A 105,359-nucleotide genomic window follows, 5' to 3' on the forward strand; every position below is an offset into this window, starting at 1 on the left:
AACATACATACATTCATCAGTTAACACATTCCAGAAAATAAAAAAAAATACAAAATTACAGGCAATGAAAAGCAATTTATATGAATTAAACAGTTTAGTTGAGGTGACAGTGATATATGTGAATCAAAACTGAGTTGGAGTCCAGAACAGGCAGAGGTCAGTCTTAACTGACTCACTGAAGATTTCCATTGAGGCTTTATGTGATTGGTAAGTTCATTTTACTCAGCTTATTAATACTGACTAAATAGTTTGAGCTGCTTGTTCCACGTTGCTAGTTCTTAATCTGGTAGGGCGTGGCTACATTCATTTTTTAATTACCCTGTGAACTGGCCCAGATTGGTGCAGGTACTGTGCTAATTAACCTTGGATTTATAAATTGGTATCTGAAAAACAGCTTTAGTCTAAGCAAAACTGATTTGGAATATTGACTAAATCTTAGATACTGTAGCGCCAGTCAAAACGCAGAGAGTGTTTTTAAAAAAAAGCTCACGTGGTTCAATGATACAACTTGTAAGATGAAATATGAGGGTCGTAAAATAGAACAGAGATGGCGAAAATCTAAATTGCATGTTCATTACATCGCATGGAAGGCCACCTGGTTAATATAGGAAGGCTCTGGCGTTGGCTAGATCATCTTATTACTCTAATTCAGTGGTTCTCAAACTTTGTCATAGTGAGCCTCCCTGAGCTATGAAAAAAATAACTGCGCCTTCCCAGTTTACTAAAACAATATAACAAACTGAAAATCCTATGTTGCAAAAAATGAATAAAAAAGTAGAAGGGATTTGATCACTATAGAGCAGTATGAGTTTCAGAAGTATTCATTCAACACCAGTACAAATGGAAGCAGCTAAAATCTTTTTGTTTTTTGTCCTGTTAACTTTCTTATCTTAGTGGGTTTTAATGTAACTTCAAAATTGCTGCTTTTGTATTATGTGTATAGTGTTGTTTAAATCTGTTATTTAAATGGTCTGACTGTGGCAGTTGTATGTGTGACATGCTATACAAATGTATTGTGGTTTGTTCTTTTTTTCTGCTATGTACTGTACAGTGCTTTGCGATACCTTTGTATAAAAAGCACTATATAAATGCAATAAATAAATAAATAAACTCATTGCGCTTCTTGTGAAAAAACTTTACGGGTTTAGATCCTAAGGTAGGGTTGTTGTGTTTCGTGATGCCTGTGTAGCTTGCAGGGCCGTATACTGTGGCTTGCCAGTATTTCGCCGCACATTTGAGGCCTCGGTGCACCGCTGGACCCGCTCCATGTAAAGTCCAGTTTTAAATATGCTTCGTCATATTTTCGGCTTCTGCGTTTTGCTGGAACCTCCGCTGCTGCCCTCACTTCGGTTTGTGTTGTACGTTTTTCTCCCTTTGTCACAAAACAATCCATTTCTCTTAAAGCTGTTTCTCACTGTAAGCACGCTGCTGATACTGTTTTTAAGTTTACTTGGGGGGTGGGGAGGGGGGAACCACGCAACGGACGTATTTTATTGTAGTTATTTTTAAAGATAATACATTTAAAATATATAATTTTTTGTAATTTTTTTCAAATCATCCAACGTCTCCAAAAAAAAAAAGGACACACAGCTCGCGCCTCCCTTGACACCTTGCCACGCCTCCCTTGACACCTTGCCACGCCTCCCTTGGGAGGCGCGCCCCATAGTTTGAGAACCGCTGCTCTAATTTAATTGAAACAAATAAAAACAATCCTAGATTTATTTTTGCTACCCTAGATAAATTAATGAATCCTTCCCCTAATAGTCCTACCCTTGACATTTGCTCCTCTCACTGCTGCAATGACTTCTTACATTTCTTTAAAAATTAAATACTAGACATCAGAAATGAGATTCCATAGACATCTATTAAGGAGGACTCCGGCAGAATTTTACCAGCTACACCTAGTAAGGCTACTATAAATGGTTCACTTTCCCTTAGCACTTAAGATAGATGTGGTAAAGAAACACAATTTGGACCCTAAAGTCCTCAATAGCTATAGGCCAATCTCCAACCTACCATTCTTGGATAAGGCTCTAGAGAGAGTTATTGCAATTCAATTACAAAAATGTTTATAACTCTTAATGGTATATTCGAGACGTTTCAGTCTGGTTTTCATGCTGCACATAGCACCGAGACGGCCCTTGTCAGAGTTGTGAACGCTCTGCTGATAAACTCTGACTCGGGCTTTCCATCAGTTTTAATTCTTCTTGATCCAAGTGCTGCCTTTGATACTGTAGACCATTCCATCCTACTGAATCATCTTGAAAGCACAGTAGGACTGCCTGGCCTTGTCCTATTCATTGGTGGCTATACTGCAGTATCCTTTATACATCTTGTGTAAATCTGAAAATGCCATTAACTGTCTGAATTAACTTTTTTGTGAGCTTTTCTCTAAAAGGACTATGAACTGTGTCCTAATTAAAACACACAAAAGCTTGCTTACCTGGCTGTTGCTGCAGTTATACATCTGCCACCTGGACAGTAACTAAAGGTAGTTGACCTGTGGTTGGCTGGCAGGTACCTGTCAGAACTTCTACCTTCCTAAGCTGAGTGAATACTGAGCTGAGTGAATCAGCTATGAATAGCTTTGGTCGCAGCTATAAAATAATGGAAATTAAGAATTACTGTAGTGTAAAATAATGTAAACTTCTCTTCTAATTGACAGTGATTTAGTAACTGGTATTCCATGACATGGTGAGTTTTCTACTCTCACAAAGTCTTTCAGATCTGCAGTCCTGTCCCCACTTACAGGGAGATGCAGCTTTTCACCATACATTACATGTCAACAGTACAATTTGCATAACAGATCCATCGATTAGTGCTGGACAGCCCACTTACCTAAAAGTGTGTGTTAAATATCCGATAACTCCTCCCCACCCCCACCCCCCTCCGTTTATGTACACAAATGTATGTTTAGAGCTTAAATATAAATTGGCTTCAGTTTACAAGCAGGATTATCTGTATTCCAATGCGTCCTCTTTGACAGGCTCCAGCATGCCAGTGTTAATGCTAGTGACACTGTGCTGTCTTAACCTCTTTACAACCAAGTGTTCTTGTCATAGATGTAAAATATAAGTGTCTCTTTTTCTTTTCTTTTTTTAACAATGGAATTTGTTTTATATTCATTATGGTACCTTGGGTACCCGGGGGTAAATGAAAGGGACTATTTAACATTCATTATTGAATCTATTGTTGTAATACACATTTCAACCCATAACAATACAAACATTGTATAAAACATTGTCATACACCTGCCCAGGAATCTGAATTCAACTCTCTCTCTCTCTCTCTCTCTCTCTCTCTCTCTCTCTCTCTCTCTCTCTCTCTCTCTCTATATATATATATATATATATATATATATATATATATATATATATAGTAATTAAGTTGACCCTTGTCTGTTGTGTTTCAGGTGGCAGCTCTCACCAGCCCTGTCTTCTTGTGAGAAATAAAGTACTCAAACAATTCCTTGAAGTGAAAACAGGACAAGCCTGTGTATTTATTTATTTACAAACAAAAGAAACAAAACAAGTCAGGAGCGCTAACTAAACTTTAGTCTTCCCTATAAACCGGACGGCTAGTCCATTTACCGGTAACCAAACAGAGTCTGTCTTCTGGTTTTGACTTGCAGTTTACCTGGTCTTTCTCTCCACACAAACTCTCTCTCCAACCCCCATCACAGAATAACTCAACCATGGTCTTTTTATTACATGCCCAGTCGTAGCTGATTGGCATTTACCCATTACCACTAATTGATGAGATTCTGGGATCAATAAGCTACTAACATCCAAACGAGCAAGATGGGCTGAATGGCCTCCTCTCGTCTGTAAAATTTGTTATGTTCTTATTTACCAATAAATTAAACAATTTAGGAGGCATTTGCCAAGCTGGAGTGTACCTCTCCTAACCCCAGGTCCTAAAGCCTCCAGATTCCTGTTAGGAGCGTACACTCCATCACATACCCTCCCCCTTTGCACGATGCTGTGGGATCTGGCATACAAACTCTCTGCTGTTGGTGGGAAGACAGAAAATCTGCATTTCACCTCACAGCAGTATGGCTGTAAGGCCAGAAACCAGCGTGTATTTCTAGCGTGCAACCATTGTAAAGGGGCATGATATGTGACCAGTGTAAACTTTCTTCCCCACAGGTAATACCTTAGGGCTTCTATCACCCATTTCATGGCCAGACACTTTTTTTCAATTGTGGCATAATTTCTTTCCCTGGGGAGCAGCTTCCTGCTTAAATATAAAATTGAGTGCTCTTCCCCTTCCTGCAATTGAGATAATACTGCTTCCAATGCATCGGTCTGCACAATAAAAGGGTTGTTAAGATCTGGACTTACTTACTAACAGGGTCTGAACTTACTGCTGTTTTAAAGTCTGTAAAAGTCTTTTAAGCCATATTGGGTCTTGAACCTTGTGTTAACTCTGTCAGAGGTGCTACTCTGGTAGTGAAATCTTTAATGAACCTGCAGTAATATCCCAGTAACCCTAAAAAAAATGTGTTTACTGGATGACTGCAGGACATAATAGCCTCAATCTTACTGTGTTGTGACTTTATTAAAACATTTCCCAGTGTGAACCCTAAATACTTGGTTTCTTGCCAGGCAAACCCCCTTTTATGTTAGCCTTTAACACCGCCTTCATAAATATTTCAGAACAGCCTTCACTTTCTCAATATGTGACTCCCAGTCAACACTAAAAATGACCACGTCATCTAAATAGGCAGCTGCATATTGTTCATGGGGTCAGCGTACCTGATTCATGAGTCTTTGAAAGGTGGCTGGTGCTGTGAACTGAAGCAACCCTGAAGGTCTTTTCTTTAGAGGAGGGTGACAAGGGGACCTGCCCATAACCCTTGGTTAGTTCCAATGTTGTAATAAATTTAACCTTGCCTAATTTCTCCATTAACTTGTCAACCCTTTACATTTGATATGCATAACATTTGGAGATTTCATTCACCTTTCTGAAATCAATACAAAACCTCAATGTCCTGTCAGGCTTTGGAACCATTACCACTGGACTGCACCAGTCATTTTTTGACTCCTCTATCACTCCTAATTCCAACATTGTTTTTACTTTATTGACTTTAATGTCCATCCTCATTGATTCAGGAACCCGGTATGGTTTCCTATTTACCGTGATCCCCGGTGGTGTTATATTGTTATGTTCTAGTACGTCAGAAACTCAGAAAATACATCCCGACCATGGCTTTTTTTTTTTTTTTAAGTCGTTGCCAATTATTTTTTATTATTTTCTCCCCAATTTGGAATGGCCAATTATTTTTAGTCTCAGCTCACCACTACCACCCCTGCGCTGACTCGGAAGGGCGAAGACAAACACACGCTGTCCTCCGAAGTGTGTGCCGTCAGCCGACCACTTTTTTTCACACTGCGGACTCACCATGCAGCCACCCAAGAGCTACAGCATCGGAGGACAACACAGCTCTCGGGCAGCTTACAGGCAAGCCAGCAGGCGCCCGGCCAGACTACAGGGAACTGCTCCACATCTTTATAAATACCCAGCCAGTAAAACCTGTGCATGATTTTGTCTCTAGTTTTGTGTTCCCGCAAATGACCGCCTAACATATGACTGAGCCAAATATAACACTACTTCTCGAAATGACTTCTGAACCAATAATTGCTCGGTATATATGATTGTCCCTGTCCTACCAATAACCCCCCTCTACTAACGACCTGGCAAAAAGCATATCGTAAGTTCTGGTCTTCCAAATATTCTTTTCTAAAATCCAGTCTTGCTAATTGTGTCTCATCCCACACATTCCCATTCCCCTCACTGGGTTCATAACCTGTTTCCGACACTGTGCTTATCTCAGGTAGATGTTTGCATTGCTCAGTACTTTTAGCTGTCCATTTACCCCCTGGCATTCTTTGTGGTTTAGCTTCTAACTTCTTTTTCTGGCTCCTAGTTTTCCTCCTTTTCCCGGGTTCCCCTAGCGTCCCATCTCCGAAACGGAATATATCAGATAATGTTTCTTCGTGGATGCTAGAGGGACCCGGTTTGATCGTCACCAGAAACTAAAACATCCTTCATCTGTAACAACTGGTCAACATTTACTGGGTATGGTAACCTGGACAAAATTCCCATTTTAGTTTCAAATTCCTGTGAACCAATTTTCAATGTGACCATAGTAGCTGGATATGTTTTAACGTCTCCATGGATACAGATTATGTTTACTTCAGATTTACCTGACACCTTTTTTTTTATCACCCAGTATGTCAGCCGAGACCAATAAAGCCACAGTATTTTTACCCTCTATTTCAACTGGAATTATGTATTCAGCTTTAGTCAGTGCCGTAAACAAATTATTAACAGTGTTAAACATGTGACAATCCATTGATTCCGTCCTTTTTGGACAATTTCTAGCAATATGCCCTAAACCATAGCAATTAAAACACTTTATTGGGATTCCTATAGTATGAGTAACCCCATCTACCCTGGTTCTCATTTTCCCCACCCCAAGGTCCCTTCACGGTTTCAAACTGCTCTTCAGCACCCCCTTGCCCAAAATCAATCTTACCGGTTTCTCTAGGTACTGAGTGTACCTAGAAGAATTGATGCTGATTTGAAGGCAAAGGGTGGTCACAACAAATATTGATTTGATGTAGATTTTTCTTCTGTTCACTCACTTTGCATTTTGTTAATTGATAAATATAAACTATTAACATGTCTATTTTTGAAAGCATTCTTACTTTACAGCATTTTTTCACACCTGCCTACAACTTTTGCACAGTACTTGTACATATATAGCTAAATTGGTGATTTAAGAATTTAATAAACAGTGAAAATATGGGGGGTGCTTTGTTACTAATTCATCAATTACGTTACCAATTACATTTCTTTGCAATTACCAGTTAGAGCAAAGAGACTCAAATACAGTATTTATTAATAAAGTAGGCAGTAATTTGTCAAACTGCAGTGGCCAAATCTGAATTTAACTGCCTCTTCCTCTGTTCTAAGAACGCGGTCATTTAACTGCTTCCCTCACATTTTGACTTCCTCATATTAGCAGACATTACTTTCAGCAAATATATGAGCAGATTTAACCAACATGTGTGAATGCCCAACATTAAATTTAGGAAGGGACTTTGAGGGAAATATCTCTTCTGCCTTTAAACAGAAGCCGAACATTTGTTCTTGTTTTGTTTTTTTAAGACACATTTTAATAAGCATAAATAAAATAATATATTCCATGGGAAACTCATATGTACCATGTGGTACTGCTTACTGAAAAAGCAGAAAGTCGTAAATGTACTTTTTAAATCATTTTAATGCCATGGCCAGGCAATGACCTCTTTGCCAAGTGAATATGAAGCACAGTTTTATGTTATAAGCATTATCAATTTACTATATACATGAATTCTCATGAATTTGTGTTGTTTTTGGTCCTGAACTACATGGAATATGCCTTGTTGCACAGCTGTGTACATTATGCTGTTGTCTGTAAACTTTTAGACTTTTTTAAGTCTCACCAGTGTTATATCTGACAAACTCTGCTATAATCTTTGTTTATTTTCTTCATCTTTTCTTCAGATTTGTTTGTGCACATTTGTTTTCCAAGGACATCATATTGGTCAAATCAGGACATGAGTAAATATCTTCCATATGTGTGGATGTTTTTAAATGCCACACTAACCAAAACCTGCTGCTGTTTGTCTTTGCTTCTATTCTTAATCCCCAATGGAAGAAAACATGTGCCTGCTGGAAAAGCACAGAGAGATCATTCGGATCTCGGCAGTGTGTTTGTGCTCTGAAAGCCCGTTTGTACGTGCAGGGAAAGCACATTTTCTTTCCAAAACACCAAAACAGATCGTATGTGACTAAGACAGAAGTGAGAGGCAGCTTGAAAGAGGAAGGGGTTGTGATGCACACACTTGCATAGCATCAGAATGTTAACACTGGCCTGAGAATAGCTGTCAAATCGACTGTCACCCTTCATGATGGAGTTGGGAGAGGTCAGATAATGATTGGCAAAATTACTTCTGCTTTCACTGAACATACTGCTGTTTTCAGTCCTTACCCTTGCAGAATATGACTTATTATTTATCTTTGTTAACTAAGGGTACCATCGAGATAATAACTTTTGCCGTTTCCAAACTGGTGATATTGTGCCAGTATTCTGTTTTATTTTATTTGTTCTGTTTAAGCCCCTTTTCTATTGAATTGTTTTGATCTCACAGCCTGGGAACCAAATCCACTATTACTGACAGCCTATGAGTCAACCCACAATTATAACTGCAAATCTGCCTGTAAGAACAGCTTGCTTAGCGAGGCTTCTTACGGTTGTACAGTCTCTGAATAAGGGGGATCAGCCTTTTTTTGTGAAGAATTATCTTTTTGGGATGGGTCAAATAATTTTTAAAAAAAGTGGTCATTAAGTCCTCTTTTCAAATTCACAGTACCAAACCAGACACCATACATTTGACTGTCCTGGACAAATGGTTTGTCTCCCCTACTTAATGTAATGGTATTAATATTATGTGCTTCTGTGACCGGGTGTTACGTCACTTGCGTGGATAGCCGCTGTGTTTAGCAAAACAGAGAGACAACTGGGGGTGGATTTGAAACACCGGCACAGGCGCGCAGGATTTATTAATGGAAACAGAAATGAAAAGAAAGATGGTCATGTGACGTTACCAGCCATGGTAACGCACAGAGGACACATACAGCAAGCTGTACAAAAGGCAAAATAAAACACAGTACAAAAACTACAAATAAAAGGTGCCCCAGAGGGCGAGCGCTAGCCTTAAAACGAGGCGTCCCGCTCCAGGAACCGGCTACACTACGTAACCCTCGCTATACATCACATGGGATCACAATCCCCTAACTAACCTACTCATGAGCCGGTATTCATACAACGACTCCTGCTGCTTCATACGGCCTTGGCTGGGCATTGCCTTCACAAGCACCGCTTGCAGTCTCAGGGTGCGGACCCTCTCCTCCCGAGTATACGCCGCTCCCCTCTGGCATGGCGTTACAGTCGCCTCGAACCATCTCCCGCGGATGCTTTTGAACTGACGGACACTCAATCAAGACCCGCCCACCTGCTGATTGAGGTCCAGCACAGCCAATCACTTGCTGCCCTTCCTCTCAACCAAGCCTAGCAGGCAGCAAGTTTCAATCGAGCGCCCGTCTGTAAAACAATAATTCAATTAAACAAATCAACTCCAAAACGACATACAATAAACCCATTTCCCCATACAAATGATACCAACACTAAATACACACGTGCAGGGCAATCGCCCTGCTACAGCTTCATACATTGTGGGTTTGGTTGTTAAAGTCTGTGTGTTATGTCTGTACCCATTGATTGTGGTGTGCCATTATTAACTACAAGAACTTTTTTGAGATTCCCTCCGAACCAAAATCCATTCCTGTGCAGCTGTCCCCAGTACTGAGAGTAGCTTAGTTTAGTAATCGCTAATTCACTGTTGACAGAAAGCAAATTTAAGGCATTTTACAAAATTGCAAAGGTTACAAAGGATGTACTTTCTGTAATCACCTTGGCTTCTCTGTTGAACCAGGGTTTTCTTTGAGATATTGAAACTATTTTAAACTGCTGCATGCAGCTCATTCAAAATGTCACGTAGCTTGCATGCACATACATGTTTGTACAAACCCTGAATGTCGTGCACATGTCAAGGTTAGTAAATATTGGTAAGAGTTTGGGGATTAGATTAAAACAATACAAACATTCCAAATTCTCCATTTAGACCCCAATGCAAACATGGTTTTCTTAATCATGTATAAAATCCATGCAGTACGGTATATTTTCACATACAAAAAATAACAGTGTTACTCCTGCTATAAGAGCATAAATAAAGTGTATTGGTAAAGGACAGAACTATTGTTATCTTCTTTTTTTGTTGCATAGAATGATCTGATGGGTCATCTTTCCCCTCAAGGTTTTCACCTACCAGTAATCAGTTCCGGAAGCCTTATCCTTTCGTATTCATTTTCTTCAACTTTGCATAAACATCATGGCACGTTTTCAAATCATTATTGCTGTTATTTGGAATGGATAGCTCCGGTATTCAGATAATTGCTCTTCTCCTCGTCTTCCTTATCTGAAAGGTCAAGGATGCATAGACCTGCCCCAGAATCACTGTTTGTTCTTTGACGTAATTGCCTAAAATACATAGGAAGGACTAAAGTACAGGAGACCTTGTACCATGTCAACTTTTGTTAGCGTGGCCATGCATTAAATAAGAGTACATGGTAGGTAAATAATTAAGATCAGTTAAAAACATACAACTGAAAACTGTATCCCATTAATTTGCTGACCTGGGGTTGCCAGTGACTCCAGAATGCAGGTACTGATTTCAAAATTGTATTAACCTAAATTGATACTTTGTCTACTGTACATTTGTTATGTATTTTTTATTGTTGTTTCTGCTTAAATCAGTATTTATCGTGTAACTAATCCAGTTAAAACGTCTTCAGAGCACAGTGTTTCACCCAGGGGCTTCACGCTAAAATGCTTTCCCATCTCACTTTAATTCTTGGAAGTTTAATAGTTAATAAGTAAAAATAATATATATTGAACAGGCAAAAAATGTTAGGCAAACGTACAGAATATACGTAGCAGGATAGTAAAGAGATAAGAAATACAGTAAATGTAATGAAAATGTGTCCCTTTAACATAATACATTTCTGTTGTATACAGTACAGGTATGGCCAAAAATGTTTCATCATCGTATAGAATTAACAAATTTTGCTTCATTAACAAAAATTAAACCTGCTGAATAATGTTACATTAACATATTGAATTATGTACCGCTTTGTAGTTTTCCGTATACTTAACAAAAAAATGTATTTTGAAATCTAACATGAAATACTGTACTACTATTATGGCTTTGTGACAGAAACACAATGATTCTTGGTGGTAAATCTCCCTCCCAACCTGTGAGGACATGGGAACAGAGTACCCTGGACTGGTTGGCCTGACAATTCAATCCCAGGGTTAAAAGGAAGTCGGTCATCTAAGAAGGGAAACAATGTGGCAGCCGCAGATTGGAGGAGCGGCTGCAATCGTTTACCAAGGGGTCATGAGTGACGGTACAAATAGGGGACGAAGCGACGTGATCTGTTCCTTTGTTGTGGTTAAAGCTTTGAACCAGGAAGGACCCGTATTGTGCTGTATCGTGAGTGTTTGTTTGTTTTGTCTAATTGTTACTTCTTATTATTAGACGGCTAACACATTCTGGAGCTGTCGGCAGGGGCCAGCACTTACCCGGAACATCACTGCACTTGGAGAACGATAAATTGTATTTACAACACGAGCACTACTGCACTCACTGAGGACTGGTGACCGTGTATGTGTGTTGTGTGTGTGTTTTTGAATACTGTGTACATTGTTTGGGACTGCCCAGTGAATTAAATATACAGAGCCGTACACATCGTTGTGCATTGCCTGTATCTCATCATTATTTCTATTGGTCAGTTTCGACCCTTGGATTATAAATATACAACCATCACTTCATCAGAACTGTGTTGTTTGTCTTTGTTTGGAGCACTGCATCACCTCTACACCTGTGCACTGCAACCCACTTTCCCACACATGGATTGCACACTGGTGGAGCTACTGGAGGCACTGGATAGCCGACGGGAGGCAGAGGAGAGATGGAGAGAGAAGAGCTACACAGCGCTCATCGAGAGGGTCGGTCTGGCAATAACGCCACACACCCCAACAGCACCTGGGATGACGGTCCCGAAGGCACTGGCGGCGAAGATGGCGTCGGAGGATGACCCAGAAGCATATCTGGTCGCATTCGAGCGGCTGGCTACTACCGTGTCATGGCCGAAGGAGTCCTGGGCGAGCCAGCTGGGACCCTGCCTGATCGGGGAGGCTCAGGCAGCATACCAGGCCATGATGGACATCGAAGTCGGCAATTACGACCTAGTGAAGCTGGCAATCCTCCGTCACCTTAACATCACGTCGGAGACGCACTGCCTACGGTTCAGGGAGTACCAAAGATCCCTGGATGCACGCCCCAGGGTGGTCGCGCAGAAGTTGTGTGACCACATAGTACATTGGCTGACCTCCACCAGGAAGACCAACCTCCAAATGGTTGAGTCGTGGAGCAGTTCTGCCATGTGGTCAGCGCCGAAACACAAACGTAGATACGGCGCCACAACCCCGACACCCTGGAGGACGCCATGAAACTTGCCAAGGATTTTGAGGACTCCCTAATCTCCACCTCGACCGGCCTACTCACGGCTCCCGTCCACTGGAGCAGCCGAGCCTCACCTCTTCTATCTCTCTTCCACCACCACCAGCACCCACACCAGCACCAGGATCGAGACCTCCCAGACCACCGACCCGATGCGCCACCTTAGCTCCCCTTCGTGGAGGCCAAGGTTGGCCCCCAGCTGGGGTAGATGTGCTGCCCCTGCCATATTGCCATACCAGCAACTGGACAGATACTTAACCCATGTTCCCTCTGTCCCCCCTACTTGCTTCAGGTGCAACCAACCAGGGTACCTGGCCAGGTCATGCCCCGCTGCAATGGAGTGTGACGTGGTGACGTGGTGGCGTGCAATTGGGCATCAAAAAGAGGTAAGCAAGGGGAAAATGGTCGGGAGGGGCCTTGTATGGTTGATGTGGATTTGGGGAATGTGAAAACCCACGCGTTAGTGGACACAGGGTGTGAGCAAACATTAATTCGGACAGCTCTCCTGGGCAGTGTGTCGTGGCGGTCACAAGGTCAGGTGGCCATCTCCTGTATCCATGGAGACACGGTGGCATACACCACCCTAAAAGTATACTTATTGGTAGGACCGATAAAACGTCACCTGGTAGTAGGGGTGATGGAAAGGCTACCACACACGGTTATTCTGGGCCAAGACTGGCCAAAATTTAAAGAATTAATGCAATTAATGGCAGTCTCAGCCACACATGTAAATGTGGCAGAGAGAGAAAAAAGAGAACTGATTGGTAATATTTTCACTTTTCAAGCTGAAATGTTTTCTCCTATATTCCATACTAGAAAAACTAATAAAGTGAGAAGGACCAAAAAATGGGAGGGGGCATCAATGAGACAAGGCTGGGGTCTGGTGGGAGAACGCTCGGATGGTCACAAACGCCAGTCAAAGGGGTTTCGGAATGCAGTATGACCGAGAGGGTGAGGTTACTGGGCCATCTAGGGCAGAAGCTACTCCAGCCCCTCTCAATATACCGGACATGTGGCAATCAAATGCGGACATAGTGTGGGGAGACAACACAACAACCCCTCACTAGTGCACACTTGGGGACAGGTCCAGTCTATTGAAGGTAAGGATGTTGACGGCACCTGGGCGCTAGTATTTCCACACTTCAGTATCAAGGGGCAATTACTGTATAGGGTAAACCTTGCCACGGGCACAGGACAGCCTGTAACACAATTATTGGCTCCCCCGTCTTGTCGGACCGAGGTCATGAGGCTGGTGCATGATATACCTTTTGCGGGGCACCTCGGAGCTGACAAGACAAGGGAGTGAATATTGGCTCGATTTTATTGGGTAGGACTTCATAAAGATGTCGAAATATGTAGCCACGTGCCCAGACTGCAAGCAATTAGCGCCAGGTCGAGTGTGCCCCGCCTCTTTGGTCCCACTGCCAATTATTTCCACCCCCTTTGAACACATTGCAATGGACATAGTGGGCCCTTTACTACCTTCTGATTCCGGGTATATGCATATATTAGTGGTGGTAGATTACGCAGCGCGATACCCAGAGGCAGTTCCATTGATATCCACTAGTGCAGCTGCAATTGCCAAAGAACTAGTGCAGATTATGGCTAGAGTAGGGATCCCCAAGGAGATTTTGACTGATCATGGAACCAACTTTTTGTCTCACACGCTACAGCAAGTGTATAAAATATTAAAAATACGTCCCATCAGGACATCTGTTTATCATCCACAGACAGATGGTTTGGTGGAACGTTTTAATCAGACCCTAAAGCAGATCCTGAGACGTTTTGTCAATCAAGAGCAAAAACATTGTGCATCGCTTCTTCCCTACCTCCTTTTTGTAGTGAGAGTGGTGCCGCAGAGTTCAACAGGGTTTCCCCCTTCAAGCTCTTGTACGGCCGACAGCCTCGCGGCATCCTCGATCTGTTGAGAGAGGAGTGGGACGAGCACAAAGGCTTGTCCAAAAATGTAGTGCAGCATGTGCTCCTACTAAGAGATCGCCTAGATTTGGTCGGTCGTTTGGCCCAGGACAACCTCAGATCGGCTCAGCACCGGCAACAGCACCATTACAATAAAAATGCACTAATTCGAACTTTCGACCAGGAGACAAGGTAACTATTTATAATAACCTATTTGGGGTTTTGTTTGTTGAAATCTAATAAAACTTTGCCCTCCACAGTGTAGTGTAGAGGTTAGCAGGTTTGCCTAGCACACCAAAGATCAGTAGATCAAAAACTTGTGAAAACGTTTTTTATATTAATTATACTTTTATACAAACATAATTTATTAATTTGTGTTCATGAGTGTGAACATCCAAAATGCTAACAGTGTATTACATTTCATATATTAAATATTTCAATGGTTATAGTAAAAACGTCCTTGCTTGAAAACTATCAACTATTATGTGTTTTTCTTTGCGTCACCTACATTTTTATTTTTTTGGATTGAGACAATAAAAAAAGCCTAGATTAACATTATTTAGATGTTTTGTTTAACATCATGTAATCAAAGAAACTACAGAACGATATCGCAAAAGTCTACTGGAAGCCATAATAGTTGTACAGTAGTATTTAAGGCATCTTGGAATTCGGAATGTCACATTTTTAAATGTCACAGTTTTTCGTTAAGTATGGAAAACTACAAAGCGGTATGTAATTCAGTATGTTAACATAGCATTATTCCACAGGCTTCATTCAACTCTGTGAAGCAAAATGATTTAATTATATGCGCAAATAATGCCTGAGCGGAAATATCGCGGCTCACGTGAAAGAAACTGCCTTGAAGTAGTTGCTCTGTGCATTAATGATTAATGCTCCCTCTGCAATAATACCTGTGTAATGTTGAAATGTATTTTCTATTTTTTTTGGCCAGGTTACAGTATTTGCACTGTTCAGATTATTTTATTAATGTTATTAGTTGTTAGAATTAATACAGGAAAAAAAAGTTAGTTGGTACTCTGTTTTGTACTGCACAGCTAATGCTACTGTGGCTTTAACCGGAAGATCTTACACACTGTGATATGGTTGCTGTGCTGTTTTGAGTGAGGTTGTGTCTTACTAGGAACTAGGGAGAAAGATCATTACCACAGGGTACTTTGAGCAAGTGTCTTTGAGCTAGCTCTGTATTCTAATGCTATAACCAAAAGCAACAAACCTGTGCAAAGAAATAAAAAATATTGAATTGAATTTATACACTTCAAGACAACCCCAAGTGGAACACGAAAAGATTTCTGAAATTGTCAATTCTAAAAATGTCAATTAACCCCAAGATGGGGGTCGACCAGATCCCAATGGGGTCGTATTTCTGCTTGATGTCCTAACATATATTTGAAGCACATTAAAGTACATAGGTAAACCAATTCCAAAATTAGTAATGTCATAAACAAGCACTGTAGTGGTGACAAATTTGACAATCCTGTAACCAACAAAATACATCTATACTCATTCTATGTGTGTGTCTGTGTGGTATTTGTTGTTAATGTGTAAAGTGTGTTTCTATACAACACACACACACACACACACACACACACACACACACATATATATATATATATATATATATATATATATATATATATATATATATATATATATATATATATGTGTTCCATTCTTTGTGTTGAACGCACAGCGCTGAAACTGGTGGTACAGCCTCAGCTGACTAATCCTGTTAAACTGGATGAACTGGATCCAACAACTAGAATCAACTCTCCCTGCGCTGTGAAAGGCTTGGTCCTTCTCTCCTTTCTCTTACAATACATTTCAGTTGTCCACATGAAGCCAGTTGTTATTATTACTGTGGCTTTTCTTTGTTGTTGCTCCCATTGTTTAACAAAGGACATACTTGTGGTTATTGAATATAAAGCCATTGTTTTCAAGGTTACTCATTTTCATAGCTTTCCCAAACAACTTTCTCTTGAGCGCGCACACACACACACACGCACACTTCAAAATGTGAACATGCAAGCCCGCCATGGCCGTCCTGGGTACTGAATGACATTCCTCTACATGTAACCACCTGTATGCATGTATGTGTTTCTAGGAATCTTCACATGTTTCATTGGTAAGTCCATAGCTAACTAAAAAATGTTTGTCTGATGCCTGAAAAGGAAATATTAAAGATACAGTAATTAATTTGTTTCAAATGTTTTACACTTTTACTGTTGATAAAGAAACAGTAGCATCTCTTTTGATATTTTTATAGGTCATTAGAAACCCAATAAATGCATATTCCTATGTTAATATTCAGTTATATGCTTATCTTATCGCCTCCCCCTCCCTCTCCCTTTCTTCTTAAGCCCTATTTGAGTGAATGACTGACTGGATTACACCCCCACTTTTTTACAGGCACCACGGTTGCAGTTGACGAGGACACTGCATAGTGCTGGCCAGCCTGTGACCGTTGTGGGAATAAAAGGCTAGAGGCAGCACACGAAGTAACAGTAAGGGTATTTTGAAGACACATGCAGCTGCTGTACTTGTATACAGAACCTTCTTATCAAAGGTGGTCGGTAGATTCTGGGATTGCAGCGCCCTGTTTTTCAAAGGGTTGTAAGTTTGCACTTACTCAGCACAGTAAACTTGCTTTTACTCATCTGTCAAAATTATTTATTAGTCTTTTGTAAATGTAACTGTAGATAATTTGTTTGGAATTTGAACATGCATGAACATGAGAGTTTGTTAGACATTCTTTGTATGGGGAGCGGGGATTGAATGCACATTAAGTAGAAGTAGTGTTTGTTTGGGGCTTGCAGACACAGCACGTTGAAGAACAACCAAAAAGTTCAATATAATGTCATCCTACATGGGACACCAGTAGCTGAGATAGTTTTAAAGCTAGGGAACTAACTGATAACCTCTTGACATCTAACTTCAGCTGATCAGCATCCGTTTTACTCTGAATCTAGTTTCCAGTAATATACACATTTTCTTCATCAACCTTTCATTTTTTTCTGTAACCCATCAGAACAAAAAAGGAACACGACTAAACGTGGTGTTTCCGTCTCCTGGAACACATTCCCCATGTTGCCCTTTGTATGCTTTAGTAACCAGTTTTAAGCAGAATCATACGCCTGTTTTGTCAGTTGTCATTTTCTGTCCCCTAGCCACAGTATACAAGTCCCTCTTTGTCATTGTTTCATAAAATCTCAGTACTGTATATGCTGAGCTTCTAGAAATGTTAATTTAATAATGTCTTAGATATAATAATTAATAATTATTAATAATTAAACAAGTTTAATGTTTTTTAAAATTCTTTTATTGTTTGTAGTTATTTTTGGGTGGGTCTTTTTTCAGACATTTCTGTAGCTTGTGTGTCAGGACAGTGAGCAGACCAACAATGAAAATACAGCTTAAAGTATTCCTACACAGTGTGTCACACCCTGTGAAAATAAAGGTGCATTTCCTTTACTCTGTGCTTTATAGAAGGGATGGGCTTATTTTCCTAACTAACAAATACCAAGTGCAGTGTCTTGTTGGGTTGGGCTCTGCTCTTTTTTCCGGTTGGGAACACAGGGAGGTCATGCTGCATGCAGGTACATACTCTAACCATTAAACCACACCACACCACGTGATTGTTTGTAAGCATTCAATACAAACCTTTTTTGGATTTATTTATTTTTTATTTCCAAAATGCAATTAGATGAACCTTGTAATCTGCCATTTAATCTAGCACTCAGATATGCCAGCTATTTGAAATGAGTCTTAAAATACAAAAATTAAAGATAGATTTATGATACTCTGGGGTTAGTTTATAGACCTGTACAATATATGGTGGTTTATATATAATTGGCCAAGGCAGTTAGAGTGAGATTTTTGATCCTACAGTAAATACCACAAAGCATTGTCATATAGCTGCTACAATAATACCCAGCACAGTGGGAATTACCAGAGACTATAATGGTCAGGTGACTAGCTATGTATACTTCCCAATGGATGCATGCCAACTGTATAACAATGTGTTCTAACCAAGCTACTTAAAAAATACCTACATGGGACAGTTAAAAACAAGGGTGACCCAATAATTATTGGCTGAGATTCAATATTGGGATCGCTGCCAGTCTCTCAACTCTACTCACTGTACTATACTGCTTCGTCACTGAACCCTTATTGTGCATCAGTGGGAGTCATCTTAAAAATGCCTGTTCAGCTTGCCAGACAGTATGGCGCTGTTGGCTGTGTGTGGGCTGAACCCTTGGATAGGGGTGTGAAAACTTCTGACTGACTCAACCTATTGATATCACTGTGACAGTTAACACTGGTACTCCTTTTAATAGTAGTGTGACTGTGGCTGTAAGTTGGTTAGGTTCTAGTGGGTTTGGCCAACAGTTTTTAGAAGAGTGGGTTGCATGTGTGATTGGCTCAAAGCTGTGACATTGAGTGTACTGTAACCCAGTGGTTGGTGCCAATGTGTGTGTGTGTGTGTGTGTGTGTGTGTGTGTGTGCTGACTCTCCTCGGCTGCTAGTTAGTTGAATAATGCAATACTCTTAAGTAGGGAGACCAGTCTACTGTGCATCTGTGTGTATACACCACATGTCTACAAAGTAAAATATCACCACCTAAGCAGTATTTTAGATGCCCCTATTTTGTTCTATTTCTAGAAGGGTCAAACAGAGCCAAATGCTATAGTAAAAAGAAAGTGGGACTGCTTTGCTAAAGAACAATTTCTTTAGGCAGCAGAATATGAAATATCAGGCTTTAAGCTTTTATGTAAAGAGGTTTTTAAAAAGGATGTTTCATAGCCCATAGATGGGCAAGGAAGTTGAGCTGCTATGTTTGGAGGGTCACCAATCCTTCAGGGTTCAGGCTCCGCTGGTAGTAAACTAGATGGCCTCTCTTTGGAAGTGAGCAGCATATCTTTCATAACCGTGCTAAATTTAGCCTTATTTGTTTGCCCATTTTTTTTCGGGTCTCAAGGTTCATGTATCTTGGACTGGTGTGTGGTGTGGATTTCAGAAACTTTTGAGGTCAGCAGCCAGAGGGAGCCTTGTTCACCTCTCTGGCTGCTGACTCAAAAGCCTTCCATTTCTGACATAAGCAGCTTTTACTCATCAAATTGTGGCCGCACCAGGATTCAAAAATAAGGATAGGGACAAGACAAAATTGCTCCTATTTATTACGTGTTTTTAGCATTGATCTTATCGTGAATTGGCCATAATTAAAGTGCCTGCACTTTAACACTCATACTAGATGTAATTGATATAATGTTCCTGTACATGGTGTCTCTTGGGTCTCTGTACAGGTAATAAAAATAACCTAGTAGAACACTGTGATCTTTGTTATGTACCAAAGGTAGCCTCTGCAAGCCATAAATCAATTGTTGTATTCCACAAATTCAAACACAACTGCTTATTTGGTCCTGTACTTTGAAACATAATTTTCATAGTAATAACTAAATAAACCACCCTTTAAGGGGACCATAAAAAATGGGTTGATAACTTTCTTGTAATTTCTGTGAACACTGAAACCATGTGTGCAGTACATTACTCTCAGTTGTTTAACTGGACCTCTGGTGTGCTGTCGTTCCAGGGTTACGAGGTGGAGAATGTGCTTGGTTAGGAAGTGGGTCCCCTGAGCTGTTACATTTGTCTCATAGCAAGGAAGCCAGCTATCTGGATAGGTCTGGAAAAAATGAGCCTCTGAACAGTAGAAGCGAAGGAAGTGGGGCTGAGTTCCAGTCCTGTGTTACAAAACATTCCAAAGACGCAGAAAAGAATTAAATGAAATAGCACAAATATAAAATTGTCAGTCATGTTTTCTTGGGATTTTGTAATATAGGCTTCTGTAGGTGTCTCTGTATTACTTAAACCTTGACACGGACATAGTAATGTGATCTCAATTTTGACATAGAAGGGACAATTGTATGTTTACACTATTTAAATACCTTGTATAAGACCATTTGTAAATACTCTGAAGCAAGTTATTGCATTATTATTTACTTAGACAGCTTTAAATAGGGATGTAGCATAGAGGTTTTAAAACTACCTATTTATTGTAAACCTGCCTCAAGATTGTCTTTATTATTGCTTTGCATTTCCACAGTTGAGCTAATCGAATTTTGCAGGATAAATTATTATTTTAAAGCCTTAATATGCCAGTGGTTTGGGTTCATGGGTTACCTCCATATACTGCAAAGGAGTTAACACTACATTCACAAATATTTGCATTCATGTTAACCCTATTGCACCTGAAAGCTCAGTCTCCCTATTTATGGTATGAATGTCTTGGGTCAACCCAGATGCAGTAAGGCAGGATCAGTATTGGTCATTCTTGTTAGTGTGGGGGTTAAGAAGGATTGTATCGCCAGGATCCCTCCACCTTTTCTTTGATAGATTACCATTTGATCATGGAGGGCACTGGCAGGCACTGGTTCCTTTTGCTGATCTCTGGTAAGCCCATGTGCAGTAGTCCATGGAAAGAAGGAAAGCAAAACCACAATCCATGAATGTTACATCTATGTGTTAGATATATGAATTTCAGTGTGGGAACTGTTTTGTGAAAAATATGATACTATTTACAATATTGTAAAACAGAGAGAATTACAATTACATTTCTGTGTTTTGAAGTCTCAAATTATTGTAACCATAATTTTGTGTAAAGGCTTTTTTTTAACTAAGTAACCAAACTTTCTTTTAAATATCATAATAATGTGTTGGATGTAATTAAACACCTTATACTGCTGTTGGCACTGAATGTGCAAATTTCTTTATTTCTGTATTTTTTGTAAAGAAAATATTCCACCATGATGTCTTATTTTCCATACTGTATGTGCAGTGTACACTTCTTAAGATCTCTTAAAACAAATTAAAGGCAACTAAGGAAGATGCACAAAGTATTCAGTATTACGTTGTTACAGTATTGGATGTATTTCAAGTAATTGTAGTTTTTTTGGGGGGTTTACTTATTTTCTTGCCCCATCTAATTAGTGTACAAAACGTAGATTCTCAGATAGAACATTTTCATAAAAATCCCTGATCCTGCAAAAAATATTACTATTAGTTTACTATTGAAAGGAACACTTTAGCCTGGAACTGACTGAAGCAACCTTGTGACCTTTTGTTCTCTTACATTTATAACTCAGAACAATATGTTGGCTTTTTACGCTTGGCAGCAGTAACTCCCAGCTGTCACTTAGATACTGAGGACTCTAAATCCCTTATCATAGGTGCACCCAACCAACACTACCCATTTCAAATTCACACAATTAAACACAAAATCGTTTCAAAAGATTTTATTTATTTTTTTTAACAAAAAAAAAATCCAAAATTATATATATATAAACTTTTATATAAAATGTTCAAACATGCTCAGGTTGCTTTTTAACGGATACAATACAAAGTCTGGAATTTTAAAGATGTACCATAACTTCATTTATACATTTTTTTTTTAATATATAGAAAACTCTCATAAAATAATTTAAGAAAGACGAAAAAAGTTCAGTTTCTGTTTTTTTTTTTTTTTGTGGCTTCTGTAGGGGTATCCCGTTTCTTCAGTACAATTCATATAGAAAAAATGTATGCTTTTTTACCCCTTTTCAATGCCACTTAGTTTATTTGGTGTAACTGTTTTACAGTACTATGCTACAGGCGTTTTGCAAAAGTTCTGATTTGATATTTGTGTCTCCTTGAGGTATCGTGTCTAAAACAAGTCTCTTAGCATTTCCGCTCGCAGGTTACCGACATTCGATACTCGTGGAGCCCAAAAAAGAGGAACTGGGCAGCTGCTTGAAGAAATTTCGGAGGCTGGTCAGCTCCCTGCTTAACTGATCGATGGTTTTATGCAATCGCTCGTTCTCAGCGCCTAGCTCAAGCATCTTATGCTGCATTTCCAAGTTGCGGTGTTTTGCCTTGTCTCTGCTTTTTCTGACAGCGATGTTATTTCGCTCCCGTCTCTGTCGATACTCCGGGCTGTACCTATCCTGGTTCTTTTTGCCCTTTCCTTTGCCTACCTTTCTGGAGGTGGTAAGCGATGCATGTGGCTCTGGTGTAGTCGGTGGGGTGGGCTGTCCGGTCTGCAGGCTCATGATGGTCTGTGCGCAGTTTTCAATCTGTGAGGGTAGAGATGAAGAAGACATGTCGCTATCACTCCAGTCCGACTCCTGCTTAATTGGCGCGTTGAACCCACCTGTCACGCTTTGATGCAGCTTATCTCTGGCAGCAAAGGCGCCTGGCGCTGTGCTGGTCAAGTAGTTAAAGTCCACTTTCTCTTGCTTGACGCTGTTGTTAAAAAGGTCAGCGAAGAGTTCGTCATTGCACAGCTCCAGGTTTGGCACTGACGCCATAGAGTCGATGTAGGAGCTGAAGTCGATTGCGCTCTCGTCGTCATACATGGCTGGAGCGGTGCTCAATTCTGCCAGATTGCTTTCCTCGCACATGCCGACACGGCTGGGCTTGCAGGAAACCTGGATAGTGCTCAGCTTACTGTCGTAGAAATTGGTTGGCTCCATTGACCAGTTCATATTGCATGGTGGTGAGGCGCACTGAGAATCCAGACTGTGTAGCACACTCATTAACTTATTTGTGTTCTGTTCTTTCAAGAGAGACGTAAATGTATTTTTTTTAAAAAGCTACCTGGTTCGCTTTTTGCTGCAGGTATTTTTTTTAATAGATTCTTTTCAGGCGCGGTGGTTTAATCTTCCTTTCACAAGAAATAACCCTTTCCAGTTCAAGATAATTTTTACCTTAGATATCTGCAATTGAAAGTTCTGGTAAAAAAAGAATTTCCCTTCTGGTTTCTTAAATAGTAGCCCAAAGAACTGCAGGTGCGTCTGTGTTTTTAGTTTAGTTGCAGCTGTAAGCCACTTCTCGTGTTCTCTGATGTTTTCGAGTGCGCACACTGTTTATTTATCTCCTGTGCTGACGTCAAGATCCTCCCCCCCTCTGTGCAAACCGCTAGTGACCAGTTCTTATTTGAGGATATAGGGGGTGGGCTTATACTCCACCTCCTGCCCTACAGCTAAACAACGACTGTTGTGAACTCGGTCAATTCGAGCCCTCCTTTGAAATCGGATATCTTGTTTCGCCTGGAGGTGACTGTTCGTTTTTTTCCTTCTCATTTTTTTTTTTTTTTTTTTTTTTTAATTAACCCTATTATGAATTCACGGTACACGATCTGAATTGGTACAGTTTTAGGAAATGTCAGAGCCTGATGTTACTACTTCCAACTTCCAAATATTTTTTTCCATTGCTTGCAGGTTAACTTAACACAACACATCTGGCACAAGTTTCTCGTGCAGGTATTTATGTGAAGGTTTTTGTTTGTTTTGTTTTTATTATTATTTTATTACACTATAGATTTAAAAAATGCTTAATGCACACACATACTTTAAATAATGTTTATATTGTATGTTATTTGGAAAATTCTCGGCAAACTAATAACGTCTAGACACTGAAGCCTTCAGGTAGTGTTTTGTGTAATTGATCAGAGAGTATATGATTTTGACAAGATATGCTAATGTTTATATGTAAAGGTTACCCATTCCAAACATGTCAAATAAGACGGTTCTAAATAGATAAACGATGGTGGACACCCACATCCCCGAATACATCTGACATGACTAAAACCCAGTGCAGAACCGTACGTGATACAACCATAATTATTTACTGTTATTTATCAAAGTAAATTCACTACTGGCACCACAGTGGATCATTTCCTGCATTACATATATCAGCGTTTTGGAATGTTGCGGTCTGACTGTTTTATGGTTGTCTAATGCTGAAATAAAACTTTCTGTACATACAATTCTGCGGCATTTCTACCCAACGTTGTCTATGCTTTTCGTATTATTATTATTATTATTATTATTATTATTATTATTATTATTATTATTATTATTATTAACAGAAGACACTGGAAACAGAGGGAAATGACAAGTTTGACAGAAAAGCTTTCTATACCTGATCTCTTGCGCCCTCTGGTGTTCGACGACACATCTAAGTAAATACCAATGATGCTTTGTACAAGTTTGGAATTCCTCTTTCCTTAGAAAAACTAATTGATTCGTCATTACTTACAGGAAACGTTTACAGTAACCCTCAATGCGGATGTTTAAAATTAATTTTAAAAGCAGGATAACACAATTGTAAAACTAGTTAAAATCTCAAATCTCTCCATGCCACAGATTGTAAATCCAATATACATTATTATTATTTTATTATGTATTTCTTAGCAGACGCCCTTATCCAGGGCGACTTACAATTGTTACACGATATCACATTATTTTTACATACAATTACCCATTTATACAGTTGGGTTTTTACTGGCGCAATCTAGGTAAAGTACCTTGCTCAAGGGTACAATAGCAGTGTCCCCCACTGGGGATTGAACCCACAACCCTCCGGTCAAGAGTCCAGAGCCCTAACCACTACTCCACACTGCTGCCCTAATACATGTGTGACAAACAGGTGAGAATCCTGGCCATTCTATAAGTCCTCCTTGTTTATTCATATTAATTAAACACTAAAAATGGCATCTCTGATAGACTGGTTTGTAAACATGGAGTGACATGGATAAAATAAGAAGTGAGCAGTGGTTATGAAGTGGGAAACTACACAGAGTTGAGAGTTTTGAGCTTCAGCGGGAGGTTAGAATGCATGTAACAACATGGTTCATTCTAATTTAACAATGACACATTATGAAACTCGATCATAAAATACAACGTGTGGTATACATCATTGACATGACCAGACGTAAAAAAAAAAAAAAGACAGCGAACGTCAATTCTTACTGGAGACATCTATAATGGAACGTAATTAGTAGACTAATAGGATTTTAAGGTAACGCTGTGGACCCATGTGAGACACAATATCAAAGCGTGTGCACTGAATTAGTCATATGGCTCGAAGTTACAATAATAGTCAATTGCAACAAACTAAAAAACAGGACAGTGCTGCAGGATAGTATTAATTACAACGAATCAAATGCCTACAGATAGTCTGCAGGTAGGTTTTAACATCTTCTGCCCCCCAGAAGATTGTAATTAAAGCTACTAACAACCAAACAATATTATAAGCTACTAACAACCAAACGAGCAAGATGGGCTGAATGGCCTCCTCTCGTTTGTAAACTTTCTTATGTTCTTAAGTTAGTCCACTGATTCTTTAGTTACTCCTGTTCTAACTTGTTACTTAAATAAACAGAACCCCTTGGTGTTTATTTTCCACATATTAAACACATTTTTTGTTTTTGTATTAATAAAGCATTACGTTAAATAATTGAACACATTAATTATGGATCTGTAAATCCAACAACGTACATTTAAATCCTGCCCATTGTAATTGCTGACACACACAAAAAACATGCTACATGAATAAAATGTAGCATTTTATTGATTAGAAGCATAATAATGCATCACTCCTCATATTAGCATGTTCCCTCCCATAGACAATGAAGAAATGATCAGTTTAACCCTGAGGTCTGTACTGAAGGTGGGGATGAACTGATCCCTATCTTAGTACCAATTCCAATGAGAAAGTGCATGGAACAAAGATAGTGGAGAGCTGGAGGTGATTCACAGCTAGCACTCAACAGTCCTTTGTAATTGATTAACAGTACCTGTCACATATTTGTGCAAAGCAAGTCATCTGAAATGTGCATTATTATGAAGACACATTATTCCTGAGCCCTGGATGTACAAACACAGTCTCATAAGATTTACTAAATATTAACACATCCCCATCTGGTTGGTTAAAATAACAAATCACCCTCAAATTTTAAAAAATGACTAATATTTTGAGGACTGAAAGTTTAACAGGTATGGTGACAGTATTTTTTTTTTTTTTTTTTGTGGTGATGATTTAGAATCAGACTAAGTTAATAACAACAAATCTATTCCACATTGTGTGTATTCATTTTAATATTTTGTTATATTATTATGTAGGCAACCCCCAAACATCCTGTGATGTTGTGTCATCAGTGCTAATGCAACTGACCATGTCAAAGAGAGATGGAAATTCACGCACAGGAAAAGAACATTTGTGAAGCTCTCTCTGTAAATTTACAAGTGAACACTTCTTTTTTTCATTCAGTTCATTATACCTAAAACATTTCAGTTTATTTTGTTCTTTTCGTTTTATTGGTTATTCACAATACTAAACCAATGAATCCAAACCCAGGCCCTCAAACTTACAAAGTGCTCAGAAGAATAATAAAGAGTATGCTGAAACAACTTGAACAATACTGACAAAAACATTTAACATGGTCTAATCTTCTTGTTCATTGAAAACAACGTTTTCTGCAAGTGCTCATAACTACATTAAACATGACCCACCCCTCCTGTACAGTTTGTACACTCAGATATGTGTAAAGTGTTAAAACAGTGCCCAAGTTCAACTGTAGATGTTAATGTGTTGTTAACAAAGTTAAAAATAATACATAACTGCAAATAGTACAATAGCGTGAAATAATGTTCTTTAAAAGCTCAGTCTCCAGCGGTCAGACTTTTCTGGAGCTGTGCAGAGAGAGGTGGTCAGCGAGATTGACCAATAGAGTGGGGAGGTGTGGTATCTGAGACAAACTTTCCAAACTTGTTCCGTCCTTTTGGAGAGAAAACGCTGGAAACTCACCAAGACCGTAAACAAAGTCCTGCATCAGGTTAGTGCCATGGATACTGTCCTGCTGAGTAACCTTAAAGCTGCAGTACCACGGGCTTTCACAAACTAAACACTAAAACCGCATGTAAAATTTAAAAAAGGAAGCTAGTGGATTATAAATAACCCATGTATAGTGCAATATGTAATGGAATACAATACAACTAATATTTGTGAGTTTTGTTTTTTACGTTTTGCAGCCAAATCAAAACATATTGCAAATACTACTGTATGTGCTATTTACAGGCAATGCTGTTATTTCAAAATGGCAAACAAATACAGTATTGATAGACTTATACTGTAGGCATCTGTACCTTGTCCTTTTTATTGGACCAACACAACTAATATCTTACATCCCTGGTAGTTACTATAGCTAAAATGAAAACAAAATACATCAGCAGTGGGGGGATACATGATTTTAAGCATTACATTTGTGGATGAAAAGTGCACTAGACAGAATCTTACAGAACTTAATATGAATCAAACACCAGAAAACTGAACTGAAATAATGTATTTCTTGCCAGTAGTTCGTTTGATGTTTACATCCACAAGAACTACAGAAAAATGACCACAGCCTGAGATAGCATTCTAGTTTCTTTACATCCTTACCTTTAATTTATGGTGTGTAAGTGCGGGAGATGAAGCACTGTACTGACCAATACAGATGATGAAAAGGAGAAAACACCCTTGGGTGAGAATTCTGGCCAGACAACTCTTTAATGTATTTCATACAGTTAAATTCCAGATAGTGGTTTGAGGGAATCCCATGATTAAGAGGTCTGTATTTATTATGTTGTTATGTGTTGGCAAAAACAAATATCAAAGTGGACTGGTAACTTCTGTTTTAATAATGTGCCTTTTGACAGTTTGATTAGTAGAATATTTTATCAATCATCCTATTTTAATGATCTGCATACAACCTTCTGCGGCTTGTAACACATTATTCCAAATGCAATGGCAAGTAGTCTTTATTTAAAAAACACTTGAAGTTGCTGAAGTCTGCTAACCCATTTTGAACTGAGGTGATTCCTTCACATGCTGATTTAGTCACTTGCATCTGCACACCCTATGACCCACAATACATGGTTAATTCCTCAACAGAGGCTTCTGCATAGGCTTATTACACACACACACACACACACACACACACACACACACACACACACACACACACACACACACACACACACACACACACACACACACACACACACACAGCAGGGGTGGAGTTGAACTCATCTTGCAGGGGGGAGTGTGATCTTTGAGCAACCCTGCCCTTTGGATCTTGGAATGTGAAGGGGTAAACTGACTAAAGCCAGAGAGATACACTTTTTTAACCCTTCACTTTTTTAACCCTTTTTTTCTGAAAGTCACTGGATGGCCTTTAGATGTATGGATTTCTGGGACTTCTTGGTTGAGATCACTCTGACTGTAAATCAGGCTGTAACTTAATCCAAACCTTCACATTAATTAATATAAACCAAACAGTTTTTAAGACCACCAGTTCGTATGATTTTTATAATTTAACAGTTGTTGTGCAACTTCATTCCCACTACGGTTATATGGAGAGTATTAATTTTCACTGTTCTCCTCCAGTCATGAAGTTGGAGAGGTACCGGTCCCTGATGCCCAGAATCCAGTGACTGATGCACATGAGGGCATGAGAGCAGGTGAAGGCCTCGGGAGTCATGCTCATCTTCATAAAGGCTCTCCTGGAAATGGGACGAGGTGAGAAGAAACCTTAAAATGGGAACGTTGTCTGAGCTAGCAAGCACATGGTAGGCAATACTTGTTTGTGGCTTTCTTTTTGAGGTGAGGGCTTCACTATATTACCTCCAGGATTTGGCTCTTGTGAAATATACTTCCTGTTCCCTTTCAAGTACGAAATGTAACCATTACCTAACGGGATATATCTCTTATAGACCTAATTACCTGAGCACTTATATCAAAGCTGCTCCTTTAAGAGCCCCGTGTGCGTCAGACGTCTCCTCCGCCCCCAAGAGATAAATACAAATGAAGCACAGGGCTCAGCGCCATTTTTCTTTCAGCCTGCTTGGGAAAGGTGTGAGCGCTGGTTTTTTTTGTCATACAACGGCGATAAGTTGATATATTTACTTTTCTCTCTCATTTCATATTTTGAAATAATTTAGCTTATTTTAAGTGTATGATTCTTGCTTAGTCTTAGGTTCTGATTAAGTCCCCTCCACGGCCTTGTGTGCTGTGCAAAGCCGAACGGCTATATATATATATATATATATATATATATATATATATATATATATATATATATATATATTAGGGCTGTCAATTAATCTAAGTTAATCTTGATTTTAATTACAGTATTGTTGTAAAATGAACTGTATGAAAAAAAAGAAGTGTTCACTTGTAAATTTACAGAGAGAGCTTCACAAATGTTCTTTTCCTGTGCGTGAATTTCCATCTCTCTTTGACATGGTCAGTTGCATTAGCACTGATGACACAACATCACAGGATGTTTGGGGGTTGTTTACATAATAATTAGGGCTTCTGTTTTTCGGGTTTTATTAATTGTATTTTTCGGTGCTTATCTTCTATTTTCGAGTTTTATATAAATCGTTTTTTTCGGGACTTTTGTTTTGATATACTGTATGAAATTTGTGTTTTTGGTTACTTTCCAAAATGCTTGAGTGTTTTTTTTTTGGTTTTTTTTGTGTGTGTGTCAAAATATGTATAGCTTGTCAGTACTTGCACACTAAGTTGTACCTTCTTTCCTTTGCTGTCTTCCACAACAAAATCCCTATGGTCACGGGCACATTCTTCTGGGGTTTTTGTGTGTACGCATTTTTGTACATTTCGCCACAATTCTGTTTTAAATCCTTTGTGTCTTAACTGTAACATTGACCTATTTTGTTTTGGGTTAAATAAAAAAATATTTGTGGAGCACATTAAGTGTGCTAGTAATGTCTCTCTCATACTAATCATGTAGATTAACACACTACAGTATAAGCTAAACTGATTTGAAAAATAACAAATAATTTACAAACATCTATATTAACCATGCTTTAAATGAAACTTATAAATCAACTAATTAATAAAATTACAAACATACTTACTTTAATGTAGCCTAAAGTACGAAAATAAGTTATCATACATTGCACAATAATCCAAATAAAAACATAAGAACATAAGAAAGTTTACAAACGAGGAGGCCATTCAGCCCATCTTGCTCGTTTGGTTGTTAGTAGCCTATTGATCCCAGAATCTCATCAAGCAGCTTCTTGAAGGATCCCAGGGTGTCAGCTTCAACAACAATTTGCAGTAGAGAGAGCGAGACAGCGAGCAAGGGAGACACATGTGAGCAGGTAGAAAACAGGTAAAAGGAACACACTTTTTTCAAACAATATTCTTATTCTTATTCATTAACTTTAGCGCTGCTGGATAACAAAAACATAATAATTTAAAGTATTCCTCCAAATGAGTGTAAATGACTGATGGGGCAGTCTGTATAGACTATACACAGGGCTCTGCAGTATGGGATAGGCTACCAGCTTCATTAACTTTACTGTATTATTGTATTATTGAATCGTATTTTGTCACACTTGTACTTGCTTGAACCAAAGTCATTGTATTTATCTTGCTCTTAATTGTATTATTACTTGTACTGTGATACTTGAAATGTATTTGCTTACGATTGTAAGTCGCCCTGGATAAGGGCGTCTGCTAAGAAATAAATAATAATAATAATAATAATAATAATAATAAATCTAAAAAAACGACAGGTTTCTAACAAACTTGTTAGCCACTTTTACCTCCCGTGTAATTCTGCACCCACCCAGCTCAAATTCGCTTCAAAATCACAATATAAAGATGACAGTGCATCCTGCGCAAAAGCACTTTTCCCTTTACGTTTTTGTGTTTTCCTGCATTTCACCAAAATCACGCCCCATATCTCAAAGCCTAGATCTTTATCATCCAAAAACCAAAAAAGTCCATAGTGTGGGTTAGCGTTATGTCCCGTCCTGCCCCCCACCCCCTTCCCGAGGAGTTCCCACAAAACTGAAAAGAAGAAGTCAACATCTAAAATGGTTGACAAGATCTTAATAGCGGAAACAGATTGACAATTGCACATAAACTCTCCTCATTAGGATTCTTAATAAAGTAGGACAGTAGTTCTGGGGGGATGAGGGATCCAGGGAGGGTTTTTTTAAGAACGGGGTGATGCAGGCCTGTTTGAAGGATGAGGGGAAACAGCCAGAGAGCAGAGAGGTGTTGAGAAGAGAGGCGATGAAAGGGAGTAGAGCAAGGGCAGCAGCCTGGAAGAGGTGAGTGGGGAGGGGGGCCAGAGCACACATGGTGGGTTTATGGCTCTGGAGCAGGGTTGCAGAGGGTGATAGGGAGTGAGTGAACAGAGGACGGGGTGGGTGGGGAAGGATGCGAGGTAGTGAAGAGTTTGCAGATGCCTGTGATTTTAGAAGAGAAGGAAAGACATTAGCCGAGATGGAGGAGGATGGATGGGGGGGGGGCTAAGGAGGGAGGAGAAGGTAGATAAAAGTTTACAGGGATTGTTAGTGGAAGACTGAATGATAGAGTGGAATTAGGAGCATTTGGCAGAGGTAAGTGTAGAGAGAAGGAAGCGAGGAGCGAGTGATAGAGATCCAAGGAGTGAGAGGGGCGGAGGAGAGGAGGAAGTCAAGCTCATCAAGAAAGTGAGTAAGGGGTCCAGGAGGGCGGTAAAGAACATTGAGGAGGAGGCGACAAAGGGAGGTGATTTCAACAATTCAAAGGAGAAAGGAGAGAGCAGGGTGGACAGAAAAGAGCAGGGAGGGAGAGAGCAGAAGTCCTGCTCCCTCACCCCATCCAGTGGGGCGAGGAGAGTGGGAAAGGACATAGAGAGAGAAAAGGGCGGCCAGAGTGGTAGTATTATCAGGGGAGATCCAGGTTCCAGTGAGAGCTACGAAGTCAAGAGAGTGAGAGGCAACAGCAGAGATGAAGTCAACTTTATTGGAAGCTGAGCGACAATTCCAGAGGACACCAGAGAGAGAGAGAGTGGGGGGGGGGGGGGGTGAGCAGAGGAGAGGGGGAGAGGCAGGGAGATGAGGTTAGAAGAGTTAGATTTGCGGCGGCAGGGAGAAGCCAGAGGACAGGAACGAGAGGAGAGGATTACAGGGATATTAAAGTTAGTCATGGTAGGGAGCAGTAGAGGAAGTAGAAATGGCTACAGGAGAGGGGGGTGCCGAGAGAGGTGAAAACGGGCAGGTACAGGAGGAGCAAGAGCATTAAATGATAAAGAGAAAATAAATAAATAAATGCATGCAAACCTGGTCTGGAGCTGGAGCCTTCAGTTCGAAGCTTGGGTAAAACATTTTGCAGCCGGTCCACGTTGGCCTGTCCTCGTGTGGACTTCCACAGTGTAGAGTGTAGACTACCGGCCCTTCTCTGAGATGGCGCCGAGTGTTTTGGAGCACTAGCTTAGCGTCTGCTTATATAATGCCCTACATGTTGAGAGCTTGGTGCTGCCGACAATTGTTTGCAAATTATTCTAAATCCAGTCAGCTGCACCCTGTACGAGTTGGTCGATTGTTACACCTGCACAACTCGCTCACGCGTTACAACCTCAACTGGCAATATATGCGGATCATGAACGGGTGGAGGTTAGCCTATGGATAGCACTCTGCAATCTCCTTGATGACATGCTGCACAGCCATAGCCTCCTTATCACGCAACGCCATTATCTGACTGATCCAGCCAATCAGCTGCCAGCAGGGGACTGAGGAAACCAGCAAATAACAGAGGCTTCCTTAAATACTGCTCTACTTGGGAAGTATGGTTAAACACTAATATAAAGCAGGTGGGGTTAGAGAAGTACCAGACCTCTTTTGTCATGAGGATCAGAGTCACTGCTGGATAGAGTTCTATGATCTGCAGCCTGGCTGCTTTGGAATTCAGGTTCAAGGCAGATGTTCAGAAAATGTTGAAACTGGAAAATAAATAATTACATATTTTTAACTTAGTTAATCTTTATTTTGTTCCTGAATTATAAAACATACTTGAATAAAAGGAAGAAATGGTAGTTTTGAATCAGTGACTGAGGTAGTATATGTACTGAACACCACTGCAAACGCTAAGTGGCTTGTGTTAAAAGAAACCGAAGAATCAATCTGTAATTAAAAAAAAAAAAACTGCATTGTAAAATAAGTGGCTTTTTCTATTAGGCAGTACTGGTGATGTTTTTGGGCCGGTATCTTGTTTATTCCTCGCTACAACAGAAACAACAAAACACCTAGGATAAAACTTTTTATTTAAAATGTACATTTCAAGCAGACTATGCAAAATCTTGGATGATGCTGAGAACATACAAGAGCGAGTACCTGCAAGACCTTGGAGAGCAGAGTTAGTGCAGCCATTTTACTCTCTGCGGAGGAGCCGCTGGCCCACCAGGACTAGAGACTGGTCCAGCTGCCCAGCACCCCGCCCACCAGCTGGCTGACCTGTGTCTTCCACACAGAGCACTCTCGGAAACCCTGGTCCAGCATACTATTCAGGACCATGCTCACCTGCACTGCGCACACAAAGAATTAAATGTTACAGGGCGCGGTTAGTTATGCTTTTCCAAATAGTGACCAAAAAGAATTCAGACAGTTCCTGGGTGTACAGTAGATATAAATAGGTAATGCAAAAGGCAAAAGTCAAGAAACAACAAAAAAAAAGTTACTATTGTTCTTCCCTTAAGGGTGTTATTGGGAACTCTTTCCTAATTGGATTGATGGAAATTAGAAATCAGACTAAATCGTATTATAGTGCAAGGATACGGGAAATGGAGTAACCTCCACCGTCATTGATTTTAAAGGATCACTGATTTTGCTGTTTTTGTGGCAGCACTCCAAAGAAAAGAAGTCTGACCTAGACTTCATTCATAAAAAGGGCTCTCACCACTTTAGGGTTCATCAGCTGTGGCACAGTGGTGTCCTGGTTCTGAAGAAGCTCTGAATTGATGGTCTCTTGGAACAAACTGTACTCTCCGGGAGAGAGAAAGTAACAAAGTTCTTCTGGGACATGTCAGAGAGGCACCGACAGCATTATGCTGTTGAGCAGCAAACTCGCCAGCTCCTCACACTGTAAATCCAACACAACACACATGCTTCACTGAAGTATACATTTCCTTTTAAACAAAAAGCAGAAGATACAGTATGTCTTACCAAAAAAACTAAAAAAATACTGCAATCAGACAATAAGCTTTACCTGCAGAACTCCACCAGGTTGACAAAGGCAGTGAAGTCTTTGGATTTGCTTGGCTGAAGGTTTGCAGCCGTCTGTGACAATATAGTAGAAACTGTGACTGAGTACAGTACAGCGTTGTATTTTGATACTAAATTGAGTTCTGGTACAACTCATATAGTCCATTTAAATAAACCCTACTTCAATGTTCCAAGGTTCATATGTCAAAATCGACACATTGTCCTAGTTTGTGTGTGCTTGTACGTGCATCTAAAATGTATAGGTTATGTAGTCTTTGAAATTAATATAAACTAACATATTGTACACATTTTACAAATATATATTTAAAATATATTAGCAGCAGTCTCAAACAAACAAACCTCAGTTCAACCAGTTTAAGTGGAATGTTGAAATTGAACCTGTGGGTTTTGAGTTTTACTAACCTACCCTTTGATGGTTTAATTTATTACTTAAAAAGTTAAAACATAGAAAGTAAAACATTTTCTTTACAATGGATGAATATCAAGTAAAAGGAAAGTATCTGAATAGAATATATATATATATATATATATATATATATACATACATACATATACACACATAAACACACAGTGCCTATAGAAAGTCTACATCCCCTTTCAAAATGTTCACCTTTTGTTGCCTTATAGCTTGGAATTAAAATAATTTTTCCTTTTTCATTTATCTACACAACCTACCCCACAACTTCCAAGTGAAAAAATTATTCTAGAAATTTGTAGAAAATTAAAATAAAAACTGAAATAGCTTTGTTGGGTAAGTGTCCACCGCCCTTGTAATAGCAATCCAAAATTAGCTCAGGTGTAACCAATCGCCTTCAAAATCACACACCAAGTTAAGTGGCCTCCACCTGTGTTAAATTGTAGTGATTCACATGATTTCAGGATAAATTCAGCAGTTCCTGTAGGTTCCCTCTGCTGGGTAGTGCATTTCAAAGCAAAGACTCAAACATGAGCACATAGGCGCTTTCAAAAGAACTTCGGGACAAAGTTGTTGAAAGGCACAGATCGGGATGGGTATAAAAAAATATCAAAGGCCTTGAATATCCCTTGGAGCACGGTCAAGAAGAAGTGGAAGGTGTATGGCACCACCAAGACCCTGCCTAGATCAGGCCGTCCCTCCAAACTGGATGACCAAGCAAGAAGGTGACTGATCAGAGAGGCTACCAAGAGGCCAATGGCAACTTTGCAAGAGCTACAGGCTTTTATGGCCAAGACTGGTCAAAGTGTGCATGTGACAACAATATCCCAAACACTCCACAAATCTGGCCTGTATGGTAGGGTGGCAAGAAGGAAGCCATTACTCAAGAAAGCCCACCTTGAATCCCATTTGACATATGCAAAAAAACACTCAGGAGATTCTGTAGCCATGTGGCAAAAAGTTTTGTGGTCTGACGAAACTAAAATGGAACATTTTGGCCTAAATGCAAAGCACTATGTTTGACGCAAACCCGCATCACCCAAAGAACACCATCCCTACTGTGAAGCATGGTGGTGGCAGCATCATGTTAAGGGGATGTTTCTCATCGGTAGGGACTGGGGCACTTGTCAGGATAGAAGGGAAAATGAATGGAGCAAAGTACAGAGAAGTCTTTGAGGAAAACCTGCTGCCCTCTGCAAGAAAGCTGAAACTGGGACGGAAGTTCACCTTTCAGCGTGACAACGACCCAAAGCACACAGCCAAAGCTACACTGGAGTGGCTAAGGAACAAAAAGGTAAATGTTCTTAGTGGCCCAGTCAGAGCCCCGACCTAAATCCAATTCAAAATTTGTGGCATGACTTGAAGATTGCTGTCCATCAGCGCTCCCCAAGGAACTTGACAGAGCATGAACAGTTTTGTAAAGAAGAATGGTCAAATATTGTCAAATCTAGGTGTGCAAAGTTGGTAGAGACCTATCCCAACAGACTCACATATGTAATTGCAGCCAAAGGTGATTCCACCAAGTATTAACTCAGGGGGTGGAAACTTATCCAGTTATGATCTTTCAGTTTTGCATTTTTAATATATAATTTTTTTCTCAATAAAAACTTTTTTCCCCTTAACAGTGTGGAGTATGGTGTGTAGAGAAGTGGAAAAAAATCCTCATTTAAATGTATGAAACTTTGAGGCACTGACACAACAAAATGTGAAAATAGTTCATATATATATATATATATATATATATATATATATATATATATATATATATATATATATACACACACATATGATGGTATCCAATCCATATAATATGCCAGCTTTGGTTGGACTAAGAGAACAAATTATGTAGAATAATGCAATTAACAACCCGATTCCAACTGCTTGCTCGTCAGCGCTGTTTCTGGACCGACAAGTCCAGTTTCTCAATTACCTTAACAGTATTGATTTGATGAGCTTGTCATAAAGCAGACGGTTCAGGGAGTGCAGAGATGAACTTCGGACGTCAAAGGCTCCATCTACGAATCCAGAGTCCCGCACAATAGTTGAAACATCTAGTGAGAATTACAGAAGGCAAACACTGTATGGCTCCTCAAAAGCCATACTGAACCACTTACACTTATTACTATGCTAAATTGGTATAGATAATAATATACAGTAAAAGAGACAAGACACTGTTTACCTTCATTTTATCACAGTCCAGAAGGCTCCTCAAGTGGTCAAGGTCGTCCCTGTATGAAGGGACCTTCCACTTCCCTGTGCGAACCTGTCCTCCTTCCACTGGTTGGTCCCCCTCTTCTTCCCCTTCTTCCTGAAGAATGAAAAATCAAGACGAAAAATGTTTAGCTGACTGAATATTGTGGTGGTCAGCATACTGACACTTTTGAGATATTGAAACTAACTGCTAGCTATCTCAACACTTGCTGTATAAACGCATTAGTCTTAGTGTACAGTATAGGCTCATTTATTTCATGTTCAATACTTATCCAAAGTCTTTTCCATATACAATTAAATTAAATTAGTCTGGCTGCAAGTCATTACGAGAACCAACTGGTTAGTTAATGACAGGAAATAAGGCATTGAAGGGGTGAGGGTCACTCTCTAGGGGCAAGCTTAAGGTTGAGATAAAAGTCTAGTTTTAAAACTCAAATAAACGTAAGATTTTACTTAATCTCCCCATAAAATGAATGAAAGTGCAGATGCAGCTGAGTTCCATGCAACATGGTTTCCACAATAACAATGCGAGCAACAAGCGTGGTTCAGAATGTTCTAAATTGTAAAAGTAAATAAATAAGCATAATCTCACCCCAGTAAGAAGCACTGGCTTAGAACTGACATGAATCAGACCCAGATGCACTGAAAAACAAAACACATGCCAACATACTGTATTTTGCCAAAAAACAAAATGTACAACAGGAAACTTGTGTTCCATCTTTACCCAGTACTAATGAGAATGCCAGTTATAAAAAGGTCAAATCAAAAATACAAAACTTAACTGCTAAACAGACTTGAGCGACCACCTATAGAATTGAAGTAAAACCTCTTAAACCTAATACATTTAACAAGATTTGTTTTAGAAGAACTAAATCCAAAATGTTGGTTCCATGATTTTGTTCAAAAAAACACAAACGAGACAACATCAGTTTGCTGTAACAAAGTTCCAAAAAGTTACAAAATTGCCCGGGTGGATTAGCATCTACTGAGAAATTTGGAGAACTCGCACGGACTACCAGTATACTGGATCCTCAAAAACAAAAAGAAATTAAATATAAAAAATAACCGCATTCTACTGGCGAGAACCTTGCACTGTCCCTGCAGAAATGTGGGCGAGTAGGGTAGCCTATTGTATATTTATTACCAGTATTTTGAAAATGTACTGAACTAAACATTTTGACTGGATCATTTATATATCATTAACCTAAAGTACTGAATTTTAGCTCTGTTTGTAGACTACCATAAGGATCAGAATTACTGAAGCTACAGTTCTGTAGGAAGACTTGCATATATTATATATGTATGTGTATAATAAATATATATTCAGTCAAAAAATGTTTAGCAAACAATACATGGCTAGAATGTTGGTATTTATATATATATATATATATATATATATATATATATATATATATATATATATATAAGAGAGATTAAGAAAAAGAAGCATGGAGTAGCCATGTTCACGTTTTTAAGTATTGTTTTCAAAACAAGATCATTTTTCAATGAAAACTAAATTAAACTTAAAAACCTAAAGTTAAATACAGTAATATAACGTTCATGGATACATAATTAAAAGTAAATGATAGAAAAACACAATGTATCCTATACTATCAATGTACAATGCACTATTATGGTACTATAATGCAGTAGCACCATGATAATACAATTGTATTTTTTTTTTATTTCTAAGAAGTATCATGGTATTTATACCGGATACAAGTATTACAGTAACATTATAACGGACAAATGTATTGTAACGATCCGTGTATTGTGTTTGTGTACTGTATTCCCTCTTGTTTCTACTGTCTGTTATTGCCGCTGTATTGTGTTCCTTTCCCCCCGTCTGTATTACCTGTAGCTGCGGGTTCGCTCTGTCTCTGGCTGTGCGAGCTGCCCCTGTCATAGGCTGTTTGTTGTGTGTGCCCATTGGTCCTGGTGTGCGGCTGGGGACCAATGGGGTAGCTGTTCGCTCTGGCACCCGATTAACATAAAGGGGCGGGGCTTAGCTATAAAACTGGTCGTTGCACGCTCATTGTCGGTGCTGAGCAAGTGGCTGGAGCAGTGGGCTCTTAAAGAAGTTCATAAATAAAAGCCTTGAACTTGAAAACGGCGTGTTGTCTTTGTCTATCCTGTGCACTGCGCGGAAAACGCTACACTGGTGTCAGAAGCGGGATCAGTACAACGAGTGATCCAGCGTTGAGCAGAAACAGGAGAAGACAAAGATGGACCAATGGCTGTGGTACGACTCCAGGCCGTCACAGAACCGGTGGGACGGCGGACTGGGGGATCTCCTCGGTGACTTGGAGGAGCGAGGTTGGTGCCTTGCCTGCGGGGAGTTCGGGCACCAGGTGACGTGCTGCCCCTTCCAGGACGAAGGGGACCTACTGCCTGCCCGAAAACAAAAGCGGAGGAGGGGTGGTCGTTCGAGGAGGCTAGCGAAGGAGTCTAGATCATCTCCCGCGTGGGAGATGGGGGGCCTACCGCTGCCGCCGCCGCGTGAGAGAGAGCCAGGGCCGCCGCCGCCGCCGCGTGAGAGGGCGCCAGGGCCGCCGCCGCGTGAGAGGGCGCCAGGGCCGCCGCCGCCGCGTGAGAGAGCGCCAGGGCCGCCGCCGCCCCCGCCGCATGAGAGGGCGCCAGGGCCGCCGCCGACGCCGCCGCGTGAGAGGGCGCCAGGGCCGCCGCCGCCGCCGCCGCGTGAGAGGGCGCCAGGGCCGCCGCCGCCGCCGCCGCGTGAGAGGGCGCCAGGGCCGCCGCCGCCGCCGCCGCGTGAGAGGGCGCCAGGGCCGCCGCCGCCGCCGCCGCGTGAGAGGGCGCCAGGGCCGCCGCCGCCGCCGCGTGAGAGGGCGCCAGGGCCGCCGCCGCCGCGTGAGAGGGCGCCAGGGCCGCCGCCGCCGCGTGAGAGAGCGCCAGGGCCGCCGCCGCCGCCGCGTGAGAGAGCGCCAGGGCCGCCGCCGCGTGAGAGAGCGCCAGGGCCGCCGCCGCCGCCGCGTGAGAGAGCGCCAGGGCCGCCGCCGCCGCGTGAGAGAGCGCCAGGGCCGCCGCCGCCGCCTGCGAGAGAGCCAGGGTCGCCGCCTGCGAGAGAGCCAGGGCCGCCGCCGCCGCCTGCGAGAGAGCCAGGGTCGCCGCCTGCGAGAGAGCCAGGGTCGCCGCCTGCGAGAGAGCCAGGGCCGCCGCCGCCGCCTGCGAGAGAGCCAGGGCCGCCGCCGCCTGCGAGAGAGCCAGGGCCGCCGCCGTCGCCGCCTGCGAGAGCGCCGCCGCCGCCGCCGCGTGAGAGAGCGCCAGGGCCGCCGCCGCGTGAGAGAGCGCCAGGGCCGCCGCCGCGTGAGAGAGCGCCAGGGCCGCCGCCGCCGCCTGCGAGAGAGCCAGGGCCGCCGCCGCCTGCGAGAGAGCCAGGGCCGCCGCCGCCTGCGAGAGAGCCAGGGCCGCCGCCGCCGCCTGCGAGAGAGCCAGGGCCGCCGCCGCCGCCTGCGAGAGAGCCAGGGCCGCCGCCGCCGCCTGCGAGAGATCCAGGGTCGCCGCCTGCGAGAGAGCCAGGGCCGCCGCCGCCGTCTGCGAGAGAGCCAGGGCCGCCGCCTGCGAGAGAGCCAGGGTCGCCGCCGCCGCCGCCTGCGAGAGATCCAGGGTCGCCGCCTGCGAGAGAGCCGGGGCCGCCGCCGCCTGCGAGAGAGCCAGGGCCGCCGCCGCCTGCGAGAGAGCCAGGGCCGCCGCCGCCTGCGAGAGAGCCAGGGTCGCCGCCTGCGAGAGAGTCACTCAGCTCAGCAGGGAATAGCAGATTGCCTTCCGCACAGCACGGCCCGTCGGCTCACCCACCAAAGGCCCTGGATGGAAAACCGGACATGCGGGGAGGGGGTCTGTGTTTCAGGGGTGGAGGTGGCCGATCTCAGTCATAAGCTGTATGGAGCCTTGTGAACTTTTTGGGGGCAAAAAGGCTAAGGTGGGGGTAGTGTAACGATCCGTGTATTGTGTTTGTGTACTGTATTCCCTCTTGTTTCTACTGTCTGTTATTGCCGCTGTATTGTGTTCCTTTCCCCCCGTCTGTATTACCTGTAGCTGCGGGTTCGCTCTGTCTCTGGCTGTGCGAGCTGCCCCTGTCATAGGCTGTTTGTTGTGTGTGCCCATTGGTCCTGGTGTGCGGCTGGGGACCAATGGGGTAGCTGTTCGCTCTGGCACCCGATTAACATAAAGGGGCGGGGCTTAGCTATAAAACTGGTCGTTGCACGCTCATTGTCGGTGCTGAGCAAGTGGCTGGAGCAGTGGGCTCTTAAAGAAGTTCATAAATAAAAGCCTTGAACTTGAAAACGGCGTGTTGTCTTTGTCTATCCTGTGCACTGCGCGGAAAACGCTACACTGGTGTCAGAAGCGGGATCAGTACAACGAGTGATCCAGCGTTGAGCAGAAACAGGAGAAGACAAAGATGGACCAATGGCTGTGGTACGACTCCAGGCCGTCACAGAACCGGTGGGACGGCGGACTGGGGGATCTCCTCGGTGACTTGGAGGAGCGAGGTTGGTGCCTTGCCTGCGGGGAGTTCGGGCACCAGGTGACGTGCTGCCCCTTCCAGGACGAAGGGGACCTACTGCCTGCCCGAAAACAAAAGCGGAGGAGGGGTGGTCGTTCGAGGAGGCTAGCGAAGGAGTCTAGATCAACTCCCGCGTGGGAGATGGGGGGCCTACCGCTGCCGCCGCCGCGTGAGAGAGAGCCAGGGCCGCCGCCGCCGCCGCGTGAGAGGGCGCCAGGGCCGCCGCCGCGTGAGAGGGCGCCAGGGCCGCCGCCGCCGCGTGAGAGAGCGCCAGGGCCGCCGCCGCCGCCGCCGCGTGAGAGGGCGCCAGGGCCGCCGCCGCCGCCGCCGCGTGAGAGGGCGCCAGGGCCGCCGCCGCCGCCGCCGCGTGAGAGGGCGCCAGGGCCGCCGCCGCCGCCGCCGCGTGAGAGGGCGCCAGGGCCGCCGCCGCCGCCGCCGCGTGAGAGGGCGCCAGGGCCGCCGCCGCCGCCGCCGCGTGAGAGGGCGCCAGGGCCGCCGCCGCGTGAGAGGGCGCCAGGGCCGCCGCCGCCACGTGAGAGGGCGCCAGGGCCGCCGCCGCCGCGTGAGAGAGCGCCAGGGCCGCCGCCGCCGCCGCGTGAGAGAGCGCCAGGGCCGCCGCCGCCGCGTGAGAGAGCGCCAGGGCCGCCGCCGCCGCCTGCGAGAGAGCCAGGGTCGCCGCCTGCGAGAGAGCCAGGGCCGCCGCCGCCGCCTGCGAGAGAGCCAGGGTCGCCGCCTGCGAGAGAGCCAGGGTCGCCGCCTGCGAGAGAGCCAGGGCCGCCGCCGCCGCCTGCGAGAGAGCCAGGGCCGCCGCCGCCTGCGAGAGAGCCAGGGCCGCCGCCGTCGCCGCCTGCGAGAGCGCCGCCGCCGCCGCCGCGTGAGAGAGCGCCAGGGCCGCCGCCGCGTGAGAGAGCGCCAGGGCCGCCGCCGCGTGAGAGAGCGCCAGGGCCGCCGCCGCCGCCTGCGAGAGAGCCAGGGCCGCCGCCGCCTGCGAGAGAGCCAGGGCCGCCGCCGCCTGCGAGAGAGCCAGGGCCGCCGCCGCCGCCTGCGAGAGAGCCAGGGCCGCCGCCGCCGCCTGCGAGAGAGCCAGGGCCGCCGCCGCCGCCTGCGAGAGATCCAGGGTCGCCGCCTGCGAGAGAGCCAGGGCCGCCGCCGCCGTCTGCGAGAGAGCCAGGGCCGCCGCCTGCGAGAGAGCCAGGGTCGCCGCCGCCGCCGCCTGCGAGAGATCCAGGGTCGCCGCCTGCGAGAGAGCCGGGGCCGCCGCCGCCTGCGAGAGAGCCAGGGCCGCCGCCGCCTGCGAGAGAGCCAGGGCCGCCGCCGCCTGCGAGAGAGCCAGGGTCGCCGCCTGCGAGAGAGTCACTCAGCTCAGCAGGGAATAGCAGATTGCCTTCCGCACAGCACGGCCCGTCGGCTCACCCACCAAAGGCCCTGGATGGAAAACCGGACATGCGGGGAGGGGGTCTGTGTTTCAGGGGTGGAGGTGGCCGATCTCAGTCATAAGCTGTATGGAGCCTTGTGAACTTTTTGGGGGCAAAAAGGCTAAGGTGGGGGTAGTGTAACGATCCGTGTATTGTGTTTGTGTACTGTATTCCCTCTTGTTTCTACTGTCTGTTATTGCCGCTGTATTGTGTTCCTTTCCCCCCGTCTGTATTACCTGTAGCTGCGGGTTCGCTCTGTCTCTGGCTGTGCGAGCTGCCCCTGTCATAGGCTGTTTGTTGTGTGTGCCCATTGGTCCTGGTGTGCGGCTGGGGACCAATGGGGTAGCTGTTCGCTCTGGCACCCGATTAACATAAAGGGGCGGGGCTTAGCTATAAAACTGGTCGTTGCACGCTCATTGTCGGTGCTGAGCAAGTGGCTGGAGCAGTGGGCTCTTAAAGAAGTTCATAAATAAAAGCCTTGAACTTGAAAACGGCGTGTTGTCTTTGTCTATCCTGTGCACTGCGCGGAAAACGCTACAGTATTAAATATAACTGCGCTTTGGATAAAACAGTCCCTCAAACAAGTTTCTAGCTGTCGTAAATATTAAATAATCTCCCGTCGTTGAAAACGCTCAGTATAAAAACTTTTACTACAAATGGAAGATCAACGTTACATCAATGTTACATTAAGCAGACTGGGAAGCCCAATATTACAAGAAAAAACGTTATATTTGGAAAGCAGTGTTTTTCTTTTAACTGTAGATTAGGTACCATTTCTGCGAAAAGTGTCTTTTGTGGGCTGTCGACGACTCGGAACGCGTGCAATTTATGCTTACCTGGCAGGGGAGATACCATGATCAAGAAGGTGGTTTATTTGGGGCGAGGCGATGCCATTGCACTCAGGCTGTACTGACCCCTGCGAATTCCTCAAATGCGGGAATCTCGACTGCATAATTTCTGGTAGTGGGGGACTGTGTTCGAGCTCTCCTCTAATCTTGTAGTCAAAAGTAGAGACACGAGTCTCTCAAAGCACACAAACTAGCAGTTGTTCTAGAAGCTTTCAGCGGTTGGCTTTGTCAAACTGGGAAGGAGAGTCTGGTCAGTAGTTATGTGTTTATTGCTTTACACTGCATAATGTTCAGGAAAGTACGGCGTGTTTCCTGTACAAGTATTTTAAGATGGGGGAATAAGAAGCTCCTTTTTTATGTTCCTTTTATTTATTTGTTTACTTTTTGTTACTTCATGGGTCACATTTCGTCAAGAATTCTAGAAATAACAATGGCCTGCGCGACATATGAAATTATAATTATGTATTGTGTCCCTTTGAGCGTGTGTGACGCGACCAAACAAACAAACAAACAAACAAACAAACAAACAAACAAAAAACATTTAAAACGATGTTTACCCTGACAGCTTCCAGGCTAATAACAGAAATAGTAGGGGAAATAGCGCCCCCTGCTCAGCAGCAGAAAGAAAAGCTTACAGCACCTGGTATTCCCAGGCGGTCTCCCATCCAAGTACTAACCAGGCCCGACCTTGCTTAGCTTCCGAGATCAGACGAGATCGGGCGTTCTCAAGGTGGTATGGCCGTAAGCGAGAGAACATGCTCATTTAATCTCTTTCATATTAATAAATTGGTATCATATGTGACAGGTTGGTTAAGGGGATCCCAGATCTCTTTTGTGACAAACGCTAACATTTAAGCTGCTCTTGACGCCACATGTATGGAGGATAATTTGTGCCAAAATAAATAAATAAATAAATAAATAAATAAATAAGTAGAAACTGAAATATATTTAATAATGTATCTATTTATTTATTTATTTCGTTATTTATTTATTTATTCCGTTTTTTATTTCGCTTTTTATTTCGTTTTTTATAGCTGTATTTATTTCGTTGTTTTATTTATTTATTTATTTCGCTTTTTATTTAGTTTTTTCTTTCTTTATTTCGTCTTTTCATTTTGGCACAATCTTTTCGAGCTACCGTCAATCATGCTCGATGGGCGGGACAATAAGTGAATCGGTGATCTACTAACTTTGCCTGGTAGTAGTGCGGCGCAGTGATGGGCAGTTCTCGATTCATTTGATTCAGTTCAGTTTGGTGAATCGATTCATTTCGTTCATTTGATTCACCGATTCAATGACGCAAAACCAATCAATGTAGACCGCATTAAGATTGTTTACGTAGGTTTATTTGAACCGGAAAGAACGAGTCGTTCACGAACTGCACGTCACAAAAGCTAGGGAGAATCTATATTTGGTTGACTGGGTTCATAAACATTAAATATAGTTTGACAAAAAAAATAATAATATATATTTACAATTCTAGAGATAACATAACCGTTTGAACCATTAGCATTGTTTAGCCATCAGTATCAATCTAATTTAATTTCATCTTTAAAAAAGTCAACTGCATTTCTTACGTGTTTTTTTATATACATTTGGAGTCACCCATTGTTTTTTACAACAACAAAAAAGAGAGTCTCGAACAAGTTGTATTTGTGGCACTAATCCGTGGTATTTATTCAGCACATAGCAAAACGCTGTTTGCCCAATTCCTCTTCTATCCAGTAAATCTTTGGGATTAGTCATGTGATCAATCACACGTTGAAGCACACCCATAACCGCAACATGTACATTTTATATAAACAAAGTTTAAATGTGTATATATTTAGTATACCACAGTAAAATAACATTTAGAAAATGTATATTTAATAATGTAAAATATAATAGACGTTTAAGAACGTCATCCGTTAGAATGTGCAATATCCTCCTAAAAGGTTGTTGTATCGTAGCTGATACTACGTTTCAACTTGTGGACTAAGGGGAATCGCCGTCATTATTAAATTATAAAATATTTAACCGTAGTTGTAAATTGTCATGTAATCTTTGTAATCACAATATGTAATCACAAGTTATATAATTAAGCGTTGGGTACAATAACGTTACAATACCAGTAGATGTTTGTATTTATTTATTTTGGAAATTAGGTGTATATCTCTATTATTATTATTATTATTATTATTATTATTATTATTATTATTATTATTATTATTATTATTATTATTATTTAGTAATTTGGCTGACTGTACTCAAGATGGCTTAGAAATATTAATCATAATTTGTGCAAAATAGTTAACTATAGATATGATTAATTTTGATGTGTATGAAAAATAACAAACACATAGGCTACAACTAGTAGTGATTCATTTTATTATTTATTTGAGATTTACACAAGGTTACGTACATAGTAAACTAAGAACTGTAAGAATTTATGGTGCACAAACTGGTAATCCGAGTTTCTGACAGCGTGAAGCAGCACTCTGGAAAGTACACATTGTCTGGATCATAGATATATAGCTATGGTCTGGAGGATGTAACTGACGCCATTTTGGCTCACACAGAGTTCTTATCTTGCACTAAGTAAGCGGGAATTTGGATCCAACATGGCACATACGGTCTTCAGTTTCATAACACTCAACGAGTTGAGAGACAACCCGGTTTCCTTGTTGCAACGAACAAATCAGCCAGACTCGAGAGGTAAAGAGTCACTTCATGAGTTTTGATAGACTGGTAACTCAACTCCTGTGCGCCACGTTCTTGTTCATAGGGTGAATCAAAAGAACCGATTCAATGGGGACACTGATCCGATTCCCATCGTTCACCTAAGGCCCTGTCCACACGATGCCTTTAAACCGTATTAGTTGCATTTAAGCCGGCTTAAAACGCAGCATTTAATACCGTACTTGAGAACCGGACTCGAGACCACCTCAGGAGCTAGTCTCGAGTCCGGTTCTAATTAGATCGCATCAGGTAGTGCGGTTTATCAGAAGTATGGACGCTGTAATACCGAACTACATTTTTTGTGTATCCTCCAATATCCCCAAATGCTTTGTGGTATGTTTGGCGAAATACTCAGAGCAGGCGCCCGAAGGACTTGCTATCAGTGTACACTCCGCACTAGGTATTCATTTTTATGCTTAAAAAAATCTGTCAGGACATCTATTAAAAAACTAGTGGGGAAAATAACAAAAACACAACGTTAAGCGACTGCAAAAATGAAATGTGATTTAAAAGTAGGATCGGGGATGAACAAATTACGTAAGAGGACCAGAATTAGGCTCAGGCAAGATATGAAGGTAAAAACAAAGATTGTGTTGTAATTAACAGCTTTTTCTGAGTTTAATTATAAAACAGAATCAGCTCAATTTGTTTAAAGGGACTTCATCTGATTAAAAATAAAACCTGAAAACTTCAAGCCCTGCTTGTGTGTGTGTGTGTTCGGATTTACATTTTCCACAATACCTGTTATATTTCATTTATGCAATATGGACCTCTGTTAATATGGGGCATAACACATTATTTTAAAATAAAATACAGTGCATGGTGGGATACTATCGTATTAATTTCCTCGGTTCGTTGCGCTGCTGGGAATTGTAACTGAACTATTCTAATGGTGTGTGGACGCATTAAGCCTGACTAAACATGAAACAGTACTTCAGTGTGGACGCTTTGAGCTGTATTAATTAGAACGGTTTCGAGTACGGTTCTCGAGATCGGTTATGTAGTGTGGACAGGGCCTTAGTGAGTCGTTCAAAAAGAAAGATTCGTTCGCGAACACATCACTAGTGCAGAGAGGGCTCCCTGGGTAAAAATATATTGGGACGTCCAGATTTTCCAGTCCCAGTTTGGCCTAACGCTGCGGACTCTTCTGCTATACTGTCGTCACTGGTACTGCGTAGAATTTGATGGCAAATTATCCGCAAGTTAGTTCTGGCACCTTCATCAATATTTTCATCAGTACATGCCAGTATCTGCCCTGTTCTTTCCAACAGCCAATCTACTCGACACAAAATAAAGTCGTCATTTACCGACCCACATTCAACTTGAATTAAAAGCTCCCTAATCTTTTCCGGACAACCCAACACAAGTGGGGTCTCACTGATGACCCATTTTGCAAATGCGGCGACGGCAAGGAGCAGACGGCCGACCACATTCTATACTCCTGCCCTCGCTTCAGGTGCTCCGGCAACTTCACCGACTTGGATGATGCCAGCCGTGACTGGCTGAGGCACCTGACAATATAACTATGTAACTTCTGCATGTTAAGCTCATACGAATCATCATCTTTTCTAGGATAAGACTCCTATAAGTCATATTGCACACATTTGTAACGTATGGAATATTCACTCACAGCACTGAAACTGTACAACAACGACGTTGTAGCCCTGACTGCACACCTCTCCGCACTACTACCAGGCAAAGTTAGTAGATCACCGATTCACTTATTGTCCCGCCCATCGAGCATGATTGACGGTAGCTCGAAGAGATTGTGCCAAAATGAAAAGACGAAATAAATACTGATATAAAAAACGAAATAAAAAGGAAAATAAAAAACGAAATAAATAAATATATAAGTAAATAAATAAATAAAAACTAAAACGAAATAAATAGATAAATTATTAAATATATTTCAGTTTCTACTTATTTATGTATTTATTTCATTTTTTATTTATTTATTTATTTAATTATTTATTTCGAATTTTATTTATTTATTTATTTATTTCATTTTGGCACAAATTATCCTCCATACACATGTGCTTTAGACACGAAAACAACCGGGCCAATAGGATAAGGCTCGTGTGTGGTAATAGAAGTGTTACTAGAAGTAAAGCGCTACCCTTGTGTTTTGCAGCATAAAAAACGGCATTTTTAACGGTCTTTATGCACAGATCTATTTGTCCAGCTTTTATATTTATATATATTAATGGTATATGTGGAAGCTTTGTACACTAGAAACAAGTCAAAATGTGGGCAAGTTAAAGAAAGATGTATCAGAAAATAATTGAATTCTAAGCAGGTGCATTGTTTTTCAAACCTTTAATTGCATAATTTACATTCAGACTTCTTGCATCACATTGGACTCTGCAATGATCTGAAGGGGGGGGGGGGGAAACAGAATTATGGACAATTAACTACATACAGTATTGACACATACTTTATATTCTGTGCGACAACCCTCTTGACAACTAGTACAATCAACCATGCAATTCCTGTTCAGGGATGGAAGTAAGACTCTTACTGCATAGCAGTTTTACCCATGCCAGCCACAGTGTATAGGTAACAAGCTCAAGTGTCTTAATCTCCTAGTAAAACCAGGAATGGATCAACTTCCAATGCAATGACCATTACCTGGAATATCGTTTATTTTCAGGATCCATGTTGCTCAGGTCAGGAGAAACACCAAATAAAAAGCCTATACCAAAGCAAATGCAGGAGAACTTTGGACAGTGATACTGAAATGGTTTTGTGGAAGTGGGACATTGGCTTTGGTGCCAAAAAGGATTATATTACAATTCTCTGACTAATAGATCAATTTATTTCTCCTGACCCAAGCAACATGGACACTGGGAGATCACTGTGTGTGGAGTTTGGATTGAGGCAATAAATCTTATTTCCATCCCTGCTGTTGTATCACAAGTTATTGCTCAACAAGGATCTTTGCCAAAGGAAGGTCAGTTAATGTCCATTACACTGGGATCTTATTTGCATTGTTTACCAGACCAAGGGGTTACAGGGAGCTCTACATTGAAGACAAGAGGTTTGGAAATACACGTATTACACCCTCTAGCATAAATTATTTATATGAATGAAATTACTGCAAAAGGAAAGGGAGATTTTTTAATACTTCTTAAGCAGTGATTTGGTGGCGATAGAATCCTAATCTACTCCAACATGATTAGAAAATTAGAACCAGCAGATTTTAATAAAAGCAATTCAGTGGTCAACTAAAGCCTTCATGGATCAGTGCAAGTAGTTAATAGGGTCTCTTTAACCGTGGGAAAAGAGTTAACTGATCCTTGTTTTGACAAAGACAACTAATGGTTAAAAGGGTTTGCTACATTTATGCATGAAACTTCAGTTATAGTCCTACTAATAGAACTATGTACAGTAGAACCTTATTTATCCGCACCCCGTTCATCCACGGCTCCCTGACGAGTTTTATCACTGAAACATTATTGTCAATGTAGACTTAATGCCCCGCGGTGCACACACACACACACATAAAGACGCATGCGTCAGTCTAACCTGTGGAGTGGATGCCAAGACAGCAGCGCTACAGATGTGAGGATTCATGTCTTGGTATGAACAGCAGAAGGATTCTGTAAAATTAGTTCTCCTGAGGCAGTTACTTAGTGAAGCCCAGCAAATATATTTTTCCTCACTGAAACAAAAGACTATGATGGACTTTGTCAAGGTTCAAAAGAATGACTTCCAGCAGTGAATAGTTTAAAAAAGCTGTTACGAAAACAAAAAAAACAGTTCTGTTGGTATGTATTTTGTTGAAATAAAGTTTAAATTACACAGCAAGCTTATTTATTTAGTTTTAAAGTAAAAAAAAAAATAGAATTGTATTTTTTGTTTGAAATCCCAGAAAACTAGCAACACTTAGCTATCGTTATTTAATATTAATGCATGGAATAAATTAGCGATACCTTGTGATATTTCTAGCTGCTAGCCACACAAATTCATTTACAAGAACATTGTGAGCTCTGATGGTCTGAATAGCTTATTCCCGTCATAAAATGTCTTATGATCTTGTAGCTTTGTAGTATATTTATTTTTTATTAGTATTTATTTTTTATTTGGTAACAAAAAAAGCTGGGGAAACAGGGTTGGAGGTTGTGGCAAAGTGGTGATTGATTACAGGTGCGTGCAGTGCAGAGTGGATACAAAACAGACAGACAATGATTTCCAGGTGCAAGGGTGTTTATTGATTTACTTAACAATGTCCAGAGCCTTATGGTGAACACCTGTAAATAATAATGTTGGAGTGATACAGCGGCGTGTATCACTCAGTATTTGTAAATCCCCGGGTTTGACCTGCAACCAAAAGTCCAGTTTTACACAGACACAGTTTTTAGTGACAGTGAATAGGTGCTAGTGGTGTGTTACAGTTCTCAGTGAAATGCAGGGGTGAAAGTGATGTCCGGGTTTATGCTGGCTTCCGCTACAGCTCCAGATCGTGTTCTGGGTAGTCTAGTTTAAAACAAACAGACAGTTATAACAAACACTATCAGACCCACCTTCAGCACGTAATGTATGTTTCCTCAAGCAGATCCAGTGTAATCTGGGTCCTGTACTTCAATGGCATTACAGGCCATATCTTCTGGCTGAAGGGGGATCAAAAGAGTCAGCTTCATCAGATGAAGCAGGTTCCTCCAGGTCCACAGCGGGATCACTTGTGTCAAAAGGATCAACTGCAACATTAGGGGTGCTAGGATCCACTGGAGCAGGAAAGTTAGTCTCATCTACATCAAGCAGATCAGAAGAATCTATGCCTCCACGACTATCTAGTTTGTCAACAGGAGGAGATTCTGTGACGCTTATCTCTACGAAATCTACAGAGGTGGGTTTTCTGAATAGAGGAATACCATAGACTTCCACTTCACACAGGGTTAAGTTTTCTTTTCTGTTAGGGATGACCGTTCACAAAGCACCCAACCATCTCTCTGCAGCAAAATGTGTGCATGGACCCTGGAGAAGTCTTGGTGAGAAAACAGCATCTGCAAGAAAGTGAAGCAAAAATGTAAATATAAATATTCAGCCAGAACAGATTGTAGAAATATTTCTGGAGGGTGGTCAATTCAAAAGTTGTTTCAACATGAACTTGATTTAATCCAAACTGTTGTAGAAAAAAAGGAAAGGGCAAAAAAAATAAATAGAACAGTGTGACAGTCTGGCTCGCAGTAGTGACATCACGGACCAGGAAGTAGAAACCAAAACAATGGATGGGCGGTTGAAGCTGAGTGCAATGGCACTCAGCGTATTTATTAATAAACAAACAAAAGATTTAAACAAAACAACAAAACACAAAACAAAAGGGCACGAGGGCCAAACCTTTCAGATGGTTTGAGAAACAGTCCTTCCTGTTTCCAACCGAAACACAACACCTGCTGTAGAACCCAGGTCCACTCACCACCACAGGTTTCTCTGGTTTCTTGTAAGAGTGCAAGACAACTTGAAAAAGTTTGGGTTCCAGTTTCTATCAACTGCTCATTCAGCAACTCCACCACTGAAAGTGGAGGACTGAACGGTTTTACCCAGCTTAAGTACACCAACTGTGGAGAACACACATGGGAAGGGAAATACATGTTGCTAAATCAATCAGCATAATAATGACTGGAAATGCAGAAAGACACTGCCAAAATAAAAAAATATATATGTGATCTTAGAAGTCCTAACTTATCAAAAGAAACTGAAGATAGTATACCACAGTAAAATAACATTTAGAAAATGTATATTTAATAATGTAAAATATAATAGACGTTTAAGAACGTCATCCGTTAGAATGTGCAATATCCTCCTAAAAGGTTGTTGTATCGTAGCTGATACTACGTATGGAGAATCCAGCACGTTTTAGCAATTGTTTTTTTTAAATGTGACTCGCTCTCTCCGCTCCCCGTACTCTCCTCTGTACACCCACCCCGAGTGCAGAGAGCTGCAGGTTTATATACTCTGGCCGAGGGATTAACTAGTTGTTAATTATCTTATTATCCCTCGGCCAGAGTCTGCACGCGTTTGGTAAGGATGCATGACTGTCAGCTAGTTAAATAATCAGTAGCTGATCAGCCATGCATCCTCACGGGGTTTTTAAATATAATAATAAAAGACGCTGCGCTTTTATCCGCGCCGCTAACAAAAATACAAATAATAATACATAGAGGCGGGACACTCCGCCACAAACAGGCATTGGAACTCCCAGAATCTGGAGTCAATAACAACTGTATGGGAGCCTATCATAGCCCCATTTTATAGCTTTATAAAGAGACGTTAACAAAACAGCTTTTCTCTGATAAGCCATTGCTGGGAATTACAAATATGAGTCTAGAAAAAACAAAATTTCCCTTCTCACGTGAGATAGGAGGTTATCAGTAGAAAATATTGGCACTTGTGTGGATGGCATTATTTTTCTGGCTCTCATCTCCAAGATATCAATTAAATGCATACTGGTACATTTATGAAAAAAGCTTAGGCACTAGGATCAAGACAATAATTGTTTTAGACAGTGAATGGATTCCCTCTATGACCAGGGGTCATAAATGGAGATTAGATATGGATTGCCATTGCCTTCTCCAATCCAACTTCAGCTTCTTTTAATGTGTGCGAGCAGCAGTCCCTCCTGTTTGACAGTGACCAGTGTAATTCGGTGACTAATCTTCAGGTCCACTCTCCACCATGAAGAGTGCTGTTCTTTAGTGTGACTGCAGGATTTACGACAATAATCAGAGAGGATGATCCCATCAAATGGCAAGATCAGGTGTTCTACGGCTGTCGTACAGGAGATGACTGAACTGCTTTACCCTGGATAGCTACAGTTCTCTAAAAAGGAAGGTCAGGTTTTAAATATTTGTGACTACATTAGGAGTAGTGGTTGTAAAATGGAGGTATACAAGTATGTATCCAAGGAAGAAAGAGAAGCCACTAGACTTGCAGGACAATGACCATTACAAAATGTTACATAATCATAGATTCACACATTTAGCATGCAGTGTTTAAAAGTACTACCTCAAATAGGTTTAGATACAAGGTTGTCTATAGTGTATACTGGATTCTACATGGACTTCGTCGTCGTCACGGCAGTCATTTTGATGGTTTAAGGTTTTCAAATTTAAATTACTCTGCGTGTCTGAAAGTTATGTGGTTGTCCGTTTATGACTTATCCTAAATATAATCCCACCCACCTAGAATCGCCTAAGCAGTTATTTTGACTGCCTTTTACAATGCATGTTTTTATTTTTAATATAACCTACAATACTCTATTTTATATATATATATATATATATATATATATATATATATATATATATATATATATACAAGCCTGTTGTTATCTCTACTGAACCAGGCAGCCATCAATTCCTTCGTTTTGTACAAGGAATCCACCATGGAATATAACAGTAGGAGAGATTTCATGTTGAAGCTAGCCACAGAGTTTCGGCAGACACATTTCGATCAGAAAACTGTAAAACAGCAGGCAAATGCAGCTCAACCTGGATTCAGTGCTGCACCAGTTGACACACAAGAGAAAACATGTTACTTTCGTTTTAAATTAAAAAATAATTTCGTTTTTACAGTTTTGTATGTACATATACCTGTTTACATCTGTTTACACACTACTTTCTTTTGAACTGTTTATTTTATTACAGTTTTATTATTCATTTTTTGAAGTAGTGCTTTATATGTGGTAAGTTAGAAAATAAACCTTTTATGTTTAATTGTTTATTTAAATACAGTGTTTCAGCTGTGCTGATGTTTGATATGATGTGCTTGAATAAAACTTTTGAGTTGTATCCGATAGTTTGTCTTTCATTTTAATACTGATGTTGTTTAAAATGTAACCGTGGTAATGACTGCCAGCGGCGGTTTTATTTCACCTGGAGCTGGCACTGCCATTGCTGAACAGTGAATCTCCAACACGAACTACAGTCCTTTCAGATGGTTTGAGAAACGGTCCTTCCTGTTTCCAACCGAAACACAACACCTGCTGTAGAACCCAGGTCCGCTCACCACCACAGGTTTCTCTGGTTTCTTGTAAGAGTGCAAGACAACTTGAAAAAGTTTGGGTTCCAGTTTCTATCAACTGCTCATTCAGCAACTCCACCACTGAAAGTGGAGGACTGAACGGTTTTACCCAGCTTAAGTACACCAACTGTGGAGAACACACATGGGAAGGGAAATACATGTTGCTAAATCAATCAGCATAATAATGACTGGAAATGCAGAAAGACACTGCCAAAATAAAAAAAATATATATGTGATCTTAGAAGTCCTAACTTATCAAAAGAAACTGAAGGGTTTACCTCCCGGAATGCGTGGGCATTTCACCACAGCAGGCACAGCAAAGACCTCAACTTCACACAATGTCAAAATCTCCCGTTTCCTGGGGATGACAACGTTGATGTAATGACCTTCCCTCCAATAGCAGCAGATTGTGTGGATTGATCCTGAAAAAAACTGCTGTAATGGTTCCACATCTAGAAGGAGTTTAATAAATACTACAACCATTCACCCAGTTAAATTGATAAAATGGCTGGGTATTCCAAAACTGTTCAAAGGATTGAAAAATACAAAAAGTATTTCCCCTACCTTGGGAATTACATTGCCATTATCCGTCAGAGAGCTGCCCACACGGATTTCAGCACCCTTCAGTCTCTCAGAACAACAGTCCCTCTTATTTGCAATGGTGACTATGGCTACTGCATATCTCCTATTCAAATCAAGTCTCCACCAAGTGCGTAGGTCTATTCTGGTGGCAAAGCAGGGCAGACTGGAGAAAATCAGGGGAGCGGTTCCCATCAACTGCATTTTGCGCCAACCCAGAGCTACTCGAGAGAGAGAGGACTGGGTCACGTTACCCTGCAGTCCCACGTTCCTTTCTGAGGAGAGAAAGATATTGAATTAGTTGAAGATGCTTATGATTCACAACATGGTGGTAATGCTATAAAAATATGCCCATCCCCTCATACCATGTAGGAATTATTTTACGAAAATATAGTACTAACATGCATTAATTGGGGTGCCATTTGGATTATAAAGATCTACCCGTACTACTACTTACAAGCAAGTATGTAGAAAGGATAGCTTACACCATCCAGCTTTACCTTTCTGTCTTTCTAAAGGAGCCAATGGCTTCATTTGGCCACCAAATTATCTTAAAACAAATCTATTGTTTTGATGCTATTCACGTTGCCTGGGTAGGTCCTAACAAAGCTAGACTTATTCAAAAATAGTTTTGAATTTGAAAGCCAAGCATGCATATGTATGGATAGCCACATTTATAGCTTTAGTATGATATATAGCATGGACATGTTGTAGGTGCCAGCACTCCAAAGATCTCCACTTCACATAGTCATATATGCTGGTCTTCCAGGGATGAATATATTCAAGTAACAATCTTTCCTCCCATTGCAGCAAATGGTTTGAACAGTTCCATAGAATAGATAACACCACATCAGCAAAAAAAAAAAAAAAAGATCTCAGTAGTCAATCAAGCCAGGACTGCACATGTTCCCAGTAAACTTCACCAAAATAAAAGAATAAAAAGGGCCACCTTAGCTAGCATTGTAGTTTCCGTCTTCAAACAGCGAGTCCCTGATGTAAATTCCAGCCCCAATTAAACCCTGGTGACAGCAGTCCCCCCGGTTCACAATATTTACTGCAGAGACTTGATAAGAACCGTGCAAGTTCACACTCCACCAGGCCCCATACTGAAATTGTGTGTGGGTGCAGCTCTTCATTGCATATATGCTATTCCAGTTTGCATCAAGTGCATGACCAGCATCTCCAATTAAACCATATGTGGATGACTACATTGCTCTACCATGCAGAGCCACATTTCTCTAAAAAGAAAATGTAAAAAATGCAATAAGGCTAAAGCATAGCATCAGCAGCGTTTGCTACATACAGCATGGTTTGGGACCGAACCAAAAGAGCATCCGAAAGTTAAGAACACAATCCCATTCCACTGTGGGTATCTTACTTCAACCCCCAAAAAAGTCTGCACTCTGGGATAGGCACACCATAGATCTCTACTTCACACAGGGTCAGCATCTGGAGACACTGAAGTGATGGTTCTACATCTGGAAGTAAATGTAAAAGTGCAAACCAAATGAGACTACATAATGCCTCTGAAATGGTCACTAGTTCAAATCCTCGTCCAAATTGCAACCTATGGGCACATGGTCTATCTTTCAACCATTAATATTGTAAGGAGCCACTCTGAAGGTACATCAGTGTACTTCACAATATTGAAACCAGCGTGCTGTGCTAAAGAGAGCAGAGCTAGCCAAGACATTTCATTTTAGGAGTTTCCTTTTATAAACACTAGGAGCCCATTATATAAAAGTACATGTTCTGGTATACAAGGATCATTTGAAGGGCATACTACCTGGGAATATTGTTTCCATTTCTATCAAGAGATTCACCAATACAGACTTTGGCACCCAGAAGACGCTCCTCACAGCAGTCGTCTCTGTTGAAGACGATCACAGTGGAGATCTGTGACAGACAAAATACTTCTTAGTGATAAATCTCCCTCCCGACCTGTGAGGGCGCTGTGTAAAGGGAACAGAGTGCCCTGGACTGGATGGCCAGACAATCCATTCCCACGGTTAGGCGGAAGTCGGCCGCCTAACCGTGTCTAGAAAGGGGGCGGAGCTACTGTACACTAAATCATCGACCCGGAAGGAAACGATGTGGCAGCCGTGGAATGGAGGAGCGGTTACAATCATTAACCAAGTGGGCATGATTGACGGTATATAAGGGGAAGTAGCGAGGTGATCTGTTCCTTTGTTATGGATAACGCTAAACCGGAAGGAGACCCGTATTGTAATTGTGAGTGTTTTGTTTGACTTGTCGTGGCTAAAAACTGTTTGTTTGTTGTTATTAGACGGCTAACATGATCCAGAGCTGTCGCTAAAGGCCAGCACCAAACCCGGACAACACTGCACTTGTGTCACGATTAACTGTATTTGCACCATGAGCACTATAGCACTCACTGTGGACTTGTGATCGTGTCTGTGTTACTTGTGGGTGTTTAAATACCGGGACTATTATTGTTTTTCAGGTCCACTCTCCACCAGGAGGAGAAGTCAGGGTTGGTGTGAGTGCAGCTCCCCTTAGAATACACTCCATCTGTTCCCATCAGCTGCATGGGAAGGTACTCCAGTGGCATTATGCAGGGATGACTGAACTGCAATCCCCTGCCTAGCAGCATTGATCTCTGTGAAGAAAACACAATGCTATCCTCAGGATCTTGTCTTTCTAGTTCTTGTGTATTGGAGAACAATATTAAAGGCAGAACAAATAGGTTGCACAAAACTAGAGTTGGCCATAACTCTGGGTTCTGTTGCCAGAGCAGAGCTTGCCAGTTTTCTGAGCTGAGCTCCAGAGCTGGAGCGGAGCTAGAGCTGGGGCTGGGGATCCTGAAGCCGGATCAGAGCTGGAGCTGGGGATCCTGGAGCCGGATCAGAGCTGGAGCTGGGGATCCTGGAGCCGGATCAGAGCTGGGGCTGGGGATCCTGGAGCCGGATCAGAGCTGGGGCTGGGGATCCTGGAGCCGGATCAGAGCTGGGGCTGGAGATCCTGGAGCCGGATCAGAGCTGGGGCTGGGGATCCTGGAGCCGGATCAGAGCTGGGGCTGGGGATCCTGGAGCCGGATCATAGCTGGAGGTGGGGATCCTGGAGCCGGATCAGAGCTGGAGCTGGGTCACTGGAGTATGGAGCTGGAGCTGAAGTTCCGGAGTAGCTCCACTATTTCCTACCTTTCACATTTTAAAAAATCCTTCCTGAATTGTTCTGTTTAAACACTTGAATATACAACATAATTAAGTATATAAAAATACCTAAATGTAAATTCAGAAGTACTTTAATGTACATAATATTTCTGTTAACGTAAGGGGTCGTCCGTATTTTAATATGTATTGGTCTTGTTAAAATGCGTAACCTGGAATGTTGACCTTATTTTGGCCCCAGAATGCATATAAAATGACCCAATCTTAATTCATTGTTTGTAATTGTGAACAGGCTGGTCATGGTGACATCAGATCCGGAAGAGATTGGACACACAGTCAATACTGCATGTTATGAAAGCGCTGATGCACGGTTTAATAATTAAATAAAAGTTTTGATCAAAACAGGCAACAAAACACTAAACACAAACAAAATGGCACAGTGGCCAAAACAAACAGACACGGAACAAAACAAGTATCGTGCTTGTGTAAAACCAGCACGGGTAGCAATTGTTTTTAGATATTAGTTTCTTTATCTCACGACTCACGTCTCTCGTTCCGCCTCTGAACACACTAACCTCAGTCAGCCAAAGCTGCGGGTTTATATACATGTGACCGTCTCCAAATTAGGAATAAATTAATCAATCTGGAGATGGTCACATTCTGCACGAGTTTAGCATGGATGTGGAAGTTTAACCCCATCCATGCTGCAAAACAATTAACAGTAAAATAACGTGTTTTTACACAAACAATACATTTTAAATAATAATACAACAAATAATAAAATACACACAGGACCGGGGTGTGCCCCGTCACAGTAATTGACTTTAGACATTTTAAATAACGAATGGTGAGAAAATTGAGAAAATCTATTTGTTCATTATTTTTAAAGCCTTTCATTAGCCCTACCTTAAAAAATAAAAAAAAACTTAAATAGTATGTTACTATTGATAGTTAAGAACATAGATAAGAGGTTTCAGTGGCTCTGGAATTGAAGCCAGCTACAAGCAGCTGGAACTGGAGCGGCTCCGGAGCAGGAGCAGAGGCTGCTGGAGCCATCCTGAAGCTGGAGCAGGGGGTCTTCATCAGCTCTGGAGCTGGAACAGGGGGTCTTCATCAGCTCTGGAGCCAGCCTGGAGCTGGAGCAGGGGTCTTCATCAGCTCTGGAGCCAGCCTGGAGCTGGAGCAGGGGGTCTTCATCAGCTCTGGAGCTGGAGCAGGGGGTCTTCATCAGTTCTGGAGCCAGCCTGGAGCTGGAGAAGGGGCTGCTGGAGCTAGCATGAAGCTGGAGCAAGGGGTCTTCATCAGCTCTGGAGCCAGCCTGGAGCTGGAGCAGGGGGTCTCCATCAGCTCTGGAGCTGATGCATGCATAAAGATTATTCTATCTGAAATAATGAAAAAGTGAGGGGGACATGTCCCCCGTGTAAATTACGCCTATGTACAGATTGTTTGCCATTTTCTTTTTGGCAAAAGTACTCCAGGGAACAAACCATTGGGACAGTTAAAATGTTATGTATGCATTTCTTAGAAATAATCCAAATACTTCTGCAACAGTCTGACATTGAAGGCAGATTTTGGGTGAGTGAACAATTGGCTTCCAGGACAACACTAATGAAATATACCTATATTTAAATTGTTGAAAAACAGTAGTTACTGAAAATAGACTACTAATTGTAGAATAGTAGATCCAAAGGAAATATACTGGAAGAAGGTTGATGGAGAACAATTTCCAGAATGTGAATGCTGATTGCTAGTAGCTTCCCTTCCTAACTCGGGTTAAGTTTGTAGGGCACAAGACAGATTTTGATGTTACCAGCAAGGAAGCGTCTGCACTCCTGAATTGGTACGCCCAAGACCTCCACTTCACACAGGGTCAGATGCTGGAGGTATCCAGGGAGAAGCACATGCACATAACGACCTTTCAGCTTGGGGTATCCAGGGAGAAGCTCATGCACATAACGACCTTTCAGCTGGGGGTATCCAGGGAGAAGTACATGCACATAACGACTTTTCAACCCATTGCAGCAGACTGTATGGACTGATCCCTGAGATGCTGATGCAATGTTTCAACTGCAGGTACAAAAATAAAAGACATCTGATGCTGCGCAATTCAGTATACAAACCTGTCATTGTGTAGATGTGGGCAAATTAAGGAAAGCTTTGTTTAGTGTTTAATTAACATGATTTTCAAAAGTTTCATTCAGTTAGTATCCATAAAGTTAAAGGGAATTACTTGGATAATCCAAGTATGTGCCACACCCGCTGGTCGAGAGACAACCAGTTCATCATAGCTTTTGCAACTTAACTGCTTAATTTAAAACTTGTCGTTCTCTCTCTCTGCACAGGAACTTTGGATTCTGCGTCACCACCTCTGACCCCCAGGATGAATGAACAGGAGCCACAAACCGAGTGAGCAAGTTCAAATATTTTATTAGACATACACACGGCACGTCAAATCATTTGGCAGGCATAGCAAGTCAAAATCAATATTTAACAATTTGATGTAAGCGATGCTGAATTATCTCCTTCAGGTAAGTATATAGAATACTAATACATTTCTATAAGTCTATCAAGCAAACATAATGAATCAGAATCAATAGTCTCAGCTAAATATAGTCTAAATATAGCCCCTTTTGTTATAAAACAAAGTATGACACACCCCTTTTACATTTCACCACTATCATCTTTTCTGCAAATATACATTTTCTACATTCCTGAATTATAATTGTCTATTCTTTAGTTCGATTGGAGAAAACACTTAATGCAGCGTTGATACAGTGTGTGACGACTCAGCGGGGCAGTGTCCCTTAGGCTTTGTTTAATAAGAAGAGAAATTCTTGCAGTAAAATTGACCGATTCCAGGTATGCCAATTCAGTCCATTAATTATTTCTTTAATTAGTTGTCCTTTTCTTCAATGACAATCTAGTTAATGGAGCTCCTTTTCATCTTTTAAACAATATTTGAGTTTTCCGGGTGCTTTCTCAATGTTATTTTCAGCTGGCAGTTCAAGCTCTTATCCGCTGCTGTTCATTTCTCCGACTGACTAAACAAACTCAGTGAAACAAAGAAATACTCTTTCCTGACCTTGAAGTTACTTACAAAAGTTAGATTGAAATCAGACACCAGAACTTGGGAATAGTTATAGAATAGCTACCGAGCTGGTTTTACTCCCTTTCTCATCTTCTTGTTACAATTTTGAAGGTGCAGTGCAATTATAAATAAGTTTAACCCAAAAGAACAGGGGCCTCACTTTATCTCTCTGGTTGTCATAGAGACGAGGCTAGCTGGGCTCTTTAGAAAGATGCTGGAATCTTTTTTTAACTTGTTTATGGTCCTACAATAGTGATAATGGCATTGCTTTTGTGTGTTCTGCAGTAACAACAGAACTTAAACAACTTGTTATTACTTAATTATTTGTTTTTAAGAGCATGTTGGTATAGGTATGATATATAAGTGTTTTCTTAGCATGTGTACAGTGTTATTCTAGAGATTCGCTTTGTATCATTTTCTGATTCAGCCATCGCATTTTAGTAACGTTTTTAAAACTCAGTGGTGTAAAGCACCCCTGTGGCATCAATAAAGCTGACAGAAACATGTCAACCCTCCAATAAATGCCACATTTGCTCAGCCTCTTGCAGGGGTCAGGTTAATTGTTACACTCCAGATGTACTTAGAGGTCAGACATGAGTCTGAGATCTATATTGAGAACAAAGGGGTGCTTTTTCCAAATATATAGTGCAATGTATCTAAGTATGTATTCAGTATATTTCAGCATCCTTTTAAAATATATTGCAAAGTGTGTGTGTGGTTTTTTTTAAGTGCAGAACTATATTTAAATAAAATTGAAATACATTTTAAAAATATAATATTTTAGGGGCCTTTTTAACAGTTTTTTTTTTCTTTTTTTAATGCATTATTAAAGGAAATGCTGCCTTTTAATAGTTTATAAATCGGTTATTATACATTAACTGACCATTTACAAAAAGCTAGGGTGATGAAAGGGAATGAAAGGGAAAGTAATATATATATATATATATATATATATATATATATATATATATATATATATATATATATATATATATATACATACACTACCGGTCAAAAGTTTTAGAACACCCCCATTTTTCCAGTTTTTATTGAAATTTAAGCAGTTCAAGTCCAGTGAATAACCTGAAATGGTACAAAGGTAAGCGGTAAACTGCCAGAGGTTAAAAAAAAAAGTTTAGGTTACCAAAAACTGAAAAATAATGTACATTTCAGAGTTATACAAAAAGGCCTTTTTCAGGGAACAAGTAATGGGTTAACAACTTACAGCTGTTCTGCAGCAATGGAAGTAAATTAAGCCTTGAAAGTTGATGCTAACAATTCCTACAGGTGTCCCAACTTTTGTTGATTACTTACAAATCCTCTGTCTGTATAAAAGCAGTGTTGGAACAGACTGTGTTACTACACCCTCTTAAGCATTATTTGGACAGTATTGTACTGCAGGAAGTAGTATACTGCTCTCATAATGGCGAGAAAAAGGCAATTAACAAAGGAAGACAGACAGACCATTATAACCCTTAAAAGTGTAGGTCTTTCCTTTAGAGAAATTGCAAAGAAAGCCAAGGTGTCAGTGAGTACAGTTTCCTACACCATCAAAAGGCACTTGGAAACTGGAGGAAACTCTGACAGGAAGAGGTCTGGCAGACCCAAAGCCACAACAGAATCAGAAGATAAGTTTCTGAGAGTCAACAGCTTGCGTGATAGGCGGCTCACAGGACAACAGCTTCAAGCACAGCTTAACACTGGTCGAAGTAAGCAAGTCTCAGTTTCAACTGTGAAGAGAAGACTTCGAGCTGCAGGTTTGACAGGTTGAGTGGCAGTAGGAAAGCCATTGCTAAGATGGCAAAATAAGAAAAAGAGGCTTGCCTGGGTCATGAAGCACCGCCAGTGGACTACTGAAGACTGGAAGAAGGTCTTATGGACCGATGAATCAAAATTTGAAATCTTCGGTTCATCACGCAGGGTTTTTGTACGCCGTCGAGTAGGCGAAAGGATGGTTCCTCGGTGTGTGACACCAAATGTCAAACATGGAGGAGGAAGCGTGATGGTCTGGGGCTCTTTTGCTGGATCCAGAGTCGGCGACTTGCACAGAGTGACTGGCACCCTGAACCAAAACTGCTACCACAGCATTTTGCAGCACCATGCAATACCCTCTGGTATACGCCTAGTTGGTCAGGGGTTCATCCTACAGCAAGATAATGACCCAAAACATACCTCCAGGCTATGTCAGAACTACCTTAGAAGAAAAGAACAAGACGGTAGGCTTCAAATCATGGAATGGCCAGCACAGTCTCCAGACTTAAAACCCATCGAGCTGGTTTGGGATGAAATGGACAGAAGGGTGAAAGCAAAGCAACCTACAAGTGCAACAAATTTGTGGGAACTTCTGCAACAGTGTTGGGATGAACTTTCCGAACAATATTTGATTTCCATTGTAGAAAGAATGCCACAAGTGTGTTCAGCTGTTATATCTGCAAAAGGTGGCTACTTTGATGAGTCAAAAATTTAGATTAAATTTTGTTAAACAAAACGATTCCATGATTTCTTTTTTTATCTCCAATTGTTTATTTGTTCTATGCTTTAATTTCAGAGTACATTGAGACATTAAACTGCGTAAATTTCAATAAAAACTGGAAAAATGGAGGTGTTCTAAAACTTTTGACCGGTAGTGTATATATATATATATACCTATGTGAGCCTGAGAATGAGTAGAGCATTGTCTGTTGTCAGTTTTTCTATAAAAAATGTGTCAGGCATTAATGGTATTTCTAAGAGTGTCCACTAGAGGTCGCGGGAGAACTCTAAATGTCTGCATGTACAACTCCGGTGTAAACAATTTGGTATAAGTGGTCATTAATTATCTAATTAAAAGCCCTATAAAGGAAGGTCTCTTGTCTCTGTCTAGTTGAAAGAGAGAAGAACTGTGGGTGCCCCACCCCCTATTAAGTGCCTATTAAAGTAAAGCATGACCAAATATGAGTCTGCCCAGATATAAGAACATAAGAAAGTTTACAAATGAGAGGAGGCCATTCAGCTCATCTTGCTCATTTGGTTGTTAGTAACTTATTGATCCCAGAATCTCATCAAGCAGCTTCTTGAAGGATCCCAGGGTGTCAGCTTCAACAACATTACTGAGGAGCTGGTTCCAGACCCTCACAATTCTCTGTGTAAAAAAGTGCCTCATATTTTCTGTTCTGAATGCCCCTTTATCTAATCTCCATTTGTGACCCCTGGTCCTTGTTTCTTTTTTCAGGTTGAAAAAGTCCCCTGGGTCGACATTGTCATATGTGTGACATGCACTGGTAAAAGCTCATTAGCACTTGGCAAGAGCTGTCCTAACCATTAAAGTCAACTGGGCCTGACCTCATTAAACCCTACCAGTGCTCCAGTCATTAGTGCAGGGATGTTGCACACTGTTCAACATTCAGTACAGAAATATCCCACTCCTGCACAACACCACATGATTGGTCTAGACAAGATTTTTTCTTCTTTGAAATGCCAATAGGTCATTTTAATTAGGCAACCAGTGGAGCAGTGGGACTTTTTTTTCTAATTAATCCCTTCATAAATTGATTGGGTTAACTAAGGTCTATTAAGCATTCTGTTCTGAACTAAGGGGACTTTGTACTGAGGAAATGTCATGTGCTATGATTACTTCTTATGGTTTCTTCTGATTTGCTGAGAGAGAAAGTGGGGGGAGGGCTCTATTATATCACACCCTTTTTCTTTCTGGTATCCTGATTGGCTAGCTGTCTGGCTGGACAGAAACTAATGGCCACTTGCTTTTGAATACTCTGTAAAAAAAGAACCATTACCTAATTACATTTGTATTATGTTTGCAATCATTTGGAGTTTGTATTGCAATTACTACATTTATACTAAATACCTACTGTGTTCAATACACCTCTTGATAAGTCTGTGTTAAGGTGCTTTGAGTTCAGAAGCTGTTTTTAAGTTTAGTTGCCAGCCATAGACGCTTGCAAAAATGTGTGACATACAGATATTCTCAATAATTTATGTTAATACCCTACCAAGTTTCATGACAGAAGTCATACAACCACAACCATTTTCCATGCCAAGTAATTTGGGAACTAGCCCTTGACCTACAGTACTTGGCTGCCTGATTGTGGGAATCTCCCTGAAAGACAATTATTTTAGTCATGAATGTTAAAATACGAATCTGAGACTTCCCTCCCAGTTCTTGAAGCACAGACACGATGTGACATCTCCTTGCAACATTTATTATCCCCTGCTGGGGAGGCAGATCTAATACTTTGGCTGTATTATTTAGAGAACGGTCAGTCCTATTGTGATGATGTGATGAAACTTCTTTAACGCAAGTTCACGAGTGTATCATAATCTGAGGGTATTGGAATATGTCTGTTTCTCTGCCCATCAGTCTCTCTGACTGCCTTTCTGTCTATGTCACACTTGCATATTTACATATATTTAAAGAGTCGCTTTTTCAGTTGCAGTGGAACTTGCTAAGGGCATTCCTTAAAGAGTAAGTAGCTTCAAATGCATTTTATGGCCTTTTTAAAACAGAGACTTGAACACCCTCTGGCCCTCTCTACTGTATGTCAAACTTACATTTTGCATGTGAATACACTGGATATAGATCACAGTGGTCTGCATTTTCATCTCTAATGTTGTATGTACGTCCTTGGCCGGAGATGAATGTCACTGACTTGATATTGCTTGTGCTTTCTTGATTCAAGGTTAGTTTTAAATGTAAATCCTGCATTGGTCCGGTTAAATTGCATTTCCCATGATGCACAGCCTGGGGATGTGTTGGCCCCCATAATATCAGCTCCCACTGTCTAGTTACAATACAAATACAGTGAATATGGCTTGGCTTGTTAAAGGTTTTAGGGAGCCGGCGTTTAGATCTGCTGCAGTTTAGATTATTAGTCGTGATGTTAAATTATAAATTATAAGTTCTCAAATAATGCACCAAAGGAATGTAATTCACAAACTGATGCTTGGCAGAGATGAATGAAGAAGGAAAGTCGGTGTATTATCGCTGCCGTTTTGAAATTGTTGTAATTGAATTTGGACACTAGGGGTCGTCAGTCACGCGCATTTTTCTAATAGAAGGCTGTAAAGTACGCTAATTTGGATTGCAATGCTGCCAAGGTTCACTGAGTTGCCTTTACATTTACTGCTAAGTGCTTTATAAAAGAGGAATACAAGAAATGTCCCCTGTTGTATGTACTGTACAGATTTCAATGGAAATAAATAGTACACTTCGGCTGAATTGTATTAGATACTGATAACTCGATTTGCTGTGAACAATAAATTGCTCAAAATTGTATCTCCCAACATCACTGCGTATTCATATTAGTTTTAAATTATAAGGACGCAGTTCTAAGTAAAGTACGTTACATTTAGCTTCAGAAGAAACGCGGATCTTGCAAATAATCAATAATTTATAATTATCCTTTTTAAGGATTTGTATGACTTTAAGGTACGTCATTAGCTCTGATAGTGCATACAGCTATCCTGTGAGAGCATTGCAGACGCGCTGAGAGTTTAGTTAGAGCAATGTGAATGTGCCTAATCCAGACTAACGTTGATTTATTGGTAAAGCCACTGGCCCTGTAGTATGTATTTTATGGGAAAGGTGCTGTGGGACCTATGTGGTCTGAATCCTACAACTGGCTAATAATTGTGCTGTGTTTGTCCCCGAATCCATTGACTTAGACTCTCTTTATTTACCTCCGGCCTGCCCGATGTTACAAATTAATATTCTAATTTCTGCAGAGGGTCTCTATCCTGTGCGTTGAGATAACCCTCGGATTGGGGAGGTTCTATTCTAATTTGTGAATGATGCATGTGCGCGCGCGTGTGGAGGGAGTTGAGGGTGGCAGCAGAGGGGTTGGTTTGTGTGTTAGACAAAGTAAATACAGTAATGAGAAACACTGAAGCGGGATTGAAAACGGGCTCTGTTCACACGAACCGTTGTGAAATATTTGTGCAATACGTAACTTTAAGGTGCAGGTTTATGTGGTGTGGAGCGCGTCACTTCAGTCCTGGTAAACACAAGCAGAAGCGGAGTTTTTCTTTTTTTTTATGAAGCTAGTAAAGCTCCTTGTATTTGAAATGCGTTTTTAAAAACCTCGCGGCTGCAATGCAACGTTTTTAATTAATCTAAGGAATTAATCTAATGGGGGTTGCTCACGTATGGATACATGCTTTTAAAAGTGTATCTACAGCATATCTATCCCTCTAAAACATAAAAAGACATGACTATGTCAGTCGCAGAGAGGCATTCTGGATCCGGGGGAAAAGAAGAGGAGAGCGAAGATGAAAGCGAAATTTTGGAAGAGAGCCCATGTGGTCGGTGGCAGAAACGAAAGGAACAGGTACGTCTGGATACAGTTATACAAAATAAATTGCGTAGACAATAACGCATTCGATCCATGTCGAAAACTGCTAGCCGAGTTAGCTGCAAATGCTACGATGGGACGTGTGAAGTGCTGCACCCTACTTAATGTAGTCTATTGGTTACGAGACTGCGTATGCTTACAAATATAGAAATACATTTTCACCTGAGTGTATACATACGTAGACCACGGCAGTTTTCAATGAATGGACTGATGTAGTCCTGGTACTATTTAGGTGACAATATTTTTTAGGCGCCTTGAATTTTTCAGAATAACTTGTAAGAAACGAAGGAGTATCTTGCTGCTGTGTCTGTTGGTGCTTAGCATTGGGATTGTTCAGATTTGGTACGTACAGTATCTGTAGTCGTCGTATTAGACCTACCGACATGTCATTTTGCTGTTGGTTTTAAGTGCGCATAAACCATACTAGCAAGCCTGTTGGGTTAAATATATGAAACAACCGTTTAATATTACTGGAATGAATTACACAATATGATTGTCCAACCCAGGGTATGGTTTCCTGAGAAGGATGCAGTGTGGTTGGATTACTGACACGGAAGAAAATAGCAACCAAGGCATTAGTGGCATTTTCGACTGTTGAAGTTCTGTGCAGATGAGCATTCTACATAGTCAGCTGCGTGACGTCACACACAGCTCAAGCAAACTGACAGCACAGATCTTTCAGTCGATCCCGCAGATTTGAAAAGTAATTTGGTTCTGCAAGTGCAAGGCCGTAGCCAGTTATGAGGCTCGGGCCTCGGTTAAAATTATACTAATAATTATTTGTTTAGGCTGTCTTACACGTTGCTGTGCTGCAAAATAAAAATGCATTTCATCCCTCGTTGTGCGCGTACATTAATTCCCAAGTCCTATATCAAGTCACTGTGCTCTTCAAAATCTTGTACTGTCATCCCAGACTACACCATACGGCTTCGAAACTACCAAGGCATAGCGACTTTTTTATAAGGCGAGGCAAAGTAATAATGTTGATTAGAAGTACATATCAGCCTAACTAGGAATACATTCCGTTGGTACAGTCCGCAGTTCAGCGAACCCAATTAAAACTTCATTTCTAAACCATTAAGCGTCTTGTAAATTGCAGTCCAGTTTAAGCACTTTTTACAATTCTATACAAATAGTTTAGAGGAGCCGGGTTTTAATATTATTAGGCCATTTTAGGTAGGGATTTTGGCGGCTTGTCCACGATAGACACTAACTTAGAAATAAACATGCCTACACATAGCATAGGGCCTTCTGCGGTGCTCCACATCATTGGGTTTAAAACCGTTTAGTGATGATTGAATGGTCGTTTCGTGTCGAGTCAAGCAGTGTGCATACTGACTGTATGCTTATTAAATTGTTCAATGTCGAGTCTCTGTATAGCCCCCACTTCTCTTCTTACGTGAGTGGCAGGTAATAGTGTGACAGTTGCTTTTATTGATGTATTTAGTAATCTGTATTATATCGGTATTTAATATTATATGTCGATTTTTGGGGGGTTATTTCTGACGAATGTACCTGACTTTAAATATGTTTGGTTTTTTTTGCGAGTGTGTGTGTGTATATATATATATATATATATATATATATATATATATATATATATATATATATATATATATATATATATATAATATTTAAAGTGAAACGAGCCGATTAACTTGAGGCCCTTTAACACTGGCACTCCTACCTGGGTCACAATCCGGTGTAGTGTGAAACCCCGTTCTAGGCTTTGACCCGGTGTAGTGTTATTTTTGTTTTGAGGTAAAATTGGTACGCAGCGCATTGCTCTTGCTCGCGAATGACTAAAAAATTAATAAGAAAGCAGGGAAGTGCCCTTTCAAATCTGGTACGTTTTGCTCTTTTTGGTCTCATACATCTTTTTAAATTGAATTTATAATTTTCCCGTCTTTTACATCGTTGTTAATGTAATTCATCATATTTTTCCAGCATTAAGAAAACAGTATGCAAATATTTATCGTATGCAATGCAATGGGTCTTGTACATTTTTTTACTCGTGCAACTTTGCGGTGGACTTCTCATTTTGTCTTGACCAATTATTTTTATTTTCCCCCAGTTTTGGAATGCCCAGTTTGTTTTTTTTCTCCTCACCACAGCTAGATCCCACACAGCACAGACATTCTGAGGTGTGTGAGTGTCCTCCGATCTCACAAGCCTAAAGCCAGAATCGCTTTTACACTGAGCAATCCTGAGCAGAGGTGGGCGGGCTATCGATCCCAGAGAACAGAGATCAGCCCTGCTTTTTATCCACTCTGAATGTGCTTGGTGTCTGTCCGTTAGGGTTCGCTGTTACGCGATCAGGAGAAGCAATCCCTGCTGGTTTCCCATCCCCCATCCCGGGAGCATCAGAGCCAGTGTGACGCCCCCTTCGGGGGCCCCAGCACAGCTTGACATCTTTGCACAGCCTGAACACGGACTGGTGCCGTCCAAGCTGTGTGACTCATCCTGCGCTACCAGCAGCAGCGCTTTAACAGGGTAAATGTACCTCTGTTTGGCAATAGGAAAACCCCTATCAGATCGCAATTGATTGCACCTGTACTAAAATCTAACAGTGTACCACTTTCAATATGACAACTTATCACTTTCTGACATAACATGGGTCAAGTTTTGGTACGCGTACCACATTCTGATGACATACCACTTTCTGACACCAAACCGGGTTGAGCGGGGCATTGATACGTGCATTATTTACTTACGTCCGTCACCCAGGTCAGCCCTGCTTTATCAAAAGCAGTGTGAAATCGCGTAGCCGGCCCGCATAACACCGGGTCCTGACCCGGGTAAGTTCCGACCCGGGTAGAGCATGCCAGTGTGAGAGGGGCTTTGGACTTCTTTCTACTCCAGCGAATACCGTGCAGAATGAAGGTGGCAGAATAAAATGAATTGCTCTGTATTTTAAGTATTGCTCTTATAAGGCAAACACGTAATTAATCATCACAATTATTATTCTTTATTTTATTTGAGTTTAGCACGGTTGATGTCTTTGTTTTATGAAACAGACGGTTTAGTGTTGTAGCTACAACCTCCAAGCAGCGAGGGTGAAGTGATCATCACTATATGGATTTAGGAATGTATAGGAAAACTATTTGAGCTTGTTTTGTCATTATTTTTCCATGATTAAATTAAGAAACTGAGATGGTTTAATGCAGGGTTTTCAATTAGTTTTAAGGTATGTGGCACTTAAAAGGTAGTAGGGGGCACTGATCTCATTATGGTGTGTAGTGCTAGACTAGTAGTGGTCTACTTGTAGTGTTTGACAAAGTACTCCATTAGTGCAATGATGTTTTATTTCAGTACTGCTCACAGCTAGGCAAGATCAACAAGAAGAGCAATTAACCCTTGCAATACAAGACTGGCTGAAAATGTGTGTGGAATTGGTGACCACACCTTTAATTGTGTATAGTAATATAGGCAACAGCATCTTGCAAGTCCCATGCTCAGTGTTATGTCAAGTCCTGATCTGACAGCATGTAACACAGACAGCTCTTATAATTACATGTTTCTGTTTATTTTTCAGTAAGAAACAAGTTTAAATTGCAGCATGTTTGTTCTGCTATTTTTTATATTAAATACACTACAGCAAGCACATTGTCATATATCAGGGGTGGCCAAACTTCCTGACCCTACGAACCACATGCCAAACTTTTCATGTGGCCGAGAGCCGCAAGACACACACTGTAAAACATCAAATGTTTGCGAGCAAGACATTTTAAATACTAGCATTGCAACAACATACACAAGAACAAGGGATAGAACATTGCAGAGCCTTTAGTTTCTGTGTAATTAGTATTGTACTGTAGATCTACAGTGTATTAACTTTAAATGTAGCACAGGTATTTTTCCATTATTTCTGTTTATACTGTGTGTATTACACACTTTAAATAAAATATATTAAGCTATGAAGCAAAATACAATAACTGACCTGATTTCACCAAAACCACCACATATAAAGACACATTTTTATAAGGATTTTTTTTGACAAGCTCGCTCTTTGAAGATCTGACTGCTGGGTTTAAAAAAAAAAGATGTTTTTTGTTTTTTTTTGACTGCTGCGTGTATTAAATATACTGAGCATCAAAAGAAACTTATCACTTATATTTGAGCATCAAAAGAAACATCGCTTATATTTGGATAAAATTCACTAGATGTGACACTCTGTTTTAGAGAAGGTGCAGTGACTTTTTATTGTGCTGATTTAACAATTGACATCACAAAGATGCTGCAAAATGATCTGTCGATCTTGGGCAGGTATTATGACTCTTGGTCTCCCAGTTCGTGGCCTGTCATTGACAGTGTGTGTCTGGTTATACCGTCTCGCCAGGTTTGAAATTGCTGGCTGTGGGCACCCAAGACGGCGAGCCACAGTACGCTGCCCTACTCCAGCCTCCAACATGCCGATTGCACGAAGGCGCTGCACTGCTCTCTTGACAGACGTGGCATATTGTTTTTTTTTTTCTGTGATTTCTTTTATTGCTTTTTCATAAACACGGTATAAACACACACAGAACACAAGCACGATCACAAGTCCAGGATGAGTGCTAACGTGCAAGTGGTGAAATACAATTTATTAGTGAACAGTAGTGCAGTGCTGTCCGGGTTGGTGCTAGCCTTTAGCGACAGCCCCCGATAGGGTGTGGGCCGTCTAACAAGAACAAATGAGTACAATTAGAAACGACAAAACAAACAAACACTAAACACTCACAGTTCTTTTATTACTCCTTCAGCAGTTTTCTCGCAACCATAACAAAGGAACAGTTCACTCAGCCATATCCCCTTTTGTGCCTTCAGCTACGCCCCCTTGGTTAGCGAGTGCAATCGCTTTTCCTCCAATCCGCGATTGTCACATCGCTTTCCGTCTGGGGCAATGATTTGGTGTACTGTGGCTCCGCCCCCTTTCTAGATGGCTGACTTCCACCTTTCCCTGGAATGAATTGTCAGACCATCCAGTCCGGGGCACACTGTTCCCTTTACACAGCGCCCTCACAGTTGTCTTCTCAGTATTTGGATAATGACATCATTGTTAAAATTTAAGTTTGATAGATTAGGATTTAAAACTAAGTATAGTGTCTATACTTGATCGCTGCTCTTTAACCTTCCCAGTCAGGGTTAATTTTTTTCCAGGCTAATGTGAGGACAGCTCACATTACTTTACTGTATAACAGTAAGATTTATTGGACCTTGCTGTCCTGTTTACTCTCTTTCCAGGTCACTTGAAATAACTCAGTACTTTATTAGCATTATGGACTGCTTTGGGCAACTCTGATCTACCCTGAAGCATGGTGGTATTTTTTAATTTTTGGCTGCAATCCTGGAATTAGCGTCTTCATTCTTTCCAGTCACTTGCAGCACTGTCATCTGGGACGGTTTTAGACATGTTTTATTTTTGTATTTTTTTTAGACATTTATTTTTGTATTTCTTTTCATTTAATTTTCATAAAACCCCTACTGCAATGGTAATTGTGTAAAGTAAATTAATACAAGATCCCTCTGGTTGTGAGGCTTTGGCAGAAACAGTGTTTGGTTGTCATCTCGTGCCTTGTTCCTAACCAGAAGCCATTCCGAACTGTCATTGTGCATTGTGACATTTTGCGTGGGACATTTATTCATTGTTTGTTACGGTAATGTTATTGTAATAATATTGTAATAATAGACGTATATGAATTATTCAAATACCAACCTGCTCTGAAAACCTGCCTAAAGGTATCTTGTGCTTGTAAATCGAAATTGCACGAAGGATTCACAAAGTAACCCATCAAGGAGGCGGGTCTCTCAAAATGGGGGGGGGGGGGGGGGGGGGAGCAGCAAAAAAAAACAATTGTTATAATACTTGATCTTTTTAATAAGTGTATTTTGCAAAGCACACAGCTGTTTTTCTTGTTTTTACTGTATAATTGTCCTACTTCTTTGCAAACTATGTTGGAAGTGTGATCAGTACTGGCAGTAACACTGTACTCGCTCAGTGGCTTGTACATTGCAGATATGGCGACCTATTATCAGCATTATTAGAGGTTTGGAACAACAGCTTGGAGGCTCAGTAATGATCATGGATTCCAATGTCCTGATGTCTAGTGACCACAGGAAATACAACACTTCTGTCCACTCCCCTTGTAGTGGCTGGACAAGCAAGCAAGTGCCTGCAAGCCACAAGATTAACAAATTAAAGTCACACGCCTCTTTGAAAAGAAAATGAAGATAAAATACCAAACGACAAATTGTTTCTTTACTCCATTCTGCTCAATGTGCTCTTTTTTCTGAGTAAAAAAATAACCCTGCTGTACATGTTGCAGGCCCAGCATAATTTGTATACAGGACAACGTCGCATATCCGACCCCATGTGGACTGCGGTATAGGCGGATATGTGAAAGTCGGATTTGCGAATATCTATAGAAAAAGCATTTACACATCCATAAATAGGTTAGTGAACAAAAACAACACACAAACTGATTTAAACATGGGGAAACCTTTTGCTTTAAAAGTAAGCAAATGTAAACAAGATGAATTAGGCTACAAATACACAGTGTTGCTATGCGGTTTGCTATAAGCCATCTCCACGCAAAGCTTTTTTTTTTTTTCTTTAATACAAAACAAATGGTAAATGTGCAGTAACCTGCAACTGATGGCTTCTTTCTTAACTCTAGAAGTCCCTGCCTCCCTGGTTCTGCTTTCTTAATATCTCTGACACAGTACTTTGCATTCTTTCTTGATATTGCCAACAACCGATAAGCAGCTTTGTTTAAATACTGCTTTGGCAATTTTAAGCAAACGGCCGGTAAGCATTGTGTTTATGAAGCTTGCTTTGTTTAATTCAAATGCATTTAGAAGCTACACCACCACGCTGCCAATATCTGCAAGTGTGCGCTCCATCATATAAACACATTGCACAAAAAAAAAAGCTTTCTCGACTGTGTACTGAACTGTCACTGCTACACGCAGCTGACCGACACACACCCACAGCCCGCCTCTCTTAAAGGGGAACGCACCAAATGGCTGAATGCTATAATGCTTTCTTTCTGTTTCCATCGCGGAAGCTGCATTTGCTGCCAATGCCATTACTCTCATAACCTACTTTTAATATTTATTTATTTATTTATTTATTTATTTATTTATTTATTTATTTAGCGAGGCTGTTATGTGACGGTCGGATATGCGACGTTCCATTGTACATTTTTTTTTTGACTCTTTCAGAGGAAGCTGTTGAAATACAGTCTTCGGTGACAAAGCGCAGAAGCAACCTGTTTCTGTTTTTTTTCTTTTGTGGGAGTTTCCCCATTTCAGGCCTTTTTCTTAGAAGTGATATGTGTCTGGTCATTGCTCTGACAAACAGCCCTTTTCTGCCACTAGATTGGCTCATATATCACCCTGCGTCCAAGCACACTGCGGCAGAGAGAGCTGGCAGAGGCTGATATGTTTAATCGCGTATGGCTGTGAACCTCTGGGGGGGGGTCTGGGTTCTATGATGGACTGGCCAGATCAGGTACTGTCAACATTTTTGACACTAATGAAGACATTGTTAACACTGCTGCACTTATCACACGCCTTTTTTCAAGAGACAGTTGCATATTTTATATATTAAAAGTATAAATGACAGCAGGCAAATTAGAATGCCTTGTTCAGTAAGGGTTACTGTATAAGGTAAGGTTGCAAAAGCATTCAGAGGGTCTAATATACAGTACATCCCTTGAAGCAGACTGTAGAAGAAGACTTCCATCTACCCAGCGGAAGTTGGACAGAGAGGATTTGTCGGTTTATCTGTTGTGAGACAGAGTGGGCTTGATCCACCAGTGGGTACCAACAAGCTGCCAGATACTGGCATGTGCACAAAAGAGGAGATGACAGCTGGTCCCTGGCTGGTGTTCATGCCTGCTTCATAAGTTCAGTGTTTCACTGGTACTATTCCACCAGTTTAAAGATTACACCACTCTTATTTAAATTGTATATTTTTTTATAATGTTGTAAAAAGTAAATAACACAGAATCCAAGGACGTTTCTACACACTTGTATTGTTTCGTACTTTATTTAACATTATCGACAGTTTGTTTTTACTTTTAGAAAAAAAAAATACAGCGCAAGCACAGGAGCCTTATAAGTAGTATATGTCCCAGTTTCAACTTTAAATGGGTTTAAATACGGTAACGTAAAGCAACAGTAAAACCCAACGTTTGGTTCAGATTGCATTATGGGGGAACAATTACCGTGTTATAACCGATTCCGCAATGTAACGAGTCGCTTTATAACGGGGTAGTACTGTATATATCAGGTTAATATACATATGCCGGTCAGAACAGACTGGTTAGGATGTTTTCACCTTTGCCTCTTCCAAATAAATCAGTTTGTGAGTGACTGTTATTTGAGCTAGCTGTGAGTGTTTACCCCAGTTAATCTTTACACTATGTAATTCCAGGGAAACAAGATAGTTGTGCCTCAAACTGTACAGAACCGCCTGCCAACCCTCAGAATTGTTTTTGTTTCTTTGCAGTTTAAAAAATGCGAACATGTTGAAATGAAATGATGCTTCGAGAAAGAAACAATGAGAGCACGCAACAAAGCCCTTTGTGCACCAACCTACAAGTTGAAATGATTCCTTATTAACAATGCTTCCAATTTGTTTATTAACAACAGTTGTATCATTGTAATTGGAATAAACAACCAAAGCCTCATTCAGAGTAGCCCTTGTGTACATGTTGGCCTGATTTCTTGATGTTCTCTCTAATTTTTTATTTTATTGCTGCCTTTCCTGTAGTTCAAAAATTGCATTTATTTATATGCTATTTTAGTTGGGAAATGTGCTGTATTTATCAAAATTGCAATCGTGTTATCTGTCCGGAACATTGCAGAGTTACCTTGCCAGAGCTTTCATAATAGATACTGTATAATTTCAGTGCTAGAGACATGTTTAGATAAGCTTTGACTTAAAGAAAATGTTTGCCATTGTGGCAGGGCAGAAGAGCCCTGCGTGTAATCAGTGTGGCAGGGCAGAGCCCTGCTTATAAATGTATTGCTTGGGGTTAAAACACTGGGGAGTGCATGATTGTTTAGTTTAAATGTGGTCTGGCAGGGGCCGCTCGTCTCTACCAGACATCTCGTGAGAATGCATGGTCGACAGCTGATGATTTTTGACAAATTGTCTGTCGACCACACAGATATAAAACTCTCGTGTAGAATGTGACCGTCTACAGATTGATTCATTTATTGCTAATCTGGCGATGGCCATGTATAAAAACCCACAGCTATGGCTGAACGGGGTGGGTGTTCAGATTGGAGAATGTGAGTGAGAGAGACAGGAGGTAAAGCTTTAAAATAAGAAAACAATTGCTAATCGTGCTGGAAGGACCAGCATGATACTTGTTTTGGTGTCAGTGTTTTTGTTTTAGACATTTGTTTTCGTTCAAACTTTATCTTGCTCTGTGAGCTGGGTTGCATCTGATTTTTTAAAGTATTTTGTATTGTGTATTTAATAAATATGCGTAGTACCTGTGTGTGTGTCAGTTAACTTCCTGGTCTGAGGACGTCACCACTTGACCGTCCTGTCACAGTCATCAATTGTATATTTTTCTTTTAGTTTTACTAAATATCTTGATCTATTTATTTCTCTCCGGTGGTCCAGTTGCACAGCTGTTCCTGGTTCTTTTTTTGACCCTAATGATTTAGCAGTTTAACCAATCAATCATCTCATTTCTGTAGTGTCCCATTATACATAGTATACATACTGTAGTGGTATGTAAGAGCAGTACATTCCAGTACCATGACAGAACTGCAAAGACCTCCATATTGCAGCGTAAGGCAAAATGGAATTTAAACTGGCTGACACAAACTTATTGATTTGCCTAACTAAGTTATTTTTTTTGTATTGATTTAGCAGTGGCAATGTACAAAAACAACAAACCATTGCTGGGTGAAAGGAGCGGGGGCATTGCCAGGGTTTGTTGAAGGTTAAATTAGTGATTTGTGAACTGGCTGCACTCTCCGCGGTTTGTTTGCCCCTTTAAATGCAGACAGAGATTTTAAGTTTTAAAGCGCTGACGCGCTATATTTTTAATAATACAAAATAAAAATAAACAAACAAACACCTAGCTCTCGCGAGCACTAACTAACAAAACACAGGAACCTAAACTATAAAACAGGACAGCTAAGCTGTTAAACAAAACCAAACAGTTTCTTCACAATTAACAAAAAGTTTTACGTTACCTTTCTTTTCACTATGGCTGTGCACGCACGCACGGTCGGGCTTATTCACACAGCAGCCTTGCTTATCACAGATGTTTCTGGTGGGGAGGGTTTTCACCCCCCCCCCGTCTTATCACAGATGTTTCTGGTGGGGAGGGTTTTCACCCCCTCCCTGTCTTATCACAGATTGTTACAGTATAAATATTTGAGTAATCAGCCTGCTGATACTGGCACTTTGTTGTCAGTGGGTTCCTCCAACTGGCGTGCAGCCAACGGCTGGGTCATTTGTTCCTTAAGTGGGAAATTTCCAGGGTAAAAAGTTTCTATTGAGCCCCAGCACATCCTTTAAATCAAAACAAAAAAACTGGGTCAAGTAGGAGGGTTTTAGTATTATATTTAAAAGGCATTATCATTTATGTATGTCTGTATGTATGTATGTATGTATGTATGTATTTGTTATGAAATTCAACACTGCGTTTTAAAAATATCTACAATTTGTGGTAAGCCTCCTTGAGCCTGATTTCCATTACATGAGAATAGGTGTTAGAACTTTATGCTAATATTGGACTCTGCTCTCGCCAAGATAAGCACCAACTAAGACATAGCTTCTTTTACTGTAAACTAATGTGATCCATCTGCATTTCCTTCCATCTGATGATGTAGATTTCCTTCTGCCTGGTGTTGATGGCTGAAGTGTAATGCTGACTCCAGGGATCAGCCTATTTTGCCTCCCTGGCGCATCAGCATGATACAACGGCTGCAGTGCTGGCTCCAGGGATCAACCACCGTAGTGGTATATCACTGAATTGCTTAGCAACCAGTTGCTCGGCTAACTAATAACTTGTGTCCTCTCCCAATACTATAGTAGTGGCCAATGTAAACTATGTAATTTTTTTTTAACTTCTGTATTTTTGACTGATAAACCACAGCAACAAGCCCTCTATAATGAATAATGAGTGCCTATGTAATGTATATTCGTTCTTTTTAATTCATGTAGCACCAGTTGCAACATTTTGCATCACCTAGAATATTAGGATTGAGACACAATTAAAAAAAGAAAAAACTAATGAACATAATTGAGATTTTATTTAACATTTTGTAATCAAAGAAACTACAAAATGATATCGCGAAAGTCTGCCGGAAGCCATCATAGTGGTACAGTATTTCAGGTTAGATTTCCAAATGTCACATTTTTTCTAATTGTCAGTTTTCTATTAAGTATATGTAAAACTGCAGGGTTTGTAAAGTATATGGAAAACTACAGGGTGATGCAAAACTTTTGGCCATAGGTGTACACTTAAGGGTTTGAAACATATGCAATATCAACATTATCATTGTTCCACAGTGTTTTTCCATGTAACAAACTGTCCTAGGAAACAGAGTTTGAAGATTATTCATTCAGGAATTTGAGACGCTTGTGACTAGCCCCAAGGTCACAATGTGAGTGAGTCAGTGGCATAAACTGGACCGAAGTCATTTCAACTAAACTCCTGATCAAACTGCCTTTTAATAAATACACCTTACTTGGCAGAGAAAATCTCTTTCGTGAAGCAATGCTATAGTGCAGGCAGAGGTGAGCAAACTGAGCTGACCTACTTGTGGGGCCCTCAGACACCCTTGAGGGTAGCAACACTCTTACCACACAGCTCAGTTATAAGATTTTCAACGCCGGTATAATAACATAACTGTTTTCAGGGATGGAAATAAGACTCCTGTTTGATAGCAGTTTGACCCATTTCTGGCTCTACTGTGAGTTGGAGTTGTTGATGTTTGTTTATTTATTTATTTATTTATTTATTAATTAATTAGCAGACACACTTATCCAGGGCGGCTTACAGTTGTTACAAAGTACCACATTATACAATATCACATTCTAGAATATCCCATTACAGAATATCATACTACAGATAATAGCAGTTGTAAAGTACAATAAAATCATCAGCAAATAAGATTAAATTCATATAAGAGCAAAATAAATAAACTAAATTACATTTATGAGTGAGTTCGACTAACAGCAGTTAACTTATAGTAAAAATATTTGCTTATGCTTATATGAGTAATGATTTCAAATAAGAGCAATTACAAAAACATGTGAATATTGATACCTAATAAGAGTAAAATCAAATACAATATACAGATACAGGATACAGTGAGTTTAATAAGCCATACCTGAGCTTGTTACCTACACACTGTGGCTAATCAAGCTCATAGTAAAACCTGGAGTGGGTGTGTGACGGGGGACTGCCCCGTCTTTATAAACGTGGTTGGGACTGGCAGGGAGGGGGTTAAAATTCCTCCCTGCCAGGAAAACATGTGAGAATGTGGCTGGAGCCCTAATTGAATAATCAGCAATTATTGATTAATTGGGCTCCAGCCACAGGGGATAAAAGCCAGGGGAAGAGGCCCTGGCTAGGAGAGAGAGTTCTAGAAGAGAAGAAGTGTTTTTGTGTGTGCTGTGTTTTTTGACCAGTGAAGGCAACGCCCAGCCTGGAAACTTTATTTGTAAGTTTTGTTTTGTGTTTATTTGGTGTTTGAAACCTTTTTGTTTGGCCCTTGTGCCTATTTATTTGATTATTTTTGTTTATTAAAAAAACTTTATTTTGAACTTTAAAACTGTCTCTGAGTCTCAAACCTTGGTCAATCCTGTCACAGGGTGAAACTACTATGCAATGGGAGTATTCTTTCCATTACTGGTTTAAAATAAATAAATGAATATCTATACCTTATCAATGCCAAATTATGTTTAATAACCTAAATTCTGATTATTATTATTATTATTATTTATTTCTTAGCAGACGCCCTTATCCAGGGCAATTTACAGTCGTAATCAAAAATACATTTCAAGAATCACAGTACAAGTAATAATACAATTAAGAGCAAGATAAATACAATGACTTTGGTTCTAGCAAGTACAAAGTATATGACAAAATAAGATTCAATAACAGAGCAGGTAAGTGTCAGTGATAGTTACATCAGGATATAATTAAATACAAAATACTACAGATTAAATAACACTTGACAGATTACAGTACTCTAAAGTACAGGATCAAATGCAGTAAAATAGGGGGCAGATAAGAGCAAGTAAAGCTCATTTAAGGAAGAGTGATAGGTGTCCAGAGGGAAAAAAAGATGAGTTCTACAGGTGCTGTCTGAAGAGGTGAGTCTTGAAGAGGCGCCGGAAGGTGGTCAGAGACTGGGCAGTCCTGACATCTGTAGGAAACAGTCATTAGTGCCTGATTTTCCTAACCATTACTTAAAAACAAAAATCGAAATGGAAGATTTTAATGATATAATCCTATTTAATGTGTCGGTTCAAAGAAATAAACAGCCTGTGCTTCTTTGCCTTACCTAATCACTGTAGGGTGGGCATAGGGGTCTTAGGTAGCTTATAACTGCAGAACTTCACTTCTGCTTCAGGAGATCCATCCATGGCTGCTGGGAGTCATGACTCCTGCTACACACATACTATGTGCTCTGTGTTCACCTTGACTGGGGTCCTGCTGGACTCGCTGCTCTGTGCTGTCGGGCCACCTGACCAGTCACTCCATCACCGTGCATCAGTCACACAGCTGCAAATCAAGAGTCAGGCAGCACCATTGGCACATTTCACCCTTTTGTCACAATTAAGTGTCAGCTGTTAAAGTAAATAAATCCCCTTGAAAAGGACGTTGTTGCCATCATGCTCTGATAGCTGTAAATTATTCTAAGAGTACAATACGGCTTTAATACACAGTGTGTGGCAGGAAGGAAACTAATTGAAATGAATTATTCGATTGTTTTGAAATTTAAAGTAGAACCTGTCAAATCCAATGGAGTTGGTTCAATCGGATATGTGAAAATATCGGATCTCAGAGGGAGTTGTTATACTGCTGTACCTTTAGTTGCTTTATTAACATTGGGGCATAATGAATTAACAATGTCAGGTACAGGAGTGTGTTTAAAACACCAAAGTATGGTACTGCACGTACATTATACAAAGAAAAAATATTTCAAAACAATGTACTGTAATACAGTATTTGGCAATTAACATAACAGCATTCCAAGAACAGCTCTGGTCGTGCTGTCTCATTCCATACCAAAGTAATTCAACGGGTTAACCCGAGACACAAATGGAGTTTAAAAAACCAACAACAGAAGTGTGCACACAACACAATCTGGCTTTGAAGGTCAGCAAAAAAATCAGCTCTTCAATAGCGCAGTAATTCTACTAATCCCTTGCTTTCTTGTTTTCTTTTATTGAACATGGTTAAACTGTGCAGTTTGTTTTAAGTGACGTGACAGGATGTAAAAAGTAAAACTGAATTCCCAAACACACCATCTGTTCTTTTTCCTGCTAAGAGCTGCATGAACTGTTTTAGACCCATAATAAAATGTGCATTGGTCAGTTTCCATCAGTATCGTTCAGTTAGTAGCAGCATGTGTAAATGACCCATGCCAGCAGGTCCATTGGTTAATATCTCACAGGGTCAGGGATATGATAGGTTCTGCTGTAATAGTTGAATGTTTGTTTTATATAGGCTTTGAGTTTTTATTGTGATTATTATTTCTGATGGGGCTACAGTACTGAAAAACTTACAAAGTTAGCAATTTGGTTTTCTGTAAATAATGGTAGCACTCCCACAATAACATTGGTCATAGCAGGTCACTTCTGTATTGGTAACAGCAGAAGGAAATGTGATGCCAGTATAACTGGGGGCTGCAGTTCCAATTAAATAGCAAAGGCCTGTTAATTTGCTTTAGTTAGCAGACTCTGAACATAATTATGGAGGTTGTACAGTGCAATTAGGATAATGACTGTTTACAGTTGGACCATAGCGATTTCTAAAAGCACACGCTACTTTAGTTATTTTAAAGCAGTGTCGTGATGTCTCTGGCTGGCTGCCGGGTCCAGACACTCTCCAGTGGGATGATGCACACTGCGATGACCTGTGGTCAGAAATTGTGGTACACTGTAGCATGGTGTACAGCAACTGATTAGTTACTTCATATAGAGCTCTTTGTGTTTCAAGGTTATGTAAATCAAATATCTACTGTATCAGTGCATGGGAACCTTTCAGAAGAGTTAATTAAAGACTGAAGGAAATACTTTGAAAATACAGCCAAGTGTCTTAATTGTCGAATTATATTGGGACATGGATCAGTTTTTGGTCTGCTGTCTTGAGTGGAGTGAGTGGAAGCAGTCTGAGGTTTTTAATGGAGGTTTTCTAGAGCTCTTTAGAGGTCTGTAGTGTTAAAAGGAATGTGGAACTTTTTTCCCATTATGAAATTGTCCAGATTGTTTACAGACAGTAATGAGGCATATCCAGTCACATGATTTAGTATGCTGAGATTAGCTTTCTCTAGCAAGAACCAGCCCCTCCATCACACTGCAGTGCTGAACCCACTAGATCAGGGTCTGTAGCCAGTCTATAGATTTTACGTCTATGTATACCATTAAATAATTCTTCTCCTTTCTGATGCGCCAAAGGCTAAGCTGTGGGAGAATGTTGTGAACCGACACTACCGAGTTATACCTTCAACATGACTGTGTGTGAAACGGCAGCTCTGGAACTGTAGTTGACCAGTTGTGTGTGTGTGTCTCTGTCTCTCTCTCCCTGGCGCAGGTAAACCAAGGCAATGTTCCAGGCATGGAGAGTGCCTTCCTGGCTATGGACACAGAAGAGGGAGTGGAGGTGGTGTGGAACGAGGTCCAGTTCTCTGACAAGATGATTTTCAAAGCACACGAGGTACAGCAGTGGTACTGCCGTTTTCCATTGTATTATTGATACTACATACTTCCCCACTGAGCAATGGATAGGAGAAAACCCATTTTACAAGCTGGGATAGAAACTGGAGCTCTGGCCACTGTAAACTAGGATTCACCATTGAACTAAAGGAGTAGTTCCAACGCTATGTTTCCATCAGCCAACGTGGCTGTTTGGAAAGCAAGCTGAATTTTTTTTAAATAGTGCTTAACAAAACATGATTAAAAGTTGTGTGAAAAGGGCCCACTCTACAGTACTTATAGAGAAGACACTGGGTATTCTTCTCTGGTTTAAAGTCTGTTTTGAGTAATACTGGTTTTGGTCCCAGTCTCCACAAAAGGGTAATACTGAAGCCAGTGGTGTCACAACTATTTTAATTGGCTGACGAATTATGCTAACCCTGGCAAGTGGTTGCAAAACTTTATTCAATCCAGGCCTCCCTGGGGCAAAGCATAACACACTGTTTATAATTAAATACTTCATACTTATACTTCATCCAAGTTGTCTGTATCGTAGCAGTATATCTTTCAACATAATCCCGATTTTGTTGTGGTGTTTTTATAACATATAATATTTTTATTACAGGAGAGATTATCATAAGGTGTGTTTACATCCATCCATTATCTGTAACTGCTTAATCATATAGAGAGTTGCGGTGAGCCAGAGCCTAACTCGGCAGACATAGGGGCGCAAGGCTGGACTACTCCCTGGACGGGACGCCAGTCCGTCGCAGGGCAATTAAGGGACAATTTAGAGAGGCCAATCCACCTAGCCAGCATGTCTTTGGACTGTGGGAGGAAACCGGACTACCCGGAGAAAACCCACGCGAACACAAGGACAACATGCAAACTCCACACAGACAGACCCCTGAGGCCGGAATCGAACCCAGGACCCTGGAGCTGTGAGGCAGCAGTGCTAACCACCACGCCACCGTGCCTCACATAGGTGCATTTCCACTTGCACAAATATTCCGGAACAAGTGGCCAAGAGGATGTATTCCAGAAGATTTTGCCAGCGATTCCCAGCAGGCACTGCACGCAAGCCAGCTACATCATCACCTTGCTGCCTTCCCGGGTTTAACTAGATGGTATTATTAAATACTGTGATTAAATATTCACTGCATTATACTCTTCCAAAAGTTTTTCTAATCCTCTTGACCAACGTCGACCGCAAACACTGAAGAAGGTAGTATTTTCAAATGATGGTGCTTGATGTCGTCATTACACCATAGTGTCTTCACCTTACGAAGTGTGCATGCTCCCTCTCTTATCCTGAGAGAAGTACCCCCTGCTGATTTCATACAAGTGTAAACGCACCCTTCTGGAACAGAATATTTCAGAATCCTTTTGAAACGATTCGGAAAACAAGTGTGAACACAGAAATAGATCTGACTGAAAACTTCATACAAATAAAGGGAAATCTTGAAAATGAAATGTGAAGCCATTTAACTTTTACTTGTTTGTGTTGCAGGAGAAGATTAAAGATATGTTTGAAAACCTAATGCAGGTGGAGCACCCGAACATTGTGAAGTTTCACAAGTACTGGTTAGATGTGATGGAAAGCAAAGCCAGGGTGAGCTGTTCTCAATATCTGGATCCTCATTTAGTGTAGTTCACAACCTGCTGGAATATTTAAAATGCTTTTGTTGGTATCAATTTTTGTGTTTGTTCATGGAGCACTCTTATATTAACAGAATAAGTGTCATGTTGTCATAGCGATTTGAGAAATTAATTAAATCAGTGCAGACTAGGAATTACATTTTTCCTGAGATTTAGTTTCTCTTCTGAACTGGCACTGTTATTGTTCCTATAATAAGTGGTTGTTCAGACATCAATTGATTTATTTTTTGTCTGTTTTACTATTTATGTATATGTCCTATTTATTTATTTATGTATTTATTTATCAGTAAATAGTGTTTTTTCTTTGTTAGTGGATGTTTCATTTTGCCTCACCCCTCGTCTAGATTTATATGTCAAATGCAAAATGAACTAGACCGCTACACATTTTTTTTAGAGAAAATATGCCACGCGCTGTAAAACTAAGTTGTTTTTATTTTAAATGTAATTCCACTTTTTGTTTTCATGATACTGTATTTCCATATCATTAAAATGATCTGTTATCTTTCCGACCCAAACTGACAGTGATTTCTATTTCTTTTTTGATTAATTGACTAACTGTGTAGACAAGTAGTGATAGTGAATAAAAACAGGAAAGCACATTTTTAAAAAAAGCTGTTTTGCTGAATTTGTTCCCCCTCTTGCTCCAGGTGATCTTCATCACTGAGTACATGTCTTCAGGGAGTCTCAAACAATTCTTAAAGAAAACCAAGAAAAACCACAAGACCATGAACAAAAAGGTAAAAACACTTCATTTAGCCACTTAGTTAAACATAAACCTTCAAAGACACATTCGCACGCTTTGAGCTAAATTTGTCCATTAAATAATACTGTCCCTTATTTGTAGCCGACACCCAAAGCTAGACTTATTTCAGAGCTAAAAGGTGTGAGTTATGAAGATCTGCGTTTATTTAGCCTTGATCGGTTTTTAAAATCCTAGAAGGATTGGAGAAAGTCAACCCAAGTTACTATTTCAAGCACAGCACAGAACAGGACCAGAGGACACAGTTGGGTAATGAGTGGAGACAGACTTAAGACAGAGGGTAGGAGACACTTTTTTACACAGAGTGGTGAGGAGTGTATGGAATGGGTTACCAAGCCACATAGTTGATACTGAAATTCTTTAAGACCTGCAGGAACTAGACATGTTTAGTCTGCTACTAGGAATGGCCTACTTGGATTCAGGACTATTCGTCTTCATGTTCAGCAGTTCAGACCCACATTCTTGTTTTGAGGAGGAAGAGAAGATACATTGAGATGCTTTTGTACCTCTGATTTTAAAAGAATTGTGTGTTACCTCTCGGTGTGTCATGTCTTTTGACTGGTTGGGCTGGGTTGCTTCAACCAGGGGGATTGATAAAGAGCTTATTTGTATGAACAGGCTTTTTTCTGCTTGGCCGAGATTAGTGTTCCTTTTAAATAGGTTATTTGTTTGTGGAACTGTCTTTTTTCATACAGAAAACATGATAAAGGGCATTATTTAGTTTAAAAGCATCTGACTCTTAGGATATGTGGAGGCAACCTGTTTAAATGTTTATGATCACTTTTTACAGCTGCGGCAGGGGATGTATTTGTTGATATTTCACATATCTGCTCTTCCCCATTAGAGAATGAAACTATAATGTTTCAGCTGACGCAGTCAATGCCTCCTGGGGTAAAATGGCTGTACTTTGAGTTCTTTGTGTATGATCAGTGTTTTAATGTTATGGGTGTGCATTACCAGTATGCTGTTTTACATTTTCACTTGTTACACATATGTTACGCAATCGTCATTTTGATTAAAGGTTTTTAGCAGGTACTGGTAGTAGGAACCAGAAAGAACCCCTTGTCCTAAGTGTAACGTGAGTCCTTTGGTTCTAAACCACAGCCAAACAGAGTACTGTTTTTAACTAAGCATGTATATTCAGTATGTTTAGGGTGAGCAAACCATTTTTCTTCCAAACAGTCATCCGATAGCCACATGTGATGTTTTATCCGTCTGATTGGCAGGCCCGCTGGAGGCCAATCAATGTTGCTGTATTGAACGGAATGATTCCATTGCAGGGTATTTCCACATTCATCCTGTGGAGTTCATCTTGATTGCAATTTCCAAGCACCACTGACCTCTACTGGCCATTTCTGGCACTACACCTTCCACTCAAAGAGAAATAAGACTAGCAGAGCGAGACACACTTGCTAACCCACAATAACACTTTGTTTAGACATATCTTTGTTTTATATTACCAATGGAATATGGGCTTCTGAAAACTGACATGTTTGTGGGTTATCAAGTTTTACAACTACATCTTTTTACATTTACCAGAAAATAGTTTTTGAGGTCCCTGGTTCAAATCCCACCTCAGCCACTGACTCATTGTGTGACCCTGAACAAGTCACTTAACTTCCTTGTGCTCCGTCTTTCAGGTGAGACGTAGTTGTAAGTGACTCTGCAGCTGATGCATAGTTCACACACCCTAGTCTCTGTAAGTCGCTTTGGATAAAGGCGTCTGCTAAATAAACAAATAATAATAATAATAATAATAATAATAATAATAATAATAATAATAATATGAGGTGAATCTGAAATTGTGTTTTTTAAAGGATACCCTTTTAATTGTACCATATTCTTGTTTCAGCCAGTAGCTAATATACGAGTCCCTAGGCAGACAGACATTTGACGATTATTAAAAAAAAAAAAGAAAAATTCAAATTTTACTTAAAAAAAAAAAATTAAAAAAAAATATTGACCAATTTTGACTAGAAGTCTTTCTCAAAATCTATCTTTCTACTATAAAAAGCAATCTTTGTGCAGCCATACTTGCACAATAAGCTTATGTTAAACACAAAACCTCTTTTGTGAATAAACCCAACCCCAGTGGTAGGACAATGCTAAATTTATACTGCATAGTTTGTTTGTTTTTACATTTTTGGGCAGATGAAATTCCTGTCCCTGTTCAATTGTTTTGTTCAGTACAAAGGATTACATTACTTTCTGCTCAGTCTTCATTGTTTTATTGAGGTTTTAAAATATGTTCAGCTTCCAGCCAAATAGAAGAGCAGACATTAAAGTCCATATCTCACATAGAAAATCATTTTTGGCTTTGGGGTCGTACTTGGTTTACTTTCACAATGAGCAAGAAATTAAATTTCCATGATCGATTTTAGAGCACTGAGAGACTATCAAGAATTCCAGAAAATACCGACAACGCACCGGAGATGCACGAAGTTGGCGTGACGTCACTAGGGGAACACATACCAGGAACAGCTGAGAGATATACATGGCTTCAGACTGTGAAAGCGATCATTACAAATTTCTCCGTTTTGAGTAGTCTGTATTGCAATAAGGACGGCGGGAGTGTGGTGTGTAATGAAAGAAATTGTGGGGAGGAAGAATAAGTTGTTTGAGGCCTGATTCCAAACTGTTTGAACCTCCAGGGTGTCCTCAGCTCACCGCACACCAGCGACCAGCGTCGGGGGTTGGGGGGAGGGTGCAATTCGTAATATCTTTTTTACTGTTTCCCCTGTAGAGCGGAGGGGGGGGGGGGGCAGGTGCATGGCTAAGTATGTGAACATGCATTGAATGCATACCTGCCACAGGGCTCCCCTGGGTGCTAAACCCTGCTAGGTACAGACAGGGATTGCAGTAACCACACACCGGCCATGACTTTTGCAGACGTTAAATGTTTGCTGACATAAGGGGGTTTAACAGTAGAGTTTTGAGCAAAATGCGGAAAAAAAATCTGTCCCGGGAGATGTCAGGGAGAAGGATCCAAAACTCCCAGTGAATACGGGAGAGTTGACAGGTCTGCACAGATTAAGCAATGTTTTTTGGCCATATGTTACTTGATATACTGCTGATTTAACCTTTTATTTTTATTTTGCGCTGTTACACTGTGTGAAATCGTTTCTGGAGGTGCTACCTTTTTAAAACATAATGCACTGTGTGTCTCTCAGGGGGCGTTTGAATGAATGACACGCTGTGGTAGGGTAGTCGATAACTTTTGGCAACAAAGTTTTCTCTCTTGGTAGCAGAGCATGGTAAGGATAAAACAAAATGCACTCTCCGTGCTAGTTTCTCCCTGAGTTATTTCAGCCAATCAGAGGCTTGCAGCAGAGTTGTAACCAATCGCAGTACAATGTGTTTCCATGTTAAACAGAATTCATTATGTGTGCCTTCCCACAGCCAATCATATAAGTTCTGCTGTATTGCTTGTAAACAGCACAGGCAGACTGCATGGGACCAATCAATGTGACCTGTTTTTTAGGATCAGAAACCTCAAGCCATGCCAACTTAAAGTGCTGGAAAGTTTTATCTATAAGCAATAACTTATTACATTGCTGCTAACAGGTTAGGGAAGAGACTCATTTAAAAGGTTTACAGGGAATTTAAACCCATAACAGGCTTGGCTTTGGTTCAACAGTATTTTGTCTGGGATCTTTGGACCTTAAGATAGATCCTGTCTAGTGAAAAGTCAATAAGGCTGCTGGGCATGTCAAGTTTAAAAGCTTGTATTTTTTTTTTTCATAATCGGATCTATGACGGTAAGGCAACACTTGTTTTCTGGTATTATTTTGTCCACTCTATGTGCTTTGTGGGCGCCATGCTGTATGGTTTTGAAATTGTTTGCTTTTATAATGCAAGTGTTTATTTCCTAGGCATGGAAGAGGTGGTGCACACAGATACTCTCAGCCCTCTGGTGAGCATTGCACATTGTACCCCTGCTGATGTAATAAGCCTAGCCTGGAGACCACACACGGCAAAAGAGAGCGTCTTTACCAACTTTTAACCTCCATGTCCCTCTCCATCTCTTTGACCAGTATGCCCCGTCTCTCGCTCGCTCTCTTTCTATCTCGCGCTCTCTCGTTTCAAACAGTATAAATCTTGAGCTGGTTTCTGCTACACTTTTTTCACTTTTATTGTATATGCCCTCGCTCAGGACCCTAGATCATTGATATCAGCTTGTGCCCCTGCTAACAGTGTGTACCAATATACACTGCTGTGCAAAAGTCTTAGATTTTCTACTCTGATGCATTATGAGCATCAACAATTTACTCAAAGCCTCCACTTGTGTGTTCTACTATTATAACAACCTTGACTAGCATAAAGAAGGAAAAACATCTGTAATTGACAAACCCTGGACTGGAACAGGACAAGCCAAAAAGCTGTATAACAAGGATGAGCAATACTTGAAGATAATATCCTTAAGGAATAGAACTGGCAGAAGGCACAGGTGTTGTCCATCAAATCAACAGTACGAAGGTCACTCTTCAAATCAAGACTTAAGGATGTGTGGCCGTAAGAATTCCTCTGTTAAGAAAGGGGAACAAAACTAAAAGGTTAAAATATGCACAAGAACACAGAAATTGGACTATGGAACAATGGTGAAAGGTTGCTTTAGACTGTTGATGCATGGACAACGACACCTGTGTCTTCTGCCAGTTCTGTTGTGAATTCAAGTCTTCTTTCTATTCCTTAAGAATATTATCTTCAAGTAGTGCTCATCCTTGTTAGACAACCTTTTGGGTCCTGGGTTTATCAATTACAGATGATGTTTCTCTGTACTTGCTGATTATGCTTTGGATACCACACCTTGAAAATCAAGTGATGCAAGCTATTTCACTCAATGTGTTTCCTTCTTTATGCAAGTCAAGGTTATTATAATAGTAGAACACACTAGAGGAGGCTTTGAGTAAATTGTAGGAAAATGCAATATGTCCAAGACTTGCACAGCCATGTACGTAAAGTACAACAAAACTGGGTGTTTTATAACAAGAATAAAATGGCAAACTATATTGATCTACTTTATAATTATAACCATTTTTTAAACATTAAAATAAACAAATAAATGCAGGATTTCTGCATATGGGTGTTTTTTTGTATAAGTACTTATATTTTCTTCCCATTACATGAATAAAATAAATCACACCGCTTTTACTTACCTGTACAGGCAGGCTTATGTTGCAGTCAGACAGTGTACAGCTGAGTACAGTAATTATGGAGCGGTTTCTCAAACGTCAGCGAAACTAACACTACACATAAAGAAATCAGTACTACCACCACCAGTACAAATGAATAACTTCTGTCACGAAATGTATCACAAGTATCTAAGGAATGTGATGACATCCTTTAGTCAATTTAAATTTAATAATATCCTGAAGTAGGTGGGAACTAATTACAGTAAAATAGATTAATGGTTCTGGAGCATGGTTAGAGGTTAAAGTGGCTGGTGTTGATTTCACAGCTACCTGCATTCCTGTGACCCCCCTATTATCCATGGCAACCTGACCTGTGACACCATCTTCATCCAACACAACGGCCTCATCAAGATCGGCTCAGGTACGTGCATCTGCAACACAGCACAGTGTACTGTATACTGGTGATTAGAAACCTTAGAACTTTCACTCTCCAATCAGGAAGCTCAACTGCAGGGCACTACCACACAGTAGATGACCGCAGGACATTCAGATACATGCCCTCTAATTAGAGTTGTATTCCTTAATTCACATCCTACAACTATAAAATATAAGGGACAGTGGCAGTGGCTGTATTCAGGCCGGAAGACATTTTGAGAGCTTGCCCTTGCAGCTCTGCAAATATCTGAGATGTATTTGTTCTTCTACTTTGTGTACATTCATCAGTTTTGGTAAATCCCACTGCTGATATTGGTAGTGCTTTGTTTTACATTTCTACTTTTGGAAAACACTTGGGTATGTTAACTGCCATGCGATCCTCTCACCTATCAGTTCATGTTGCTAAACTGTTTGTCTTGTTTATCTCTTCCACCCTCCAAACCTGTCTCCACTGGTATCCATGCAGTCTGGCATCGCCTCTTCGTCAATGGTAAGAATATGTTCCTGAACTTGTCGGCAATCTGTGTCTTCCTCTACCCACCAGACCACAGTACTGTAGCCAGACTGGGTGAGGAAAAACTAGGGAAAGCAGGCAATAGATGTACAGTACAAGAGAGGCGCTGCAGAGAACATGGACATGAAGAAAGCTGAATTACCTAGTAGGAATGTCAAAGATTTGCAATACTTTAAAGCAGTACTGTTGTGGTTGTTGTTGATCGTACTGTAATCCTGCAAAGGCAAAATCCCAGGAAGCCAAATCGGAGTGCTGACCATGACCTCTTTGTTTTGTTGATGTTAAGCACCAAGGGGCATCTCTGCAATGGTTTAAAACAAAAAAAAGCTACAGACAACTTGCAAAAATCATGTAATTGCTCCTTCCTGCAACTAAGTTGTCTTTTGCTGGTTGTATACTGTTACATTTGTTTTATTGGCTCTGTGTACTCTCCGCTTCATGCCACACAACTCATTTTGGTTGCTACCTCTACAAAAAGAAAATGCAGAATCACAAGTTTATACACTAGTGGTGAAAATTGTCAGTTGATGCAGATTTGCATTTGTTATATTTTCCCCCTCAGTATTCCCAGATGCAGTCCATGGCGGCATCAAACACCTCCGAGATGAACAGAGAAACCTCCATTTCTTAGCCCCAGAATACGGCTGTAAGTGTCTGTGTGTGCTAGTATGCAAGTACATGTGTGCCAAGGCTGTAAATGTTAGTTTAACAGGTAAAACTCTTAAACCCATTTTCACATCCAGCATATAAGTAATGTATTAAAATTTTGAACATGATGACAATTACATAGAAAATGCAGTACTTTTAGTAAAATACTGTTCTGTTTCTTCTTCTAATTTTCGTTTGCCAATTTACAAATTTAAACTTTCTAAAGCCTTATTTGACACGTATGTCAGTTGGTTTGACCGAATTTTGAATTAGTGACAGGAACCAGATTTATCTAGACTTCACATTTAAATTAAATTTGCACTAAAGCATTAGCACAACTTGTAACAAACCATGTAGGCACACTTTGTACAGTGACAGAATGCACCCATTGTACAGTCAAGGCCGTACAAGAGTCTAAAAATAACGATATGCCATTTATATCAAGTAATGTGTTGCATCAAGTATTAATGTGACCCAATGGGATGAGTTGATGCCACTGTTGTTTAATGGTGAGAGGAAGTCTTTAATCATTTATCTGCTTTGCTTCCTTTCCCAGCTTTTGAAGACAAAACTGCGATAGATATCTTCTCGTTTGGAATCTGTGCACTGGAGGTACGAGACCAGTCTGGCTACGCAGTAATAGGTTTATTTAATGTCCCACAATACAGGTGATGTATTTTTGTGTTAACCTGTTGTACCAAATCTTGTTAAGATCGGCAGTCGTTGTGCTGCAGTGCCAAGATAGTTTATTAGAAAGTGAATTACTGCAAGAGCATTGTCTTAACTCGCACCAGCGCAGAGCCCAGGTCACGTGGACAGTAACGGAGCTGTTCCTTCATCTCCCTCCCTCTTCCTCTCCTCTCTGTTAGATGGCTGTGCTGGAGATCCAGGCCAATGGGGACGCTATCGTCTCGAAAGAAGCCGTAGCTCACACGGGGCAGTCTCTGGAGGATCTGTTAATGAGGGTCAGTGAGCTTCACTACGGAAACCAGGATTGTTAACATTGTACATGGTTAAAAACTATTAGGTGCCTTTCAGACAATCGGAGCGCTCGTCATAGAAACTTCCCAGCATGTCATGGTTTTCAAGGAGGGGTGTTTGTAAAACTCTAGTGGAATTTAAATTGTAAACAACAAATACATTGGAAGTAATGACAATCACAAGTTAGAATAAAGGATGGAGGAAAACTACCTACAGAACAAAATAATAACATATTAGGAGATAAAAGCAGTCCAAACGTATAAAAAAAATTGTTCTTGTTTTCCTTGTTGAAGAGGCAAAATATGTAGTAAATATATATAGACAGATTACCATTTTTTTCCATTTTGTTTTGATTGTATTGACATATGTAATAACTTAAGGAGACAGAATCCAATACTTTGGCTCAAAACTAAGTTATGAATATATAAGATACAAATTCAATTTGAGAAGACAGCATGGCCTAGCAGTCTAGTCATATAAAGGTGCAGCATCTACAAAAGGAGCCAAGTTACTACAAAAATGTCAGCCCTATAAAAATGTCATGTAAAAGTTAAATGACATAATTGGGAAAGTTTGGTTACCACTTTTTATTCATGTTGCTACTAGTTCCTACTGCAATAAAAATGGGGTGCCAGGTTTGCCCCAGTTGTGTCTTGTTTAGGCTTTGCCACGTTTTGGTGTGTAAATTTATTTTGTATTGCAGTGTTCATTATACTATGTGATAGGCATAAATAGGCTTCAACATATGAACTTTTTTATGCTAGTCCTGACAGCTGTTGAATTCTGTGTTTGGGAGGAGCTGTCCTAAATGTTTCTTGTCCCTGCAGGAGTTTGTCCAATCGTGTTTGCGTCACGAAGCTAAGAAGCGCCCCAGCGCCCATGACCTGCTCTTCCATCGGGTCCTCTTTGAGGTGCACTCCCTGAAGCTCCTGGCTGCACACTGCTTCATCAACAATCAATGTGAGTCACTGCACCCAAAACCAGAGGGGCCTTTCACAGCTTTTCCAGAAGCAGTCAGCATAGATCAACAACAATAACCACAATAAGAACTTGGATTTATAACGCGTCTTTCAGGCCCTCGGATCCCAAAGTGCTGCACAGAGTTTTAATTTAAATCTGAAGTCGTCTCCAGGGGCCCCACAGACATTTGTCAAAAGCAGAGAAAAAAATCAGCCTTGTCTTAAACAGTTAAAGAAGTGAGTCTGCATTCTTGAGTAGAGCGTTCCACAGCTCGGGCACATTGCAGGAGAAAGAACTACCACCCACAGAGCCCCGTCTGCCAGCTTCAGACAATCTCCAAAAAGCAGTTGGAGTGGAGTGGGCTTTGCATCTCAGAAGGAGGCCCTTCAATCCGTGCAGGGAGCCAAGGCAGTTTTTCCAGTACAGCTGATCAACGGCGCCGGAGCCTTTCTAAAAGTGGGGGGGGGGGGGCAACCGTCGCAGGATTTGGGTTTAAAATGTAGAAAAGGCCTGGAATAGGAAGATGGTTTAACAGGTGTTGATATAGCAACATAAGATGTAATAGGCTACTTGATGCAAGAGACCGAGCTTGCTGCTTTTACAACAAACAAAAAAAAATATAGCCATACCTTTGTCTCATTGCCAAACCTATACAATAGATAACATTACTATCATGGAAAAACTACCAAATTTGTTTAAAAAACAAAAAAAACAAAAAAAACAATTTGAATGCAGTATTTCTACGGATAAATAATTGCAATATAACAACTACGTCAAATATTGAAGCATTTATATATTTATAGTGCACTGGTAATTTAAAGTTTGCAACAAGAACAACACTACTACAACTACTACTACTACTACTACTACTACTACTACTAATGAGCTTGTTATCTTAGTGTTATGTTGCGAGTTGTATCGTATCCCACAATCATCGTTTTAATTTACTTCAAATTTCGGCTTCTCTGCGCTCATTCTTTGCTATAAACACGATCATAATGTTTCCATCATTCACAGTGTCAATTCGATCTTTGTGTATGCTTATCAAAGCCACTGTGTTTAAAGTTGTCAGTGTTTTTGCTTTGCTGTGGAGAGTGGCTCCTGGAGAAATAATGTAATATGTTGCCTTGTTTAATGTAATATGTTGCCTTGTTTAATGTAATATGTTGCCTTGTTTTAATGTAATATGTTGCCTTGTTTTATTGTATTTTTGGTGGTGGTGAAATTAAGATTTTCTCTGCCTCAATCCACAATATTATTGCCCTCTAAAGCGTTTGCCTATTTGTGCTGTTGGAGTTATCTGTAGTCATTGGTTAGTGTAACAATTGATATTCAGTGATAGATTTGTCCTTTTGACTGAAACGCAATAGCATTTGCAAGGGGTTATTGTAATGAAGGATTTCATATATGCATGTACATGTGTTTTCTTAATTGCTTAATATGGTGACGACATGGATTTAAAATCTGAGTTAGGATAAGAGGGGGAAGAACTTTTTATGTGTTTTGTTTATATAGTAATTTGATATTTTGTATTTATAGTAGGCCTGGTGTATATTGAATGCTATTGTCTCATTCTTGATAAATTATGTTTATTCCATGAAAATCAGTATCCTTTATTAAAAATATGTATTTATAAACATGAGTTTATATTGGTAATAGTAGGATCTAATAGTTATGAATGTGCTTGCTGTCGGTCCTAGTGATGATTTATTTGATATCATTTATTTGGTAGGACTAAAACAATGCCTACCTGGCACCCCAGATTCATTTCGTCACACAATAACTACCTTCAGTCATAAGGTTAGTTACGTAATGACCCACCCATCTCTCAAAGCAATCAGCCTCCTTAACTGTCTCCTTTTATTAGCTTCTGTGGATGCGTACCTCTTGTTAAGGGGATGTAGTGGAGGCACCTGTATGAACGTCCAACGTCCAAATATTTGGGTTTAAGCACTCAGGTCCTTGCTACTGCATGTTGATTGTGCATTTGTTTGAAAATAAAAAGGTAAATCTATTCTTGCTTTGGTTTCTCCCCTAGATATGTTACCTGAGAACTGTGTGGAGGAAAAGACGAAAACATTTGATCCCAGCGCTGTGATGGCGGAGATTCGACATAAAAACCGTCCTGGGGTGCAGCTGAAGTGAGTAGACTGGGGGGGGGGGGTGTAACAGAGTGTTTAAGGGCGCGGGGGGGCCATTGATAACGGTCACGTTCAAATGGGTCTGTGCTCGGGATCTGTTCAGTTCAAAACTTGGGTGTTTTCCCTATCGGAGATTCCCATGACTGAAACCACAAAGGTGTTGTACTGGAGGAGGACTAACCCTAGGATTACATTTGAATTATGGCTCTGCTATTCTTTAAATTGCACGCATGTCACTTTGATCATTTACTGATTTACTGTGCTAACTTGCAGGTATTCCCATGTGTCCCCTCTGGAACTGGACAAGTTCCTGGAAGATGTCAAGTAAGTTTGCACCTCAAAATATTCTAGACTTGGGGGCTCCCAAGTGGCGCATCCAGTAAAAGCACTCGTATAGAGTGCAGGATGCGCCCTATAGTCTGGACGTCATCGGTTCGAGTCCAGGCTATTCCACAGCCGACTGAGGAGGGGAGCTCCCAGGGGGCGGCACACAATTGGCCTAGCGCCAACCAAGGGGAGGGAGGGTTAGGTCGGCCAGGGTGTTCTCGGCTCACCGCGCACCAGCGACCCCTGTAGTCTGGCCGGGCGCCTGCGGGCTTGCCTGTAAGTTGTCCTCCGACGCTGTAGCTCTGAGTGGCTGCATGGTGAGTCTGCAGTGTGAAAAAAAAGCGGTACTTCGGAGGACAGTGTGTGCTCGTTTTCGCCGCTTCCCAGTCAGCGCGGGGGTGGTAGCTGTGAGCTGAGCTAAAACAAAAAATAATTGGACACTATTAAAATTGGGGAGAAAACAACAACAAGAACAAAACAAAACTAATTGTCAACTACTAAATTTGTTTATTTAGCAGACGCCTTTATCCAAGGCGACTTACAGAGACTAGGGTGTGTGAACTATGCATCAGCTGCAGAATCAATTACAATTACATCTCACCCGAAAGACAGAGCACAAGGAGGTTAAGTGACTTGCTCAGGGTCACCCAATGAGTCAGTGGCTGAGGTGGGATTTGAACTGGGGACCTCCTGGTTACAAGCCCTTTTCTTTAACCACTGGACCACACAGCCTCCATTAGATTATATATATATATATATATATATTAGAGAATTGTCGCAAGGCGCTTCACAGGTACAACATAACAGTAATTATTGATACTATACAAGCAAAAGCAAACATTGAAACATTTAATACGAAAATCTATTAAAATGCTATACAATACAGGGTAAAAACATTACTTAATATTAAGATGTGAACTTTGGATAAAAAGGGGAGGTTTGAGAGGCCTAAAATTATTAAGAACATTTGGGTCTAGGGTTGTTTTTTAAGTAATGGTTTTATTACAGCAACCTTAAAGGAGTTCGGAACAATACCAGATAACAGGGAACCATTTAACTACTTAAGACCGTGGTATCTATCTTAGAAAATACTTATTTATACAATTTAGTGGGAATGGGATCTAAAGCACATGTAGTTGATTTTGTCCCATCAACTAAGTCAGTCAGATCAGGCTGGTTAATAGAAGCAAAGGATGCAAAGATTTGAACTGCTTTAGCTTGATCAGTATTGCAGAATGTGTCATCTAGGTTGAGTGTGCTGTCTGATATTTCTTAAATTAATTGTATTATTAAAGTGATCCATGAAGTCATCGCAGCTTGCTGGTAATTGGGGATTTACGGAGGACATCTGTTTGTTGGTTAGTTTAGCAATTGTTTCAAAGAGCAAGCAAGGATTATTATTATTTTTTTTTAGCTGAAGCAGCCTTATATTTAACCAGACCATCTTTCCAGGCGAGATAAAAGACCTGCAATTTGGTATTTTTTTAATTTATGTTCCAGCTTACGACATGCATGTTTAAGCTTCCGAGTTGTGTCATTAAACCACAGGGATGATCTTTTGAAAGCTACTTTTTTTGTTTTAAGGGGTGCTACAGTATCTGAGATACTACTTAGGGTGGAGTTGTAGCTGTCCACCAGTACATTAACTGATCCTGAATGAATAGGTGCTGAAGTAGATAAAGCTTCCAATAATTTTTCAGTAGTGGAGTAATTAAGGGACCAAGATTTAATACCATATTCTAGGGGTTTTATTGGGCTAGGCATTATTAGTTCAAAAATAATAGCAGAATGGTCTGAGATTGCAAGATCATTGATAGACAGATTCTGGATGTCAAGACCACGGGTGATAATTAGATCAAGTGTATGACCATGAATGCGAGTTGGGCCTAATACATGTTGAACAAAACCAACAGACTGAAGCAAACTCGTAAAATCCTTTCCAAGGGAATCTCCGTCCACGTCATTATGTACATTGAAGTCACCCAGAACCACAATTCTATCATGCTTGACAGCGAGCATCGACAAGAGTTCGCCAAACTCAGACAAGAACAGAGAGTTGGGTTTAGGAGGCCAATAAACAGCTACAACATAAATCGGAGTAGGACAACTAACCACAAAAGATAGAATTTCTAATGACAAGTATCCATATACATCTTTATGAATAAGGTTAAACTCATTACCAAAAATTGCAGCAAGTCATGCATTTGTACAGTAGTTCTCAATATTTTGTATTAATCTAACTGAGCCTCTCTTAGTTGGGATGGAAATAATAAGACTTCCATTGCATAGCAGTTTGATCCATTTCTGGTTGTACTATGAGTATATTAAGACACCCCTGAGCTTGTTACCTACACACTATGGCTAATCACGCTAGTATTAAAACCTGGAATGGGTGAAACTGTCTGAAAAGTCTTATTTCCATCCCTGTAACACTGTGCTTCTATTTGGCAATACTGTGAGATTATTTTGCCATTCCAAGTAGATAGCAATTGGGTGAGAATGATTTTCTTACAGCGGTAGTTGATGATGGTGTTGTTTTACAGGAATGGGATTTACCCCCTAATGAACTTTGCTTCTCCCCGTCCCCACCTCATACCACGCGCCCTGTCACTGTCCCAGGAGCATGTGGAGACTGTGACAACCCCCACCCCCGAGCCACAGGAGACAGAGACCAGGAAGGTAGTTAAGGGCATTGCATTTTATATAGCGCCTTTCATGCACTTCACAAAGCCAGTAGTATGTGATGAAACCAGGTGCAGAGACGGCAGGAGGCAGGTGCCGCAGCCATCATTTTCCGTGCTAATTTGTATTGTAATTAGATTTTATTTAGGCCACTGTTCTGCAAAAAAAAAAAAAAAAAAAACCAACACCACTAACACTGTAAAAGAAATGGCAAAAACAACCACAGTTGTTGCTTGTTTTGTAATCAAATGTAATCGAGTTACCCCAAACCAGATTCAATAACGGGTTCCAGCCCAGGTTTCTCACTCTCAGTTGACTCTGGTGAATCAGCTCTCTGCTTAACATTTCAGGTTGTTCAGATGCACTGTAACCTGGAGTCCAATGACGAGGGGACCAAAATGCATGTGAGTATTGGATTCTCCGGCTTTCATTCAAACTCAGAAATCACTACGATATTTTTGTGAAAGGGAGAAAAACAGTGGGCCTTCCTTTAAAAAAAAGTGTTTGGTAGGGGCAATGAATAAATATGTAGGTATATTAATAAACGTACAACTAACTATACACTGTGTCAGTCAGGACTGAGATTATTTTAATAAAAAAAATTATATATATATATTTCTTTCCATAGCTGACCCTATTTCTGAAAATGGAAGATAAGCTACACAGACAGCTCAGCTGTGACATCCTTCCCTGTAAGTGTGGTATAAATCATATTTAGAAATGCTAAAAGAATAAATTCAGTGACAAACTTCGATGAAGACGACACCGGCTGTTTTATATAGTTATGGATGTTGGACAAAGCATGTGTGAACCATTACCTTCTGTACAAAACTGCTTTGAGGCTGGTCATAAGAATAAAGTTAGAGTTTTCCATAGTGTTTTCAGCAGAAACCCATGTACATGTAAGACCAAAAAGAAGTGTCTTGAATGGCAATATGTGGATAGCACCATCTGGTGTTTAGACCATTTTTTTTTTTTTTTTTTAATAATTATTTTTATTGGCGTTTCTTTGAGGTTTTTAACAATGCAAATAACAATAGCACAGAGTAACACGACATTAAAGAATTCAGCAATGCGTACATAAACAAATAAACATATACTAAATTAAATAAGACAAATGATATCTATTTTGGTAACCGCTTGCCTGAATTTGATAACACCTTTGTGAATATATATATATATATATATATATATATATATATATATATATATATATATATATATATGTAAAATATTATTTTGTTTTTCAGCTGATGGTTCAAAGGATCTAGCAAATGAACTGGTTCAGTACGCATTCATTTGTGAGGTATGTGCCACAACGCTCTTTATTGGAATAGAACCAACCTCAACAATCTGATATTTTTATTATTTTAGTTTATTTGATCTCATAAGCAGCATGTTCGGTACATACCTATGTATTTATATTTGTTTTATTACTTGCTGGCTGCTGCTTGAATGCAAATTGAAAATAAATAATGTATCCCATATAAGATGCCGACCATAGCCTACATATAATCTGGAAACACAGTCCAATAACATTTCTGTGATTTCATTTTTGTTGTTTAAACAGGATGACTGTGAAAAGCTCACCAGCTTCCTGGATGAGGCCTTTCTCAAGCACAGGGCCAGTGGATCAGTCTTCCACGGAGTCATGATGATGCACTGAACCGATTCCACAGTTTCCACAGAAACTGCCTGCCACCCTTAGTGTAAATTGAGAGAACAGCAAGCCTGGCAATGAGACAAGGAGTTTGAGACCTGGGGTACCACCTCGAGAGAAAACTTTACAGATGGACTCATATAATATGAACGTAACATAAAACAGAGAATCTCTTTTAAAGAGCTCAACTGAGATGCAACATTGCATTTTTAGTAGCATGTCCAGTTGCATCTACCTAGTTTAGGAGTATGGATAGGACTGTGAGGACAAAGTCAAACAGTGATTTCAAGAATCTCCTGGCCTTACTCTGACCCATAATTGTATTTCCTACCTCCACCATGAGCTCACATCTTCAAGAATGTTTGCATGAAAGTGTCTTTTGCAATTTTGAAAACTTCCAAAAACTTTTCTATGTGTGGCACATCATGCATACTGCATACTGTGGAGCCCCATTATCGAATACATGTATTGACATTTTATTATCCATTCTTGAGGAACTGTGTGCTGGTTCTGTAATTCTGTTTCTGTTCCAGTATAAACCTCTGATCACCAAACTCATTTCAAGGTATGCCTTATGGCTGGGATGCCCATGGAAGAGGACGACCAGTGTATTAGTCCAGTACACCAGCCCGGTTCACCCGAGTGCATGTGGGCTTTTACTTGTACGGGTACAATATTGTATGGAAAAAAAAGAAAATAATTAAAAAAAAAACAAAACTTCAATCATTCTGTGTTTTTTTGTCCACTCATTGATGGGCATTCCTAGTAGACTTGCCAACATACTGAAAATAAACAACAGTGGGGATTTGAGGAAGTTTTGAGAGATGGAAGTGGGGGGGGCAATCTTAAATTTAGAAATTGGGACCATCAACCTATGTATTTACATATTTTTATTTTAAATTAGTGCCCAATTATTTTATTCCCATGTAAAAGTACTTATTTCCTTTCTGGACTGCTGCCCACTGACGCATACTGGTATGTAACTGACATCAATTACTTTATTGAGGAGGCACTAATTAGATTACAATTAAAGTTTAAAACTACTTTTGCAGTTTTAGGCAACATTCCCATTTACGGACCCTTGCTCTTTTGAATAGCGACATAAGACAGGACAAGAAGTTACAGAAACACCTAAAGTGTTTATAGGGGTGGAAGTTTAAAAAACAGAGCTTTTGTTTAATATTCCCATTACTTTGATTCATTTCTTTAGGCTCGGATAGGCAGTTTTAGCATTACGATTAAGCATCTCTCCACAGAAACATTAAAATTATGAAAGGTATCCGTGGCTTACCGGTAGCTGTCAATTAAAAAAATTATACTGCTGGAACTGTCTTTTGTTCAGTACAGAAAAGGTGATACGGAACAGCACTGGCTACAGCAATCTAGGATGTCAATCAAAGTCAACACAAAAACATGAATGTTCCCAAAGTCACTTGCGAGCCACTGTTACGTTCAAAACTTTTGGACAAATCCAGATTGATGTTCAACCGGATGAACAGAAGCGTAGGGTTACAATACATCACAATGAGCAATTAAGAAAAAATCGTGAGGTTCTTAAACACTTGATTGATTCTGTTGTTTACCATGGCAAGCAAGAACTGGCTTTCAGAGGACATGTTAATTATGTGGAATTACTTTCTCTGATTTCTGACATGTTATGCAATCGCTTGTCGATAGCCACAGTATTCTCGGGTATCTCTAACGAGGTTCAGAAAGAATAAAAGCAGAAGTACAGGAAGCCAAGTACAAAGCTGTAATGGCAGATTAAACACCCGACGATGGAAACGCAGCTCAGCTGTCTTGTGTTTTCAGGTATGTGACTGACAGTGGCCTGAAAGAACGGTTCTGTGAAAATCTGTTACATTTACTAAATTAATAATAATAAAAATGCTTTAAAAATAATAATCCCATTGGGCTTTTTTTTTTTTTTTTAGATTATATTGATTTTAATATTACATTTAGTAGGACAGCCGCAATAAGATAATTCCCTTTATTAAAAATGTGCATCGATTAATCAACTAATGCCCATAAATTAACAGATCAAAAAGATTCAGTTGTGCTAGCATTCCAGATGTGAATCGGGAGCAAGTTCCAAAGACAAGAGGCATTAAATGCCCTGGCTCCGACAGAGTTCAAACGAATTTTAGGGACTGTCAGAACATGAGCCTTTTCCGATCTCGGAGAACAACCAGGGACATATGGGGTCAGCAGATCTTGAAGAAGGCCCAAGACCATATAAGGCCTTATAGGTAATAAGAACTTTAAAATAATAATAATAATAATAATAATAATAATAATAATAATAATAATAATAGCATCCGTGTGATAGAGTTTGTGGGTGATTAACTGAGGGTCACAAATCAGAAAGGTTTAGTTGGCAACTCCACATAGGCGCACAAGATTTATTCAGCACAAGGGGATAACCTTGTGCCGTGGAGTTAATACCGGCAACGATAATTTTGTTTGGTGCACAGTTCTTGTTAAGCACGCACTGGTGCTGCAAAATAATACTCAAAACAAATTACTATTACATTGTTCCAGTACTCCTGCTGCTTTTCGTCCTGGATTTCCAGTGAGGTGTCGATTCGCCCAGCTTCCCGTCTTCTTGAACACCACAGAAGCATAAACTTGTTCATGCTCTGCCAATCTGAATGCAACATGTTTCCAGTCATCAGACCCAGAATCAGACAACGCGCTTTTCTTTGAAGTGAACAACTTGCATGAAAAACAAAACACACAGCCTTTTGAAGGCGAGTACAACAACCACTCACGGTAAACTTCCCCGTTGTGAAGTCTGCATTTAAAAACGGTTTTAGGCAGATGACGTCTATGGCCTTTTTCTCTCGGACGCAACATACGTGTCAGTTCAATTCTGGCAATCACTTGGGCCTTGTCCTGTCCAGTATATGCAAAGTGGTTTGTCCACTTTCCATTCAGCCTGATCCTTACTGTGGGTTAAAGCGAAAGGCAGATTGAAGTTACCTTCAATAATTGGCGATGTGGGCAGACTGGGTCCGACTCCTTGTTCTGTACTACTTTCTAATTCTTCAGGCCCATTATTTGGAATAGTAGCGCCGCCAAAACTCTCATCGACCGGTTGTTCAGGTTCATTTGTTGTTGTTGTTACTTCATTTTTTAAGATTTAAAACCGAAATCTGATAAACTCAGAATTTTTTTCCAGCAGGCATTTTTAACTAGCTTTCTTTTCCTTTTGTATTTGTCGTTTTGCTGCACCGCTAAGTTTTTTCTTTTTTTTTTCTGTTAGTCTCTCTCTTGCTGTCCTCCAGCATGCCCATGACCAGTAAGAGATGCAAGTGTTTAGCTAGTGCAATCACTGGGCAAGTGGATTGGATTTTAAACTGTAAAATAGCAATTTTTATTTATGTTTTTATTTTAACCTGGGATGCGGGCCCCCTTGGCATCCCAGGGCCATGGGCCCCCTCGGCAGCTCAGGGCCCTGGACAAATGTCCAGACCCATAGCTGGAACCTGCCCGAGCCTTTCGCCTGACTGAAGAGACCCATGCGAAGTGGAATCTCCCAGGGCTGGCCGTGCAACAGCTGGCACAGGGTCAAAAACCAGACTCTCCTGTGCCACTTGGGGGCCACTAGGAGAACTGACGCTTTCTCTAACCTGACTTTTTCGAGAAAGGCCGGGAGCAGCGGTATAGGCGGGAAAGTGTACAAAAACGCTTTGGGCCATTCGTGCGCTAGGGCGTCTATGCCGAGTGGACCGCCTAAGCGGTGGAGGGAGTACCATAGGGGGCAATGCGTCATCTCTGCCGAGGCGAAGGGATTGACCTGCGCCTTCCCAATCTGTTCCCAAATGCACTCCACTATCTGAGGGTGGAGTCGCCACTGACTGATGCGGACCACTCCTGGAGAGGAGGTCCGTTGCCCAGTTCACTGCTCCGGGAATGTGCGTCGCCCGTAGGGACAACAAGTTCCTCTGAGCCCATGTCAATAGCCTGAAGGCCATGCGATGCAACCCGGGGGACCGTAGGCCACCCTGGTGGTTGACATATGCCACCACTGTCGGGTTGTCCGTCCGGATCAACATATGCGTATCGCTCAGCACTGGGAGAATGTGGTGGAGAGCAAGGGATACTGCTTGCAGCTTCCCAGACCACTCCCCAACCCAAGTTGGAGGCATCTGTCGAACCACTTGGCAGTTCAACACTACTCCCATTCGCACACCTTCGCGCAGGTGAGAGGTCGTCCTCTACCAGCATAGGGCTGCTGAGCACGCATGAGACACAGTCAGCCAA

The 105,359-nt window shown here is 40.8% G+C and overlaps 2 protein-coding genes and 2 non-coding genes across 6 annotated transcripts; 2 read left to right on the forward strand and 2 right to left on the reverse strand.

The window, feature by feature from the left end:
• Positions 1-21,630: 21,630 nt before the first annotated feature.
• LOC117399623 (CCAAT/enhancer-binding protein delta-like) lies at positions 21,631-23,022 on the reverse strand. Its single transcript, XM_033998914.3, has one exon. It carries the CDS (start codon positions 22,697-22,699, stop codon positions 21,863-21,865), a length of 837 nt encoding a protein of 278 aa, XP_033854805.3. The 5' UTR covers positions 22,700-23,022; the 3' UTR covers positions 21,631-21,862.
• A 5,360-nt stretch (positions 23,023-28,382) lies between these two features.
• Positions 28,383-101,816, forward strand: LOC117400338 (nuclear receptor-binding protein 2-like). 3 transcript variants are annotated; one of them, XM_034000164.3, is made up of 19 exons: positions 28,383-28,505; positions 60,216-60,279; positions 83,094-83,216; positions 84,705-84,806; positions 85,501-85,590; positions 89,486-89,526; positions 91,072-91,166; positions 91,647-91,670; positions 92,257-92,340; positions 92,899-92,954; positions 93,212-93,307; positions 94,151-94,283; positions 96,322-96,424; positions 96,698-96,748; positions 99,295-99,430; positions 99,784-99,837; positions 100,062-100,125; positions 100,684-100,739; positions 101,004-101,816. In XM_034000164.3, the coding sequence occupies exons 3-19, from the start codon at positions 83,118-83,120 to the stop codon at positions 101,097-101,099; spliced, it is 1,380 nt and encodes a 459-aa protein (XP_033856055.1). In that variant the 5' UTR covers positions 28,383-28,505; positions 60,216-60,279; positions 83,094-83,117; the 3' UTR covers positions 101,100-101,816. The 3 variants fall into 3 exon arrangements, with proteins under 3 accessions (XP_033856055.1, XP_033856053.1, XP_058878100.1); XM_034000162.3 differs by lacking the exons at positions 28,383-28,505; positions 60,216-60,279 and adding an exon at positions 66,707-67,284; XM_059022117.1 differs by lacking the exons at positions 28,383-28,505; positions 60,216-60,279 and adding an exon at positions 79,917-79,992.
• Positions 43,404-43,567, forward strand: LOC117400798 (U1 spliceosomal RNA). Its single transcript, XR_004544259.2, has one exon. It is a non-coding gene; the product is annotated as a U1 spliceosomal RNA (small nuclear RNA).
• Positions 44,052-44,170, reverse strand: LOC117400786 (5S ribosomal RNA). The gene has a single exon (XR_004544248.1). It is a non-coding gene; the product is annotated as a 5S ribosomal RNA (ribosomal RNA).
• Positions 101,817-105,359: the final 3,543 nt, after the last annotated feature.

The sequence above is a fragment of the Acipenser ruthenus genome, chromosome 4 (genome assembly GCF_902713425.1).
Source record: "Acipenser ruthenus chromosome 4, fAciRut3.2 maternal haplotype, whole genome shotgun sequence".
Lineage (NCBI taxonomy): Eukaryota > Metazoa > Chordata > Actinopteri > Acipenseriformes > Acipenseridae > Acipenser > Acipenser ruthenus.

Coding starts and splice junctions, on each gene's coding strand:
- LOC117399623 (XM_033998914.3), bottom strand. CDS start 22,699: ATGAGTGTGCTACACAGTCTGGATTCTCAGTGCGCCTCACCACCATGC.
- LOC117400338 (XM_034000162.3), top strand. CDS start 67,165: ATGACTATGTCAGTCGCAGAGAGGCATTCTGGATCCGGGGGAAAAGAA. Junction 92,341..92,898: donor CTTAGCCCCAGAATACGGCT/GTAAGTGTCTGT, acceptor TTCCTTTCCCAG/CTTTTGAAGACAAAACTGCG. Junction 96,425..96,697: donor CGTCCTGGGGTGCAGCTGAA/GTGAGTAGACTG, acceptor GCTAACTTGCAG/GTATTCCCATGTGTCCCCTC.